Raw genomic sequence first — 144,179 nt, 5'->3', positions numbered from 1 at the left:
TTCTTCTTTTTTTCTCATTGATCTTCTTTGTAACTTGTTCAGTGTTTGTTATTTATTGTATATCATTGCATATGTTTGCATTTTTGCCGTGTGTATGTATACTTTGTTATTCGATGTGAAACACGGCCTTGCTGAAAAACAGCTGTCCAGCTGAAAGCAGGCTTTTATTTCCGTGTATAAATAAAATAAACTCAAACTCAACTCAAACAGTTTCGGTTGGTTCTTAGATGATGTCCGGATTGTATGTTTTTGTCTCATTCTGTTTTCAAAACGTCCTTTATGTCAATTATTTTGCCCATGCCAATGAATAGTGTCCGCTCAGCCTGTGCTGCGGATCCCTACTTCCCCTCAATTTATACATAGTCCTCATTTTCTTGCCCTCTCTCCCTTCCTTCTTTTCCTTCCTTCCTTCCTTCTCGACCCTTCTAACCTGTCCTTGTCCTTTGTCTCATTGTTTGTCCTGTTCACGTTTTGAACAATTGGTTCCATGATATGTTGATTTTTGTTTTCTTTGAATTTGTACGACAACACACTTGAATTGAATTTGAAAATTGAATTGAAACAGGATTTTTTTTCTCATTATAATTGCTCATCGTGTATATGGAATTGTGGAATGCATAGGGACAGTTTTGACTGCCATCTTGAATATCTCAAAATCCCCAAGGATACAAGAGGTGAATCATCCAGATTCTAATACAGCACCCTCCAAATAGGGTTGATTCATCAGAAAATTGGGCAAAATATAGATGTTCACACTTGCTTTGTTTATTTTGTACTTTTACAACAAGTAAAGGTCTAGCTGCTGTTAGGCCTATCTATCTGATAACAAACGCTAATTTGCATTTATTTCATAATATTAATTATGTAAAGCATCTTTTTGGTTAAGGAAAACTGAAATCATGACTTTGAGAACTTGCTACGCTTCCTTCGGGTACTTTGATGCATTTTAAGACAAAATTAACTTACCTTTTAATAACGTAAGTAATTTACATATTGCTAATGACAATCAGGTATGGACGTGTTTGCATTGCACTTACCATGCTTACTGATCTTGTAAACATAGGTTTCAACACTTTGGGTGCTCGAATCTGAAACGAAGAACATTTTTGGTGATAACACTGTCCTTTTATCATGATTGAAAATAATTTGCATGTTTTGCAAATTGAACCATTTTGCCCCATTGCATTTCTTGGGACTTTTAGTATAGTGTAGGAAACCATGATGAGTTGAACTGCAGTGGAAATTCCTACCGTGGCAATCAGTGGTGGGTGAGACCTTATTTCGACTGAACTAGAAGCCAAATTGCCCATTATTCCATTATTCTGGCGTCGCCTTGCTGTGATAAAAGATTGTTCAGGCACAATGTGAGGTGAGTGTGTTGAATGCTGGTGCAAGCAGGTTTGTGTGTGCTCAGCAAGCGTGAGGTACCATTTGGCTGTCCACAAGATTTCAAACTATAGGGTGGTATTTTTTCTCTTTCATTTCTCTTCAGAGTACTATGAGTGAATAAACCAAAAAGTTACTCATGACCTGATAGTCACACAGAATTCTTTTTTGTTTACACGCACAAGAGCGGAAATTTTATTTTATTTATATGGGTGCCTAAGTTTTGATACTGTGGTTACTATAGTAAATATATATCTAGCCAGCCGCAATGAACGCTTAAAACAGGGTATATGATCATTCAGAGACTAACGAGGGGACGTCGGACATCTTATCAAATCTGCAGGTTAGTGCTCATCAAATATAATAAACGTAAAGTAAAAGAAATGGGTGAAAATGGTTACTAACCATGTGATTTGACCAGCCTTTGAACTCCCATCTTAACAGATTCATTACCATGTATTCTAGTTGGTGTGTGGGGGATAGGATTCAAAGTTCACAAAGACAATTCCATTACCAATTTAACTGACAATGTATGTATACATATACGAATCATTGTCTTTCTGGTATTACAGAATTGCTGGTGCTTTACTCTGCAACGACAGTCTACGATGGGAGACGCGGTAGAAGACATCAGCAAGGCGCGCTTCGTAGCAACAGAACCAATTAACTTTTTAACACTAGCTGTCCAAGGAGCCCTCGCCACCCTCAGGACGTTTTACGTTCAAGAAAGAATAGCACAAAATTACAATTACTCGATCAATCACCACCTGAACGGCACATGTTCTGATGAGAACAACACTGACCCCCTTTATAAGCTGATACAATCCGAGACATCGTTTTGGAACATGTGGCTTGCAACACTTTCCACTTTTCTGCCAGTTATAACGGCAACATTCCTCATAGCTGCTTCGAGCTTCATCGGTCGAAAGCCGATCCTAGTCGTAAGTGCGCTAGGCCACCTCATTGCTTCTGGCATCTTTTTCTTGGTAGCGTTGTTTGAACTACCCATATTCATATCTCTTTTTGCGGCCTTTGTGCTTGGGTTGTGTGGGGATACAGATGCTGTCGAAGTAGTATCTGCGGCTTATATTGCTGACTCTTCCGTGGGTAAGTCAAGAACACAGAGGATGGTTGTTCTTACACTTATGGATAGTGCGGGATGGGGTTGCGGTCAAGTGCTGGGAGGTTTGATTCTCGGTTATTCCAATAACTTTCCCGTCAGTTTTGCGGTCCCAACAATATTAGCTGCCATCAACGTTGCATACACAACCTTCCCAGGACTAGTTTTGGAAACAGTACCCAATTGCAAGACCATCCAAGCAGGTAGCATTCTAAAGGAAACTCTTGACAGTCTGGCTGGGTTTTACACTCGTTTCGAAAAAAGCAGGAGGACAAAAGCTCTCATTCTGATCACCATCATATGCCTAATGCGTTTTGTGAATGAAGGCATATTCGAAGTCATCGTGATCTATGGCCTAGGAAAACCTTTCTGCTGGACAGCCACGTTTGTGGGGTTCTTTAATGCCAGTGTTGCTCTGATTCCTGCTGCAGGTAAGAACTAGAATAATCACATTTCCCTGTACGTGCGATAAGGGTCCACATTATTATTATTATAATTTTTATCATTATTATTATTATTGTTGTTGTTACTATTACTATTATTATTTGTAGTACGTTCTCCTGCATCACTCTATCAATGGCGAGAGAGGTTTGTTTGGGTGCACGTCACGAGACCGACACCCACGAGTCATACAGCCCACAAGTTATACAGCTCACAAGACTCATACAGCCCACGAGTCATACAGCTCACAAGTCATACAGCCCACCAGTTATACAGCCCACGACTTCGACACTGAGTAAAAGCCCACGAGTTCGACCTCAAGTAAAATAAGCCCAGGGGTTATACGGCTCACAAGACCGACACTACGCACAAAAGGCTCATGAGACCGACAGTAAGCAAACAAAGCCCACGAGACCGACGCTACACTTAAAAGGTCCACGAGACCGACGCTACGCATACAAGGCTCACGAGACCGACATTACGCAAAAGAGGTTCACGAGACCGACACTAAGCAAAGAAGGCCCACGAAACCGACAGGATGAACAGCGCCACCTATAGACCAATAAATTGAATAGGGTGTCCTGATAATAGCATAGGAAGATATGAGAGATGGAAAAGAAGAGTTGCCATCTCCGGCAGGGTGTTACCCCATCAGTTGCCCCCCCCCCCCCCCCCCCCGAAATGATCAGGATCTTTAATTGTGTTTGCATGGGTGTGTGTTTGTGAAAAAAAATGAACAAAGTACAGTAAAAGTGTGCAACACAGATCTTTCCACAATAAACCTGCGAGGGTGTTGATTTAGTATTAATTAAAAATACAAAATAACGTAATCGTCTATTAAGGTAGCGTTAGGGATTCGGAAAAACCAAGATGCATCCATGAAAACAGCTATTGTATTTCATGATAAAATGTACTGTTCGGAGGGGAATAACACAAGCCACAAAATTGAGGTGAATCCATGCAATATAAAACGTTTTAATCAGTAGAATTACATTATAGTTACAGAGAAAATTACAAATAGATCTTACTGCAAAATGTCAAAGCAGGAGGGTAGAATATCTAAAATAGAATAAGTAACTAGTGAATCGGGAAAGAGAAGAGGTAAAATTTATATCTTGTCCATCTTCTAGCTAAAAACTGGGAAAGCCTATTAAAAATAGCACGATGGCATTATCAAAGCTCTAAAATTAATCCATACATCGTTATTGTCCTCTTTTAAATTCATTTGTGTTTTTTTTCTCTTTTTGGGGGATGAAGAATACTAATTCTTCTACTTTTTTTTTGGGGGGGGGGCGGAGGCATGAAGAATACAATTCAATTTTTCTACTTGATAACAATGTCGCTCCCTGACACCAGCACTTGCCCCCCCCCCCCCAGAAGTATGTAGAAATACATATTTGATGTCGTTCACAATTATGTAGATGGTCACCATCTTTCAATTGATAGCGTTACGAAATTACACCCGCCAGTATATGTTATTTTTCCGTTCATGGAACACCCTGTACAGGTGATTGACATGTAGATGGCGCTGTTTATCCCGTCGCTCTCGTGGGCCTTCTTTGCCTACTGTCGGTCTCGTGGGCTTTCTTTGCTTAGTATCGATCTCGTGAGCCTTTTTAGCTTAGTGTCGGTCTCGTGGGCCTTTTTTGCCTACTGTCGGTCTCGAGGGCTGTCTTTGCTTAGTGTCGTTCTCATGAGCCTTTATTGCTTAGTGTCGGTCTCGTGGGCTATGTTTGCTTAGTGTCGGTCTCATGAGCCTTTTGTGCGTATGTGTCGAACTCATGGGCTGTATGACTCCTGAGCCGTATAACTCGTGGGCTGTATGACTCATGGACCTATTGTTGATGTCGGTCTCGTGGGATGCCCCCGTTTGTTTTAACCCACGCGATTCATGCGAAATTTGGTGGCATGTGAAATCAACAAACAGTAAATCAAAAAGAGCAGCAAGTAACCCTAACAAGTGGCTGGTGCTGCCAATTCTGTACCATGTTGTATTTTTTATATTTGGTACATCAATGTTTCTGTCTCCGTAATCACTTAACCTATGTCTTGCATGTATGTGTACATTGCTTTTAGGCAGCCATCCCGAGTCCATGCCGAATTACTGTAGAGTTTGGGGTTGTGTGTGTACTGTCATGGATCGTGGCTAAATATGATATTGTTCAGCGGACCATGTCAAATGAATATCATAGCATTGTAAAAAGAAAATCTTGTTTATACGCAGTCTTGGCTTTGCTAGTAAAGGGTCCAAAGTCCAATATCTTTATTGCCTTTTTTTTTGAAAACACATGCACAATTGCCCCCATATTTTGCAATAGTCAAGAGCATGCCAAATGCTCATTTCCTATTCACAATACGGTATTGATACGAATATTTATACGAATTTGAACATCTCTTTTATTGTGGTCCATGTTTGCCACAATTATGGAAAAAGTGACGCCATTTTTACAGTCTGACGCCACTCCCTAGGCCACTGACCAGTCACCGACTGCTGTTTAATATAAGCTGTTATTTTCGCGTACAGAATTTTTTGCGAATGGGGAGGTCATAGACATTTTCGCGAGATATTGTTTTCCCGAATTGACACCGAGGCTTTGCACATGCGCTGTTACCTAAAGCCCCAGTCACATAGGCCTATAAACATGCACGGATCCTCAAGGATCTACACGATGATCCGGGTTGTTGGTACCGTGTGTACAATATCGTAACGCTTCGTTGACGCTCCATCCGAGGCAAAACTAGCACGGAACTCCCCGGATCATGCAGCGGCAATGATCCGGGGAGTGTAAACGCCGTGTTCATACCTGCATGGACCGTGTAGTTGCTGAGTGGGTCAGGCATGGACCGTGGAGTTTCGTGTAAGAGCCGTGTGGATGCCGTATAGATCCCGTGCTGGTCCGGCCTCAGTCGTGTAGCGGCCGTGTTGATACCGTGTGAACAATATATAATGACGCTCCATCCGAGGCAAATCTAGCCCGGAACTCCCCGGATCATTGCCTGCATGATCCGGGGATTGCCGTGTAGATCCTTGAGGATCCGTGTTAGATGTGACTGGGGCTTAAGCGTATATGACAATATTTTCACTTGTCAAATTCGCGGTCCTAGTACTGTGATTCGCGAAGTTTGCGGTCTTATTGTGATTCGCGAAATTCGCGAAAATAACAGTTTATACAGTAGTCATGGTAGTTGCAACCCTCAAGCAGCCGCCTGTTCATCATCAGTTTGTTTGTTTGTTTGCTTGTTTGTTGTTGCGAATGTGTTTGACCACGGTATTTTAACAACCGTGTGCGACAATACCCACTGACATACCTGACCAGTGGCGGATTAAGGAGGGGGCACACAGAGCCCCCCTATTTTTGTTAAAGCAAAAGAAATAGAAAAAACGGAGGGGGGTGCGTGCGCTCTTTTGATTTTGTAAAGGAGCTCCCCCTTGCCCCTTGCACAGAATTCCTAGATACGCCCCTACTGACTACACTAATCATATTATTCTGCACAATTGTAAGAGATTCAGAGCATAGTGATAAACATGTATTTTTTTATATTATTTGAAATAACATGGAAAATTTCATTTCCTTTAAAGAACGTATTTTCATATATCAGTTGCAGCTGTTGTTGCCAAACCGCTACTGAAATGTTTCTCCGAGAACTGGTTGGTACATTTCGGATTCATCTCATTAATCGCCCAGCTGATCACCTGTGCCTTGGCAGAAAACACTATCCAGCTTGCCTTTATTGGTAAGTATAATTTGCAATCTTGCATTTAATGCGAAAGTCAATATGCCGGATTATATTTGCAGACATTTCACGTGTTGCCTAAAGAAATCATATCAACATTATGGTCCAAACGTAAATTATCGAATCAGCAAATCTGCGGGATCTCTAATACAACTGAACAAAGCATACCAAAGACAATAATTGCCGAAATGATATCAAGTAAGAAAAACATCCTTGAATATGGTAACTTCAATGTAATTATGGTACATTTCTATAGAACAAAATGTAACACAAACTGATATAAACAACGCATACTTTGCAATGTAGACAAAGGAAAGATGAAGTGATCAACTGGGAAGCGGACCTAATTATTAAACGTTGACGACTAAAAACGATACAAACAAACAAACAAACAATACTCTGTTGTCATATATAGCCAAGTAGTCGTTACTAACCAATCTTTGGTATTTGAAACAAAATAACATCTTTGAATGTAATCTAATTTTAAGTGTACTCTCTACTGGTTATTAAGCATTGTCTTGTGATGTATAATTCTCTCAGTAATTGATATTTCTCATGCAGTGCATGGCAGTGGAACTTGTATGACAGCTAATTCTGAAAAATGAATTTCAAACTTGCGTTTGATAAATGCCTGACAGGTCCTGTAAAAGTGTCCAACAAATATTATCACAGGTTGTGCGATTGAATTGTAAACACCCAAAAGTTTAAGACTTAAGACTATAATTTTTCATGCACTCTACAGCTTCTACTCTTGGCATCCTGCGTACTATGCCATCGCCTCTTTGCAGAAACCTTCTCTCACGGTTATGCTCGGCTGAAGAACGGGGTAAGTACCACTGGTTTCATTCGACTCGATAGTCTGCCAAAATAGAATAGATAAAGCTCGTTCTTACGATAGTAACAGGCGTCAAGGAAATACATGATCTTGATACATGATTCTTTGTGAGTTATAGTGGACTGGTCTGGATTTATTTTTTTTCTTGACTGTTAATTATGTGTTTGAAAGCTTTTCAAAACTTCAGAAAGGGTTCCATGCAGTGTCATCTATAAACCAACATGCACTGAAATCCTTGATAACCTTGCTAGTTTGGTTTGCATCAGTTTGGGACAGATAATGAAATATAAGCGATATATTTTTTCCAAACTTTTTACCCCTCCATCGACTATTTTATTATCTCCATGTCAACACAATACAAACTCAAAACATTCAGTCATAATCTCCCTTTTTTTTCATAACATTTCTCTCCTAAACTTTTACACAAACAGAAATGTTGGAGTGACTGCCACTTTAAATTGAACTTGTTGAGAGTCCCCGATATAGAATAGATATATCGCTCATCTGCATAATATTAAATATTTTTTTCTTCACAGATTTAAACCGATAGGGACTTTGTTTTTTAACTTTTGTACAAACAGTTGTTGCTTAATCAAAATCACAACACAATTTACAGCATCGTTTCTCTTTTTTGTAAACCAAAAATAATATTTTCCGGACCAAATTTTTTCTGTGCTCTAGAACCTTCATTTATCCATTTTTCAGTTTCATTCCAGATTGACTTACTAGTTTCATATTCATAAAAGAAATGCACGATATCTTCCAACTCTCCTTTACAAAAAACGAACATTTATCACTACTGACTTTTTTCATGTTATACAGTTGCTTATTTGAAAATAAAATCCAATTTATTATTCTCTGCTGAAAATATCTCATCCCACTGTCCACAGTAAAACGAAATATCACAATGAGATACTTTTCCTATATTTTGACAGTTTTAGGGGGGCTACCCAAATGTCGTTCCCATTTAGAAAATATCAAAGGTAAACATTTTGTTTTTCCAAAAAGAGGTTTATGAATACACCATACACCTACATCAGAGACATATTGATTATTATGAGGTTTAGGTCGAAATTGACTGTCGGTCAATTGTTGAGGAGGGTTTTATACCAGATGCAACTTGATCGCAGGACCACTCACACAACCACTCACACTGGTCTCTTTCGATTGCACGGGGGACGATCACATGATCTCATGCCCACTCGCATCCGACTCGGTCGTGCAACTATTATGACTGGCGTAAAGCCACTCTCAGTCACGCGTATATCAACCTGCACGACCACCCTCACGAGCATAAATGCGAGCAAATTTATAGGGCCTACAAACTTATATTAACATGTGCAAACCTATAGGTCTACTCGTGCTACGGTTTCTTCTCGTCGCTTTTCTTGTAGGCATCTGTCGCCTTTGTATGAATGCCTTTATGCGACCAGATGAGATTGATGGCTATTGAAGCATTTTCCAGCATATGTCTCAGGCCAATATTGTGAAAGGGCCTTTTTGAGCATTCACGGCAACCTCAGCAGGTTTGTGCAACTGTCTGCAACGACTGCGAGTGCTTGCCAAGACACCAAGCGCTCGGTCGCGCAACAACCCGAAAAAAAGAAAGAAAGAAACACTATTGTATACCGTGGTCACAAACTAATATTGTGGAATTGGCTTTACCAAGCTTGATAGATAATGCCGGACCTTTTGGGAACTGTAAAGACGTTTATCCGTCAAAGCTGTGCACATTCAGTGGAGTCTTCGTATGACTGAAAACAATCTTACTTAACATAGAGCTGACTGTAACTGTCTTTTGACGAGTCTTACTGATGAATAACATCCATTTGATTTCATTTCATTTACGACAGGTGCGGCCTTCGCCATGCTGGCCGTGGCGCATTCATTGTGGGCCTGCTGCTCATTTTTGTTCGTTGAAGGACAGTTTGCCTACACCGTGAGGATTGGCATGGCTCCCGTCACTTTTTACGTCTCTGCAGCCATCCTCGTCATTCCAATCATATTAAACGGGTAATTTGAAACAATGTTACTTGCCGGAATGTATTCATTATGTAAAGTTGTTTCCTGCCTTCATCCCATGTTAATGAGTAATTCAACTGCCAGCAAGTTTACAATTTATCACCACTAGGAAACTAAGGGGTCTGCTAGTTTTCTTCTCGTCAGTTGCTCGTGATGACACTTGAAAAAATGAGCTGGAACCTTCCGTGAGATGTTGTTTATCACCCCTCGATATGATGGTGCCTTCACATTGCTGTCTGATAGGACCAAATGGATAAGCAATATATACGCAGTAAACACCTGTTAATATCCTTTTTTTTTCTGCCTTAATCACATTCTGAAGATATGATAGATGTCTAGGTTGGTGGCCAAAGTAAATGTGTGTTAGACAATTGTCAAATGTCTAACGTAAATGGTCAGATCTGATTCTTGTACTGAATATCCCTCGGTTGAATCATCTATTGGTCCTAGAATAAATCAATTGTCTAACAGAATTTGAATGAAGATGCTCATTGAAATCACCTCACAATACTAATGTTTAAGGAGGAGAATTTTCTTGAGCAATATATGATTTACCTGGATTATCGGCTTAAGCTTAACGCTTACCCTTACATGCCGATAAAGATGAGGCCGTCATCAAATTCAAGCTTCAGCCTAAGATGACGGTCTACAGCATTTTGAATGTATCAATTCGATTGAATAGTCAATGATTTTTCAATTGTTTTGTACGACTTTAATTCACCTATACAATGTCATTATAAGTTCATTATATATGATTATATTTCTATTCATTTTGTGTTGTATAATGTGATTGGTTTTGCGAAACTGTTTTTTACGTTGTGTATACTTCGTGAAAAATGCAGAAATTATATCAAATCAAATCAAATTGAAATCACAGATGACCTGTAACCGACGGTTGTTATATCTCCCTGACCAATCACTCAATGCAGTACTTATAGTACATGCAATTGAAATCAAAGTGATGAGTTATTTTTCTCTTCAAATGTTCGGCTTTTACTCAGGAAGGGACGATTTTCATTTACATTGCTCATATTACTCATTTGGACGGAATATTCTGAAAATGTTCTGAAAACGTTGAAGTTTTTTCTATCTCTAGAAATGTATAAAAGGTTTATTAACATCACGTTTCTGTCAGGTAACATGGATGTCTAGATTATGACGTCTCTGTTGATGTAATAAACAAAAACTTCATAGGCCCTATAACTCGCTAAACCATAGTTAGCTAAATGACGAACTGCAGGTTTATGATAGGCATAACAGACAAAGGTATTGCTATAATTTGTTGGAAACCAGACATTTTAACCAATATTGTTTTCATTTCCGTTACTTCTTGTGCATGGTGCATTGTTATTGTATATGTGACCCTGCACCTCAAAACAAACAAAAAGTCGCCAGACATGAATTTTTAGTTAAGACCATATTCTGAAAGAGCAGACTTTCAGCTTTAAAATGATGTATAACTCAAATCAAATGGACTCTCCTAACCTATCTAAATATTGGAAAGAAAGCACAAATTCAAGAAAAGTGTGAACTGAGAAAAGAGGCTCTGAAGTACAGTGTCTATTCAAGCGCTTAATCTTTACCAAACCGTGCTGGCTGTGCGATGAATGGGACAAAAACAGGAAGTAAACCACCAGAGTGACAACAATGAAGGGATTATCAGATTTAACCGAAAGTAAGCATGCCTCATTAACACATTCTGTCCATTATTAGTGCCAACTTTCAAAGCAGTAGCACTATCCTTTCAAAAGTTATTAGAGTTGAAAGTGAAGAGTGTGGACAAGGTTTTTCAGAAATGAAAAAGGGATTCTAAAGACATACCTAATCACACTATTCTACCAAAAATGTTCGAGATAAACTGCTAAAAAAACACACTTATCTGCCCGTTTCATGATACCAAATTTTAGCATAATGTAAAAGAAGACCCGCTCTTTCAGAAAATATGAAAAAGTGAAGTTCGGCTAAGTTGACCAATTTCATTTATTTTCAGTCCTCACGCAAAATCAGTGTGTGCGACTTTATGTTCGTTTTGAGGTGCACGGTCACATATTGTCTTGTGTATTGTATGCATTTCATGCTGATTTATTTATGCCTGTTGATTGAGCTAGTGACAACTAAAAGCTGAACATCAAGGTGCATATGAACATTAATTGATATCTTTCTCTCTCTCTCTCGTTTCTCTTTTCAAGGATACTTCAAGCACTCTCGCGGACCTCGGAAAGTGATGAACAAATTCCGTTAAACAGTATCAGCGAAACAAAAGAGGAATGACTTTACATGATTATTTGGAAATCATGATCTATACGAATTACACTTTACTGCTTCTGAAAGAAAGGGCAGGTGCGAATCTAGTCACTACCAAAATCACACTGAAATTAAGTGATCGCACAAAACTAACGTTCAGGCGGTTTTTTAACAATGCTATTCTGTGTACAAACTTGGCTCTTAATGGCAGTACAATAGACGTATAAACTGGAACGGTAAATCGAGAGAGCCAGCCGTGCTATAGATCATAGGACGCACTGAACTTGTGTGTCGTACCTATAAGAGCCAGATCTAGATCAAGGCCTAACTGTTAGTTCTCCCCCTAGATAGGCTTAACTTTAGATTTATTTTGGTCTAGACCAGGCCTTTATTGTGTTATATATATATATATATATATATATATATATATATAAAGTCAATGTTTTATCATTCGTGCGGCGCAGCGGTTCGAATATGAAGTGCAAGTTTAACCGTTCAACCGTTTTTGCGTTGTTGAATAGAACGATTAACTTGCACGCTTTTGTAATATTCGGAACCATCTCACTCGTAAACATCGAATATTTGTATAAAAGATGTATAATTATTTCTTCGATATTTGCATGATGTGAAATTTGTAATTCCTACGTCCTCCCTGAATCTGCTGAAGACTATATAGCTTAGAATTTTAAACCTCCCTTATTAAGAATTCTTAAATTTCTGCCAATTGATATGCATGCGTAATTGGATCATTGTTGATTTTGATGAATTGATGTTGGCATAGGTAATTTTTATTACAAACGGAAAACAAAGTCAGCATGAAAGTTGTGTGTCGACTGATAAACACGAGTATAATCGTCAAAATGAGTTCAAAAGTCAAATAGTTTCCTCAGATGTGCAACGAAATATTTTACTTTAGTCATGTATAGAGATAGAGAACTTACACTTACACGGATCACGTCTATTGAATCTTTATCGTGTTGCAAGAATGATATTGAAAAAAATGTATTGAATTTTTATGAGTAAGAAAAAGCGTAATCTGTAGTATCTTAAATGCAAGAAAACGAAAGCGATGTTTTGTTGAAAATGTGAACTACCTAGAAATGTGCTCAGTTCTGAAATACTGTAAAAAGCAGTCTTGCCGAAATACTCATCGAAAGTGCATGCAAGCATAAAAAGCCCTCTATCAAAGATGAAATATAGCTTATCTCGTGTGCCGTTATAGATTTCATACCAACACACTGTATAAGCAACAAAGCTTGTTATGCCTATACGTTATGAGTGGATATTCATAAGTTTACAGTTGTACGTGTATTTATATCTATAAAATGTTACAATAGTACTTGTGGCTAGTTGAACTCATATAAAGCTTGATGGGGCACTATACCTTGTAAAAAAACTCCATATATAAAACTTCTGCAATAGTTTACACTCTCCTTTTCCATCCTATTTTTGTTATCATTTTGCTATTATAACGTCTGTATAACATATTGATTATCTCACAATATATCGCCTATAGGCCTGTTGTCCCTTTGTTAACAAAAAGAGTGAGGTGTTTGTTATGATTTGTAAACGGGTGAAAATAAAATTTGAATTGATTTGATTTGCATTGAACTGCACTGTCAGTTAAGACAAGATTTCGTTTCCGGCCTTTTGCATACATTTGTTCGAATCAACATCCTCAAACATTCTGTACTGCACGTACTGGTGAACATAAGAAAACTATGAAGTGTAGAATGTTTGCGTCCAATTCAGCGGGAGATCGCTCTATACACTGTCGCGTTACAACACTTTTATTTTCCATTGTCTTCCTTGCTTTGTAGCCATTGGAATGAGTATAACAATAGCACTATTTGCATACTATCCACGCATACTAAATACATGCTGATAGATGGGAGTGACTATGCTATTCGGAAGAAAACTTGATTAATGTTAGTGTAGCGAAGAAATGATATACACTCTAGATGATTTTGTAGATTTTGATATTGCTACAAGTAGTAACATTGCATACGAGGGAGCTTTTGCATATTAAGAATTAAAGTTCGATGATCTGATGTACACCTTTGAAGGACTGTTGCGAAATTAATTTTCATCAATTTTGCACATGCATGGAGACTATCTTATGGTATTATGCGTTCTAAGTACTGAGTATCATTATTATTACTAAATTTTTCAATCAAAAAAGTAAGACGATAAGTTGGTTAATCATTTAAAGGGATGGCACAGTTTCGGTTGAGACAAGGCTTTGGGTTTCCAACGTTTTTCGATGATGATTTTTGATAGAATGAGAAACCCCCTATGAAATATAAAAGAATGTATCATTCTAAGAGGAATTCAAAGATTATTGATGACAAATGGTTTCGCATGGCTGAGATATCAAAAACAAAGTGACTCAAATAAAAGTTGTGACCCACCTTTTACTTGGATCGCTTTGTTTTACTTTGTTTTTGAATATCAGCCATTTCAAAACCAATTTTCATAATAAACATTGAATTCCTCTTAGAATTACATGCCCTCTAACAATTTATACACTAGTTTCCAAGTAGCTCGCAAAATTTTATAAGCTGAACCCCCACCTCAACCAATAATATACCATCCCTTTAAGGTACAAGACAAAAAAGCAACTAAATTGGAATTAATGATTTATCTTTTTCAGATCAACTTATTTGAAAATCTAATATCTAAGCACATCACCCACCAAGCGATTTAGGGTGTGGGCAATATCATTCTCCTCCTTTACGAGGGAGCTACAATGCATTTTAGTATAATTTCATTTCGATTATCTGGTACATACGTTTGTAAGAATATTAGGAAAATGTATTAAAAACAGATATTTAAGGAAAACACTCGAAAAAGTCAGGTATGGCAGCACCCTCAGCACCGCGCAGGTGCATAGAGTCATACAAGGAGAGCAAAGGAGTAGTTGCATCTAAGAAATGCTTTAAATACCACCGGAAAGGTGTTAATAAGGAAAAAATAATCACCTTCGATCTCCTTGCATTCCCACAAATATATATATATATATATATATATATATATATATATATACATATATCGATTGAACATATGAACATCGAGAACTAAGAATGTATCAAATTTACTCTAATAACACTCTGTCATTGGAGGGAACGTAAAACATAATAAAAACTCTCATTGGTAGATTGTATACATACTTGAACCTTCATCGTCCTTGTTGATATCGTGAATCCATAAAATGTTAGAAATGGAGCACAGTTGAATTGAATTGAATAACTGAAACTGCACTGGTCTTGCACTCGAGACACAGTGAACAGTTTCAGCACGTTTATTTTCATATTTCACTTGACATCAAAATGCATTAAAAAAAAAAATAATACAAACCAAGCAAGATACAAAATATTTTATAAGTCGGGTCATGAACAGAAAGTGTGTCAGCATACATAATGTACTTAAGACAATTTTCTATAACTTGTGAAATATGATGGAACCGCAAAAGCAAAGCTTGTAAACGCAGGTTCCATGAAAAAATACCGGTGTAAATTTGCTATGCAATCAACGGAGATAGGACACAAAGTAATAATGACGAAACGATATGAAAGCTAAAATATCAAGGTACAAAGGGAAAAAGAAATAAAAGAGAAGAAAAAGAAAAAGTGAAAAAAAAAGAATCCAAAGAATAAGAACTGAGTGGAAATATGGCATATAGATACACAAGTATATACGTGCACATTATCTATAATCAACTTCATAATGAGTTCGAAATGTTAATACAGGTACGGATGCAGTGATTACATAACGGAAGCATAAACCAGAAATATACATTAAACGAGGATACTGCGCATAATTATTATAACACATTAAAAGATTGTAATCAGGCTGGTTATATTCATTTATTAACATTAATTCCAATTTCAGTTGAAACAATACTGACGAATGTACATCTTGAAAAAAATATTGGGATTAATCAAATAAGTTTCTTCTGTTAAAAAGATAAGGGTCTGAAGTGACACTAAATTTCTTTTCTATTTTTCAATCGCTTTCAGAAATATTTAACAGGCGTCAGTATATCATTTATTGTGTTCAAAAGGCCCGTGCAATCTGAACGAGCCAAAGTTCACCGAATTTCTTGCCGGTCAGCAGGAGACCGACCGGGGAGCCGCCGAGGTTGCCCGCCTTGATGCTGATGAACGGATGGCCAGTAAGGTGGCCTGGCTTCAGATTTACTTTGACATCTGCGTAATATTCCATCAGCTCTGCAGAAACAAGCAAGAATGCAGATACTGTTTTACGCTTCCAAAAACACCAACAACATGCAGAATTACTCATTAACATCGCCTATTCTCTTAGACAGTCACTGCGTTATTTTCTTTTCGGTGCTATTGAACTCAGTCCGTGCTCTTCTGAAAGCACAGTGTCAGTCGATGTGACCTTCGACTGCTCTTTGGCAGAAACACACATAATTATAAACACATAAAACACACAAACACACATGTAGAGCTTATACATATGAAACTTCCCACAGAATTTCTATTGGGTAATACATGTATACAAGTTTCAAGAAAAAATCCTACAGGCATGCATAAATATGAGGGAAGTAGTGAAATTTTGAGGAGTCGACCATGACCTTTGACCCCTGATTTTTGACCCATGACCCCTAAATTCCCTAGATAATCACTGCCAGGCAGTACATGCATATGTACTTAGTTCCATGAAGAGATTTTGAACCATTTACGAGATGTGGAGAAAAAAGTGCAATCTTAATAATATTTTCACTTGACCTTTGACCTTTGACCTCATGACCTGAAACTTTCTCTGCAGAATCTTTATTTGGCAGAATACGTATGCACTAAGTTGCAAGAAATACCTTCAGGCATTACATAGATATGGGGGAAGTAGTGAAATTTTGAACATTTGACCTTTGACCTTGAGCATGTGCACCCAAAAGATGTTAGGCACGACTTCGCCCACTCATACATATACATGCCAAGTTTCATTAGGATATACCTCAAAACGGTTTTTGGAATATGCTGTCCACAAAATTGATTACGGACGGGATGATGGACAGACGGACGGACAACCCGAAAACATAATGCCTCCGGCGACACTCCGTGGCGGAGGCGTAACAAAAAGTAGCTGTGTAGCTTTCTATACCAAGGTAGAAAAAGGAATGTTTCCTACTTTTCATTGAATGGAAATCAGAAATATATTTATTTGGGGTGATACAATTGATTTATTCTAAATTTACGTCCAGCTTTCCCGCTCTAAATCAAACTTCCTTTTTATTGATTTGAATATTTACATAGTATAGATAATCCCAAGAGTCTAGACAAGGTAGATGTTCTTAAAATCAAATACTAGAAGAACTTTTCATTTTTCTTTTTTTTTCTTCATACTTCTCATTTATGAATATTACATCAGAAATAATAGTACAAGTTCTTTTACCTTGTCAACATTGTGCAAAAACGAACAATTGTAATGATAACTGGTCGAAATCGAAATGGGGTTGAACAAAGAGAAGTATGACAGGACCTACATGAAAGCAAGCTTGTTTGGCTGTAAGCCCCGAGTAATCAGTGTTTGTGAAAAAGAAACGGAGAAAGGATAGAAGATTAGACCAGGCGATTAATGGTACCAGATAAGAGAAGCGGGGTATGCATTTGTGATTTTAAAAAAAGGATTTAAAAAAGAATAGTATACTAAAAATGTGAACCTTTATTGTGACCGAGCTATCATTCGAAGTAGAACATGATTTACATAATATAGGGCCTACTTTGGTATACACTAAACTGTTCTTGCATTAAAACTATCACAAAAGGTAAAACACAAAAAGTGACATGTACAGCTATTATTAAGCCATTTGGTGCCTGCCGCCAAGCTCTGGGTAGAAAGTGAGAGAGAGAGAGGTAGAGGGAAGGAGACAGTCTACATGTATTAAAAAGTCCTTCCAAATGTATCAGTTATAATTAAAGTTTGTAGCCAAATTATTGCATAGTATCCTTATAGTATCTAAAGTGTTCCTTTATGACAAATAATATGGTGTGTGCACTACGCTTATCATCATTTCCAGTGAAAGGTTGGCACCAATTCGGGTTGCTGATGTCGGCATATTTTACCATGGCACCAGGGGCGCAATCCAGGTCCATTCCAGAAGCATAGCATAATGTAGCCACATATCAGGATACAGAATTTTAAATTCCTGTTCAACTAATCGAATGAAAAAATATACAATGGGAATGTATAAACGCAAGCTGTACAAAACAAGTTGCACAAGACCCGACCTCTACCTTGAGTCGACCTCTACCGCACTTCCGCCGCTCTGCTATACAGTACACTGACCACCACTCACCAGCATCACTCAACCCTCCCCACCCCCCCCCCCCCCCATAACGATCTGCACAGGTGAGGTCTGGTCAGCTACCGGGCTTAACCCATGAAACCTTCAGACTCCCTGAAAACGGACACTGAAATTGAATTCAATCGAATGATAACTTAATTACAGGGAAAAGTGTGGCATTCAGGCCTATATGTCAGTCTCACAAAGTTTTGACAAGCAGGACTATGTGTGTGGCAATTATAAATTGATTATCTTTTAAAACTACCTCCCCGTCAAGTGGGGCGACTTTGCCTGGTCGGGTTATGATTCAATAGATCTTAAGTCACAAACTGGAAGATTACATATTTAAAGAGATTTACCGGTACCTTTGAAGGCAAGTTTGGGGCTCCGAGTCATTCTCCACTTCTTCCGCAAACACCGCCGCAACCATACTCATGACAACATGTCCACCGTTGCAGGTATCCTTATCACGTATTTAGTCGCACGTATTACGTTTTAGGTATCCATCCATACGATTACATGCAACTTTGAGTGATCAGGCCTGAAAGTATTCCAAAAACCCGTACTAAATGACTATGCAATCAAGCTATTCCCGTCTGACGAGAAAAACAGTCAAAGCCACCGATTTCACTAAAAATAAACGACTGATTTTCCAGTTGTTTTTTTCACTGGAAAATCTAGTCAAATTTTCGGCTAGATTGTTTTAAGAGTGAGTGACTATATGCCCTCTAGTTATTTTCGTCTGACAAGAAAGATAATCAAAGCCACCGATATCACTGAAAAGAGACTGATTTTTCTAGTCATTTCTTTTTACTAGAAAATCTCGTCCAATTTTTTACTACATCGTTTTAAGAGTGAATGACTATGCCATCTAGTTATTTCCGTCTGACAAGAAAAACAGTTAGAGCCAGCGACTTCACTAAAAAAAAAGCGACTGATTTTCTACTTATTTTTCTGCTGTACTAAAAAAAAAAAAAAAATCTCGTCAAATTTTCGACTAGATCATTTTAAGAGTGAATAACTATGCCATCTAGGTATTTCCGTCTGAAAAGAAAAACAGTCAAAGCCACCGACTTCACTGAAATTTACGAGAAAATCTAGTCAACATTTTGAATAGATCGTTTTTAGAGTGTATAGACTGTAGAAACCTCAGATTTTTGTGGCAACATTGAATATTTGGGGGTTTTTTTTCTTCTGTTTTTTTACCATTCATAAGGAAATATACATTGTATTAGAATTTATTAAAGTTTTTGTCTGTTATTTAAATGTCTCAAAACCCTTAGGTATGTATTTGAGTAAAGCTTTTTCTTTTAATTGTCCACCATTCATAAGAATACATACACATAGAATTCAGATATTTCCTGCTATGTCGGAGAACAATATATTTGGTCGCCATCTTTGATATCTATTCAAATTCAGCACCTTCGAAATACAGTAAAAATGGAAGCTTTTCACTTTTCATAAAGAACTGCAGTTTTGGCGGCCATTTTGGCGGCCATCCTGAATATCTTACACACCCCTCAGGATGTAAGAGTTAATTCATCCAGATTCGGATACAGCACCCTCGAAAGAAGGTAAAACTATAGTAAATATATGTATATATACTAATTGTATTAAAGGAAGGTTTATAGGAATTTCAGTTTAGGCGGCCATTTTGGCAACCACTTTGAGTGTCCCAAACCCATCAAGAATGCTTTAGAGTTGCTTTACTAGGATTCTGATTATGCATTCTCGATCGAAACAGGATAAAACCATCATTTTTTATTTTAATTGCTCACTATGTATATGGAATTGTGGAATGTAAGCTAAAAAGCAATTCTGGCTTCCATCTTGAATATCTCAAAACCCTCAAGGATACGAGAGCTGAATCATCCAGATTCCAATCGGCTTCCTCCAAATAGAGTTAATGGCAAAATATAGATATTTACACTTGCTTTGTTTAATTTCGCACTTTTACAGTATAAGTAAAGGTCAAGCTGTTATTAGGAATTAATCTGATAACAAACGCTATTTTGCATACATTTCATAATACTAATTTTGTAGAGCTTCTTTCTGGTAAAGCGAAACTGAAATCATGACTTTGAAACTTGCTACGCTTAATCTGCATGAAAATGTTTGCATTGCACTTGCTGATCTTGCAAACATAAGCTTCAACACTTTCGGTGTTCGAATCTGAATCCTAGAACAGTTTTGATGGAAACACTGTGTTTTTATCATATATGGTCGGAACTAATTTGCATATTATGCAAATTTAACCATTTTGCCTATTGTATTTCTTGGGACTTTGAGAATGGTGTTTAGGAGACCATAATTTATGAGTTGCATTGGAGTGGAATTCCTACCATGGCAATTATAGTGGTGGGTGAAACCAGGGAGGTGAGATCTCGAAGTCACTTCGTCCGTGTATTACATTTTTTCCTACGTCTTTTCTTGCGGACGATACTCGCGCCGTGGACTGTCATACTTGCGGATTATTATACGTCTTTCGGAATATACATGTACATCATACGGAATACTGCATTTTCATACTACTCCAATCTTGGATTTCCACGTTGCGATCTTCGCTACTTCCTTCGTCGCGATTCGCGCTTTCTACACTCCATCTGGGGATCTTTTCATCGCTACCGTCTATCGCGATTTACATTCTACATGACATCGCTGTTGTGGTCCTTTTAGCGTGCTGTTTTGTAGTGTTGCAGACTCTACCAGGTACCTCGTAGTGCTCTGCCCAGCGCTCCAGCGGTGGATTTCTCTCGCTTGTGCCAGCCGCGACACTCGGATGCTATTCCACGCTGTCGCTAGATCTTTTGTATACATTTCTACGGGACACTGTCGTCTTCGGACCCCCAGTTCATTCCGGAGTTCGACCATATCATTTCGTATGATTTACGCAAGTGCAATATAGGACACTGTCCACCTCCTCAGGTGCCCTCTTCAGGTGCCCTGGTGAATTCGGAGTTAGTCCATTTTATCACGTCGGGGTCACCAATGTAGGGTTTTTTTTAATGCATAGGGCTATCATGAAATACCTACTCACCGACTAAAGCATCCTTGACGGCCAAGGGGAGGTGGGGCTATAAGAACAGCCGGTAGATGTGGCAGGCAGTAGCAAATAAAGTGGACTAACTCTGAATTCACCAGGGCACCTGAAGAGGTGGACAGTGACGTCCTATATTGCACTTGCGTAAATCATACGAAATGATATGGTCGAACTCCAAAAAACTCCAAGCGAGAGAAATCCACCGCTGGAGCGCTGGGCAGAGCACTGTTGTGGTCCTGTTAGCGTGCTGTTTCGTGTTGTTGCAGACTCTACCACGACAAAAAAGAAAAAAAGAAAAAAATGACACTCAGCCATGGGTGATGAATCACACTTTATATTTTCTTCATGTATGGCTATGGATCGTAGCGCCTGTGCAGCTATGACATCTCGTTTCCAGCGAGCGGCAGTGATGATCCCCATTTGAGAACGTGGAAGTCGAACTTTGGAGGGCCGCCACTCGGCATCCTGTTCGGTCGTATAGTGTTGGTTGCAGGGTGTTTTTTATGTCTTAACTCTATTGCAGTTGATTAGGAGATATTGATATAATATTGTGGGTGTCATTCTTCTTAAAAGATGAAATCAAGATTTTTAAAATTCTCCGTCTTTGAAAGATGCATGCTCAGACTGAAGAGACAGAGAAAAAGAGAGGAGGCAAATTCGGCTGAAAGTTGATTTGGCTGAAGGTAATGAGTATAGCGTCATTTCTGGACTGGCATGATGAATGACTTATGCTTGACACCATCATACAAGACACAGAGTTATGTGTTATCCGAATTATTGTACACTGCTTAATTTCTACACAATTATAAAACCATGAGTCACAAAATAGAATATTCATGTACTTGATCCCTATTGTATTTATAATAATGGTCCCTAAATGACCTATCTCACGCCAGTTTCTTATCTAAATATTGACTCTTGTGACTATGATGATAGTATTATCAGCTCTGTACCATATTATTCATATGACATGAACACAAAGTTTCTTCCTTTTGCACCATATATCCACTTCTTCCTGGATCCGTCCAGTAGGCTATCATACTATCAAGCCCTTTGAAAGATAAAATGCTGGGATTCTCCATAAACAGTACCAATTTAATCCCACAACGAATTAAGTTCAAGATTCTTCTCATCACCTACAACATCATCCATAACCGTTCACCCTTTACTTAACCGACATGATCTCATCGAAACCCAGACCGGCTACACGCATGGGCCTCAGATCTTCGTCTACAGCACAGCTCAAACTTGGCCCTCGCACCCACAACCGTTAAGGGCCGTTCACACTGGAGCGGTTTTGCGGCAGCGGCAGCGGCAGCGGCGTGCCGCAAAAATCCCTCGCGTGTTGTTCATGTACAACCGTTCACACTGGAGCGGTAGCGGGGACTTTTCAGAGCGGCAACCGCAAGCGGTTTTCTCGAATCGCTCCGCTGAGCGATTTTTCTAGTCTGCCGCTGCGGCGAGGTTGCTATTGACCAATCATAATAGAGTACAGTTCGTGACGTTATTATGTGGGTGGGGTCATAAACTTTAGCTTGAAAAAGAGTCTCGCGAAGGTGCAACACGTCGGTCGAAGAGCGGAACGAAGACGTCCAGAAAAGACAACTTTTGTACAATAAACTCAATTATGTTCACAAAAACACTCCTGACACTCGGAGTCCTGAGGAAAATATCGAATTGGAGACCATTGGTGATGAAATCGGGCTAAATGGTAAGTTGCTCATTTGGTTTTCTCAAGGTTTTGCCATTTGTTTTTCTCAAGGTTTTGCCATTTGTTTCGACCCTTGACAGCGGTCACTCTCTTGCAGAGGCTACATTGCAGATTGTAACTTACCAAGTATTTTGCCATAGACGCAGACTCGCCAGCGAAAGAAAGCAGTCTATCAATATCACAGTCCCGTATACGACTATCTATGTCTGATATAGTATTCTGCCAACGTGGTACTGAAGCCTTGAAGTCTAGAGTAGATCTAGAACTACTAGACCTAGGTCCAGTACGAGTAGGAGCACTCCTACTATCCGACTAGTCCCACACCTACTAATGACCAGTAATGTATGGGGTCCATAGATGGGAAGGGCTTCTCATATGATAAATGGACCACAATATGGTGGATTGTATACCGGTACTAGTAGTAGGCAGGAGGTAGGGCCTGGCCCTAACATTCATATCCTCATTCTTTTTTTAAAAGTTACGTAGGCAGGCGTATACAACATATTCAACGTTACAACGTTAACTGTTAGTAGACTAGACACTCTAACATGAGATATATTTGATATCATAGAGTATTTTTGAATTATTTCTAATAAAATCAGAATAATCGATAATATAGGCCCTGCCTAGAGGGATTTTTTTTTTTTAAATTAGAAAGTAATTCATAAGTAAAAATTTGGCATTAATTAGAGCTAATACAGGGAAAAATGGTCAATAAACTGCAAATAAATTCAAATAAAAACAACAACTGAAACACCTAGCCTCTAGACCTGATACAGTTATTGTTAACGTTAGACATAGTTCTGGACTCTAGTCTAAAGTTTCTAGACCTAACGTGCATTAGTGTCTAGGCCCTTTAGGTATGTTCTGGGTATTGACTCTGCCTCTATACAGGCCTAGATCTAGGTCACGTACTACGTAGGTGTTTTTGTGCTGCCATACTGCCACCGCACTGGTATAAATGCATATACATGACCACAACTTTGTCCATTGGCATTGGCATGATAAAGACAATCTACTTGAATTTACTTGCATTCAGTCTCGCATCATCAGACAGGCAGTGAAGTAGGACTGATTTGTCTTGTTAGAAAGTGAATCAAATCCTCTCATGAGTCTCAGGCTGAGTCTGACCAAGTTAAGGGTAATGTTTTAACATCACTTTAACTGTAACTGTACTGTAGCTGGTAAGCATACGTGTGCATTATCTTGTCTTGCCTTTCCAAAGATGCCCACATTTCCCACAATCAATAGACTTGGACGGTTTCTTCAATGTATTGTAAGGGTACCAGCTATCGGCAGGGTACATCGACACCCTGCGTATCATGGCTGTTTGCGTATAGAACAAAAAGGTACGCATGGGATTAAGTGCCATTTTATAGCTATGAAAACAGTAACAAAGAAATGAAAATCAAGCCAACAAAACAAACTAAACACGTTTCAATTACACATCCACACAGTAACAACGCATGACTATGAAATTCACATGTATTACCTATGGAGGGAAGGGGTGCAGATCGTGAGGTACCCTTTTTCAGCCACGCAAAGAAAATGCATCGCATACACTAAAATTGCATAATTTTACAACAGAGATTTGGAATCAACAGAACGGTCACAAGATTTGAAACTGCAGTATTTACAGCTTATTTGAGGAAAAACTTTGGTGAATTTGTTTTATACTTTTGGAATAAACGAGCTGCAAATTCATAGGGTGCCGATAGGTGGTACCCTCATTCATACAATTTAAATGCCAGTGATGCAGTGGTTGGTTAATTGCTGACCCTTGACATATTGTATCTAGGGTTGAAGTTGACCGAAAGATCGGTCTGTATCTGTCCGTCGGGGAATGTTCCGCGGAGACTGCGTCTGGCTTCACGGATCCCCTCCGTATAGAACCTACAGACCGAAGTCAATGATGCCAGCTACTGTGTGGCAGTAGAGCACAGATAAAACGTTACGATAAACCAAATTACAGGCAGCTTTTTTACATTCAAACAAGTTTGACATGATATGACACATTATGCAGCAATATTTGGGGTTAATTTCTCACATTTTGCAATCGAAATACTCACAGTAACGCGGTTATAATGCAGAAATTTTATCCATATCGCAACATCGCCGTTCGCTAGCCGTAAGTCGCCATTTTGAATCTGTAAACCAATCACATGCGAGGTACTTTATTAAGTAAAAAAAACACGTAGAAACTACCTCGCATGTGATTGGCTAATAGATTCATACTGTATGTTTCTGCAGTTTGAACGTGACGATGCGACGGGCTGGTTGATGCGTGTTTTGCGTTGAAAATTCGACCGAAATATTGGATTATTCATTAATCTGGTGAGTGTAGTCTGTTCTTGAATAGTTGATTTAACTATTCAAGCTTAAATTTGCCGACCTAGGGCCGTGAATTAGACGCAATCGAGAAGGGTGAGGTACCTCACCCAATTTTCCATAGAGACAGTGGTTAAGAACATCCACACAGCAATGGGTACTACAACCTTCCGTCTGTCTACGGAGGACGGCGTTAATGGCAAAATACAAAAGAGTCCTCCGGACAGACGGATCTTTCTGTCTAGGGTTGAAGCAGCCATTACTTCTTCTGGGAGGCTGCGCCAGTCCTTTGTGTTCCTCAGTAGGAAAGATGACCTTCTGTATTGTGTTCTGCAGGTAATTCAGTACGTTAATTCATGTTGGTAGCAATACCAAATGTATATTTTCATGAATAGTTTCATTGATAGAAGCACTTGGCATTTTAGTAGCACTTACACTGTGCTGCAAAATGAGCAATTTAAGAGCAAAAATCAGATATCAAAAGTTCAGGCAATCAATTCCTGCATGTGGTGTTGGTTATGGGAGTGAAGGGCTAAGGTGCTTTTTAAAAGAGACCTGTTTATATTACATTTTCTTTGTGCTGAGTAAAAAGTTCCCCCTATTCATGTAAGGAAATAACGTTATAATGCATTGTACATGTATAACACATCATTTGTATAACACCTCACTTGTATAAACATTATTTACCCTCAGGTAAACAGTGATTGAATCTGCTTCCCTCCTATTCAGCGAATGCGGAAAGACCATGCAAAAGAGGCTGCATCCCTGACCAGGCTTTGATGCAAGCTCACTCATTGACTGGAAAGCTGTGAGTTTCAGCTTTCAGGATTTACTGAAAGTGCATTATTCAAAAGATTGACATTCTAGGTACATTTATACCATAACCATTGTTCAGAACTTGACCTTACTCCTGTGGGAGGAAAAAACAACAACTTTATTTGGGAAGTGATGCTACATGTATTGTACTGTACCTGATAATTCTAATGACAACACAGGTACATTATTTTGTATGTCACCTAGAACTAAAGAGTGAACTTATTAAGAGTAAAATTTCTGTGAAGGCACATCTTTTAATCTTTACCCTGCCCCTTCATTCAAGGAAATGTACATGTATGTAGATTCTTCTCTTTCTTTATAATGTATATGGCAACATCCCATACATTTGACAGGTCTGACAATATGCAGCATGGACCAATCAATCATTTTAATAGTATATATTATAGTGTACCATAGGTGCCTAGGTCTAGTAATTGGCCCATACCAATTTAATCAGTTTCGGAGGACATGAAAATGCAAGTTAAATATAACTTTGAATGTAAAATTGTCTGTCACTTTTATTTTATTTATTTATTTATTTATTTTTATTTATTTAATTTTTTTTTTTTGGGGGGGGGTTGGTCAAAAAAAAATTGACTGAAGACAAAGTTAGAGGTACACTTCTTTGCAAAGATAGTTCTGGTTTGTAATTAAGCTAGACATGGGAAAAAACAAACAAACAAACAAACAAACAAACAAATAGCACCATGAAGGCCAGAATTGTGTGAATTGTTCTGTTGTGATCTGTAGCTTTCTTACAGGCCTGTACTACCTCCCCATTCCCTTCTGAAACAATTTTGCCCCCTGTTTCCAGATATCATGTTTGATTCACTCCTGCATGTGCATAGTAGATCTGCAGCTTTAAAGAATTAGGGGGCGTTTCATCAACGAGTTCGTCGGGGGTTTTCACCGACGAATTTGCTATCAGCCAGTCAGACCAAGGATTTCATTAGCTTTTGACAGTTGTCAGCGTAAATCCTTGCGTCTGATTGGCTGATAGCAAATTCGTCGGTGAAAACTCCGACGAACTCATTGATGAAACGCCCCCCAATGATCTTGGTCACTCTTGCTCCCAGTTTGCTGGAGTTGCTAGTAAATATATGATACAAAATTACTGGAAATATCATGTGTATAAAGGCATAAGAAAATAGTGCACATATATGTCTTAAAAATTTTTACACTGTTTCCATATATGCCTGCCTTTTTTGTTCTTCCAGGAAGGACTGTTTTAACTACTCATATGTGGTCGACACAGAACATCCGCAGTCACAGCCCTTCATCCTTCTTATTGGAGAAAGCAAATTATACCCTCTTCAGGTACATGTATCTGCAGTTGTGGAGCACAGGGCACAGTCCTCAAGGCATTGTGGGTACAGCTGATCTTGTCTTCAAGTTGATCTTCGTTCTAAATCGCAACTACTGGCCACATTGCATGGCGGTGAGACCATTTTAAAAGGGACTCCTGTACAAACAAGGAGGATTTGAAACTTTGGCATCCATCCCTTATTTTCTAAATTTGCCGAGTCAACCATAATGCAACCATTTATGTATCATCTCCACCCTTCCCATATCAAGTCTGCATAATAAAACAGCATTTGCTTGAGAAGTACATACAGTCAAACTCGGATACCTCGAAGTCGTCGGGACTGAAGAAATTGGTTCGAGGTACGCGAATTTCGAGGTACGCGTACGTCGAATTTTCTTCGACTTATCCGATTTTTGTCGATGTTCAACATGGTATCTGTTACAGTGCCTACCGATTGTTTGTATGCTTGTCAATTGGATTTGAATCAACTTTAATATGAATGAATTGAATGAAAATCGATGTTCTTCTTTCATCAGTGTTTTCTGGTGAACAATTAAATGACTTAAATCACCATAAAAACAAAAAGAAAATACCGGTACGTAATCGAGCGCAAGACAGGGTTGCAGAACATGCGTGCTGAATGTACATTGTCGCGTCGGCGTAGGTACCCCCTCGATCACTATTCGTTTTTCCTCCTTTTCTCTCTCTAAGTCATCATCTCGTACACAATATCCAACACAAGAATCAGTCTTAGCTTTACAAACTATTAAAATTTCGCACAACTATGGGTGTACATGTAGCTCACCAAGACTGTGTAGAGCTACAGGGAGCGACGGCAATGTCGCACCGCTACGCACCGGTCTTCCATGTGTCTACCAGCAGCACTCACAGTCAGCAGGCGATACCGTTAATCATTTCCAAATGTAAAAGCAACGATCAGTTATTTATTTTAGTATCATACGGAGCAGAATATTACTGTTATTCATTTCTAAATTTCCAAGCAAACATCCGACATTCGTTTTACTACCATACGGAGCCCAATATTACTGCTGTCCACTTCCAAAAGTGAAATGAATTATCTGACAATCATTTTATCGTCGAATGGAGCTGAATGTTACTGTTATTAATTTCGAAATGTATAATAGCAAATATCCGACATTTATTTTAGCATCGTATGGAGCAGAATGTTACTGCTATTCACTTCCAAATGTAAAAGCAATCATGACTGTGATATTTATTTTGGAATCTTCCGCAGCCGAATGTTCTTGCTATTTACTTTCGAAAGTAAAAGCAAACATCCGACATTTATTTAATCATCGTACGGAGTTGAATGTTATTGTTATTCATTTCCGAACGTAAAAGGGATCATTCGACATTCATTTTAGCCTATCCCGGAGCCCAATGTTATCGCTATGTACTTTCGAACGTAAAAGCAAACATCCGGCATTCATATATTATCATCGTACGGAGTTGAATATTATTATTTATTTCCGAACGTCAAAGCAAACATTCGAAATTTATTTCAGCATCTTCCGGAGCCGAATGTCATTGCTATTTATTTTCGAATATAAAAGCAAACATCATACGGAGTTGAATACTATTGTTATTCATTTCCGAACGTCTAAGGGATCGTTCGACATTTATTTTTGTATCTTTCGGAGCCGAATGTTATCCTTGTTTATTTCCAAACGCAAAATCAAATATCTGACATTAATTTAAGCACCGTACAGAGCTGAATCTTACCGTTATTCATTTCCAAAAGTATAAGCAAACATCCGACATTTATTTTAGTATCGTATGGAGTCGAATATTACTGTTATTCATTTCCAAAATCAAAAGCAATCATCCGACATTCATTGTAGCAACTTTCGGGGCCGATTGTTACCGCTGTTCATCTCAAAAAGTAAAGGCAAACATCCGACTTTTTTTTGGTGGCCCGACGTGCGTTTTGGTGGCCTCGGGCCACTGTAAGTGTCGAGCCCTGAATAAGTGCAGCACAGTACATTAAGGATGGGCTACTAGTGAGTGATATCGCTAGATCAGATTCCGGCTATGGCTTCTGAGGACAGTGCTATTGCTGTAATCATAAACATTTACTGAAGAGGATTGTTCGCATTAAAAAAAAAAAGAAGCGAAACAATCTTAGGGGGCCTTGACGATTGTGCTAGAAAAGAAAAGAAAAAAAATACCGAAAACTCGAAAAAGATTCAATTCAAAACAGGGGTAAAATACATGATGATTTCTTTCTTCTTTTTTTTTGTCTGAAAATCGTAAAGCGTATTATTCCGTTACTTCGAAATTTATCAAAATAAACTGTTGTTAAATCATATCTATACTATTCTTTATTATGCTAGGCCTATACTTCCAGATCATATACCACACTTATGCTTCATAATCGCATTGCTGGAAAAAAAAAATATTCAGAGCTTGCGTTCTCGGGGAGAATTAATGAAACAAACTTCGTGAAAGGAAAAAAAAAACTAGCGGGAGATTGATGTTTGGACAGTGGACCTTGATTAATGCCAAAGATATAACTGTTAACACCTAAGCAGGTGCACCACGACGGTTAAGAAATGTACGCGCACGGCATGACTATCACGATCGCAAATCAAAACAGAGCGTAGTGCTATTGTAAGCTCTCCATTTGCACGGCTGCTACAAGTATATGCATTCCGGGTACGTGTGTAGGTACAGTAGGTGTTGGGGATTTTCCTTGTCAGCTGTGTATCGGGTATTTGAGCGCACGATCGTTCTGGGGCTCAGAATATTTACAATCGAGTGTGAAAAGATTTGTGACATGTCTTCGCTGTCCACGCGCGCTTCATCGGAAATGCTGAGTGATGTTTGCAATTTCAATTCGAGCAACATGCTGGGAAAAACAATAAGTTAATTAAGATCGGGACATGAGATTTCCCTTCGAGGTAACCGAACTTCGAGTTAGTTTTTTTTCGAGCTACGCGAATTTTAACACACGAAAACTCCATAGGAACAATCGGGACTTTCATTTTGCCTTCGAGGTAAGCGATATTCGGCTTATCCGAGTTCGAGGTATCCGAGTTTGACTGTACAATGTTATGGGGAAATAAGCACTGACCCATTAATTGTGATCTCCTCATAACAGTGACCATGTTATTTCACAAGCCATTTGCCATTTGGATATTGTTGTATTTTGACTGTACACCTGTACCATGTATGCATGATAAGGTACCTTTATATTGATACTATTAGTGGTTAATGCTTCTCTGAAACATGTACATATATTCACTTTTCAAGGAGTTAGTTTTACTTATGATAATGTAGACAAGTATCGAATATGTGAAAAGCTGCTAATTCCAGTACACACCACACCCACACAATGTGTACAAGTTGACAAGGGATGTATAGATCGCACCAAACTGTGACATTGCCATGGAGACTAGTTCTAAATGACCTCACCTGGCCTGAATATCTGTCAACAGTATTGTTGCTAACCATGATGATGCTTGCCAACCCAAGTTACAACGACTCTCTTGCTTTTTCAGGAGTTGACCTAGAACTTGGCATATGTGGCCACTATTACAGGTAAATGTGGCATGTAATTAATGTGTTGCCATGGTAATGAAAAGAAAATCTATAGTAAATTTAACCAAGATATTGTGGATCAAACTACTTTCAGTCTTTATAATGTGAATGGTAATTTGAAAACACAAGATATAATTGTTTTCAACTGGCATCCTTCATGTATCACTTGAGTAGTGAAGATGTACCCCACGCAATTTCATCTATGTTCGTAAGAAGTGATCAAGTTCTTCATGATTATCATACAAGGCAGGCTATTGTGTATCACTTCGCAGTTAGAACTCAACTCAGGAGAAATGTGATAGCATAATACATGTACAGGTCCACAACACAAGAATTCTTTGCATTGCTCCCAGGTAGGCCAGTAGCCAACATACTACACGTCACTGTATTCAAAAATGTGATGAAATTCCACCTTTTCACTATGTACCTACATAGTACCTGTCACATGTGTGTATTTGACTTTGGAGTATGGATGCAATATTGTATTATGCTGCATGACAATGAGTAAAATGATTAGCAGTAGACCAAGCACTTTATAGTGTACCTGATGCATGTTACTACAGATTTTTGAAAGCTTCAAGTTTATCTTGAAACCCAAATCTATGAATGTTGACATGGCATCGAATATTATTTTCATTACTTGTATAATCTTGAATACTCGGTTTGTACCTTCCTTGCATTAAATTAGTATTTGATGTCAGATAACTCATAACAGGTCATTGCATTATATGCGTAATATGTTGCTGTTCTGTTTGCTACTTGATTTTGTTATCTGACTAGCTAAATTGAACCATGTAAGCACCTAGGTGCCCATTTTTGTTGTATTCCTTTGTTTATCCTGATTTTCTTGTGTTTGTGTTTGTAACTTCAATACATGTCCATATCATTGAAAGTCTCAAGCCTCATCCACCCTTATGTATCCGCTCTTTCTTGCTCACTTCATTGGATGAACTCTGTACTGCTCTTTTCTCTCAATCCTATTCTCTCTTATGTTTTTCCTGTCCTACGTGTACATGCGTATCCGAGTAATTACCCCAGAGGGCAATTACCCCCTGACTAAATACTGGTTAGTGGTGAGGTAAGAGTAAAGATTAGGGTTAGGATTAGGTCAAGGGTTAGGAGTTTGGGTTAGGGTTAGGGTTAGGATTAGGTTCAGGATTAGGATGAGAACCAGGGGAAGGGTCCGGGGTAATTGCCCAGGGGGTGATCGCCCTAGACCCATGTACATGTAATACAAATACTTTTTGTTTATTACTTAGAAAGATTGGTCCTTATGAGGTTTGAAAGTGAAATGTAAACAACTTATTTGTTTTATGTTGTAAAGTATGTAATTCTGCTGGGAATTTGCACTGAATTAATTCTTCTTTTTTTCAGATGTAGGAGATGAGAATAATATGCTTACGATATAGAAAATTGGTCCAAGATACAAATCACATTGGTGTTAATTATCATACATGTACTTCAATCATTCTTAAAATCCAGTACCATACTACCATTACTGTATTGTTTTGACAACTCATGTCTATCCATTCAGATTTACAAAGTTGCTCATACAGTGTCAGATCTTGTGAATTTTCATTTTACATGTGAATGTGCTATATTACTTCCCTTCGCAAATGTCAACAGTATTATGTATACACTGTACTTTATTTCTTCAACAGACTGCCATATTAGATCACATCAAATGAGATTTTATGTTGGAACAATTGTCCTGAATTAGTGTCTCAAGTGCTAAATTTGACATGTGTGGTTTGTATTAGTGTATGTACATTGTTTGATGTGTATTTCGAGTGATGTTTGTCATTTACCGACATAAGTTTGTTAAAAAAAAAAATCCTGTTAACTAATGTTTTCATTCGGTGGTTAAATTTCGAAGAAAAGATTTAGTGCAAGGCCACAAAACTTGCTTAAGATAAAACCGACCTCAGTTGGCTTTTGGTAATCACTTTACCCAACAGTTGTGTGGTTCACTTGGAAATCGACTGTCTGTTAAAATGCTATCCAGATTTCTGAAAGCGTAGATTTGATGGTGTAATGCAGATGTATGAATTTGAAATCCAAACTGACATCGCGCGCGTGTGTGTGTGTGTGTAGTTTTTGTTTTTGTTTGTTTGTTTTTTCTAAGAGGATGCAAAACGGCCATTAATTTCTTCCCCATGCATAATATAAAACACATGTTGTGGAGAGTGAAAATGCTACTCTTGTTTTTCCATAGCTGGGAGTACAGTATGTGGGCGAGTTTATCATGGGCCGTTTGTGGATTACATTATACTCTACATACGTAGATCTAGTAGGTTTGAGTAGGAGAGTGAATGGTAGGCATATTCCCTAAAACATCCCCTCACCTTTGTAACTATGACACTTCCAAAAAGAGCACGAACTGTGACAGAAATCAAATCAAACATTAACATTTCATCCATATAGAGTTCATCGGTAATAATGATAATAATAATACAGTATACATTGAATGTGCCAATTCCACATGACTAACATGCTCAAGGCGCAGTAGGAAAAGTGAGTTATGAAGTACAAAATTACACAAACATGCACATGAAAATGAATGACACAATCATGATGATCTAAATATATATATGTATATATATATATATATATATATATATATATATATATATATATATATATATCATAATACCGGTATACTATTCTATGGTAAAAGATTGGAATGACAAGTAAAGAAGTATGTTGCTGGTTTTTCTCTTTTTTTTTAAGAGCTCATCTTTCATACAGTTGACTATACTTTGCCGACACCAGAAAAAAAAAAATACTAATCATTTTTTCGTTAACATGAAACAAGATAAAATATCATTACTTTGGATGCTGACTAATTTTGTATAAAAAGAAAACAAAATAAAAAAACCCAATAAAACAAAAACAAGGAAAATGTGACTTTCGCAGATCATATTTGAGATATTGAGGTGTTGGATGTACACATTTTATGTACCTCCTTCTCAGTATGGCAGTGGTCCGATGCAATAATTTCTGCGTGCATACCAATATCAGTAACACAAGGAATATTTTGCAGTTTCATTGAACAGTCTGTGTTGAAAGTGTTCTTTTTTTTAAGCAAAAAGTTGAAAAGCTGAGATTTCAGTACTGATTGTCCAATAGTCTTCTTGCATGTTACGTATCCTTGATTTCCTTTATTGTTTGTTTCGTTTTGGAAAAGTGATTTTGTAAATTCTCAGATCCATGGGGAATGTATTCACGGCATGTGCATGATAATTATGTAATTGATTACTAGTAAACTGCAGGTGCCCAAGGGCAACAATCTAATTTGCATATTACGCGCGGCAAACCGCTCCAGTGTGCACAGCGTGCCGCTGCGGCAAAGTTTAGCGGCAAACCGCCGCCGCTGCCGCTGCCGCAAAACCGCTCCAGTGTGAACGGCCCTTTATGGTGACCGCGCTTTCTCCGTTTGTGCCCCCTTCTTTGGAACAACCTCCCTACTCATATTCAGTCCTCCACCTCCGTTGACATCTTCAAAAAGAAACTTAAAACCAATTTATTTCTAGAACAGAACCGATGATTATGTATACATTTATTAATTTAACATACGGTCAGTGCTCCATATCAAATATGTCACTCACCTCCCAGCTCCTAGTGCATGGTTTCCGTGGTATTGTCAATGTCAATGGCGTCGCTGTAATCATTTGATAAATTCTTATTTCAGTCATTTTAGATAAAGTGTTCTTTTTTCAAATTCGTACAGTCATCTTTGTATTGCCATATTCAGGCATCAGGCTCCGTTGTAAAGACGAAAAATCAACGATACATTTCTTTATGAATTCGCCTCGTTAGATTTCTTTCAACTTGTAACCTCTGTATATCGAGGGGAGAACACCAATTAACACATCTCTAATGGCTCGGTCACAAAAACCATTAAGAACTGCTACGAACGCCGTACGAACGATTTTAAGACAATTTCGTAAGATCTTCTTAAGAAGGCCAGCGAAACCAGCGTTCGTATACCGTTCGTAGACCGTTCGTAAGTTCGTAGCCCTTTCGATGGTCTTGTCCAAGATTTCTTTTTTAACTTCGTACGAAACCCTCTCTTCGTAAGGCGGCCGTACGAACGTCGTACGAACATCGTAAGAACTACGTAAGATTTTGTAGGGTCGAGAGACAATTCTAGAAGCCATAAATTCTTACGATGATTGTAAGAACGCCTTAAGTCGTTCATAGAGGGCTCTTACGTCTTTCGTTAGAATGCCTTACGAACGGAGATTCGTACGGCGTTCTTACAAACAACTCTTTGAGTTTGTAAGGCGTTCGTAAGGGATTCCGGCGTAAGACGTAGGTACACAATTTGTGCAACTGTTGAGTTTTAGGCGGTATAAAGCCAAAAGGCTCGAAGTTCAAATCCTCACTCTGTTCTAGGTGTTCGACCAGAAAGCATCTCTGTTAAATATGGGACAAAAAGGGAAGGCAATCAAAGGGAAAGGGGGAAGGGGGAGAAAAGAAAGGAGGGAGATGAGGAGGAAAGAGCGAGAGGGGGAGAGTTCTAGCAACAACCTCAAGAGATGATGGACATCCGAAGTGACACTACTGCCATCTTGAAGTATAAAACTTTCAACTGTTACAGAATTTTCGACAGGACACGGCAGCATCTTTTTAGCAACCCGATACATAATAAAACATAATACAAAAAAAAAAAATCGTAATATCTTACGAATGACTTGAGAGTGCCGTGAGTTGCACGTAACGACAAAAAGAAATCGTAAGATGGCCGTAAGTCTGACGAAAGAATAACTCGGATCAAGGCATCCTTACGAAAAACGTACGAATTCTAGGGCCATTGTATAACTTAAAATCATTTCGTTTCTCTAAAAGGTCTTAAGTTGTTCTTGCGAATTAAACAGCGTTCGTACGAAATTCGTAATAAGGCCGAAAGAATCTGTGCCCCATATACGAATCTCTTCGAACTCCAGAATTCATAGGAACAATGACACTCGTACGAACGCATCGTTCGTACGAACCTTTGTGACCGTAGCTTAAGCTAAAGCTTAAGGCTCGGTCAAAAATGCTTGTACGAATTGCTACAAACGCCGTACGAACGATTTTTAAACGATTTCGTAAGATCTTCTTAAGAAGGCCGTACGAAACCAGCGTTCGTAGACCGTTCGTAGACCGTTCGTAAGTTCGTAGCCTGGTCGATGGTCTTGTCCAAGATTTTTTTAACTTCGTACGAAACCCTCTCTTCGTAAGACGGCCGTATGAACGTCGTAGGAACATTGTAAGAACTACGCAAGATATTTTAGGATGGAGAGACAAATCTAGAAGCCTTAAATTCTTTCAACTGTTACATAATTTTTCGACAGGACATGGCAGCGTCTTTTTAACAACCTCACAAAATATACAAAAAATAATGAAATCTTCTTACGAATGACTTAAGAGTGCCGTAAGTTGCAGGTACGACCAATTTGCGACAAAAAGAAATCGTAAGATGCCCGTAAGTCTGACGAAAGAATAACTCAAGGCATTCTTACGAAAAACTTACGAATTCTACGGCCATTGTATAACTGAAAATCCTCTGTTTCTCTAAAAGGTCTTAAGTTGTTCTTGCGAATTAAAAAGCGTTCGTACGAAATTCGTAAGAAGGCCGTAAGAATCTGTGTCTGATCTACCAATCTCTACGAATTCCAGAATTCGTAAGAACAGTAACATTCGCATCATTCGTACAAAGCTTTGTTACCGTAGCTTTATTCTTTCGTTAGACTTACGGCCATCTTACGAAAGACGTAAGAGCCCTCAATGAACAACTTAAGACGTTCTCACAATCATCGTAAGAATTTAAGGCTTCTAGAATCTCGATCCTACACAATCTTGCGTAGTTCTTACAATGTTCGTACGACGTTCCTACTCTCACCTTACGAAGAGAGGATTTCGTACGAAGTTAAAAAAAAACTTGGACAAGACCGTCGACCAGGCTACGAACTTACGAACGGTCTACGAACGGTCTACGAACGCTGGTTTCGTACGGCCTTCTTAAGAAGATGTTACGAAATTGTCTAAAATCGTTCGTATGGCGTTCATAGCAGTTCGTAAAGGCATTTGTGACCGAGCCTTTAACCTGGTCAAGCGCATACAATCGCCAGCAAATAATTCACCAATAGACACCAACCCCTATTCCATTGTGTAATATGATGGCTATTTGGGCATATCTCTTCAGAGTATCCTCCACCTTTCAAAAAAGTTTAAAAAAAAAATTAGTGATGGTCTGCTACACACTCAAAATTCATCTTTGTTTGCGTGCACGAGAGCGAAAGCTTTACGATATACGGGTGCCTGAGGTTTGATACTATAAGAAGAATTACTGTGGTGGGTATCTACCGAGCCAGCCGCAGTGCACGCACTGTAATACCTTATCAGACCAGCGTCACAGGGTGTATGATCATTTAGAGACCAGCAAAAGGGCATCTTACATCTAAAGTCAGCAGGTTAGTGCTCAGCAAATAAAGTATGAGTGACGTAAGAAAGATAAATCAAAACGTATGATCTTAGACCAACCGTTAAATTATTGTCACTTAAGAAATTCTTTACAAGTAATTTTGTGTTGATTGCAAGAAAAGGCTAGTGAAATCGAATAAGCCAATTCTATTACCTATAGGCCCTACATGTATCTGAATTCGCTTGATTTAAAATAAAGAAGTATAACGCACAAACAGCGAAGTTATCTTCGTTGTGAATCTAGACATATTGGATTAAAAACATTGATATCGAACTTTTTTCTTATTCTGTCCATAACAGAACAGTTTGGTGTCATAAACTGTCACGACATTGCCTTCTGCGATGGGAGAGGCAGTAGAAAACGTCAGCAAGGCACGCTTCGTAGCAACAGAGCCAATCAACTTTCTGCTGCTAGCTGTCCAAGGAGCCCTCGTCACCCTCAGGACATTCTACGTACAAGAAAGACTAGCACAAAATTATAATTTCTCGATAAATTACAGCTCTAACGATACATGTTCTGATGAGAACATCACTGATCCTCTGGAGAAACGAATACAATCCGAGACATCCTTTTGGACCATGTGGCTTGCAGCACTTTCTACTTTTCCGCCAGTTATAACGGCAACATTTCTCGTAGCTGCTTCGAGCTTCATCGGTCGAAAGCCGATCCTAGTCCTAGGTGCGGCAGGCCACCTCATTGCTTCTGTCACCTTTCTCTTGGTAGCGTTGTTTAATCTGCCCTTGTCCTTAACTCTCTTGGCGGCCATTGTGCTTGGGTTGTGTGGGGATACAGATGCTGTTGTTGTGGTATCCGCGGCTTATATTGCTGACTCTTCTGGCGGTACTTCTAGAACACAGAGGATGGTCGTTCTGTCACTAATGATTGAGACGGGATGGGGTTGCGGTAAAGTGCTAGGAGGTTTGATTCTCGGGTATTCCAGAAATTTTCCCCTCAGCTTTGCATTTCCGACAATATTGGCTGCCATTAACCTTGTCTACACAACATGTCCAGGATTAGTATTGGAAACGGTGCCTAAGTGCAAGCCTCTGCCAGCGGGTAGCATTCTAAAGGAAACTTTTCATACCCTAAGTGGTTTTTTCACACGCTTCGAGAGAAGCAGGAGGAGAAAAGTTTCCATTCTCATCGTCATCATTTTTCTTCAGCGTTTTGTGAAAGAGGGTATCTCTGACGTCATCATCATCTATGGCCTAGGAAAACCTTTCTGTTGGACAGCCACGTTTGTGGGATTCTTTAATGCCGGTGCTGACCTGTTTCCTGCTGCAGGTAAGAACTAATTTCATGACATTTTGCAGTATGTCCGATAAGGGTGCACGTGATTTTTTTTTTTCAGTGTTCTTTATCTTGTTTTTTTGATTTTTTTTTGTTTTTGTTTTTGTTTTTGTTTTTGTTTTTGTTTTTTTTTTTTGGGGGGGTTGTGTTTTGTTTTGTTTTGTTTTGTTTTGTTTCCTTGCTTGTTTGTTAGTTTGGCTGCCGGAGGTTGGCGACCAGTCTTCGAATATGTGTGACCAGAATATTCAAAACATCTGGGAGGTCCGCAATTAGTGACCGACCAGTTGCCGACCAGTTGCCAACCTCTTTCGAGCATTTTTTTTTTTTTCGGCAACCGGCTGGATACCGATTAGCCCTTTGCAAAGTCAGCTCGCAATGAAATCGCAAACAGCGAGCCGTGGACTCGCACGTACACAGCGATCGGATTGGAGTGCTCGCAGCTCGCCGCTTGCGCGCTTTGTGTGCAGTCCACTGTTCTGTGTGCGTATGCTCAAATTATAGCCAGCTGCCTTTGCAAAAGGCTAGATACCTACCGATCGGCAACTTTTCGGCGACCAAAACTTGCTGGTTTTGAAAGCCATTGTTCTTTTGTTTTGTTTTGTTTTTCGTTTTTTGTTTTTGTCTATTGTATTTGTATTTTCTTCAGTTTGTTTTGGCTTTTATTTGAATTCGAAGACCAGTCTTTGTGAATATTTGGCCAGGGCCTTAACCATAATATGCGACACCGTCCACGCACATCCTAGACTATACCAACCATAGTATTATCAAAGAAGACCTCCAGATGATTTTCAGACTTTACATGTGAAAAACTATAGATTAGTTATATTGAGTACAGAGTTTAGGAATTGATAGTGATTGAGTTGAGGAGTAAGAATGTTTTCAAAATTTGCACCAAATTGCAATGAACAATTAGGATGATGAAATGGCAGCTTCACCATAAGAATGCATGAGTTTGCATGGGCTCAGGGAAGCTGTACAAAAGAAGATGGCATGCATACATTCTACACAGGGGAACTTGTTAAGCAAGTGGTATTGTAATTGATTTTCACTGCTACATTTCTGAAATATGTGAGGCTCTATGTCATCAACACTGTTCAGTGTAATTGTTTGTTTAAGATTTTTCAGAGTATTGTTTCTCTGCTCAAGGACCACAATGACTTCCACAAATCTATACATGGACCTGTCGGTTTATGTACTACATGCCGTGAAATTAAGAAAACCGTCTGGAATGCCCCTTTAAATGTAAGAGAATATTTAGCCCGCTGCCCGGACGGTATTTTCCGACCCCACCCCCCCCCCCCCCCAATTTATAGCAATAACGCCCATTCATGATGGAGGTTAAAATCCAGGCGCAGCTTCATGCATTCTGTAGAGGCACTGAACGAAAGCCCTGACACTCAGCGTATATCCATGTGGATTAAACGTCTTACCATGGACGTAATATACAAGGACATTCATCGTATCATTAATTTATTCATGCACCTGTACATCTCAAAAGCGCCACAAAGATATTTTCAACATGCTTCACTGCTTTGATCCCATCATCGTCACCACCAGCAGTGACCAGCAAGCCGGGAGAAGAACAAGACGGAGATTCGAGAAATCTAAAACTATATGCGCAGAAGAAAATAACTCACAAAAATCAAGTAAAGTTAATGTGCAGTTGTGGTATATGTTAGGAAATCATGCCTCAAAAAATTTTGCTTGGGAGAAGCAGGTAGTTTTTAAAAGAAAGCTAACATTTTGGAAGAATGATTGTCATTTGTGATCTCAATATTTCACTTTTCCGCAGCTTATCCCAGAGCAAAAAGGGATGGTAATGGTAGAGAACAGGTATATCTTGCCATTATATAGGCAAGGTCTTATGCGTGTGCGAAAATGTGCGAATCAGCAATTGCAATCTTTTGACACAAAATTTAACATGCTCTCAGGTTTTGCTGCTCCTCATCATTTGTATTTATTCAAAGACATTTCCGTCTGAAAAAGGCACATCAGCGAAACAAGACTGAAATGAGGGAAACGATTATTTTGTTAGTGACGATACATGATCACACAATCGTTATTGTCCAGACACCTGAATGTACTCATTAAGATGCACATAATCAGTTGGCGGTGGTGATGATGAGATCAAAGAAAGACCTCCGTTCATAGTCCATGTGTAGTAGGTCCATGCTACTACCGGCCCTAAGGAAACTACACCATCAGGCGCCAGTGAGGCATGGCCTTCCCTGGTCTTGCTGCAATCGCCTGATTAAGAAGTGCTGTCGGCCGCTGCAAATCCAACCTAGCAAAGTGGGGGTATACTGAATGAGAATGAGGACACCTCCTGTCTGTGTGGAGAAGAGCAGACTATGTAACGTCTCCTTGTCTGTCCACTTCCACCAGGGCCTTACACACAATGAGATCTGGCAGCTCTAACGCCCTGTGCCAGGCAGTGCATCCGCCATTGGATTGGAAGAATCTAACATTCCATTCTGCATAGTGACTCGAGAAGAAGATGAAGAAGAAGAAGAAGAAGAAGAAGAAGAAGAAGAAGAAGCTCAATAACAGAGACAGCTTCGTAGATACCGTCCGGTATATTTTGGACGATTTGCACCAAGATCGCAACGCAGATGATATGCATGGGCGGTTACAAGTGCAAAGGGAACATTTCCCATTGGCCATGTTGGCTCTCTGAAGCGCCTGTCAACAATGACAATGACACTGACAACGACAATTTTTTTTTTGGTATCTTGTTATGTCACCCAAAGTATGGGTATTGAAGAAAATTTGAACAAACATCGCACTGAACAGATAAAATGAGTAATTACATTTTGAATTATAAATACAGAAAATTACATATTATTCTGTTATTTACAAAATGTATGGAATGGTGCGCAGGATCCAGGAGAGAGAGAGAGAGAGAGAGAGAGAGATAAAGAAAAGCAAGACAAACAAAATAGAGTTAGAATAGCAGGGCAGAAATAACGCAGATAAATGCAATTTCAATGACAAAAAGCAAAGTTCAAAGCTTGAGTACTGCACGTAATGTTCAGCATGAAGAGCGCATTGACGTGCAAGCCATATTATTGGACACGTTAAGCGAGACAGACAGGCCAGTGGGCGAGGACATAAACCTCATTAGAACCAGCGGCGGTGCCACAGTTTCCATGTCCTTTTTTATTTCTTTTTTATGCTGATAAACGAAGGTGGTACAATCTTGTCCATTTCGTCGACGAAATGACCATTACCCCTCATTTCGTTACGAAATGTCATTTCGTCGACGTAATGACTGATTTCGTAAACGAAATAGGCCATGCGACATTTGGCACCCCATACAATTTATCTATGGTTTAAACCATGGACAAGATTGTACCGCCTTCGTGAATTCGGGCCAACAGGGCGACATAAAAGGATACGGACACACACACACACACACACACACACACACACACACAGACCAAGAGCCTTTTCTAGAGAGGGGAAGAGGTTGAGGTTTGGATTTTCTTGAGTTTGTCTCCCTCTAACAAATCAAATTTGTACGATCGCAACTGCTGATCTGTAATTCAACAACATGTCGGGGAAAAAGGAACCACGGGATTTGATGCCGACAGTGACACGATGAACTGGGTGCACGTCACTAGACCGACACCCACGAGTCATACAGCTCACAAGTCATACATGACTCATGGACCTGTTTTCAATGTTGAACTCGTGGGCTGTATGATTCGTGGATGTCGGTCTAGTGGGATGACCCCGATATAGACTTGGAACAATAATATCCAAGCAATTTGATATGACAGCATTAGAGCATATTAAGTAGAGGAGTGATGGTTGAGTTTGAAGTTTCTTCAGTTTGTCTCCCTCTAACAAATGAAAATTGTAAGATCGCAACTGTTGATCGCTAATTTAACATACATGTTTTAACCGCAGGAGAGAGCGAGAGGGTCTGTTTTAAGAACAGAACCCCTCGCTCCCTGTTGCAGTATCATTTCCCGAGGCGAGTAATTTTTTTCTCCGGACATTGTCTCGACGTTGTTGTAATATCTGTTAAATCAGGGCTTATAGAGACTGAAAATAAACTCCTCAAAAAAAGTTTGGAAATCTGACTTCAGTTGCAAATTTCTCCAGTTTGTAAGCACTATTCAATACATGCTTGATATCAATGGAAAGATTATTAAATTCTCTTTGAAATGTGATTATGATTATGCTATCAAGTAAAGGGCTGTACTCAACTGTCTGAATTGAAAAGCTGCAGAACAAGAACGGTCCTTATAAATGAGAATGGTCGTGAAGAGTAAACAGAGAACATGTTCTTTTGTGTTAAGTCTTTTGTTCTCAACTGGTCAGCCATGAAGGCAAATTTCAATAGACATCTTAACTTCACATTCATGTTTTCTGTGGTGTCATGCCAGGCAATTTTGATAACTCATCAATTTTTATGGTTGTACATCATGCCACGTGTAAGCAATGTTCAAAAAGCCCGCGCCATAGGGCAAATTGAAGCTGAGATGCTTCAAAAAGATGACAACGCAAGACCACATATAGAGCGAGACTTGTGCGCACTTTTCTCGACAGAGAGGGGATCACTAGAATGGACTGGCCTGCATGCAGCCCCGACCTCAACCCCATAGAACATCTTTGGGATCAACTTGGCCGAGCTGTGGGCACTGGTGAGGAAGACTGAAGAGGGTCACAAACCCAATGACATTGACAGGACTCAGATACTGGTTGACGAGTGGAACGCCATTCCTCAGCAGCGGAATCACGAAGATTATCAACAGCATGAGGACACGGTGCCAGGCGGTGGTGCAAGCACTTGGGTCGTCCACCAGATACTGAGCCCCAATCATGTTCATTGACAATTATAAAGACAAAGTAAACATAGAGTAAAGACAAAATAACGCAAAATAAAGATGAAACTCCAATAAAACCAAGACCACGCCATTTCACTTCTGTATGTCTTTGTTGTGGTTAATGTGGTGACGTTCTGTGAGATAAAATGGTTTGAGTCATGATCGTTTGTATTTGTGTGTGTGTTTGTGTGCGTGTGCGTGTGTTTGTGTGTGTGTGTGTGTGTGTGTGTGTGTGTGTTTGTTTATCTGTTTGGTTGAACGCATATATGTTTCACTCCATAAAAATGATGATGTTAACGTACAGTAAATGAACACCAAAGAAACAATGGGGAACTCACTCATAACGAGGAAACTCCATTAGGGACGTCAAAAATTGGGCCATTTGCAGCTTTTAAATTCTGACTTTACCTCATATTTGTAAGCACTGCACCTCCATGTATACGATAATCATAACAAGTATGGTATCATTTTAAAGAGAATTAAACAATCTTTGTGTGGTACTAAAATAAATTATTTCTAAGGGAACATGAGAAATTATTGATAAAACTCAGATTTCCAATTTTTTTTTTTTGGAGGGGTTTATAACATAAGGAAAAACATACATGCCTGAATACTGATGAAAGTGAAATAGGAAAATATCGTTAATTCAAAACTTTCTTTTCATGTATCAGTTGCAGCTATCGCTATCAAACCCCTGCTGAAGTGTTTCTCCGACAACTGGTTGATACATCTTGGACTCATCTCGTTAATCGCCCAGCTGATAACCTGTGCCTTGGCAGTAAACACTATCCAGCTTGCCTTCATTGGTACGCATTTTTTTTTTCACATAATATGGCAGTCAATATGTAGAATTGTATTTGCAGAGACTTCACTTGTTGCCTTCAGGAAAGATTATCGACGCAATGGTCAAGCCAGTAGATTGTCAAAGAGTGTTTAGAGTTGACAATTCTGCCAAACTGCAAAATCTGTGATTAAACTGAACAAAACAAAGAAAAAAGACGCTCATTGCTGAAAATTGTATTAAGTGAAACATTCCTAGAATATCGTACATGCTTGATATCAACCAATCTTTAAAATGCTACTCAAATAACATTTTTGATGTCATTGTTGCGAGTGTCGAGTACTTTCAAACACAAGTATGCTCTTTATGATATATGTACTACGTAATTGATATCCGTCTGTGCTTTGTGCAATGTGATATAAATGACAGTCTCTTTATAAAGCTTTTTGATTTATCATTTCAAATTTCCATTTGAGAAATTCCTGACAGGTAATGTAAAAGTGTCAGACGAATATTTCCACAAGATATTCCATTGAATTCTATTGTAAACAACTTACAGTTTAAGGATTAAAATTTGCATGTAGACTTGAAGTTGATTGCATCATTTATTTTTCACGTACCCTAGCTTCTGCTCTGGGTCTCCTGCGTTCCATTACACGGCCTATTTGTAACAATCTTATCTCAAGACTAGACTCGGCTGAAGAACGGGGTAAGTTAAGACTGGTTTTATTAGATACAGTCGTCATTAGTAAATGCAGATTATGCTCGTTGACATTGTGTTACTTGTTTTTCTCACGCCTTCCGGTAGTTAATGGACACTCCTGGATTTATTTTGTTGTTGTTATTGTTGTCCTTTACTCTCCTACATGGGTTTGATAGCCTCTTAAGACTTTCAGAAAGACGTGCTGTTTATGTAAATACCATACTGTATTAGTCTCGTTTACATTAGTTTAGAACAGATATTGAAATGTCATGTTGTGGACAGTCTGTGAACATTTTTCATGTTCTCTAAAAAAATCAACTATTTTTATTATAACGTCGCTAATTGCTATATCTTAATGTACACGACAAGCTGACTACGGACATGATATGATCAGTGAGGTGTTAGAGAAGGAAAAAAAAATAAAAACCTCTCCCTTGTATCCATGCTCCTTGCCACCAAGAAGTTATGCGGTCTATCGCAAAGTGTTAAAAATGACTTTGACAAAAACGTCACTTTTCCGTTTAAGTATGCTCATTCCTGATATAACATACCTGGCCAGCAGCAGTATCTTAAGCAGCAAAAAGAATGTAGGACACGCAAAAAAAAGGAATAGTAGAAATTGCACATTTTAACTGCAAATGCTCCTCAACATGAAGAAACACACGTTAGAGAATAATTTGATTGGAAAGATCAAACGTTCAAGTGCTTACGTACTTGGCAACCACCATTATGCACAAATATGCGCATGTTGTTTATAATGTTTTTTTTTTTCTTATGAGATACTCAACACTCTCCTTTTTTTTTCTAAGGTACTATCTTAGTCAGGAGTGTAATAACAAGGAGATTTGAATAAAAACTGAAAACAGTTGTTCTGAACAAGATTACCACAAAGTTCCATAAATGATTTAACATTCAATCGTCATGATATAGAACGTATACATAAATCTATGCACATATGGCGAAGAGATTCCACTTCTTCTTTAACACCTCTTTGTAATGTTATATGGCACGAACAATATGTGAAAATAATCCTGAAGATTTCAACATGAGATTACAAAAATAATGATGGCGTCATAATGGCATCCCAATAAATGACTCTTTAAAAGTGATTTTAAACTCTTGGGCCCGAATTCACGAAGGTGGTACAAATGAAACCATGGACAAAAACCATGGAGCGCCAAGTGTGGCACGGAATATTTCGTTACGAAATTGGTCATTTCGTCGACAAATTGACCGTTTCGTTAACGAAATTATCATTTCGTGGACGAAATGCTCATTAAGTTACAAAATGTTGTCATTTCGTTATAAAATAATCAAATGACTGATTTCGCAACGAAATATTCCATGCGACACTTGGCGCTCCATGGTTTTTGTCCATGGTTTAAACCATGGTAGCTCATCATTTGTACCACCTTCGTGAATTCGAGCCATATGTGCAACGTTCGCACGCCTGACTCAGTTGATGGCGTGCTAAGTTTGCATATTCTGTTTAAATGCACGATGATGCAATCCCTCCCAAACCGATCAATAAATCGCCAAATGCCACAGTACAATGAATGTGTTTCTCGCCATTCCATTCCTGTCACATGTAGCTTGCATTTTATGTGATGATTGACTACTAGCTTCAAGCGGTATTCCCTACTATCAAAATTTGAGAGTAAATTCTAAGTTTCAGTTACTTTTTTGTGTGCAAAAGTCATGCCTCTATAATAATGTAGTTACTGGTCACTTCAAAGAAAACCAATAGATCAAGTTACTTACAGCAAAGTAAAGTTTGGCATTTTTGCAAGTCCAGGGTAATAAAAATCTGTTAAAGTTACAGTAGAACACTCATAGATCCATACATATCGTACACATTTTGCATTTAGTGTGTGTGACTACGCCGCGCAGTAAATTGCACCGAGACTCACGCACAGTGCTTGATAAAAAGTTTATTGACATCATTAATTTTGTCTTGAAATTGAAGCCTAAACTACGGTTATCCAAATTTGGTGATTTTGATGATTTTTGGTGATTTTTCACATGCCTTTTGGTGATTTTGCTCTGTTGGGACCTGGCAACGCTGCGTGTACTCGCAAAATGTCAACATTGCGATTTGATCCAGGAAGTTTTACCTAGGTCGTAAGGTATGTAAGTTCACAGAAACTCCGGAGGGCTTGTCCGCAAGGGCAATTTACTCCGACCGGAGGAAGTTACCACGACCTTGTTCAGACGGGCATTACTCCGACCCTTCCTCCGAAATTACTCCTACCAAAACTGCCCTCGTCTGAACACAGTTATAAATAAGAGACAAATTCATTCATCGTAAATGGATGGTACAGTAAAACACTTATGATATAGTACAGAGCATACCATTCTAAGAGGAATTCAAAGTTTATTTGATGAAAATCGGGTTTGGAATGACTGAAACATCCAAAAATAAAGTAAAACAAAGCGATTGTGATAAAGTGTGGGTCCCACACTTTATTAGAATCGCTCTTCTTTTTTTTTTTTGATATCTCAGCCATTTCAAAACGTTGAATTAGTTGTAGAATTACATGCTCTTTCGTATTTCATAAGAGGTTTCTCATTATCTCACTAAAAAATGTTAGAAACCTGAAATTAGGTCTCAACTAAAACTGTGCGATCCCTTTAACAAGGCGAAGTCGTCATTCAATTTTTCGTCTGCTGGATAGACGTTGCGTTTCGTTCCAAATACCATTTATAGGCACATGCTAAGGAACATGCCTTCGCACTTTGAATGTTTGAATTCAATTAACAGAAATAAGTTCTGTAGTTCTATGTAATCCTTACCGTATTTCATCATATCAAATTTCCCCTAGTTCATTGTATGATTTCATTTTTATTTTTCTCTGGCCTTTCTTGTTTCACTTTACAGTATGGATATAACACCTCCAGTATAGTCAAAACTCATGATGTGTTTCATGTACACATCGATTTTAACATTTTGGACCCCACCTCTTGGTAGCTCTTGGACTCTCCCATATCCACACATCACGTTGCCACTTGTGCTTTTCCAGGAGTGTCGCCAGCTACAGGGACATTCCAAACGATTGTTATAATTCCACATCATTTAGTACATAAATCGATACAGCCATGTATAGATAGATAGTTATGTACATTGAAGTTGTTGAAGCGCTTTGAGTCTGTATAGAAAAGGCGCTATATAAAAATTGGTTATTATGTTATTATTATCATCATTATTATTACTTGTATATAAAAGTAGCGTTATACGAGCTGTTTTGTTGTTGTTGTTGTTGTTGTTGTTGTTTTTAGAACGGTCTAAAAGGGGGATGGGAAATTTCAGTATGAGATAAAGGTCCCGTTTTCAGGATCATTACATTTGCATAATTTCTTCACACATAAAATTATGAAGAGCCACAAAAACATAAGCAGTAACGAAATCCAATTTCCTAATGTCGTCTCACGTGCATTTAATGGAAATCAACTCGGGGATAAATGTGAGGGATTATGGAAGTGAAGCAGTTTTAACTATCCCGGCTGAATCCCATTTTCTTTCGGTTCGATTTTCATTCCTATCTTTCTGGTCAGTTTCCCTTTGTTTGCTTTTATCAGATACACTGTATTTAAAAAGGTGCCTCACTTCGGTGATCCCTCACATCAAATTTCCAAGTGGATTTCCATCCTTCAGCTTTATGGCAGACTTCTGACCACGCGTATAACAGATAGGCCTAGACCCTAAATTTACCTAATTAAATTCCAAATATGAAATGAGCAAGATTTTAGTCGTAGTGCATTTTTTTATCATTTCTTATGACTAACTAAAATGGTAAATTTATGGTTTCAGAACCAAAGTCTTAATAGTTGTTATTAAACATGATAGCTACATAGAAACTTTAATGGATAGAACTCCACTAATGTTCCACAGATATCTTTAGTAATACTATATTGAGGGCATAATCACGTGATATTCAAATTGCATATTCATGAAATATGTTTCACTTACATTACTTGATAAAAAAATTATTGAAGACGTTTGAATCGGGTTTATGGGAATCTACTTGTGGTCTTTCGGTTCAAAATTTGTGATTGACTTAAGGTATTGATATCAATACAATGTGTATTAAATACTGACACGAGCTAATTACATTTGCCTTTCAGAAGATTCTTTTCAGTTGAATTATATCCATGTAATATGATTTCATTTACGACAGGTGCGGCGTTCGCCATGCTGGCCGTGGCACGATCATTGTCGACCTGCTGCTCATATCTATTTCTTGAAGGACAATTCACCTACACCGTGAGGATTGGCATGGCTCCGGTGACTTTTTATATCTCTGCAGCCATCCTTGTCATACCAATCATTCTAAACGGGTAATTTAAAACGATTTTACGAGCCAGATGCGTTATATCAGCCCGAAATTGAAGGATTGGTAGACTTACTCTCCTCATGCTTCGACAGCCAAAGTATGAACCAGAACCTGTTCATCGTTCATAGGACGATAATTGTCCAATGTTTTATCTGGTGCACGTCACGAGACCAACACTCACGAATCATACAGCCCACGAGTCATTCAGCCCATGAGTCATACAGCTCACGTGTTATACAGTTCACGAATCATACAGCCTATGAGTTCGACACTAAGCTAACAAGGCCCACGAGACCGATACATTAAGCTCCGTGTAACTGTTGTATCTGTCGAACTCATGAGCTGTTTTACCTAGTGTCGAACTCAAGGGCTTTATTTGCCTAGTGTCGAAGTCATGGCTATATGTTTGAACCAGTTGATAATTTTCAAGTTTCAAAAATACAGACACAAAAATTAGTTCAGTACAAACAACAGTTTGAAAAGAAAACATACATGTAGAGAAAATAATGTAAAAAATAGTTAAGTTTGTGTGCAAAACACAAAAAGGTATTTTTGAAGCAGTTGATCATTTTCAAATTTAAAAGATATAGAAAAAATAGTTTGGCACAAACAACAGTTTGAAAGGAAAAACATACTTGTCAATACAGAAAATAGTGTAAAAATAGTTAAGCTTGTGTGCAAAATACAAAAAGATATGCTTAAAATAGTTGATCAGTTTGTAATGTTTCAAAAATATAGCAAAAATAGCACAGCTCAAAAAAAAAAAACAATGTGAAAACATAGATTAAAATTGAGTATAAGGATCATGCCAGAAAATAGCAATAAGATAGTCTATCTATTTTCTTCCTTTTTTTTTGGGGGGGGGGGGAAATAGCCTGAAAATATATTTTAATCTATCTATATGGCAAAACATTAAAAAAATAGTGATGATTTGGCAAAAATAGGGGGAGAATAGGGGTGAAATAGGAAAAATATATATATATTTTTGTTCTTCTCAGGGATGACTCGTGAACTGTATGACTCATGGACCTGCTTCAGTGTCGAACTCGTGGGCTGTATGACTCGTGGGGTCGGTCTAGTGGGACGACCCTGATTATCGCCCCATGCACCATACTGTGATGTCTCGATAACGATGGCCTATATCGTATCTGTCAGGACAAACAAAGGTGAAACAAAGACTTTACCATGTTGAAGCATAGTTTATTTACCTTAATGATATACGGAATGTCTCTGAAAGACATGGAAGATATAAAGCAAAGTTATGATCTGTTTAAATTAGTAAGGATAATCAGATAATACTATCATGGTATTCTAATTTCCAGGTTTCACGACGTGGGATTTAATCATAAGAATATTGCCGGTATATTGTTTGTTTGCTGCTTTTTGCGAACACCAGGGAGAATGCTTGACAAGTCAAAGGCCTTCACTGCTTCCTCCACGCTTTTAATCCAAATTGATTTAATTTGTTAGTTAAGCTGGTGTTGAAGATTCATTACATTAATTTTCTTGTGTAATGAGCGTTCATGTTATTGTATTTATACTTTTATAAATGAATAAATGGATAAACACCCTGTGGCTAACATGATATTTCTTTTTTCTCTCTCTTTCCTTTTTCAAGGATTCTTCAGGCACTCTCGCTGACCTCTAAAAATGACGAAGAACAAATTCCGTTGAACAGTATCAGCGAATCAAAAGGGGAATGAATTAACATTTCATGAAAACGTAATGTACGAATTACTGCCTGTGAGAGACAAGCATGTGGCTGAAGAAATTGAACCAGCAACGAGAGTGCCCATACTGCATCACACCTTAATGTAGTATTAATCGAAACCGTAATAACTTTTAAACCTAAATGGAATGACTTTATTTTTACATGCGATAACCTTTTCGTTTCTTTTTTTTCCATTTCCAACACATATGATTACAAAATTTGAGTGTACATATACTAATGATATAACGATGCAATTGAAAACAAACTGTGAATTATAATACGATGTTATAATTTCAAGACAAATTCAGAAAAAAAAAAACCTGGTTGGAAATGGAAATGGAGGGGACTGCTTAGAAGCCGAGCTTGTAATCTGCAGTCCCCTTATAAAAAAAAAAAAGTTATTACAAAACTGATAAAAAGAGGCACCGAAAGAACGATCCTTAACCCTAAAAGGGCGGGGTGAATCAACCCATCTCGACACTTTTCGTCGCGACTTCTCCGCGGCGCGAAATTTTTTGACCGCACCGTTCGCTGACTTTTTACTTTCAAGTCTCGCGCATCTTTTGACACCATTTTCGCGTAAATGGCTCCAAAACGTGATTTTGTGTATAAAGTCTATGCAAATGGAGTTTTCTCTTGTTATTCATAAAGATATGATTATTTTCACTGACATAGGCTGAAACTGATTAATGTTAGCATAATTATGCTTGAAATAGGTTCTATTATAAATTTTGCGAAAAAAATAATGCTAAAACAAAAGGTCGGAAAACAAGGAAATACATAAGAAATTCATAAGACAATAAAATACAAAAGAACTTGATTTTGATACCAGATTTTTTTAAAGTACATTGTTAGGAATGCTACAAAGAATGTTATCACCCAAAAATTAGGATTCTAGGAGCTCACTTTCTGATTTTGCGTAAAATGTATGATTTTCTGCATATATATTAGCATAATTGATTATTTTGACAAAAATTTCCATATCTTTTTGTATAGTTTGGTAGATTACGCCACAGGTAAAGCATGTGCCCCCCGGCCACAAGCCACAGAACACCCAAAAAAGCCCGGCCTGGTTAGGGTTAAACGTGAATCTTAAACGAACCTTTCACCCTAAGTGTCATATCAATCCTACATGACTAGCTTTTAACCCTGCATGTAATGTCGACCCTGAATGCCATACCAACCAAAAGTGTTATAACTTTTAATTTAAAACGAGATGAGTTTATCCTGAATATAATGTACACCCGTAATGTGAAAATTTGTCAAAATGACAAGCATGGGTAATCCATTTAATACGGGAAATGAGATTGCGATTTAAGGGTGCAACATTATCTTGGGTTAGAAGGAATCGATCAGAGACAAGTAAGCTGTTGCTAATTGAATAAAGTCATGTTAGTGGCATTGCATTAAAAAAAATGAATGTCATGAAGATGAAACGAAAACTGTTCAAATTTTCAATGGTTTTCTTCAACTGATTTTTTTTTCCTCAAAGTGATAATATCCTTCAAAAAACCTCTCGTCATTGCCTTCAGATAGAAAAACTACTGTACATAAACTACGAAAAACTAAAATTGATATTTGATCCAGTTCCTCGCCCTATAATGGAAAGACTATCTCGCAAAAACCTCGCACAAGGCGACCATTAATGGCCCAAAGGAAACTCTTCCCGCGGGCTCGAGCGATGCATGGCCATTTTGGTCCTGCCTGAAGCCAACCTAGTAAGATAGAGCTGAGAAGACGACGGGGATACAGGTTGCCAATCGGGTTGGAAACAGACGATGGAACATCTGCTGTCTCTTACCATCTATTTTAGCCATGAAGACCAAGATGCCTTGTCTCCCTGTGCAAGAACATGTGTGGAATACTGGTCTGGACGGAAACTATGTATGAGACTAGCAACGAAGAGGCTAGCTACGTTGTGACTCGAGAAGAAAAAGAAGTGTAAAATATACGACCAATATTATAGGCATGTTAGGCATTAAAGTAGTCTATAAAGGTACATCAAGTAACCATGTTTGACCTTTGACCCTAACTGGCATGTGTATAATATCGTCTAACGAAAAGGATGCTATGTTTAGAAATGAGTCAATTGATGTGCTCGGAATGTGTACAAAATATGGGGGTGATAGGAAATGTATTTCCCAAGCGACAGAAATTAAGATTATTCACCTGTGACCCTAAAGCCTTTGTTGTTATCAATATATTGATTGTTTGACATGTCATAGATGTATGTAAATTGCAGGGGTGAAGGGCCTGCGTTTAGCAGAACCCAGAAATACCGATTTTCGACCTTTGACTCTTATTCATAATTGATACTAAGGGAAGAATAATATCTAATATTCAAACATTATTGCATTTAGGGTTAAACGCAAATAAAGAAACTTGTAAGTGATATTTGGTTCTTGAATTTTTCACATGAATTTTTTAATTACTGAATTAAAATAATGAAATACAGATAGTCAGTTCATTCAATATTTAACTTTGTGGCCTTACTCCCTAATATGTCATTTGCAGTTTGAGATGACAGAAAAAAAAATTCCCCCTTAAGTATCCCACTTTGATTTTGTTTGGGGTTAAAAAGGTATAAAAAGAACGAAAACTTATTCTTGCATTCCATTCGTGTCTCTCATTTTGTTAACCTGTGCCCCGTTTCATAAAACTTGTTATCAGTGACAAGTTGTTACAGTTGTGACAAGCTACGGAAATCCTTGCATCTGATTGGCTGACAACAAATTTGTCATAAAAATGTGGCAGTTGTCACAGATGACAATTTTTATGAAACGGGGTCCTGGTCTTTTGTTATCTTTATTACATTAAAGGGTATTTCCAAATGAAAGACAACATGTCATTTTTTTTGCAATTTTTTGTGTTCCTTTGAGGACGAAAACAAACGTGGTCACTCATGCATAGAGTTTTCTTTTATATAGGTTGATAGGCCAATTAAATCACCTTTAATATGGTATATAATACATTGATTTTTATCAAAATCTTCTATAAGAATATGACCCCGAAAAAGTGTTTACTTTCTGTATTTTTTTTTTTTTTGCTGTGTGTATTTGTTCGATATTTGAATGATGTGAATTTACGTATATATAGGTCTTGCGCCCCCTCAGTCTGCAGGATACCAGTTGACTGACCTCCCTATAGTCGCGTCTTAATTAAGAATCTTTTGGACTACTGAATTCATGTGATTCATACTAAAATAAGGTAAATAATTCGAAGGTTCGTGATTTCCAAAAATGAAATTTTAAAGGTTCATTATACCGAAGGTTCGTTAATCCGAAAATGGAAAGAAGGTGCTTACTGACAAACTTTTTTCCAATTTTCAGATTAACGAGCCTTTAATGCTACAAACCTTTCCATTTTCGAATTAACGATTCTCCGGAATAGCAAATTAATCTCATTTCAAAGAATCTCAAACGAACACTCGAAGTAACGAAAAAAATTAGGCTCGTTATTCCAATGGGTAGTTCAAACCGAAAAAGTCATATAGACTCGACCTCTGCATTCATTAAAATTGTATCTTTTAAAATAAAAGAAAAAAGTTCTTCATGAGATTAGTCTATGTATAAACTGTGTTACTTATTTATCGCCTGATTACTTTGTCATTGTTATCATATTACTGTTGCTGATATTTATTAATAAATGCACAGCAATGTCTGCAAGCACACAAACTATTAATAAACATTAAGCATTTTCTGGAAAAGGAATATCAATATAAAAATCATTTACATTTACATTTCTATAGCATACTTAATATGGACTCCTAACATTTACTCTAATTTCTTGTCACGACACTAAGAAAGAAAATGATGACATACACTTTTGATTGATGAATCCCATACACCGGCGTAGCCAAGGGATGGGGAGGGGAGCGAAGGGGCGCTCCCCCCCCCCCCTTCCTCAAGGTTTGGAAAGAGGGGGAAAAAGGGAAGACGCACCCAGATAGTCCAACAAATTGTGTGCCATATCGTTGAATTTCAGTTCTAAAAATGAAAAATAAGACTCTCGAATGTGGAGGGATATCTTCCCACCCTCCCATTGCTTGGTTCCCTCTATACATATAGAACAAGTACACTTTTGGGAATTATTTCGGAATTTTCCACAAAAAGTGTGTTTTAGTGTACTTCAATTCTAAAAATACAAAAGCTTCCTCTAGCGGGAGGGGGCCTATCCCCCTCCCACACCGGCCCTCCTTCTCTAACTCATTAGACCCTCGATACCGACACTCGAAATAGAGCTGAGATTCCATGATTTAGCTATTAACATTTCCCTTTTAAAAAAAAAGAAAAACAACAACCTATTTACTTCTATTACTTTCTTCATTGCTTAACAGACAGTGTTCATGATAGTCATTGTAAGAATTGATACGAGAAATTTATTCAACCTGAAATATAGAGCAGGCAAGCACATGGAAACAATGCTTACTTTTTCACGCATGTACATGCATTTTACCCTTTTTACCCATGAATTCAGATTAGCAGCGCCCAGGGCAATCCATCATAATTGTTGATAAACCATTCATGTGCCTTGGAACAAGAGACCAGAAGCCCAGTCAGCAGAACTCTGAAAAGGTGGTATTCATGCATATTGCTCAGGGTCATTGTAAGCACACGTACACTCACATGCACATCATTGGTTCCTGTGGAAAGTTCAAGTTTATTCAGTACTGAGGGTTAAAATTTGACCAAAATCTGGAATCTTGCTTAGAAATTAATCATGGATTTATTAAAACTGATCAATGTTTTCATATTCAAATTACCTTCAACTAAATTGTACTCTATTCAGCTATTACCCGTATTATAATGACAGAGTAATCTGACTCTAGTTTTTGAACTATCAAGGATCAAAAGTTGGAAATGTTTTTGTAACACCTACAACACACATACATGAAAAAATAGTTTCATCTCTTTGCACGATAACATGTCCACGTCTTCTTAGATCCGTTCAGTGGGGTATCACAATATCAAGCCTTTTCAAAGATCAAATGCTGGTGTATCCGGATTCTCTGTGAAGAGTACCTTAAAATTCACATATCCCATGTTTGTCAGTACGCCTTGTTGAACCTGCCATACATTTCCGCTCTATCACAGAATATTGCTATCTCATTTCCCCCAACCTGTGCCTGGTTTTCCTGGTATTGGCAAAGGTGATAGCTGCAATGGCGTCATTAGTACATTCTCATTTTTATGTGCCCTGTTCAGATTTAAAATGCCGTTTATTGTGCTGATGCGATTTAATTATTCGTGCTTCCATCTTTGTAATGACATGCATCATCGACAGGGTGATCGAGCATCAGACTGCTCAGTTCCACAATAAAAAAGTCATTGACTTCTTCTTTTTTTCAAGTCAGATTTGATGTTATGCAATAATCTTGACTACACATTTTTTTAATCCATTTAATACACCAAGAATATTGAAATCATGTAAACGTTTATTTTTGTCTCTCTTTTGGGGGAAGGGGCATAAAGATTTTACAAGTTCACAAGTTCACTGTTCACAAGTTTCATAAAATCAACTGTTTTAAAGCCGGCCTAGCGCGAATGAATTTCATCGGAAATTGTATTGTATAGCCATTTTCTTGGAAATGAAAATGAATGAATGAATAAATGAATAAATGAATGAATAAATGAATGAATGAATGAATCTGAAATTTTGGTGGCCCAAAGAAGAAATGTAGTAATCTGAAATAAACGTAAAACGAAAGCATAATAATCCATTTTGAATCTGAAGTGCCCGATCGGGCCATCAAAATAGAGCCATTTTGGAAATTTGGTGGCGCGCCCCATAAATTTTTAGTGGCCTCGGTGTCATTGCCAATGTCCAGCCCTTAGTTATGTATATTGCCATTTCGCCATGTCTCTTTAAAAGAGTTTAAAGGCGATGTTCTGGTACCCACGTGAATGTGAGCTCGAATATCGATCATGAGAACATTTCACAGTTCGGTTGCCATGAATAGGTTATGAGAACATATTTACTACTAGATACACTGATGGACCTACAGTCCATGCAGCAGAAGGTGCATAATACATGTGAAGTGTATGGAATATTTTATTAGCACGGTTCTGTATAAGCATTCAGAGTCCAACAACCATTTAATCAGCAGGTTAGTGTTCCAGTTTACCGATATCGGCAGACAGCGACGATATTTCTTTGAGGATCATCATGAAATTATATTTGATTCAAAATCAAAAGTCTTCGAATTTATTCCCATTCTGTCATTAACAGAAAAGCTGGTGTTTTACTCTGCAACGATATTCTACAACGGAGCTACAGCTCCATGATTCTACAATGGGAGACGCAGTAGAACACATCAGCAAGGCGCGCTTTGTGGCGACAGAACCAATCAACTTTCTGCTACCAGCTGTCCAAGGAGCGCTCGGTACCCTCAGGACATTCTACGTACAAGAAAGATTAGCACAAAATTATAATTACTCGATCAACTACCACCTAAACGGCACATGTTTTGATGAAAACGGTACCGATCTTCTGGAGAAACGGATACAATCCGAGACACCATTTTTTGAGCATGTGGCTTGCAGCCCTCTCCACTTTTCCGCCAATTCTAAAGGCGACATTCCTCGTAGCTGCCTCAAGTTTTATCGGTCGAAAGCCGATCCTAGTCATAGGTGTGCTAGGCCACTTCATTGCTTCTGGCATCTTTCTCTTGGTAGCGTTGTTTGAGCTACCCTTGTACTTAACTCTCTTGGAGGCTTTTGTGCTTGGGTTGTCTGGGGATGTCGATGCTGCCGAAGTAGTATCCGCGGCTTATTTTGCTGACTCTTCCATTGGCAATTCTAGAACACAGAGGATGGTCGTCCTATCACTTATGACTGATGCAGGATGGGGATTCGGGCAAGTGTTTGGAGGGTTGATTCTTGGTTATTCCATTACCTTTCCCGTCGGTTTTGCGTTCCCAGCAATATTGGCTGCAATCAACCTTGTCTACACAACCTTCCCAGTATTAGTATTGGAAACATTACCTGATTGCAAGCCCCTTCCAGCAGATAGCATTATAAAGGAAACTCCTAACAGTCTGGCTGGGTTTTACACTCGTTTCGAAAGAAGCAGGAGCACAAAAGCTATCATTCTGATCACCATCATTTGCCTAAGGCGTTTTGTGAGAGTGGGCATCTACGACGTTGCCTAGGAAAACCTTTCTGCTGGACAGCCACGTTTGTGGGGTTCTTCAATGCCAGTGTTGCTCTGATTCCTGCTGCAGGTAAGCACTAGATTCATCACATTTATTGTTGTTGTTATTGTTCGTGCGATAAGGGTCCACATGAATTCTTTCTGTAGTACGTTCTCATGCCACACTCGATCAATGGCGAGAGAGGTTTTGTTTTAACCCTCGCATTCATGAGAAATTTGGTGGCATAGAAAACAATAAGTAAAAAGAGCAGCAAGTAGCCTAACAAGTGGCAGGTGCTGCCTTGCCTGTGCTTATTGTTTTTCATATTCGGCACATCAATTAAATGTTTCCATCTCTGTGATCATACTTAACACATTTGGTGCATTACTTTTTGGAAATCGTCACGAGTCCATGCCGAATTACTGCAGAGTCTGGAGTTGTGTGCGCTGTAATGGAACCGCGGTTAAATACATTATGTTTCCTCCATGGTACTTGGTGTTGTAAGGTTACCAAAGATAAACAATAAAATAAAATCATGCAGTATATATGTAAACGTATCTCGTTCCCAGCTGAGTTTTTCTCCATTGTATAGAGTAGGCTATTACCTGCAAGAGCCAAGAGACTGTGCAAGAAATGTATATTCCGATGTAAGAGGCTTTAGATACAACTTGATATGACGCTACTCAGACCAAAAGGAATCACACAAAGTGATATCGATGAAAATAAAAGACAAGATTTCAACGATGAAAAATTCAGATGGCACTGGCATAATAAAAACGAAATACAATGATCCTGAAAGCAACCGATTGTTAAGCAGATAGTACGATCTGCTATGTCGAAATATTGGATCCCGTGAGATTTTCGTGCCAAAATTGATTTTTTTAGCTAACTTGGTCAATTTGGGGGTGCTGAATCCAAAAAAACTTTGGTTCCATTTTTTTCGACCACGTCTTCAGCCGCCATTTTGAATTTCAAAATGGCCGCCATAGCAAACTGTATTTTGACCCAGATCTCATAATGTGCGCATCATGGAAGGTTCAAATTTGATGCAAAAAGTATGTTTATAATGTCAGACATTGTGATACACCATTTCCTGATATTGTAGATTGTTTTGATACAATTTGAGGGCTGCCATCTTGAAATTCAAAATGGCCGCCATAGCTAAATGCACTTTTACCTGTATCTCAGGTTGTAAGCATTATGGAAAGTATAAATTTGGGCCAAAAAGCATGCTTACGATGTCAGATATGCTAATATATACATATTTGTTTTAAATGATGGATAATTTTGGTTGGCGGCCATCTTGAAATTCAAAATGGTCACCATAGCAAATGTAATTGGGCCTATATCTCATATTGTATGCATTGTGTAAGGTTCTAACTTTGGCAAAGAGCATGCGTTTGCTATCATACTTTCTGAAACATCTTTATCTGAAATGATGGTCCATTTTGATATCATAGGTGGCCATCTTGAAATTCAAAATGGCCGCCATACCAGAATGTATATTTCGACCCGTATTTCATGCTGTAAACAATACAGAAAGTTCACATTTCGGGCATAAACCGGGCTCATGATGTTGAACATTCAGATGTACTTTGATCCCCTCCCTAAAATTGCAGATCATTTTTGAGGCTGCCATTTTATCATTCAAAATGGCTGCTTTTCAGCTAATATCTGTGGTCGACAAGCAACTTTTAGGCATATCAATGTTTATGGTGGTGTACATTGTACATTATTTTACAAACACAGACACACACACATAATCATATACATTCTGTAATAATGGATTATTCGCATTGGCTGCCACTCATGAAATTCAAGATGATTTCGACCCATATTTACCCTCCAAACTCAAGCATGCTGGAGCACTTTCAAGTAGGACCTATGTGTAAGTCAATCACTTCAATAAATAGTGTTATCATTGCATAGGAGGGACTGCTTCCTGTAGGTACACTGCCATGTTGAAATGCAAAATGGCTGCCATGGGAAACATTCCTTTAAGAGCATTGCATATGGGTAAAACTTGTGAATGGGAAATCATGTGATTCTGGTGTCAAAGCAAATGACTTTCAAAAGTGCCTCAATAACTGTGTCTGGGTGACTAAATGCCCCCATTTAGACGATTTGGTTGTAGAACTTAAATAAACAATATTAGCCGTGAACTAGAAAATTTATTGGAAATTTACTTTAGTTAATGTCTTCTAGGCTCATTCCCTGCATGTGTTCTTAAAGTCACAGCACTTGTATATAGGGCTGTACACAGGGGAGAATTGGTTCTGAATTCTTCCAGAAACAATGACTTTTGCATTTCTTGTCATTATTATGAACATGATAATGAATTATGTGGCTACCGTTGGTGTAGGAAGCTCAAAGCATTTAATTGCACAGTTTATGTATATCCGCTGGAAATAACTACAATGTACCGTATTAAATTCCCCTGTATAGTATAGGCACAAATTAGGTTTTGAAGGTTTACAAGGTTTGTTCTCTGGATGTGTTGTATCAAGACTCTACGAAAGCAAAGCGGGAGATTGTCCAGGTTGGAGTCATCCACGCCCAACTTCTGGAAGGCATGGACTGTGTCATTGGATATTCTGCATAATTCAAGGCTTAGAGAATTCTTGATCCATCTGCTCTTTGAGACATCCTCAAATTTTCAACTTCATCCTGTGCCATGAAAGGCATGACCAAGCAGACCTGTGTTTTTCGCAACAATTTGCAGAACATAATCTCTCAACATTGTCAATTGTACTTAATTATCTCCCCTTTTCCAGTGATGGAGCAGACAACATGCGATGCAGTATTAAAAGTAAAGCAAAGATCCATTCGGAGAATGAAAATGTCAGTGTCTATACGTAATAATCATCAATATCTCTGAAATTCCCTGTTGCTCTTGAAGTAGCATTTAATACATGCAACGGAATGAGGATATCTGCTTCCTCATTGTGACGGGTGACAGCTCCCATGGCATCTTTGATGAACCTTTTGTTTCTTTTTCCCCCGTTCTGTGTCAGATGGAATTGACTGATCAGTATTTCAACTTTCAGGCTGATTATTTGGCTCAGTTTTGTGGGTTTCTAAGGCATGGGTATGAAAAATGAACCTTTGTTAGTCAGAATGAGGAGAAGGCCATAAATTGTGAGATGAAGAGTGATTGTGGAATTACTTGATAGAACAGTAGAACTTATAACTTCCGATAATTGTATCCTCCAGTAATGACTGGATAATGACAGGTCTATCAGACTGTTGTACCGGTAGAAGTGTTATAAGAAGGTAGTGGTCTTCTTAAGCTTAGTGACTTTTGATCCAATCTTACATTGTGTATTTCAATTGCAAGAGCTGAATGAGTGGCCTTTCTCATATTATCCCAGACAGATTTTTTTTTTTTAATTCTTTCAGATACAAATTCTTAGTAAAGAACACGAAAACATCCATTTTCATCTCTTTCTAGAATATCCTCCTTGAATGTTTCCGATACCTGATTGCCAAACACCACGTTCATCAGTTTCAATGCAGTGATAATTTTTGAGATTACCCTCGTGTGATGGAGTTCTAAATTGTTGAGGAATTCTTATGCATCCAAAGTGCCACAGAACTGAGCTATTATTGCTCCTTGGTAGTTTTAGAGTCATTGGCGGTACAGCAGTAAGCATCTTGGAAGTCTTGATAATTGAGGATGACCCACACAAGGGCAATCAGGAAAAACCTACTCATTGGCATTCCTTATTCATTCTGTGCTATTCCAGAAATACATCCAGCAATTATGAGCTCCCTGATGAGTTGTTTTATTTTGTGGTCAACAAACAATCTTGTGAATGGGATGCCTGGTAGGGTGACCATGGCATTTCTTGACAATGCGAGACTTTTCCGTGTTTGTCTTCATTCTCTCAAGGCAGCATCAAGTTTTTGAAGATCACCTTTAATTGTATCAATGCTTACTTTTGTACAAATATTTAATAACTGGGATTGAATGTAACTATTGACGAGGTTCCACGAAACCAAATAATGTTTTGCCTGAGAGGCAAAAACAAATTACGTGTAAGCGAATCACATACCCGCTTGGCGCTATTATGGGACGTGGGATGTAACGCTTACACGCTTGCCCACACTTATGGGAAATGGAATGGGACCCCTCCCCTCCCCCCCCCCCACACACACACAGTTTTTGCCCCTCAGGATGGCTTGATGACATCATTGGAACCTCGTCCTTACAGTCTGAATTTATGGCGGCCATTTTGAATTAAGAGATGGCTGTCGTTCTGCGTGACCTGAACGTGAATTCGGTCTAACTAAGACAATTTTGGCAAATTTATCTAGGGCGCTTACCACAGTATCATATGTTTTTCTATGGCCACCATCTTGAATTTCAAGATGGTGGCCTATCTAATGATCGACAATAGGAAACAGCTGTATTGGAACGTTGGGCACCACTAGCATGTCTATTACTGAGAATTTGATGCTCCTACAATAATTGCAACATGAGATATGGGTAAAAGGTACGCTATGGCGGCCATTTTGAATTTCAAGATGGCAGCCCAGAAATTGTATCAAAACAAGCCACAATAACAGAAAATGATATATCAGAGTGGCTGACATCACAACCATGCATTTTGCACCAAATTTGAAGCTTCTACAATGCTCACTGCATGAGATATGGTTCAAAATACTGTTTGCTATGGCGGCCATTTTGAAATTCAAGATGGCAGCCTAAAAATTGTATCAAAACAATCCACAATATCAGAAAAAGATATACCAGAGTGTCTGACATCACAACCATGCACTTTGCACCAAATTTGAAGCTTCTATAATACTCACTTAATGAGATATGGATAAAATTACAGTTTACTATGGCGGCCATTTTGAAATTCAAAATGGCGGCTGAAGACGTGGTCAGAAAAAATGGAACCAAACTTTTTTGGATTCAGCACCCCCAAATTGACAAAGTTAGCCAAAAAAATCAATTTTGGCACAAAAATCTCACGGGATTACATAGTAGCCTCTACTAAGAGGGTGAAGATGTACGATTTTTTTTTTTCAATTTGTCTTGGTCTGTTCTGTACAAATGAAGTTTTTAAGATCTCAACTGCTGATCTACACTTTAACAAACATTTTAACAATTTTAACAGCAGTAGATGACAGACTCGATTCTTGCTGATTCCTTTCTCCAGACAATGCAAGACATGTTTGTGAAAAATATTGGTCTGTATTTGCGATCTTACAAATTTTGTCATGTACAGAGGGAGACAGGTTGAGGAAAAATTGTTCTAAATTGATCCTCAGTGAAACAATGTGTGATTATATCTGTGCATTAACGGATTCACTACAATCATGGCTTATCTCCAAAGTATCTTAGGGAAACACACACCATATCACCCCTTTATTTTGCACACATTCGTATCATGTCAAACGGATCATTTCATGAAATAACTTCTTGATCAGACAACGTCTTGGCTATGCAAATTAGGTTCAAAGGTAGAACATAAACAGAACGGAATTAGATTCTGAATCTTGGAAAGCACATTTGCTCTAGCCCGAATATTTTGCTGACATACAGTCCATGTCAAATGAATCATATCATGACATTATAAAAAGACAATCTTGTTAAGACTCAATCTTGGCTTCCAGGAAAAAGGTCCAAAGTCCAAAATCGTTATTTCTCTATTTTGGAAACTGCATGCACTATTGCCCCTATATTTCTCACAAATCAAGAGCATGTCAAATGAATAATTTCCTCTTCACAATACCGTCTCTTTTTAGACGTCGTTGTTATGCAAATGAGGGTCACTGGTCCAATATAATTACTGGATCATGTATTCAAGTTGTTGGTGCTAGTTTATATATGACATGACTTGTTGCTTTGATATTTTGCACTTTAATATTTAGACAGTGTCCGCCGCATCATTTTATAAAATGACACCTCCTTCATCAGACCTCAGCTTGACTGTACACATTTTGGGTCAAATTTCAATTTCGGTATGTTGTATCTTATCACAGTGACAAAGCAACTAACTACAGTGGAAAAGAGTAACTTCCTATCAGTGAGAACTTTCTTATTTGACGTCACTGTGAAAATGCGAATACTATACTTGCCCTCAAGGAGTAGATAGTTCTGCTGGCAAACAGTTCCCTATACCACTTTCGTAGTCGCTTTATACGTAATACTGTCCTGCTGCGGCTGATTGTCTTTGTGGGCTTTGACCCTTGATGTATACATTTAATTGATCTAGGTTTGGTTTGGTTTTGGGGGTTTTTTTCTCTCTCTCTTCTCCGTATTTTCTGTTCCTTTTTTCAGACTTTCGGTTGTTGTTTTTTTGTGTGTGTTATTTTCTATTCCTTAATTTCCCAGCTTCCCGCACTCTTTGTAGTTGTAAGCTCTTCACCCCCTCTTTCCCCCTTCCCTCAGATGTACCCACATAATACAAGCTTAGTCTTTTTAGTTTTTGTTTTTTTCGCAGAGTGCAAAAATACCATTGTATGTCCCTTTTTTGTACTGATCGCATAGACATGAACATGATGTTATCTCTGGCTGGTTATGTATATTCAATGACATGCATGTCATTTCACATATTTCTTTGTACATTCTGTTGAAAAAAAAGAACAAAGTTTGAATCTTGAACCATGAATCTTGAATAATTTCATCTTTCACGGAATGAAATATTCTGCCCGTTGCACAAGTGAAGAACATTTATTTCTCGTTTTACATAACACCTTAAGAGAGATCCTTGTCAATTGATGTGTTATGAATTTAGAAAAAAAGAGAGACTGTGCGAGATCTGAGATCGAGAGAGTGCTCATTGAGTGCTATACACTACACGCACACTGCAAACGCAAGCGTTTTACGTAGAGTAGCGTGAATGACTTGGGCAAATTTCATGAATCCAAGATTGCACGGTAAATGGAGCCACAATTGCAGGAATGATGACGTAATAGTAACATGTGACAATGTGACAAAGTAAAATGTTCAATAGGAAACAGCCAATCAAATGACATGGATCTTTTCAGGTGTTATATGAAATTAAGATACCCTTACTAATGTACCGACATTTATATTTGATATTCTATATTTGAACATTTCTTTTATCGTTGATCCATCTTTGCTAAACAGAATGAGGTCATGCCTTGTACAGTGTGACGTCACACCCTAAGTCACCGACCAGTGGCTATTTGCAATCCTCTGCAAGCAGTCGTCTGTTCATCATCAGGTTTGTTTGTTTGTTTGTTTGCAAAGCGTTCGCTAGGCACTCTTTCCAAACGGTAACTAATCACGAAAGGGTTGCTGGTTGCTTGTAAATGGTTGCTTGAGGTCGGCGACCAGTCTTTGCGTACTGATCAGGGTCTTAAACCGTACGTTTGCGATTTCATCCACTCACCTACCTGACTATGCACCAGTCACATCATTCTGCACAAGTTCAAGAGATTGAGAGTATAGGTATAAACATATATTGAATATACATAATATATTATTTGAAATGATATGGAAAATAACGTTTTTAAATAACTTTTTTCGATAATAATCAGTTGCAGCTGTTGTTACCAAACCGCTGCTGAAGTGTTTCTCCGAGAACTGGTTGATACATTTCGGATTCATCTCGTTAATCGCCCAGCTGATCACCTGTGCCTTGGCCGTAAACACTATCCAGCTTGCCTTCATTGGTAATATTCGCAATCTTGCATTCAGAGCGAAAGTCAGTATGTAGGAATGTGTCAATATTTGTCATATTTGCAGACAATCCACGTGTTGCCTGAAAGAAACCATATCAGCATTATATGGTCCAAACAGAACTTATAAGTACTTATGTACATTAGCGGAAATCAGCAAATCAGCGGAATTTGTAATAAAACTAAACAAAGCATACGAAACATTGCCAAAGACAATAGTTTTTTAAATGGTATTAAGCGAAACATTCCTTAAAAATCGTAATTTCAAATAAATTTAATTCAATTATCCATTTAACAGAATGTAACACATAATAAACATCATGAATACATACTGATATAAACAATGCATATTTTGCAATGTTGAAAAAAAGTAAGATGGAAATTAGCTATTGAAAGAAGAGGAGCTAGTTAAAAAAAACGTTGACGACTCAAAAAACAACACGCCACTGTCATGACTGTCATATAGGTGACCGTGCATCACAAAACCAACAAAAAGTCGCACGCACTGATTTGTGTGAGGACTGAAAATAGGTGCAATGGGTCAACCTAGCCAAACTTGAGTTTTTTATATATTCTGAAAGAGCAAGTCTTCTTCTATATTATGCTGAAGTTTGGGATCATAAAACGAATGGGAAATTGTGTTTTTAGCAGTTCTTCTCAAACACTTTTTTGTAGAATAGTGTGATTGGGTGTGTCTTTATAGAGTCCCCTTATCATTTCTTAAAAACCTTGCACACACTCTTCACTTTCAACTCTATTAACTTTAGAAAAGATGATGCTATTGCTTTGAAAGGTACCTTTAATAATGGACAGAATGTGTTAATGAAGTTTATTCAATTTCAGCTTAATCTGATAATCCCTTCATTGTAGTTGCTCCGGTGGTTTACGTCCTGGGTTTTTTGTTGTTTTTGTTTTACCCATTCATCGCACAGCTATCACGGCTCGGTAGATATTAAGCGCATGAATGGACCATGTACTTCAGAGCCTCTTTTCTCAGTTCACACTTTTCCAGAGTGTGTGCCGTTCTTTCCAATTTTTTGTATTTAGATAGGTTAGGAGAGTCCATTTGAATTGAGTTATACGTCATTTTAAAGCTTAATAAGTCTGCTCTTTCAGAATCTGCCCTTAACTACAAATCCATGTCTGGCGACTCTTTGATGGTTTTGTGATGCAGGGTCACATAGATCCACTTACTCGATACTATCCAATATTTGGTAAATTGACTCAAGATAGCATCTTTGAAGTAATTGTCCCGAGGGTTATGATGTTTAACTGTAGTATTTTGTATTTACTCCATGCTAGTTGTCAAACATTGTTTTTTTATGTATGTGATGTACTCAGTAATCAATATCCCTCATGCTTCTCATGATTCTTGTAGAGGAACTTGTATGACAGTCCATTCTGAAGCCTCTAAATAAATTTCAAACATGTCAAACTTGCGTTTGATAAATTACTGACAGCTAGGTCCTGTAAAACTGTCCAACAAGTATTGTCACAAGTTGTTTGATTGAATGGTAAACACCCTATACAGTTTAAAGGGACGTGCAGTATTGCATGGTTGAGGTGAGAATTCAGATTTTGACCTTTTGCGATATACTTAAAAACACTTTATGAAATGTTAAAAAGCATACAATTCTAAGAAGAATTCAAAGTAAAACAAAGCGATTCTGATAAAAGGTGGGTCCCACCTTTTATCAGGATCGCTTTGTTTTGATATCTCAGCAATTTCAAAACCAATTTTCATTAAACCTTGAATTCCTCTTAGAATTCCTCTTAGAATTATGCCCTTTCTTATTTCATAAGAGGTTGACTCAATGTCTAAAAAAAAACCCAGCGCATAACCAAGAAACATTGGAAACCCTAAGCCCCGCCTCAACAGAACTCTCTAAAAAAATCGAGTGAAAATATTCACTCTTGAAGGAGTGAATACAAAAAAGAGTGAATTTAGAGTGAAATTGGAGTGAATTACGAGTGAAAATGTTCATTTTCACTCGTTTTGGAGTGACCTCTGGGATCACTCGAAGATTTTGGAGTGATTCCTGAGGTCACTCCAAAAAGAGTGAAAATGAACATTTTCACTCAAAATTCACTCCAATTTCACTCTAAATTCACTCTTTTTTGTATTCACTCCTTCAAGAGTGAATATTTTCACTCGATTTTTTTTAAGAGAGAACTGCACCATCCCTTTAAGATTTAGAATTAACAAGCAGGTCAAAGTTTATCATGAGTCTAAATTTTCATGCACTCTGGCTTCCGCTCTTGGTCTCCTGCACTCTGTTCCAATGCCTCTTTGCAGAAACCTTCTCTCACGGTTAGGCACGGGTGGAGAACGGGGTAAGTTCCACTTGTTTCATATTTCAGTTCGCTTGTCTATCAAATAGATAACGCTCATTCTGACACTGGTCCCAGGCGTCACGGAAGTTGACATCTTGATACTAGTACATGGTTCTTTGTGACTCTTTTGGATTTTTTTAAACTGTCAAACATGTGTTTGATAGCCTCTTCAAAAACTTCAGAAAGGGTTCCAGTTTCATTTGAATACCAACATGCACTTAAATCCTTGTTAGCCTTCCTAGTATATTACATCAGTTTGGGATAGATAGTGAAATATCTGCGGCATCTTCAGGCTGTTATGGAGTCTAAAATCGGTCAATTGTTGAGGGTTTTATACCAGATGCAACTCGCGGGCCCACTCACACGATCACTCACACTAGTCTCCGATCGCACGGGGGATCGCATGGTCTCACACTCATCAGTCTCCTCTTTTCGCTTTTTTTTTTTGTGGCATCTGTCGCCTTTGTAAATGCCTTAATTCGACCTGATGAGATTGATGGCGAAAAGCTTGTTCCAGCATGATTATGCCTCAGACAAGTTGTCAGACCAATATTTTGAAAGGGACTTTTTGAGCATTTACGACCCCCTCAGGTTCTTGCAACTGCCTGCCACGACTGCGAGTGCTTGTCAAAAAAGAAACTGTGGCACGCCGTCGCTAGTAATTGCAGATCCAGAATTGTGAAATGGGCATGCGCTATTACTAGAATAACGCCAGACTTTTGGGTGAGACGTTTATCTGTCAAAGCTGTTCCACAGTCAGTGGAGTCTTTGTATGACTGACTTCAAATATTGCTAACAACCTTAGTGAATAGAGCTGACTGTCTTTTCACGATTCTTTGAGTTAATTTGATTTGATTTGATTTGGCCGTGGCACGATCACTGTCGACCTGCTGCTCCTTTTTGTTTGTTGAAGGACAATTCACCTACACCGTGAGCATTGGCATGGCTCCGGTTACTTTTTACTTCTGTGCAGCCATCCTCGTCATTCCAATCATATTAAACGGGTAATTTGAAACAATATTACTTGCCGGAATGTATTCATTATGTAAAGTTGTTTCCTGCCTTCATCCCATGTTAATGAGTAATTCAACTGCCAGCAAGTTTACAATTTGTCACCATTAGGAAACTAAGGGGTCTGCTAGTTTTCTTCTCGTCAGTTGCTCGTGGTTTGACGATAGAAAAATGAGCTGCAATCTTTCGTAAGATGTTGTTTATCACTCCTCGATACAACGTTGGCTTCACATTGCTGCCTGGGACCGCGTGGATATTATAAACGTCTATTTATAATCTTTTTTTTATTCATGTTCTATATCCCACATTCATACAAGTTTTATATTCCATTTGATTTTGAAAGAGAAATGTCTTTAACACAATGGTCAGTTGAAACAAAATTGCACAAAAAGTATAAGGACGTATAATTGACGTGTAATATGAGGAACCCACTAAAAAACAAAGCTTGTAGGATGTGGGTTCCAAAAATATAATATAGGCTTTTAGTACAGTATATCAAAGTACGTCATTCACATGCTGAAAATATTTAATGTCAAGGTTGGTGGTTAAGGTGAAGAGAATTTTGGAGAATTATGAAATGTCTAACCTGAATAATGGGATCTGATTGTTGTACTGAAAACAATTGGGCTGATTCTATTTGAATTAACCAATTTCCCAGCCAGAATTTGACAGAAGAGGCTCAATGAAATCGCCTCAGCCTTAGAATGTTTAAGGAGGAAAATGTTCTTTTAACAGGATAGGCTTATGCTTAACGTTTAAGCTTATACTGATAAAGATGTGGAAATCATATATTACCTGTAACCGAGGGTCGTCATCTGCCTTTCCAAACACTCAGTGCAGTATACTTTGTTCAGGTAACAGAGATCAAGGTGGTGACTTTAGTTTTCTCTTTAAATGTTCGGCTTTTGCTCAGGAAGGGAAGATTTCAAATTACATACTAGTACCAATTACTCGTCTGGACAGAATGCTCTGAAAACGTTGAACCTTCTAATGTCTAGAAATACATACAAATTAATGTTTATAAACATCACGTTTCTGTCAGGTATTACATGTATACGATATCTAGATTATGATGTCTCTGTTGATGCAATAAACAAAGACTTTATAGGTCCTACCACGCTGAAGCATAATTAGCTAAATGATGATCTGCACGTTTATGATAGGCATAACAGAGAAAAAGTGTGGTTATAATTTGTTGGAAACCAGTCATTTTAATCCATATTGTTATTATTCAGTTAGTTCTTTTGAATGTTGCATTGTTATTGTATACTTTGTTGTGTATTGTATGCTTTTCATGTTGATTTATTTATGCCCGTCATTGAGGTTGTGAAAATTTAAGACTGATCATAAAGGTGCATAAGAACATTGACTGTTTCTTTCTCTCTCTCTCTCTCTCTCTCTCTCTCGTCTCTTTTTTCAAGGATTCTTCAAGCAATCTCGCGGACCTCGGAAAATGACGAGGAACATTTTTCATTAAACAGTATCAGCGAATCAAAAGAGGAATGACTTGACATAATTTATTAGGAAAACGTGATCTACTAATTATTGCATTTGATATAGATAGGGCAAGTGTGAATCTAAGATAGAGATATTCAACCAATAATAAAGAGGGTGTCCATGCTACTGATCCTACAATCCAACCACATATGTTTGACAACACTACCGATACTACACACCGAACAAATACGTTTGATAACGCCACCGATATACAGTGTACACTATACAGTGTACTCCCATTATAACAAACACAGTTTTTACGGAATTGCTTTAATAACGATCAAGTGAAAATTCGGGCCACAATATTACTCGCTCTATGTATTTCATTGTTTGTTTGTTTGGTTATAAAACAAATTAATGTCGATATAACGAAAGAAAACTGCCGGTCCCGAGAGCTTCGTTAATTAGATGGGAGTCCACTGTACACAACAAATACGTACGTTTGATAACAATACCGATACTACACACCGAACACACGTTTGACAAAAAGTAAGAAAAATGTGTACGAATCGGTGGTATCTTAAATACATGTACAAGAAAACAAAAACAACATTTTGTTGAAAAATATGAACTACCTAGACACGTGCTGAGTTCTGGTATACTGTAAAAAAACAATCTTGCCGAAAGACGTATCGAAAGTACATGCAAAAACAGAAAATGCTCTATCAGACATGAAATATATCTTATCTCATGTGCAGTTATAGATTTCATACCAACACTCTATTTTGGCAATAAAGCTTGTTATGCCTGTACGTTATGAGTGACTATTCATACTTAAAAAATGCTACAATAGCACGTGTGGATAGTTGAACTGTCGAGTTTGATTGGGTATACCTTGTGAAAAAAAAAACTCCTATTATAAACTCGTGTAATCTTTCACTCTATTCATTTGAAAGTATTATGTTTTACACTCTCGTTTTCCATCCTATTTTGTTATCATTTTGCTATTATAACGTCTGTATAACATACTGATTATCTCACAATATATCGCTACATTATATAGATGATGACTGGCGGGGGAGGGAACATACCGAATGTTCCACCCGAAGGGTTTGAAATGCTACTGAGGGAGGTTATAAGTCCCGAGACGAAGTCGAGGGACTTATAGCCTCCCGAAATAGCATTTCAAACCCTGAGGGTGGAACGTTTGGTACATGTTCCCGACAACAAAAGTCATCATCTGTTATATCATATGGGTTAATCAAATACGTCAACGTCAACGTCAACCACCAAAGATCGTAGAGATTCAGTGTAGGCCTACGATCTTTGCAACCACAGCATGCATGCAGCAAACGCACTCGATCGCTCGCTCGCGCAGAGCCAATTCACTGTGCGCGCGCGGTCCTAGGCCTTCTGTCATTTGTTACGTGAAAATGTTTTCCCATGGGAGAACATTACCAAGAATGTTCGCCCATGGGCGAACATAACGAATGTACCTCCATCACGTGACTCTGTTTAGCCAATCACTAACCGGTATTTGACTAACCCATTTAATATCATCCCTTGTTAACAAAGAGTGAGGTGCTTGTTATGGTTGGTCAACGAGTGAAAATAAAATTCGAATTGATTTGATTTGTATTGAATCCGACCTTGTGTACACATTAATTTTGTTCGAATCGACATTTTCACACATTCTGTACTGCACGTAGGTGTAATCAGAAAACTATGAGGTATTCAATGTTTGTGTCTAATTCAGCGGGATATCGTTCTATACACTGTCGCGTTACAATACCTTTATTTTCCATTGTCTTCCTTGCTTTATAGTCATTGGAATGAGTGTAATAGTAGCACTATTACTCCTTGCATACTAAATACATGCTGATAGATGGGAGTGATTATGTAATTCGGAAGAAAAACTTGATGAATATAACCATGGGGAAAAAAATGACACAGGCCTACACTGTAGATGATTTTGTAGATTTTGATCATAGTTATAAGATTGCATACGAGGGAGCTTTTGCATGTTAAGAATTAAAGTTCAGTGATTTGATGTACACCTATGAAATACTATTGTGAAAATTTTCAATAAAAAGTAAGACGATATTAGGATGATTAATCATTTAAATGGATGGTACAGTTTCGGTTGAGATAGGGCTTCTGGTTTCCAACTTTTTTATGATGATTTTTTTTTTGGAGAAAATGAGAAACCTCTTATGAAATATGAAAGAATATAGCTATGAGGAATTCAAAGTTTATTTGATGAAAAATGGTCTTGAAATGTTTAAACATCCCCAGAAGCGATCCTAATAAAATGAATACAAGAATGGCTGAGATATCAAAGACAAAGTGATCCGAATAAAAGGTGGGACCCAACTTTTATTTGGATCATTCTGTTTTGCAGTAATTTCAAAACCAATTTTCATCAAATAAACTTTGAGTTTCTCTTGGAATTATATACTCTTTAACTTTTCATAAACTAGCATCTAAGTAGCTCGCAAAATATTAAAAGCTGAATCTTCACCTCAACCAATAATATACCATCCCTTTAAATTGAAAGAAAAAAACCAGCTCAATTCAAAATTCTTAACGTGTTGAATGAATTCTCTTTTTCAGATCAAATTATTTGAAAATCTAACATCTAAGCACACCCACCAATCGACACGAGCGAGGGAGGGGTGGGAGGGGATCAATGTAGTTTTAGAATTAAAATTCAATCATCTGTAACATACGTTAGTCAGAATACTGGAAAAAAAATATTTTTAAAAAAGAATGATTTTCAAGGAAAACACTCCAAAAGTCAGGGGTACGTGCCAGCAACCTCAGTACCGCATTAGCCTATGATAGAGTCATACTGGGGAGCAAAGGGGTGTTTGCATGTAAGAAACGCTTCACTACCACTGGAAAAGATTTAATAAGGAATAACAATCACCCTCGATCTCCTTCCATTCCCACAAAAAATAGACAAATTCATATTATTGCAAATATTTACCAAGAACTAAGAATGTAAAAAATTAGTTATTCCGAGCTGAAATGACAGCAAGTTTCTTTTCTAATTTTCCCTAGCTTTCGGAAATATCTCACAGGCCTCAGTACTTCATTTAATGTGTTCAATATGATTTGCGTTCACTTCAACGAAATTTTCAAAGGCCCGCGCAATCTGAAGGAGCCGAAGTTCACCGAATTTCTTGCCGGTCAGCAGGAGACCGACCGGGGAGCCCCCGAGGTTGCCCGCATTGATGCTGATGGATGGATGGCCGGTAAGGTTGCCTGGCTTCAGATTCACTTCGACATCCGCGCAATATTCCATCAGCTCTGCAGAAACAAGCAAGAATGCGGAAAACGTTTTACCCTTCGAAAAAAAAACACAGCCCACTTACAACATGCAAAATTACTAATTGATATCGCCTATTCTCTTAAGCAGTCACTGCGTCAGTTTCTTTTTCGTTGGTATTGAATTCAGTTCGCGCTCGTCTGAAAAGCATTCTATTTAGCAGATAACTATAGACACACAAAACACACAAATACACACAAGTAGAGCTTTAATGCATGCATCTTCCATACAATATATAGTAGAACAACAGGATTACCACGCACCTCGAAAAGAAGCGTCACTTTTCAGCAGAGGTGGAGCTGTGACTGGCACAGTCGGCATGACAATGACATCATAATCTTCCAGTACTTTATCATAGTCTCTTGTGAGTTGCCGCCGAAGATTCTGGGCTTTGCCGTACAGATGCAGGTAATTGTTTTCTTTCAGATAGCTACCAGTTAGTATCTGCATCTGCAAAATGCGACGAAAAATTTTTAGAATAAGACTTCGCGAAAGTAAATACTCGCATGGTAATTGTACTGGAACTTTCCTTTTTTTTTTCTTTTTTTTTTTTTGGTTTCTCTACCTTTAGATTTTATGTTTCCATCTGTTGATTTCTATACATGTATACTTTTCTGCATCTACCTTCGCCCCTTTCTCTCTCTCTCTCTCTCTCTCTCTTTCTCTCTCTGACACATACACACACACACACGCACGCACCTTCACACACACATACTCTCTGTCTCTTTCTACATTATGTGTTATGAATATGTATATATTTATATATGATATACTCATACAATATATAGGCCTACACTTCTCATGACAGTGTAGTCCATAATCTCTAAATAGGGCCTACTCGTTTTACTATTCCTAATGGATGGGTGTAAAGTCATTAGCGTGCTCTTCTCTAACCCCTTCTCTCCATCCCATACCCCCCCCCCCCTCTATTCTCTGCTTCTGTGCTCAGTGTCTTTAAAATTCACCTTGTTGTACGGATGCATTTCTCTGGCATAGAGCGCCAGTCCGGATGCCACTCCCCGCATCATGCTGGTGGGGTAGACGCCAGTGTGATGTAGCCCCACTCCTGCGGGGAGGAATGACAGCAAGATCTTCCACGAATCTTGTATACGCAAAATGTGTGGTCATATGAAACACTAATCATGCATTCCTTTCTCGTTTCTATGATCTTCTATACACTGTGGAAGCACCGGTATGTAGTTGATGAGTCTCTGAACATTTTCTGTAATGAAATAAAATGGTTACCTGCCAATACTGGGTTAATAACGATGGTTAGGGCCCTAACGAAGAATGTGTCTAACGTCGAGGAGTATACCCTTAGCTTAACACAACTTTGTTATATGTTTTTTGCTTGATGTCATTTCGTATAAGGAAAAACTCTTGCTTGGCATGCGCTACCTATCTCGTAGATAAGTCATTGTGTCCTTAGCTTGATGATATTTTAGGAAAACATTCCATGCTATTCTTATCATGAAATTGCTCCGCCCTGTGCTTTCCCTCTAGTGATGTGAATACGAACTCTCTTATTGCTTTTCGTGTAGTCCATTACCCGGTGTAGTGGACTAAACTCCTGACTTTTAAAACCAGGAGATCTTTGGTATGTATAGCTCTTGCTTGGCATGCGCTACCTTTTAATCATAAGATAGCTTCCTACAATTTTCCACTTGCTCCAGTTCATGAATGGGAAATCGGCAGTGCCTGTTAAGGATACTGGCAGGTCCGTCTCTTGTAGATATGCTAAATCTATGACCGTTATCATGGATGAACAAGATATATCTATGTGATATCTTTGATTAGATTGAACATTATTTTTATTACCACTATGCTCATCATAATGACAATATTCATTATAATAATATTGAGAACCATAATGATATAGTTTAATGATTCAAACTCATGAAATTCTCCTGTCGAGTGATTTTTATTGCAACTTGACAGACAAATTGCTCAACATCAAATGTACATGGACAAAAAAAGGCGCCTGTCAGGAGATCAGGAGGTCGTAGGATTGAATCCTGGCCGAGTATCTATGCACATGATTTCTTTTGTCATGGCTGCTACTAAAATACATTGTATTGATCAATCAGTGCTTATTTAAGTCGATGTAAGACAATTTGTCTACCAGTTGCAATAGTGTAATAATGCTATAATTCTAATCATAATTAACATTACCACTACTAAGCCTACTATTGTTATGTAGTAGTAGTAGTAGTAGGGGTAATTTCGTGTTAGTTAATAGTATCATAACAGACCAGGTTAACAGAATAACCCTTACCACCGGTGGAGAAAATAGCGTCGATACCGCCAATGTTTCCAATCACCTTTCCGATGGTTTGACCTAGAAATATAGTGAAGAACAAACAGATGAGTTACGGGGGAGGGGTCGACAAATAGCACTATATACACATGGTTCTTTAATAATAATTTTGTCTTTTTGAGGATTTTGTTTTCTTTTTTACCGACTTCTAGTCATCACGGTGGGGGGAAAATAGGCTTGTGGCTTGAGTGTCAAGAAAAACCGCCTTCCGAGTTTCCTTAAAGGACAAGTTCACCTTCATAGACATGTGGGTTGAGTGAATGCAGCAATGTTAGTAGAACACGTCAGTGAGAGTTTGAGCAAATTCGGGCAATCCGTTAAAAGTTATGAATTTTTGAAGTTTTTGCTCAGTCACGGCTGGATGAAAAGACTACTATAGCTTGTGATGTCACATGAGTACAACGATATAAAGAAAGAATAAAGAAAATTCAACATATTCCCATTTTTCTCGCAGAACAAAAGAACACTCGACTTCTCTCTTTCAGAAGGCAGGGGGAATAATATCACCCTTAACATACGTCAGTAGCAAGTCGAAGAAATGTGCACTTTATTCAGAAAGTAAAGTTTTGTGAAATTCTCTTTTTATTTTCCTTATATAGTTGTACGCATGTGACATCATACACTGCAGTAGTCTTCTCTTCCAGCAGTGACTGCGCAGATACTTAAAATATTCGTAAATTTTGAACGGATTGTCCAATTTTCCTCAAACTTTCACTGATGTGCTCTACTAATATTGCTGCATTCTCTCTATCCTTATGTATATGAAGGTGGACTTGTCCTTTAAATCCTTTGTAAGATTGCTTTTCCTATGGCACCATGCTAGACAAAAGTGAAATAAGAGTGTAATTTTTGCTCTTTAAGATACATATGAACAGTTTAAAAGCATTTTTTATATATAATGTGTGACAAATATATAATATGTGACAAATCTTTCCTTTTCAATTTTGATCGTGTATTGCCTAGCTTGTATGAAAAGAGAAATGAGAGGATTAAACTATAATGTAATACCCTTGTTTTATGCCGAGAACAGGTAGGGAGAAAATGTTTCGCTGGATAAGAATGATAAAATTGATGAATTATTGCTCTTAAACCAAATGGAGAGCTGATCAACACTCAGTTTACCCAGAGTTTCTTATTTGTCTATACTCTCTAAACTTTTACAGCTCATATTGTGTGTGTGTGTGTTTGACTGTTTTATACAAATTTCAATTTCAATTTCAATTTATTTTCATATTTCTCGATGAAAAATTACGTCAAATATAACAAAATTAAATGAAATACATGACATACATAGAATATTGCAAATATATGAAACATAATAGTGGTCGATCTGTTAAGTTTGGAATCTGTGAATGAATGCTAAAGAAATATGAAGGAACCTACTTAAAAGCGAGCTTGTTGAACGTAGGTCCCGGTTAAAAACGAGTTTAAGATTGAGAAGGGGAGCACGGGTACAACAATGATCGGAACATAAGAGAAAAACAAAATAAAAAAGTACAAATATACAGTTATATAGCAAATTCTTCTCTAGTGCAGGTTAGGGGTCGGAAAAGCCACATGCTGTATATAGGCGGATGAACCATTGTCGTTCTGGCAATACAATATGACTTAATATAGTTGTAATAACAATGATACCGTTCAGACAGTATTAGAAATGTGTACATTGCGTGTATTAAGAAGGAAACAAATGCACCTGCAAATCCATTAAAAAAAGACATTCAACAACCAGTTGCAGTGCAGTGAGAATGTGAAATACCAGCTGTTTCCTCGTCTTTAAAGAGGGAAAAATATACATAAACACAGTGATAGAATTTAAGGGCGCAAACAGCTGGGCTCTTAAAGTCTGGTTTAACATGACAACAACCCTGGAGTACAGTATAACGGGATAGTCCTGGACAGCACAAAACAGAATTTCAATGAGCTGATGTAGCGTAATTATTCAATAAATACTGTCTTAATTTGCATTTGAAGGATGATAGTGAGAAACAACCTTTGAGTTCAGGGGGGGAGGTCATTCCAGTACTTCGGTCCCGCATACATAATTGTTTTCATCGCGAAAATTGTGCGAGTACGTGGAAGGTGATAAGCGTCCCGTTGGCGGGTGGGATAATTGTGAACTGAGTAGTTTCTTTTGAACATGTGAAGAAAAACATCGGGAAGATCATTCGTTGAGTATTTATACATGAAAATACCTAGATTGTAATCAAACAAATCAATCAATTTCAGAATTTTATTCTTGTGAAAAAATTCATTTGTATGAGATAAATATCCGGCGTTATTGATAATTCTGATGGCGCGTTTTTGAAGAAGGAATAACGAATCAAGCAAAAATTTGGACGAATTACCCCATGCTAGAATTCCATAGTTGAGGTAAGGGGAAATCATTGTTGAATATATGATTTGTAATATATATACAAAGTATATGATATCAGGATGGCATGCCCCTTTAACCGAAACTATGATATGATTTGCGTTTATATTCCCCCGCCAGGCTTCAAGCCTTTCAAGGGTAAACTTCCTTTAACATATACAAACGGAATGCTGCGTTATTACTTCGTCACCGTGAATGTATCCTAATCCACCTTCTCTATACGTACTTATATTGGTGTCTCCAGTGCAAATCATAGAGTGACGTTTATCTCAAGATGGAAGACTAATTAGAGTCACCGTCTTTTAAAGTTAACAGTATCATTCTGAGGTATTTCTGTTTACACTTTTGGCAGACATAAACTACACATTTGAGTATACTCACACGTATACGTTTGAAACAATCAACACATCACTGGTAAGAAATTAGGGTTTTTTTAGCTACATTTTGACAATTTCCTAAAATAGTCATGTGAATGAAGGTACAAATTTTGTTTCTGTTTTTATATTTTGTTAAGTTCAGTTCAGTTCAATTAATTTCCATATTTCCATTTTTTCTTTTTCGAAGGAATAATAAATTCATTGACATTGATGCATTAGATAAGAATACAAGATATCTACAATCATGTCTTTTTGCACCAAATAAAGAATACACTGAACAGCTGCTGAACATGAATTTTAATGGTCATATTATGGTACAAAGGTGTCTCATAGAATGAAGTAACAGAAGTATGATGGGGCCTGCATAAAAACAGGGAGGTGAGAGGAAAAAGTAGCATGTAAAATGTAGGCCTAGGTCCCAAACTTCATATACGTAGGTGTGAAAATTACGGAGAATGGGTAGGATGTCTTGATCAATTAACGAATTATTCCAACATACAAATCAATGTTGTGGGGTGAACTAATGCAGACTACATTGTTTTCGACCTATCTGTTGAATAAATTCATACATTTCTTAACATTTGATCTTTAAAAAAAATACTACACTGTTGCTTAGGTCGACAAACAAGGCAAGTTCTGTGGAACGTATGGCGGTCCTCTGTGTTTTTGTGGCATGTATATATGCTTATGTATGATCATTTACATATTGCATACTTCGATGGTATCAGGATGAGGAGGAGAGGTATTTTGGATAGCCCTACCGGTGTGGTGGTGGAAGGATGTGTATGTATGTATGGCTTTTTGTGGGGGTTGGGCGAGGTGGCGGGGTCATCCCACGAGACCGACACCCACGAGTCATACGGTCCACGAGACCGACACCAAAAATAGGTCCATGAGTCATACAGCCCACCAGTTATACGGCTCACGAGTCATACAGCCCATGAGTTCGACACTGGGCACAAAAGGCTCACGAGACCGACACTAAGCAAAGAAAGCCCACGAGACCGACACTACACAATTAAGGTTCACGAGACCGACAGTACGCAAAAGAGGCTCACGAGACCGACATTAGGCAAAGAAAGCCCACGAGACCGACACTATGCAAAGAAGGTTCACGAGACCGACACTAGGCAAAGAAAGCCCACGAGACCGACACTAGGCAAAGAAGGCTCACGAGACCGACAGGATGAACAGCGCCATCTACATGTCATTTACAAATATGTACCTGTACAGGGTGTTCCATTAAGGGGAAAATTACATACTGGCGGGTGCAAATTCGTTACGCTGTCCACCGAAAGATTGTTACTAACTAATAACAGCACCATCTACATATCAACGACATTAATTATGTATTTCTACACGTGTGGCTTTAAGGGGCCGGTCCGGTCACGCTACGGGGAGCGACATCAATTGTTACCATTTTTTTAATAGAATTGTCCTCTTCATAGGACCCCCCCCCCCCCAAAAAAAAAAGAATGAAAAAGTGATAGAGGACAAGAACAATGAATGGTTTACTTTTAGATGCCATCATGCTATATTTAATAGGCTTTCCTAATTTCTACTTAGACGGTAGACAGGATCTAAGTTTTTTCACCCTTTTCTTTCTCGCTTCACAAGTTAAGTAGGCCTTATTGAATATCCTTTCTGCCTGCTTTTATCCGCCTGCTTAGAGTTCAATTTGTAATTTTCTCTTTAACTTTAATGTATGAAATTCAACGGATGAAAACTTTTTTTATCGCAGCGATTCACCTCGATTTCAGTACCTTGTGTTTGTAAAATTATTCTTCTCAAAACAGCACGTTTTTCATGAAATAGGAAAGTTACTTTCATGGATCCATCTTCTTTTTCCGAACTCTTAGCGCTGCCTTAATTGACGATTACATGATTTTCTGTGATTTTTTTTTATTATTTCAACACCTTTGAAGATGACCAGCCCCCCCCCCCATATCATATAAAGCAGGCGTGCACTACAACATTGACCATTTTGTGAATAATTTTCTTGCAGTGAACTTCATTTCATATCTGGGTATTTTTCTAGTTGGTTGATCTGAATGTCCACATCATTTTATTTTTTTTTCTAACAGTAGGTATACCGGTATGGGCTTTGCAGATAGGGAAACGAGGTTGTTTTGGCATTGTCGAAAGTAATGTTGAAACATCTCATGCACTTTACTGAATTTTTTTTTCACAAACACTCACATATGCAAACACAATTAAAGATCTTGAACCGTTCAGGGGGTGAGGGAGAGCAATTGACGGGGTAATCCCCTAGCAACTCTCCTTTTCCATCTCTTATACCTTCTTTATGCCATTATCTGGACACCCTATACAGTTAATTGGTCTATAGGTGGCGCTGTTCATCCTGTCGGTCTCGTGGGCCTTCTTTGCCTAGTGTCGGTCTCGTGAGCCTCTTTTGCCTAGTGTCGGTCTCGTTAACCTCTTTTGCCTAGTGTCGGTCTCGTGAGCCTTTTAAGTGTAGTGTCGGTCTCGTGGGCTTTCTTTGCTTAGTGTCGGTCTCGTGAGCCTTTTGTGCGTAATGAAATGTCGAACTCATGGGCTGTATAACTCGTGGGCATATTTTACTTGATGTCGAACTCATGGGCTTAATTTACTCAGTGTCGAACTCGTGGGCTGTATAGCTGGTGGGCTGTATGACTTGTGAGCTGTATGACTTGTGGGCTGTATGATTCGTGGGTGTCGGTCTCGTGACGTGCACCCGAGGTGGCGGTTAGACAGCTCAATGTGTGATGAAGCGTGGGACTGATGAAGGATGAGAGGGAAGGCCAGACATAGGTGGAGTTGTGATCTCATTTGATGATTTGAGAATACTACACACTATTTTGGTAACCGATCATTGAGGAGAAATAAAATCAAGTCAAGGGGCCCGTTTCATAAAACTTGTCATCAGTGACAAGTTGTCAAAGATGTGACAAGCTACTGAAATCCTTGCATCTGATTGGCTGAGAGCAAATTTGTCATAGAAATGTGGCAGTTGTCACTAATGACAAGTTTTATGAAACGGGCTCCAGGTCAGATACCTGCACTATGAAGAGGAATAGATACGTCATCAACTTTGGAGCCGAACACTGCGGCAAACAAACCAATTCTATGTCGAATGAGTTTGTCGACCTCCGGGTTCGAATTCTTGTGTCCAAAGCCTTCCTCAAGCAGAGCGATGCGCAACCCACTCGTGTCGACATCTTTTAGCTGACAGACAAACATATTGATACACGGGCGGTCAAACAGAGGGAAACAAGCAAAGACAGACATGTAGACATCCTGAGACGGACAGACAGTCAAAGACAGATAACCTATCAGTGACAGACAAAAAAAAAAAAAAAAAAAACGGAGAGGGAACGCCCGGTCGGTTGATAGATAAAGAAACAGCGAGATCAAACAGACAAAGAGAGACTTTATAGAAAATAATGTGTGGCGAACAGATAGAGGTACGTAGACATGACAGACGTGGACTAGACATAGACAAATGAAATGAATGATTTTCTGGTTTTAGTTACCTGCGTCTTTTATTCCAATGGATTCTATAACTTTAGAAAGAAGATGCATGCATCATGACTAATGTTTTCTCTCAGGGGAAATGACGTGAATGGATGGAACTTCAGCCAATCACGTCCCAGCAAATACCTGTTCCGTGTAGTTGGGTACGACTAGATCGCGCGGTTGCCTTGCATCCTTTCCATCGTCATAACCAGCAATGACCTGTACCGGATGTGAAATACAAAATAGTTCGTTTAATCAAAGAGCTACTAGCTCTTTGGTTTAATCGAGACCTAGATTATCTCTTGTGGTTTTTTTTTTTCAAGTCTGAGATCAGAAAAGAATAATGTTTGGAAAGTTTATATTTGTCAAGATGTAAATTCGTATTTGAAATCCGTATTTGAAATCGGCAATATCATGAAATATTTTCGTGACGAATTTCCACCACCTGCATCAGAATTCGAAAGGCATTCCAAAAAACTTGGAGAGTATTCCTCTTAAAATATGACATCACAATGGGGATAATCCTGTCAGTTAAGTAATACTAGTAGCACCGATTAGCTTAGCGCCATGTGAGCCCTGTGCACATAGGAATATTATTCCGTGTACAAATTGCCAATTGCACTCGCGGTAAGATCTCGTCCAGCATTCGTTTACATCGGAATACCTAATTTTGACGTTCTCACGTATTTTTGTTGTTGTTGTTGTTGTGGGTTTTTTTACGAGTTAGACACTGACCTTCCGGGAATTTCATGTGTTTTTTCCCACATAAACTTATAATGACTTAGGCATTAGCTTCTCTCGCACTGCAACAATTTTGTCTTGTCGATGTATTAATACCATCAATCCATTTCTTCTCAAACTTTGTACTAAACATTTGTTTCATTCTGTTTTTCATCCTTCAATGTCATGATTATTCATCTGCCATTTTAATCTTCATGAATGACCCAACAAAAGGAAAACATAAAACAAAACCCCTTTATTATGAAGATCAGTAATTCATTCCGAGATCAAATCGACCTCACGTAGCGTGCATGGAATGCAAGGAGCATGGTGGTGGGGAGGTAGCTCTGAAGCAAACACTATAGAGATTTAGTTTCCAGATAGAAATGTAATGCTTGGTTTGATTAACATGAGCATTCAGTATTTTTTCTTCTGAATTTACTTCGCAAACAAAATTGACAGACCATTCTAGATTTGTTTTATGAAGTTTATTATTTCACAAAACAATTTTCGTTGCAAGCATGTAAAAGATCTCACAAATGTCACACCGCTTTAGCCGCATTCTCACGCCTTAAACCGATCGTCTGCGCGTGGAGATAGCTCAAACCGTAATAGCTGTGACTGTCAGAGAACAAAGGACATAAATTACGTCATTTCACTTTGACTGCTCTCAGTGGCCATTTATCTTTTGAGGCAGTGTCATTGGTTGATATAACTGCTCTCTGTGGTCATCATTACATTCTTTGTATCCCTCGGTAACCTGTCAATCAATACAGGGGTGGACATTACTAAAAATGAGGTACAAGACCGTTTGGATCATACACCATTCGGACATTTGTTTGCTTGTTTTGTTTGTTTGTTTTGTACTGCAATGCATGTCCAGGCTTGGTGACTGACTATCCCTAGTGTTGTTTAGTTTCATATGGTCAAAGGGAAAATATATGGGAGTTGCAGGATCGTCTCCATTCGAATCCATCAATGAGACCATCTCTAACAGATTATCCATAGTGTGCCTTGAACACAATATAAGTGTTGTGCTCCAAGGGACTCTATCATTGTCTTGTCGATAACGCCATACGCGCTTTCAACGGAATGGTGTATAGAATTCGAATTCTGCTTCAGCATCCGCAACGCTCCTATGGTGGTGTCACCTTCCTACGTCAATGAATGGTTACTCGGTATAAGAAGTTGATCCTAAATGTGGTCGCACTCAGCCTGGATGGAATACCAAGGGAATGAAGTGTACGCCCCGCTTGTTTGCGCGTAATGTAGTGACCGCGGTAAAAATGTGAATCTCTTTGAGCACCGTTATTTTTGACGAATTCACTATACAATGATGATGACTGTGGAGCTGAGTTGAGTTTATTTATTAAACAATTGTAAAAAAATATACATACCTCTTGCTATATCAGCTATCAAAGGTGTTTTTTTTTTAGCATGGTCGTGATGATAACATTGTATAATAAAAATACAACATAGAAATCATACAATGAAGTTACTGCAACTCAAAGATACAAACAAGCAATACAAAACACTGAAAAAAGTGAAGATGTCGCCTACGATGACCTCGTATAAATACATGTGTACTGTGATATTTGTCATTTTGATTTTTCATTATAATCATCATTCTTATCAAGAAAGAATCAAAGCCAATACCTCAAGCATCAACGCACAGTCATCAACCGTACGTGCCATGGGACACAGATAATCGACCACAAACTCGCGGGAAGCACCGCCGGTATAGGGAACGAGACCGAAGGTCGGCTTCAATCCAACCAGCCCGCACCAGCTGGCCGGTGACCGAACCGACCCGCCCTGGTCACCTCCGATGGCGATATCGACCTCCTTCGTGGCGAGCTTAGGATTGGAGAAAGGCCAGTGGTCATTGAAGTTGACAGATCAATTGTCACCATTACGGTAGAACCAGGGGATTTGCAATTGAACTGGTCGGTCTCTCAAAACCTTATCACATCATCGAAAAAAAAAGCTACTGTCATCGTCAACGATTCCAATTTCAAGAAAATTCTTGGGGTTTTTTTTTTCTTCTTTAATGGTCAATTCAAATTATTGCAAATTATCCATCTGTGCAGAATAAATACCCCGTTGTCATTATACGAACGGAAAAAAAAGTGTTGGTATACACGGAACTTGACGACTATTTTTTAGGATGCAAATTTTCTGGCTTCTGTATAATTTATGGTAATCATTCTCAAGTCAAAGAAAATTATATGAATTCAAAATGCTTTTCTTATGGTTCGTGAAAACATCAAGTCAATCAAAAGAAAAGACAAATCCTCTTTTCTAAGGAATACACACAAACCAGGGGATTTGGAAAGACCTGAGACGTGAGCGCAACCCTTCATTCTATAAAGCCTATTATAAGGGGGCACATATTGTGCCTCCTACCAAATTTTCATCTGCTGATTCCTGCGACCTTTACCCAATTTCAACCAAATTTGGTGACTTATCCTAAATTTTATTGCAAACATTTTGATATTATAGCTAGTATACATGTCCAATATTGCTGTTGGCCATCGCAACCGTAAACTGACAACCATGTTTGTCAGAATTTGCGTGTTTTGCTGTTTCAGTTTCAGTGTAAGAATAAATATTGTATATAATAATTTGTGAATAAAAGTCGATGAAATAGGGATTTTTATGGCTGTAATTTGCTAACAGACCAACATATGAAGTAATTATGGTTGTGAATAACCCTGAAATGTTCTTGTCGTTTCCTTTATTTGTCATGTGACATAGGCATCAGATAATAGATGTGATAGAGATAATTGAAAAAAAAACCAGTGTATTCCAAGGATTACTCTTTCATTTTGTGTCATTTTGAATCTATTACACACATTTTGCCTGTAGTATCATTTGTTTCATTATTATATACATATAAAACCTCAAAAGTCCAATATTCTGGAAATATAAATGGGATAGCTATACATGTCCTTATCCAAAACAATAACATGGGTCTCATATGCATTTCTGTATAAATCAATGTGCGAATAGCGCCCCATGTGGTGACCTTGAGATATATCAACCATAACAAAAATAGTAATGAAGTTAGGCTGGCTTTTCTCTTGAAAATCTGGAAACGACTTATCTTAAGTAAAGACATAATACTGGGGATGAAAAATCATAAAGAACAACAATAACTTTAGCATTGTATAGTGCTATGTATTTCTTTATGATACCGTTTTGAATAGCGCCCTCGATGTGTAACATGGTATATTGAAACATCATGTAGAGTTTGAGCTGTTCTACCAAATATGATTGTGATACATCAATAAGAAAGAAGTTATATGGGGGGCACAATGTACCCTTCCCCCTTGGGCCTGGAAGGGTCAAAATAGCTTGGTCTTTATAGGGTTAGGAAGGGAGCGTATAATTTGTGGCCTCATAATTGGTTTACGGAAGGGAAATGGTTACCAAGACGGCGCAACCGGAGCTGGATCCACCTGGAGAGTGACCAGTAACAGAAGGGTGAAGCACTGGTCCGCTGGCGCTTGTCATACTGTGCATCGAATTGCAGAGCTCTTCACAATTGGCCTTTCCGAGAATAACGCCCCCTGCGGTGTGAAGTGATGTACAATCTTAGAGTATACTACGTGTGGTAAATTAGATACTTTTCAATGTTGAATTGTTTATAAGTTTTGAAGTATACAGGTTGGAGGTTTCCGTGACATGTCTCTTGCGATCAATGTGCTTTAAATACAGTCGAAATCCCACAGGCGCAGGTAAAACATCCACAGCGACTGCATGGGCAATGGGCATGATTCATCCCTTCTCACCACAGCATCCAGCAATGTCCAGGAGAATAGGGAGCTTTAGATTTTCGCGACGGGGACGTTCAGAAGAAAAAAAAAAATGTTTTGAGCATGTGCAGAAGCGTGCGTCAAGTCGATCTATTTTCAGCTTGCGTCGCCTGAGTTTTCACTACGCGTGCTGGGCTATTCTTACGTCCGCACAGTTTACAACGTAGAGAACTACTTCATGCACCGATCATATGGGGGCGCCATTTTATTTTTTATACGTTGCGTCCCAGCGTAATCTGAAGCTACTTTTCAGCACGACGCAGAGGAGAGGAGAACGTCCAGCGCAAGCGTCGTCTCAAACTTCCGCACGTCCAAATCTAAAGCTCCCTAATTAAATAACATGGGCAGCAGCATCGAAAAAAACTAGATATATAAAAAAACAAATATAAAGGGACCAACAAAACCCATGCAATATCGGGAGGGGGTGGAACACTCACAAACTCAAACCTCTGGACCCATCCCAACGCTAACAACAACAACAACAATAACAACAACAGCAAAAAAAAAAACACCACACACAAAATAAAGACCCCCTCCGCTCGCCCCCCCCCCCCCCGAAAAAAAAATCCAACAACTCCCATGGTCCTAACTTTATATATTATTCTCCATGATCATTATTATTATCCAATATGACGATATTGGTATGAATACGAAACCTGCGTCCAGCACTCTAGTAACTACCGTCGCGTCAAAGTCGGGAACGTAACCCTCGAGGAATTGGCAACCCATCATCATCGGGATTCCCGCCACGGCGATGGAGTCCTTGATGACGACGCTTTTTCCCGCAAGTTTCCCGGCAGCTGCTCCCTTGATTGTCGATTTGTACGTCCTGAACGATAACAGTGAAAATTCGTTCATGATGATGAAGCATTGTTGCTCGAAGAACGAAAGTAAATGTGAGCATTACAAACAGATTTTAATAGCGCTGTATCTTTCCAGGGTAATCAAATGCGTAATTATAGTTTGGGTAATCAGAGAAGTGATAAAAGTCCCAGGAAACATAGGCTAAATGAAAGTAAGATGTGCTACCTTCTTATGTCAATTGTCAGAGATTGTATGTGTAGTGACGTTTGGAATAAAAAGTAACACACTGTGCTGACTCTACGCAACTGGAAATTTGGGTATCCTGTGGCGCATTTAATGCTTTTCACCGTTGTAATCTGTCCACTTTAGACAATTTTTTTCTTTATTCATATTTTGTCAATATACTCGCCAGGCATTGTACGGATTTTCGGCACCCGTTGGCCGATAGCCCGGGGTCCTGGGATACTTGACAGGTAGAACTGACTCCACCTCTAACTTATCGAGTTCGCAGATCACCGTCAGAGTATCTGCGATGGCGGCCTGATAGTCGGTGAGGTCAGCGCTGCCTTTCAGACCGAGGTTGTGCCTGTCTGAGATGGCTTCCAGTTCTCCAAGACTTGGCGCGGCTACCGACTGGTCCCGATACAGAGAGTCACCTTTCAGACGGTTACAGGAGAATACATCGAAATCAAGTACAGTTATTTCATGAGGGCTCTTGGTGAGTTCCAGGAACACCTCACTTTGCAGTTTACATGGTCTCCTAAGAAATTCAAATGCTTTCTGTGCTAGCAACATTGGGATTTAGAGCTTCGTTTGTTTGTTTAGTAAGTCCCTTCCAAAGGGTTAGTAATGATGATAAATTGCCACGAGTACCGACATTTTTGTTGCTGCAGAAGAATCCGAATCCGCTGTCATATTCATAAAGTCGGGGCAGCCCCCCAATACCAACCAAAGAACCAGCAATCTCCTCCAAGATTAACACACTTGTGAACGGAAACTATTTGATCATACGTATTATCAATACACATCTGCAGTGAATTATGATCGATATCAGCAGGCTCGCACTACATACGACTGGATTACCGAGTATTCTGTTATCTGAATCTTCAGTTGCGAATGAACACACTTATTAACCGAAATTAACATTGAAAATTATAGGAAAGCTCACTTAAAATATTTGAACAGCTGATTTTTATGCCTCCGCCAACGAAGTGGCCGGAGGCATTATGTTTTCGGGTCGTCCGTCCGTCCGTACGTCCGTCCGTACGTCTGTACGTCCGTCCCGTTTTGTTTTTGTCGATATCTCAAGAACCGTGAGGTGGTTTTGCATCAAACTTGGTATGAGGGTATATCCTGGGGGGGATGATACTTTGTTTGGATTTTAGGGTCAAAGGTCAAAGGTCACAGGTTATTTTGTGAAAAAAAAAGGTTGAAATTTCATGTTTTTCTCCATATCTCGCAAATGGTTCAAGGTGTCTTCATGGAACTTAGTATGTATGCATGTACCGATGGGCAGTGATTATCTAGGGAAGTTGGGTCATGGGTCAAAGGTCAGGGGGTCAAAGGTCAAGGTCAACTCCTCAAAATATCACTACTTTCCTTATATTTATGCAATGCCAGAAGGATTTTTTTTAAACTTGATGTATGCATGTATAACCCAATATATATTCTGTGGGAAGTTTCTTGCCAAAAGGTCAAAGGTCAAAAGGTCAAAGGTCAAGTGAAAGTGCTAAATTGCACTTCTTCCTCCATATCTCAAGAGTAACTCAAGGTATTATCATGAAACTTACATATTTATGCATGTTCTACCTAACAGTGATTCTCTTTGGAACTGTGAGGTCAGAGGTCAAAGGCCAGGTTTAGATAATACTTTTTTACCATTTGATACTGAAATTATACTTTTTCTCAATACCTTGAAAATTACTCAGTGCATAAACTTATAAAAGGGTCAAAAGTCAAGTAAAAATCATCAGTTCCCCCAAATACCTGCTCTCTGACGTTTTAATCATTCATTCTAATTGAACCTAGTTCTAGGAAAGTGAACATTCAGCACATTTGTGGCAAACCTGTCATTTTCATATTTTGCCAATTGTGTGAAACTGTCATCACACATTGTCAAGACATTGTACTATAGACCTATTAGGAGAACCATGCATTATGGCGGAGGCATACACCAGTCGCCGTAGCGACATTTCTAGTTCTCATTGTCTCATTTGTGATCTTTGCCTACAAGTTCCCCCAAAAGAAAATTGCAGAGATTTTTTTTTCAAGGAAAGGTGAGATGAATGGCTTTAATTGGTGTGGAGCAAATACACCGGTTCTCTACTGAGATTTTATGCATGCTTTGTTCACAAGAGTTGCCCTTAACAACCACTAAGCTAATTCCTGCTTATGGAACTTAATGGGAGGAGCCGGTGAATAAAATGCTTCAATACTAGGCTGTGTTGGAACAGAAACATCCCTGATTGTAATGAATTACAAAAAAAGGGTCTATCGGCTATAGGGATGGACCTATACGGCAAAAAAAAAAAAACCAACAACAACAACACCTGGAATACATTGGTTTGTTACATGTTCAAATCTGTTTCTTCTGTCCTGACGTAGTCACAAGATAATGTTATTAAACTGTACCTCAAAAAAAAAACTTTTCAATACTTGGAATCCAGTTTGCATACATTGATTGTTGCCACGTCGTGCAAATCTCGCGCAACCTTTCAGGCTATCAAGAAGTACCATCGTCAGAAAGGCATACATGAAAATTTTAATGTGTTTCTAAACCAGTCTATTGTTACACGTCACACACCCGCACAACCCAGCGAATGCACTTTCACCTAGACAGCGAGCATAACTTGCATGTTTCCCTGTGACAGTGTATTATTTTGTTAGTAATATGCAAGCTAAGTTCAGTCTAGAGAGAGGTATTTTCCAACACCGCTATGTCTTTCCTTAATTTATCAACACGATAACACTGAAAAAAGGGTCGGGTGTTAAATATGAAACATTAAGTTAAATTTCCGGTGCTCGGTTGTGGTGTAAATCAAAACCTTTTGGGTGGATCCAAGTCATTAAGAGAGAATATACGTGTAGGAGAAATGATCATAGAGATATATGGCACGTATCGTATCTATTTGGGAACTTAGCGATGTTGATGGTATCAAGTATCAATCCAATTCAACGTGCATTTGCACTGCATAAACAGATTTGTATGTTTGTCTCAATCTCCAATCTCAAACTTTTACAACTCATAACTTTTTTTTTTCCAGTTCAATTCAGTTTCATTTCCCTCCAATATCCAAAAAAAGATTACGACAAAATGCAAGTATGCATTACACTTTCACATTATTTCGTCAGTTTGAAAAGGAAAATACATAACGCAATAATAACAGCAAAGTAGAATAACTACTAACATCACTCCATACTTTTTTAAAGGTTGACAAAAGGAGGGAAACAGAGTGATCCACTAGAAAAGCAAGGCTTGTAATACGTGGATCACTCAAAACGTAATAATGTAATACGTCCGTAAACAACATAAGAATACACAGTAATCATTGAGTTAAAAAAAAAAGTTCCAACTGGTTTTACAATATTATAACCCGGTGAAGGCACTATTCGCTGAGCCATGTTACTACACAAAGGGATGAATAAGGAAGAATAAAAAGCAAACAATAGTTAAAGGGACTGTACAGTACTGGTTGAGGTAGGGATTCATGTTTTGAACATTCCTAAGTGAGATAATGAAAAGCCTCTTATGAAATATGAAAGCGCATGTAATTTTGAGAAGGATTCAACGTTTATTTGATGAAAATTGGTTTTCAAATGGCTGAGATATCCAAAAAAGTGCTAATAATAAAAGGCGACATGCCCCAACTTTATTAGTATCTCTTTGTTTCACCTTGTTTTTGGATATCTCAGCCATTTCAAAACCGATTTTCATCGAATAAACTTTTGATACCCATAGAACCGCATGCTCTTTGACATCTCATAGAGTGGTTTCTGAATATCTCACAAAACGTTAAAAGCTAAATCTTCACCTCGACCAGAACTGTACACACCCTTTAATACATACACACATGCTCGTCCGATATTTCCCTACGGTGGACCCTGCTTCTCTGCTTTTTCTGCTTACATACAAAATAAACGTCAGGAAGGGATTTCCCATTAAGAGATTACCGGAGAGATCAAAGGTTGTACACAATCACTTAACTATACACCGTGTGTACCAAAAGACACATGTTGATTCGTTTGTACAAAGTTATATCATTTTCTCGGTTACCGGTCTAGGCCGTTCTCGTACAGATTCAAACTCGTGAAACAGGTCCACGAGTTCGACCTCGGATCTTTACGTACTGTCTCCCAACCCTGGACTGGACCCTCGCTTCCGTGGTTCCCTGACTGCATTATACTACAGCCGAAACCTTGTCTGATTTATAGAGAAACTAGATACTATAAGCACATTCACATAGAACGGAGGACGATGGCAGAGCATAGATCTAGATACGGAAAAGGTAAGTACTGGATTTAGATTACAAATTCATTCACGGTTTTGAACTGGGTGAAACTTAATGTAAAGTGACCTGACATAGCTAGATCTAAGTACTAACAGTGTGCGTCGGAGAGGATACGCGTGTCTATGGGGGAAGACTAATCCTGTATATAGACACCCTATTGGAAACATCATAATCCAAAACGCATGCATGCACTTGACTGAGCATTCACGTTTATTTTACAAGAAGTAAAATAGGAATATCGATAACACAAATCATGAGAGGGTATAAATAACCGCATAATAGCTGCTGTGCAGTATACCACAGAATACGTTTCACTTTTACATTTACTGTTGTTTTACCGTGTTTTTGGTGTGTCTCGTCTGTTGTCTTCGCTGTCTTCGACAGAACTTGGGAGTTGTGCTCCGCCATTTTGAAGTCTGCATGAGAATGTTCCTTGTATTCAGTATAAAGTGCAAAGTTCATCATGTCTGTGCGTTCATTCAATGTGGAGACAAATCTATCATTAAACAAAATAATGACCTCGAAAGCACACAAGGGGCAGAAGGGTGAAGGCCATTACAGGAAAGGGCTCCAAACTTAAACTTGATTTGCTTCGATTTATGATAAATCATTGTGTGGCTAACATAATACCTATATGTGGCATATGTTTTGTGATATTTTTCAACTATTTTTCTTCAGATTACTTCAGGATCCGCCAATAAAAAAAAAAAAAAAAATCTAAACTAAGATTATGCCAACGACATAATCTGCCCATCACTGCATGCCACATTCTAATATGATTAACAATGACAAAGGTATGCACCGCGTTCCCCTGGAGTGAGCATAACTTGCATGTTTCCGTACAATGCCTTTTGTTCAGCATTACTTACTTTGGATTGGAGGTGGACGTTTGTAGTCCATGGGCCAGGCCAGATATTGGTACCATCTGAGGTGGCAAAACCTTTTTGGTGTCATTTTGTTTGTCGGGCATAGATATGCTTATCAAGCTATGATAGCATTTCCAAATGAGTAGCTTAGTCATAGTAGATGAATTTTTAACCAATTTGGTCTCGTTGCTATATCCCTATACTTCTGAATCGAAACTAACCGCTATACAAAGAAGAGCACTGTCTTCTGTATGTTCCATAGGAGCTGTAAAATGCAGCTCTATGGTATGTTCACAGGTGTTCTATTGTAAACGCGGTGCGCTTACTCTTTATTCAAGGCAGCGAAGGGAATATTCAAAGGTTATGAGGTCCACAGCGCTTAGTCTTTATTCTAGACGGCGAAGGGAATATCCAAAGCGTATGATGCAGTGTATATCCTTTTATCTAAAAACAGCAACAACAACAAAAGCAATTCCTCGTGAATTTTACCGTATCTTTCAATTATTTATCATTTTCCGGCGAAAACGCTACGGTGAAAACGCTGATACCACGCCAATGTCGCTTTATTTCCCTCTAACAATATAAGATACTGCATAAACAATGTACCGGTACACTACGATACATATATAATGAATGATATTGTAAATGAACAGAGTGATTTTTGTTTAAAACTGATGTATTTGTTGATAGGGTAGTATAAAAACAGTATAGATAATCCCTTTTATGAGGAACTTTAGATATGATAATGGTACATTGGTCTAGATAAAGAACTAAGCGCACCGCGTGACAGCTGTGGACATCATAACCCTTTGGATATTCCCTTCGCTGCCTTGAATAAAGACTAAGCGCACCGCGTTTACAACAAAACACCTGTGGACATACAGAAGGCAGTGCTCTTCTTTGTATAGCGGTTTAGTTTCGATTCAGAAGTATAGGGATATAAAAACGAGACCAAATTGGATAAAAATTCATTTATTGTGACTAAGCTACTCATTTGGACATGCTATCATAGCTTGATAAGCATATCTATGCCCGACAAACAAACTGACACCAAAAAGGTTGTGCCACCTCAGATGGTACCAACAACCCATTTTTCGGGTCTTGGCCCATGGACTATTGTTGGCGGACCCAGGTAATCTGTAGAGAGAAAAAAAAAGATAGAAGCAAACGTATTATACAGTAAATTGTATGCAGTGGCGTACCGTGGGTCAAGACATTGGGGGGGGGGGGCACCTCGTGGAAAAGTTATTTTGAGGGTGTGTATGCTTGTGCGTGCGTGCGTGTGTATGTGTGTGTGCGTGCGCTGTAAGTCTGCAAACTTAATGGGGACTACAATACATAACGGAATGTGATACATTCCACAGCGCAGTCATTGATCAACATTGTAAGTTTTCCTTACATGAATTATGGAATGACGATGTGAAAAGACAAATTACTGGCAGCAACATCAAGAGAATTGCATAACAATTAAATGCGAGCGAGCGAAGCGAGCGAGAATGATAATTATTTTGACATTTTACAGTCCCAAACTGCCGTTTGTGGCTTGTGCCGAAAGGGTGGGTTGGGTGGTGGCGCGTCGCGTTAAAGGGAACACCACCCTTCGTCCAAAGCCCCCCCCCCCCCCCCGGTTTTGCCGAAAGGGTGCGTTGGGAGCGTTGGGTCGCGTCGCGTTGACTGGAACCCCACCCTTCGTCCAAAGCCCCCCCCCCCCCGGTTTTGCCGAAAGGGTGCGTTGGTACTCTTTCTCATGTAATATTAAAAGACGAGTTTTGAATTTATATTTAACCTTCAAACAACCATTTCAAACTTTCGTCCGGATCGGTTTACACTCTATTACCACTTGGTCTACAGCCAGTTGGTCTAATAGACTGTTTAATATCAGTTGGTCTAATAACCAGTTGGTCTAGTCATCATTTCGTCCAATTACTGTTTGGTCTAATTGTTATTTGGTTTATTAGGTCAACAGTCAATTCGTCTAATGGTAGCCATTTGGTCTATTTTTGGTCTAACACCAATTTATATCATCAAATACCGATTTGGTCTATTATGAGTTGATCTAATTCCATTTCGTCTAATCATCAAATGGTCTAAAATAAAACCAAATTTGTCCAATATAAATTTGGTGTACACATCATTAATTTTGGTCCATTGCCCAGTTGGTCTAGCCTCTGTCTATCATCATTTAGTCTACACCCATTTAGTCTAATAGCCATTGATCTTATTGTCATTTGGTCTAATAGCCAGCCTCCTGGTCTAATCAGGTACCATTTGGTCCAATCATCGTTTCGTCTATATGACCAACTGGGTTATTATTTTATTATTTATTTTTTTTATTTTTTTTTATTTTTATTTATTTATTTATTTATTTATTTATTATTTTTTTTTTTTGGGGGGGGGGGCTTTTTCTAGGCTTGTGCCGAAAGGGTGGGTTGGGTGGTGGAGCGTCGCGTTAATGGGAACACCACCCTTTATAGTAATCAAACCAAATAACAATTAGACCAAACAGTAATTGGACGAAATGATGACTAGACCAACTGGTTATTACACCAACTGATATTAAACAGTCTATTAGACCAACTGGCTGTAGACCAAGTGGTAATAGAGTGTTAACCGATCCGGACCATAGCCTCTTTGAAATGGTTGTTTGAAGGTTAAATATAAATTCAAAACTCGTCTTTTAATATTACATGAGGAAAAAGTATACCAACGCACCCTTTCGGCAAAACCGGGGGGGGGGGGGGGCTTTGGACAAAGGGTGGGGTTCCAGTCAACGCGACGCGAGCCAACGCTCCCAACGCACCCTTTCGGCAAAACCGGGGGGCTTTGGACGAAGGGTGGTGTTCCCATTAACGCGACGCGCCACCACCCAACCCACCCTTTCGGCACAAGCCGCCGTTTGTAGCTATATTTTTTCGCTTTGGAAATTAGGGGGGCGCACCGGGCGCAACTGCTGGCAATGACTGGCAGCAACATCAGGAGAATGGCATAACGGTTAAATGCGAGCGAGCGAAGCGAGCGAGCTTAAGAATTTTGACATTTTACAGCCCAAACACTGCCGTTTGTAGCAATACTTTTTCGCTTTGGAAATTAAGGGGGGGGGACGCACCGGGCGCAGCTACTGGCAATTACTGGCAGTAACATCAGGAGAATGGCATAACGATGAAATGCGAGCGAGCGGAGCGAGCGAGTTTGAAAATTTTGACATTTGACACTTACAGTCCAAAAACTCCCGTTTCTGTACTTTTTCGCTTTGGAAATTAAGGGGGATGGGCGCATCGGGCACAACTGCTGGCAATTACTGGCAGCAACATCAGGAGAATGGCATAACGATGAAATGCGAGCGAGCGGAGCGAGCGAGTTTGAAAATTGTGACATTTTGCGGTCCCAAAACTGCCGTTTGTAGCGATATTTTTTTCGCTTTGGAAATTAGAGGGGTGGGGAGCGCCCGGTGCGCCCCTCCCCCCGATCCGCCACTGGTAGTCAAGGGTGTCGGTTTATGTTCATGATTGGGGGAGGTATGACCAACGAGGGGGCGTCGAAGTGACCAAGCGGGGGAAGGATGTCCAAAATCTGCACTTTAGAACATCCCCTAATTGTTTGTGTTTGTGTGTGTGTGTGTGTTTTTTTTTTATATACATGGAAAAGTTAGGAAATAGCCCAGGTCAAGTCTTATTATTGGCAATGCAAGGCATTTTAATATAGACTAGTATGTAAAGTAACACTGCAAAATCAATGATCTAGCTTTGATATAACGAAGCGTAAGGTTCAAAGGTGCACATCACATTGCGCAACATTGCAGCAACTCTTTTTGCCGTTCGGATGTTCTGAGTACACTGCGCACTTCCTGCTTATATTCCGAATGCCAACCAGGAATCACGCTGAATCACAATATTTTGTCGGCTCCAGGCTTTTTGAACAATGTTTCACACTATATTATACCCCTTTTATTATGGTTAAAAGAAATCTTAGAAAATATATCTGATTTCATGATCCCCCTTTCATGTCGATTTCAAAAGCAGTTTACTAACCCTTGAATTACCATTTCGGTAATTTTATTTTTCATTATTTTTTTTTACCAGCGGATTGGTCGCCCCCCCCCCCCCCCCCCCGTAGTTACGCCACTGATTGTATGGCACATAATCAATAGATTTACATTTGGCCACATATTTTACGTGATGATCAGGGTATATTGTAAATTAGTAGAGGTCAGCATGCGTTTGCATTGTGCGTATTGCACTTAAGTATCAAAGCGCAATGTTTATACACACATCATCATCCACTAAAAAGTGGGTACGTTTTTAATTGGTCAAATCCTATTACTTTTGTTGCCATCAAATAGCGTAGATTATCATCAGTGTATGATCCTAATGAATGCAGCCTACTCGAAAAATGTAATCTGTATAGAGCTCTGCGTTAACAAGTAATGAAACTAGAGTCATCTTGTTCCATTCCACACTTCATTTGCTCTTTGTCAATCGCCATGAAGGATTTAACGCAATTGTCAAGGTCACGGAGAAAGCGTTTTCTATTATAATAATCTAAAAGAACTGAAACGTTCGTTAATTCCTCAATGATTGTGACGTCATAAATTCATATCGAGAGTAGTCAACCTGGAAACAGACAAAGTTTCCTATTTCTTATCACCAAAAGGTTGTCTATACCGGACACCGATGGTGGTTGGACCCACACGTGAGGAGCTCGAAGAACTCTCTGTCGAGCTCGATCTCGGACTAAAAGGTAGCCCTGAGCTGCGGGACTACCAGTCCGCCATCGATGACATTGTGAGGGGGATCAACGAACTCGACGAGCTGGTAGAACCCACTACACTGGTCAAGTACCCACGGACTCCTGGTCAACGACCAAGTAAAGACAGTAATCCGCATAATGCTTGGTTAGCAACAGACTTTCTCTCTCTCTCAAAAAAAAAATAGAATGAAATGAATATCAGTCAGAAATTGTACTCTTGGTAACTGTAAATTGGTACTAAACACGAAGAAACACTCGTTAGTTGCAGTTACTAAAAGGGCCTGTTTTACCTTTGAGAGCAGTAATTTAAAAAATGTTCAAGATATCACTTTGATGCAAGATTTGTAGGTCAGTTGTATCACAAAACATCCTACCATATAAAGTTTTTGCAATAAAGCCTAAAATATAAGGAGATATCACTACTTTTCTCATTAAACCGTACCTGTAGACAGTTTAGTCTGCAAACATTTTTATTATAGCTACTAGTATTGTTCACATGTTGTATATTTAACAATACTTAACATCGATTATACTGGTTCAAATTTTTACATTGGTTGTTTCTATCCCTAACTCACATTTTAGATGTATTTTGAAGCTGTAATGATGGGTTTTTGTTTCATCTGCAAGGGTAAGTTATGCCTTTAAGGTTTGATATTCATGTGCAAAACGTAGTGGACAAATATATGCAAAAAATGTGCGCATTGTGGTGAAATGTTGATTTCCCTATAGCATATTTCCTTTTTTTTTTTTAGTCCTGGGGCATTAATAACAAGGAAATTTGAAAAAAAAAATATTTGAAGGATTTGTTTGGTCAACTGACGGATCTCGTACCCATCATGTGTCTAGTCTATTATCAATCGTTACTCGATGCTCGTTACTACTGTATAGGTATTATAAATCCACGATAACCGGGGCATCTAACGGGAAACTGTCGGGAAAGCGCGTCGCCATCAAGGACTCCATTGCGGTAGCAGGAATCCCGATGATGATGGGTTGCCACGCCCTCGAGGGCTACGTTCCAGACTTCGACGCTACGGTTGTGACTCGGGTGTTGGACGCAGGTTTGTGTGACTTGACTATTATTTGTAGAATGCAAAGAGCAAGCTTTTATTATGATTTTGATTTTGTCTTCCTTGGTTGGGTACTGTTTCACGCGATATTAGAGTGTTCAAGACTGATGAATTTGATAAAGTGCAATGCCGAACTTTAGCACCTGAATTGAAATGCATGAAATAACCAGAAATTACAAGTGTTCAACCAAGAATCATATGTTGATAAAAGATTGACTCAGTAATCGGTTCAATACCGGAGGCGCATTGTCTTACACGGATAGATAAGAATTTTGAAAGCTCTCTGAAGTATGTAAGATTCATAAGTGGCTATTTACAAAAGGTGGTTTTTTTTTGTAGTTTTCTTTCTCTTCTGCTATTTAAGTGTTCCAAACTTTGCCATGCATCATATAGAACCGCCGGCATAAAGATGAATAGAGATAAAAATAGATAGGCCCTATCATTTGCGCTCAGGACTCATACAGACAAAGGGGAATTATGGATAATTTCTTAGTAAGAGTTGAGGTGGTCGGTGAAAAAAAATGGCGACCGCGTGATCAAGTCCGTACGTGTGGGCAGGCTCTCACAATTTGATTTTCTCACCCTTTTGATTTAGTCTTAAAGACAAAACCAGTGTTTAAGTGTCCGTATAACATAACTTCAAGATGAGTTCGGATGCCAAGGCAAGAGATCCACCAAGTACCGAGAATTCGCCAGTGAAAAAGAAACCCTTGCTGGAGAAAATGGAGAGAGCTGCACCGCCGCAATCAGCTCACAGCGCGCCGGATGTTTCGGGCGCGGGTAAGCTCGAAGACTCGCTCACACCTCCAGCTTGGTTTCAAGCCTTCGAGGCGCGCCAGGAGACACGCTTTGCGACCGTGCTGTCTGAGTGCAGAGAAGAGCATGCGGCCATTCGTTTTGAGATGGGTGATCTGAAAGACGAGGTGGTCAAGCTGAAGGCTGCACTAGATGGAGCTCAGGATAAGATTGACGACTTAGAGAACCGCAGTCGTCGAAATAACATCGTCATCTGGGGTGCTCCTGAAGGAATTGAAGGGCGTGATTGTGCCAGTTTTGTGTCATCGCTGATTGGAGAGTCTGTGAAGAGAGAAGCTATACAGAGAGCACATCGAAGTGGGCAGCAGGCCAGACGGGCTGCCACCAGCAATCGCCCCCCGCCCAGACCGAGGCCCATCCACGTGGGCTTTGGATCTTTCCTGCAGAAGGAGGCTGCGAGGAAATCTCTTCTTGAAGCGTTCAAAGCAAAGTCCTACACCCATGAAGGGGTCACCTCGAAGATGTTTGTCTCCGATGATTTCTCAAAGAGGATCCAGCAACAGAGAAAGGAGAAGCTACCGAAGTTGAAAGAGCTGAGAGCCAAGGGTCAAAAGGCCTTTTTCATATACCCAGCTTCTATCAAAATCAGAAATGCGTCCGGGCAAATAGTAGATCCTTGATTGACTTTTTGTGAGCCCAAACATTTAGAACTCAAGACCAAGTTATGAAGAACAATATTTATAGCGTTCTATTGTTTAAGGGTGCTTCATTGGCATTGCGGAGTTTATTTCCCACAAAGGACAAATGAGAGTCCTGGACCGTTTGTTATCTGTTACAATTATAACGCAGAACTTTTCACTTTGTATTTGTTTACTTATGTTCAATTGTTGTTTAACATATATCGCCATGGTCAGTCGAGTGTTGAAATCACCACAAGTTTTATGTAAAAGTTGGAATATGTTGTCATTATCTTGTTTTGACAAGCTGTTGAGTATTTTTGTTTTGGGTATGGGGTAAAATATGATGTTACAAATAAGATCATTTAATTGTAGGGGTTTACAAGATAGTTTTAAGAGAAAAAAAGTGTTTAATCATTTTGCAAAAAAAAAAATACTGATATATTATTTTTACAAGAAATACATTCTGATAAGGGAAATGAAAATTATTGGTCATCACAGTGGGGGGGTCAGTCTTGGTTTTCTAGTTATACATCCAACAGCAGGGGGACCGCAATTTTGTTGAAGGCCGGTTTAAAAGCTACAGAAATATCATGCTGCAAAGATGCAGAAGGACGGTACATAATTTTAAAAGTGATTATTCAGAACATATCATATGTATTAGTTAATGTGTATGGTCCAAATAGGGACTCGCCTGAGTTTTTTGTCGACCTTTTTGGACAAATAGAGCAAATTGGTACCGCCAATTTAGTGGTTGCAGGTGACCTCAATGTCACTCTAGGCCCTTTGGACTATAAAGGCTCCAGTAAATGTCATTCTAATAAATTTGCTAAACAACAATTACATACATTTATGGAGGAATACAATTTGGTCGATTTATGGAGAAGGAATAATCCTGATACACCCAATTTTACCAGATACCAGAAAAACCCGGAAGTTTATTCTCGACTAGATTATATTCTGATATCTAATGATCTTGCTAGCAGTGCTAAGGATCCAGATATTTGTGTCGGTATAGATTCTGACCATAGTGTGGTTGGGTTGAAATTAGCATGTGATAGTACCCCTCGAGGCCCAGGATATTGGAAACTTAACTGTTCATATTTAAGGCATGATTCAGAATTTTGTTTGTTTATTAAAAGTAAAATAGATGATTTTAAAAGTAACCATGTGGGTTGTACCCAAAACCCGAATGTGATTTGGGATGCATTCAAATGCACAATAACAGGAAATTGTATGGAATACACTATAAGAAAGAAGAGAGCTATTCGCAAGGAAAAGAGTGATTTAGAAGCTGCAATTGGTAAAGTGAGGGAAGAAATTGCTTCTCAGTGTATGACCCATCAAAATGGTGGTTCTAATGACACCTCCCATGATTTATTGACTAAGTTAGAAGACCTGCAATTTAAATTGAATAAGATTTTGGACAATGAAACTGCCGGTGCAATTACACGGTCTAGAATAAAGTGGGCAGAATATGGAGAGAAAAGTTCTAAATATTTCTGCAATCTGGAGAAAAGAAATTTTGAGAAAAAGAATATTCGTCAAATAAAGGTGGACACAGGAAATATTATAAATAATCAAACACAAATTTTGGATGAATTGAATTTGTTTTATGCCAACTTATATAGCTCACAGGAGACTCCCCTTTCAAAACAAAAGGCTTTAGATTTTCTTGACAAGGTGGACATTCCCGTATTATCTAATGATCTCAAACCCATTTTGAATGATCCAATCACGAAAGCTGAAGTGTTGAATACGTTGAATACCATGAGTAAAAATAAGACTCCTGGATTAGATGGTCTACCAGTTGAGTTTTATGTTGTATTTTTTCATGATATAATAGATATGTTGTTAGATTCTTATAATTATTCTTTTGAAAATGGACTTTTGTCACCTTCACAAAGAAACGGGATAATCACATTAATTCCTAAGAAAGATAAGGATCCTTTGTTTGTTAAAAATTATCGACCTATTTCATTATTGACAACTGACTATAAATTGATAGCTAAGATTATAGGCAACCGTTTGAAAAAGGTGTTGGAAAACTTAATACACTCTGATCAGCAAGGATTCATGAGAGGCAGAAATATCAGTTGCAATATTCGAACAATTATTGATGTAATTGAATATGCTGATATGAATGATATTGATGGAACAATTTTACTGCTTGATTTTGAAAAAGCTTTCGACAGAGTGGAGCATAACTATCTGTTTGAAGTTTTGAAACGGTTTAATCTTGGGGATAATTTTATTCAGTGGGTAAAGACATTTTATAATCTGAGGACGAGTTATGTTTGTAATAACGGCTTTTTATCAAGGCCACTGTCTTTATCAAGGGGAATCTTTCAGGGATGTCCTATTTCTCCTCTGCTCTTCTTATTAGCAATAGAACCTTTAGCTATATCTATACGGAATAATGAAAATATTGAAGGTATTTCTTTTGATGGTTCGGTTAAAAAAATCAGCCAATTTGCTGATGATACTACTATTTTTTTGAATGGCAAGGGCAGTTCTTTCAATTCCCTCTTTGAAACATTACAAACATTTTCAGAATTCTCTGGATGTAAACTTAATATGTTAAAAACAGAAGCCATTCATATTGGCAGAATGAAAGACAGTGATTTTCAGCCTTTTAAATCTGAAGGTTTAGGTTGGCGTACCCAGTCATTTCAAACATTGGGTATTACTTTCTCCTTAAATGTAAAATCTCTTTATGAGTTGAATTTTGTACCAAAACTTCAGCAACTACAGCGTACTCTTAATTGTTGGAAACACAGAAGCCTGTCTCTTATTTCAAAAGATTACTGTGATCAAAACTATGGTTCTTCCTCAGTTATTGTACCTGTTTTCTGTACTGTGTATACCTATACCAAAATCTTATTTTAAAAAACTGAATGGAATTTTTTTTAAATTCATTTGGAATGATGGTAATGACCGGGTGAAACGGTCTATTCTCTGTAATGACTATGATCAGTGTGGTTTGCGCATGATAGATCCTGAGACCTATGCTAATGCCCAGAAAATGGTATGGGTGACCCATTTATTAGACCCCCAATATAACAGCCCGTGGAAATCATTAGAGGAACACTTTTTGATAAAATTTTTCCCAGATCAATCAGTGTTATGGAAAACTAATGCACCAGACAGTGTATTGAGCAAATTACATAATTGTCAGTTACAGGAAACTATAAAAGTTTGGTATTTGTATAGAAAGCAGTGTATTCTTGATACGAATTTGCAGAACTATCATTTACAAGAGTTTTTATGGTGGAACAAAGGTATCAGCTTAAAGCATAAATCGTATTTTTATTATCCGATTTGGCTAGAAAAGGGTTTAGTTGAACTTTCTCAGTTATACACTGGATCTAGGGTCAAGCTCTTTGAAGAATTAGTAATCGAATATGATATTCCAATCAGAGATCGAAGGAAATATGATTCCCTAATGAATGGAATCTTTTTACAGTGGTTTGACTTCCCCCAACAGAATGAGGATATTGGAAATTTGTATGATACAATTGTCTCACAATTACTGAGGGTAAAAAAAGTTCCACGTCATTCGTATAGTGTGTTGGGATGCGTTATGAATTCATGCAAGGCAGAAAATAGATGGAATGATGTATTTCAAGAGGAAGGAGAGGACTTAAAGGAGGTAGATTGGACTATTTATCATACCAACAATTTCAGATGTACAATCGAGACTCAGCTACGAGCATTTTACTTTAAAATGTTTCATAATGCAATAGGGATCAATAGTTTTCTTTTTAAGATTAAAAAGAAGAATTCACCAAATTGCTCTTTTTGCAATGAACATCCTGAAACTTTGGATCATTTGTTTGTCAATTGCCATAAAGTTAAACCGCTTTGGCATAATTTGATTTCTTTTATTTCAAAAGAAACCGGTATGAATGAGGATTTTTCATCATTTCATCTAATGTTTGGTATTGATGAGGAAACAAAACATAAAACATGTATCAATTTTCTGTTTTTATGTTTGAAGTATTTTATATATGTGTGCAAATTTCAAGATCGCCATCCAACTTTTGAGGCATTTCTGGTTTTTGTAAAAATGAAACAAAATATTGAAAAGAAAATTGCTGAAAAGAAAGACAAATTACCGAACCATTTGAATAAATGGACAATCCAACTTAACCCTCCATAATGTTTTTTTTTTTTTTTTATTGTACGCCCGTTTTATGTGATGATATATTGTAATATTTGATAATTTTATAAATAACACCCAATTCCCACAAGATATTGACAGCTGAAACTTCGGTATAACCAATATTCTGTATACTTAGCATGTGATTTGTTGACCTTGCTGACATTGACTTTATGTGTACCTTTTGTAAATAATGTAATTATGTTGTTTACCTGTTGGTTTACATCCAATAAAAAGTCATAAAAAAAAAAGAATTGAGGTGGTCAAAAAATGGAAAATAAATGTGCAACAAATAAATGTGCAACACCTATCTCTCCTTCTCAAACACATGCACTCACATACTAACATGCATACATGTTCTTCATTATGCATTGCATCTGGAATGAAGGTGGCGTCATTCTGGGTAAGGCTACAAGCGAAGACAACTGTGTTTCTGGGAGCAGCTATACTAGTGCGTTCGGACCCGTGTCGAATCCATACGACGATACGCACGTCGCAGGTGGATCGAGCTCGGGCAGCGCGGTATTGGTGAGTATTAGGCTGCGTTCACATAAAAGTATACTATTCGGGTATTCGGGGCTCGTTTTCGAGGGCACGCGAATAGCTTGAATCGAACGATAGGATTTCCTCACACCTGTTCTCATAAGAGGGCACTATTCGAAAGTACCGAATAGCTGCGAATAGTATAGAAAAGTGGGAATCGAGCTTGTTCGATTTTCTTGCAGCGTATACCGTCTCTCGTTTATGAAATAATGACAATTTTGGTCTGGATTTGCCATTTAGCAAAAATAAGCATGTAGACTGACGTTCTGATGCAGTTTAGAAATTGTTAATAAGATTTGCTGGGATGTAGGAGGAAGAAATCCTCACTGCATGGGATGGTGAGTTGACGGTGCGGGTGATGGTGTACTCGGTGCCCGAATAGCGAATAGCGAATAGCGAATAGCGAATAGCGAATACCGAATACTTCTATGTGAACGCAGCCTTATGGGAATGGAGAAAACTAGCTAGAGAACTCCATGTCGCTGTCTGTGTGGTTTATCTGAAATAGACGAAGAGCTTTGACTTTCGCGTCCTTCGCAAATGGGATGGTGTCACCCTGTCCCGAAATTGGCACAAGATGGCTATACGAATATGACACTTTATTTTATCATTTTTTTTTTGCGCGAGGTTAGCTCCGAATTGATAGTCAAAAGTCAATCAAGAGCCGAAGCAAGTACCAAATAACCTACAGAAGGAGGTATGGCTGTCTAATAGAATTGAAGTCAAATTTGTTCTCCTCTCTTTCTTCTTTTTCTCTCTTTCATCTCTCACTCTTTTGTTCTTTGTTGGTTTGTGCATGCACGCATGTTGTGTGTGTGTGTGCGTGTGCGTGTGTGTGTGTGTGGGGGGGGGGGGCTTCTTTTTCGAGAACGTACCCCACCACAAGCTTCTGCCTTTTCGTAGTTTGCTTCCCCATACATTATTCTGATTTTCAAATATAGATATGACATGTTCTGTAGGCTTATTGAAGTTTACCAGTATTCTTTATAAACGGCAATGAACGGGGTTTTCAGTTTTTTATGACTATAGTTGGTAAGATGTATTGATGATTGTATGTTACGATTGTAATTAGTGGAAAACTTTTATAAATTAAATGTATGAATGAAATGAAATGAAATGAAATGAAATGAAATGAAATGAAATGAAATGAAATGAAGTCAGTATGAATCCAGACACGACAGCCATGCGTTGACATAAGTTAGACATCACTTGGTGCGGATATTCCCCAAACATGCGCCAAATGAATGAATGTCTCGAGAAGTATACGCAAACAATTCGCTAATACGTCGATAAATGATCGGACGAACGTCGCTACATGCTTTCATGGACCGTATACAAGACATTATCCAAACTGTCGGAATCTGTTTGGGGTTTCACGAAGATTTTGCGAACATCGCGCACATCTTTGAGTAAGTCGTGCGCATATGACGAAGCTTTTGGTACATTTTCGAGATCAAATCATGAGCAAGTCACAATCCGGGATCTGGAAATGTTCGCAAGAAGTTTCAAATTTTTTTCAGCTCCCACCAAACTAAAAAACGACACCAGCGAACAGTTGACTACACATCCAAACCACGGGCCCGGTTTGGCGATATTTTACGCTTATTTTAAAAACTTAGAATACGAACATGACGAACGACGAACTTTGCCATTTTTCCGATATTCGCATCCTTGTCAATTCGTTCGCGTGCCCCGTGAAAACAGCTCTTCGTGCACTCGTCACACTGTCCCGAAATTGAGCAAAAATGAACACACGAAAAAGAAAATGTTCAAATTCAGCTCTGATCGTGTAACTTCTGTCATTCAAGGCACCTTATAGCCATCGTATGACCGCCGATGGAGTTTCTCCTGCTCCGGCAGCAACCTCGTGAGGGGCAGCGAAATCTTTGGCAACCAAAAATTAGCGCGAAGATCTTGCGATGGTTCATCTTGTAATAAAGATTCACATCTTCGTGTAGCTGTCTAGTGTGGTACTAGAGTGTCATCGTGTGACCTGCATAGGCATCGTATTTGCTTCGGCTCTTTAGTGGCTCTGAAACAAGTTTGGTGTCAATCTCGTGCGAAATTGAAAAGTTCATATTCATATGGCTATCGTGTATAAATTTTGGGACCGTATAACATAGCCTTGAGTAGACATGGTAGAACAGAATTGATGTCAATAATAACAAGGGAAATTCATTGTCACTAATTTTCTTCTTACACACTCTGGAAACCTGGGGGGCATTTCATGGAGCGTTTTGTCAGATATTTCGTCTGACAAAATGTTAAAAGCTACTGAAATCCTTGCATCTGATTGGCTGGGAGCAAATTTGTCCGACAAGTTGTCGGACAAAAATGCTTCATGAAATGCCCCCCTGATCCTTTTGAATCGACACTCCCGATGTTTCTGCTAAAGCTTAGCCAACAATGGCAAAGTTAAGTTTTCAAGTTTGTTGTTCAATTTGAACATGGAACTGCATGATGGAGACTCCAAATATTCTTCAAATTTGTAAAAAAAAGAAAAGAACATGAAATTATTTTTTACCCGAAAGCCCGGACTATTGCGGTAAATGAATACAATTAGCGACGTTCACTCTAATGTTTTCAAATCAGTGACAACTCGAGATACTAAAAGATATGTCGTGGAATGTTTTTTCTATCGTTAAAAAGAATGGGAGTAGCCGACCTTATGAAATGATGATTAATCATATGGGACCAATGCGTTTATCAAGATTTTAATAAGACATATGATCATACACACATGAGAACAAAATGGTACCAACTTTTTATTGGTAATAGCGAATTTCTGGGATGAGAATCAGTGTGATCCGTATAGTCGCATGCTATCATAAGATGGAACCCTTTCACATTGCCGTCGATGACAATCCTTTACATTCTGCAGGTTGCAAAAAACGAGGTCGATCTGGCCATCGGTGGCGACCAGGGAGGCTCAGTTCGGATCCCGGCAAGCTGGTGTGGATTGGTGGGACTGAAGCCAACTTTTGGACTGGTCCCCTACACCGGTGCAGGTTCGGGGGAGCTGACGCTCGATCATCTTGGTCCAATTACTAGGAGTGTCGAAGACTGCGCATTGATGTTGGAGGTAAAGTGGCAACCATGAAGTGAAATAAGATCTTGTGTATAATCATTGTCATGTTGTGCCTGATTTCACTAATACTACATATAATGTATTAATAACTCCTGATTCATCCATGCTAAGGCCGTCATCCAAGTTAAATCCAAGTTATAGTTAAAATCTCCTCTCTGAAATAAGTGTCAAATCTAAGACATTTGGTGATAGGGCTTTTGAAAAAATGGCACCATCATTTCTGAATGATCTCCTCAGTATCAGATGCATTACAGATTTTGATAAATGCAAATCTGTGTTAAATACTCATCTTTTTGATCACGTGTTGATAACTGTTGATTATATGTGAATAGAGAAATATTTGAAAGATTTTGTTTCCATTTGTACACGCGTAGAGACTTACAGTGTTATCCGTTCTAAGAACTATTACAACTATTATTATTACTATTGTTATTATTATTACTATTATTGTATCAAACATACGCATATTTTCAGTGCACAGGAATAAGATATTGGAGTTGGTGATACTGCACGTTTCCAGAATCTTGCTATACAATGTAGGCCTACCCACATGACCCATGCACAGTACGTATAATGTGTTAGTTAATTCATATATTTGTTTGTATTAATCTTTTTAAACATATATTAGACATTTAAATGTATTCTTGATATCATTTACATATGAACATGTTCTTTCCCTTGTATGTCAACAGGCCATTGCAGGTTATGACGACGGTAGAGACCCGAGGCAGCCGTGCAATATCGATGTGCCAAATTACACAAAACATGTAAGAAATTCTTGATCATGAGTATGTCCCTCCTTTGCAAAAACATGTGGGGAAAGGGACGTTCTGAATTCTAGCTATTTAGAAACAATTTATATATATTAATGCTGACTGGCATTGTTGTAATTTTGTGACATTTTTATTTCATTATATCATTGTAAAGCGTCACAAAGGCAAGGTGAATGAACTCCACTAAACATTTTTTATTCAAAAAAAAAAATTGAGATGAGAACATAATCATGAACGAATGAATGCAGAGTATGGCTTGGAGTACTAAGTGTACGAGTGCGTGATAATGCGTTTCTTCCGAAATCTCATACCATCCTTTGCTCATGATATCTATCTTATGTGAATATGCAATGAAAATATGCACTTTTCGTGCCGATTATTTTTCTGATGGTTGCCAAGAATTAGCATGCCTTCATGTCAACGTAAACAAAGATGAACAGCGGAATTTTCTTGTCATGATATTTGAGAAGGAACAACTGATTTTCACTTGTATTTGTTTTGGGGGACACTTGGGAACACTCAGTGAGGGTAGTTCAATTCAACTCAGATTGAATGCATTCAAAGAAAGCCATTCAATCTTATTCAAACGCGTCTTGTAGATACATGGTTGGTACCACATCTCGCCTATAAGCACGAGAATTATGAATACACTAATTTCTTCCTGCCAAATTGCTTTAATATGCAGCCGATCATATTAATGAACAATATATACGTATATATTTCCGTACCTTTTCATTGTTTTATCCAGCTGAAAGACATGAAACCCGAAACGATATCTGTCGCCGTATTGAAGGAGGGCTTCGGACAAGATTGTTCTGATCCCGCCGTCGATCGAATCGTAACCGATACCATTGATCGATTTGCAGCAGCGAGTGGTGCGACGGTTTCACCAACATCGATGCCTCTTCACAGATTCGGTATTTTGTTTTCTTTTATGATACATTTGATAATGTTTAGAATATCCAGTTGAAATCTCACAAACTTTTGAACATCTGTACAACAAACTTGCTATTGCTAAAAAGGAAGAAGAAATTTGTTAATATGTTAATATTGTTATGTTATCATGTTGATATTTCAAATATTGTTCTACAGTAGTTGTGAGCGTGCAGGAATGCAAACAGAGTTTCGTCATCTTTAGAAAAAAAAAATATTCATGATTGTTCATATACCATAATTATAGGACATTGTAACCGCTATAACTGTTGTGAAATATGATATGAAATATCAGGTATACTTCTCCCCTATGCTATGTCCTATTTTGATTAAACTATGGGTGTTTTTCAATCCCTCTCTGTTTTCTCAGAGTCATCTTGAGTGAATTTGCCTCATGACCAAGGATTTTCTTAAAGGGGAAATCCAGTCCAAATATAAGTTAGTCTGATAAGAAAGGGTAAAATATAACGAGTTCAACGGTATATAATTTGATCGAAATCGGATGAAAAATATGGAATTTATGACATTTCGAAGTTTCGCTAACAGTTCTTGAACAGTCAAAATGAATATGCAAATGGCAAAAACATAATGATAAGCAAGTCATTCCCTCAGAACTCACCATATAATTTTTGCACAAAAATTTTGACATTTCCAGTTTTTCATTCAAATTCAATTATGCCCGAGGCTCAAATCCTTATACATGTATATCTAACTGATCAGTATTCTGAAGTTATTCAACCAGGAAAAACTTCGTGTTTCAGACTTCAATGACAGAAACATTTAATTTATGTCCTTTTTTTGGTACACGATCAATGGAAAATTGTGAGGGTATGACATGGTTAACTCACTCATTTGCATATTCATATCCACTGTACAAGAACTGTTTCGCAGAAATTAGCAAAACTTCAAAATGTCACAACTTCCTTATTTTTCATCCGATTTCAGTCAAATTTTCACCCTTGAACTTGTATGATTTTACTCTTTTTATCAATTAATTTGTAGTTGGACTGGATTTCCTCTTTAATCGTGATATCACTGAATTTTTAGGACGTTCTGCCGAAATTAACCTCACCATGATCATATTCGTGTGTTTTGTTTTTGATTTTTTGGTTTTTGTTTTTTAAGTTGGGTTAAGAAAGAAGTTGTTGGTTTTATATTGCTGAAAGGTGTACACACCGGACAGAATTCAGACTTAGCCTTACCTACCTATCTATCTATCCTTCTGCTGTTCACTGTGTAGTAATGTCAGTGTTATATACATTTATTTTACTGAATTCTGTTCACAGGCAGACAACTAGGACTGCCAATTACTATAATTGGAGGGTTAGATTGTGCCATGAACTCAGGAGGTAGGTATCTATACTTTTGTCCGAATAGATGCAGCTTGTGTTTTTGTCCTCTCCTGCAAGACTCTGAAATTTTCAGAAATTTGTCTACAATTTAATGTTCATCAAAATTGATCAACATCAAAACTTAGATCTCATCATCCATGGGTGTCACCAGGGGGGGTGCGTTGGGTGCGAACGCACCCCCCTTCAGACCCTTTAAAAAAAAAAAAAAAAAAAAAAAAAAAAAAAACCTTCAGTCTGCGAGCGACCTCAACGCCGGATGATTATTATTTTTTTTCTATTTATTTCTTTTTGAAATTTTGCATCGGGGACAAAAACAAAAACAAAAAAGAAAAAATCGTGTGCAAAAGCAATTCGCACCCCTGGTTCTGGCAGCACTGATTTTACACATAATTATCTACTATAGTACAAGTGTATTCTATACAGTGTTGACTATGTTATACATATATTTTGGACATCCTTCCCATACTTGGTCACTTCGACGCCACCTCGCTGGTCATACCTCCCCCAGTCATGAACATAAACCGACACCCTTGACTACCAGTGGCGGATCCAGGGGGAGGGGCGTACCGGGCGTCCCCCCCCCCCCCCCCGCCTCCTCTTAATTTCCAAAGCGAAAAAGTATAGCTACAAACGGCAGTTTTTGGACTGTAAAATGTCAAAAATTTTCAAGCTCGCTCGCTGGCATTTAGTCGTAATGCCATTTTCCTGAAGTTGCTGCCAGTAATTGCCGACAGTTCCACCCGGTGCGCCCCCCCCCCCCTTACTGCAAAGAAATATAGCTACAAACGGCAGTTTTTGGACTGTAAAATGTCACAATTTTCAAGCTCGCTCGCATTTAAATTCTCCTAATATTGCTGCCAGTAATTGCCAGCAGTTGCGCCCGGTGCGCCCCCTCAATTTCGAAAGCAAAAAGAGATATAGCATCAAACGGCAGTTTTGGGACTGTAAAATGTCAAAATTTTCAAGCTCGCTCGCATTTAATCTTTATGCAATTCCCCTGATGTTACTGCCAGTAATTGTCTGCAGTTGCGCCGGTTGCACCCCCCCCCCCCCTTTAATTTCCAAAGCGAAAAAATATAGCTACAAACGGCGGTTTTTCTACTGTAAAATGTCAAAATTTTCAAGCTCGCTCTCTTCGCTCGCTCGCATTGAATCGTTATGCAATTCTCCTGATGTTGCTGCCAGTAATTGCCAGCAGTTGCGCCCGGTGGCATGCGCTCCACCCCCCTTAATTTCCAAAGCGAAAAAATATGGCTAAGAACGGCAGTTTTTGGACTGTAAAATGTAAAATTTTCAAGCTCGCTCGCATTTAATCGTTATGCAATTCACCTGATGTTGCTGCCAGTAATTGCCAGCAGTTCCGCCCGGTGCGCCCCCTCCTTTAATTTCCAAAGAGAAAAAATATGGCTAAGAACGGCAGTTTTTGGACTGTAAAATCTAAAATTTTCAAGCTCGCTCTCTTCGCTCGCTCGCATTTAATCGTTATGCAATTCACCTGATGTTGCTGCTAGTAATTGCCACCAGTTCCGCCCGGTGCGCCCCCCTCCCTTGATTTCCAAAGCGAAAAAATATGGCTAAGACCGGCAGTTTTTGGACTGTAAAATGTAAAATTTTCAAGCTCGCTCGCATTTAATCTTTATGCAATTCACCTGATGTTGCTGCCAGTAATTGCCAGCAGTTCCGCCCGGTGCGCCCCCTCCCTTTATTTCCAAAGCGAAAAAAATATGGCTAAGAACGGCAGTTTTTTTACTGTAAAATGTCAAAATTTTCAAGCTCGCTCTCTTCGCTCGCTCGCATTGAATCGTTATGCAATTCACCTGATGTTGCTGCCAGTAATTGCCAGCAGTTGCGCCCGGTGGCATGCGCTCCACCCCCCCCCCCCCTTAATTTCCAAAGCGAAAAAATATGGCTAAGAACGGCAGTTTTTGGACTGTAAAATGTAAAATTTTCAAGCTCGCTCGCATTTAATCGTTATGCAATTCACCTGATGTTGCTGCCAGTAATTGCCAGCAGTTCCGCCCGGTGCACCCCCCCTCCCTTAATTTCCAAAGAGAAAAAATATGGCTAAGAACGGCAGTTTTTGGACTGTAAAATCTAACATTTTCAAGCTCGCTCTCTTCGCTCGCTCGCATTTAATCGTTATGCAATTCACCTGATGTTGCTGCTAGTAATTGCCACCAGTTCCGCCCGGTGCGCCCCCTCCCTTGATTTCCAAAGCGAAAAAATATGGCTCAGAACGGCAGTTTTTGGACTGTAAAATGTAAAATTTTCAAGCTCGCTCGCATTTAATCGTTATGCAATTCACCTGATGTTGCTGCCAGTAATTGCCAGCAGTTCCGCCCGGTGCGCCCCCTCCCTTTATTTCCAAAGCGAAAAAATATAGCAACAAACGGCAGTTGTTTTTTTTTTGTTTTTGTTTTTTTACTGTAAAATGTCAAAATATTCAAGCTCGCTCGCTCCGCTCGCTCGCATTAATTGTTATGCCTTTCTCCTGATGTTGCTGCCAGTAATTGCCGGCAGTTGCGCTCGGTGCGCCCTCCCTCCTTTATTTCCAAAGCGAAAAAATATAGCTCTAAATGGTAGTTTTTTTTTTTTTTACTGTACAAGATGAAATCCTAGCTACGCCGGTGCCCTTTCCCCGCTTGGTTTCCCTCAACAACAGTAAAAGTCTAGGGATTGAGAGCTTCCTATATTTCAAATGTCTGTCAAAAAAAAAAAAAAAAAATCTCGTTACATTAGGGTCAAAACGCACCCCCTTTGAAAAAAAGCTGGTGACGCCCCTGTCATCCCGGTTTTGGGAAGATGGATAAAGTATTCAATATGTCAAGGCTGACAATTCAACATGAAGAGTAATTATTCATATATGATACACGTTGCTAGTAAAATCGCACCACTTTGTTTAGTTTTGTTCTTTTATTTTCGGCAGTCAAAGTTTCCAAGTTCTCCTATTGGTTTAGGGAAGATGTTTAATTCATAAAAATGGTAATTCTAGAGTAATTATGTATAGTGCTGCCTGAATTTGGTTTGAGTTTGATATTGTCAAAAACTGGTACTTCGGCCCCAACTCAGTCAAAATGATGCCGACAGTGTAACAGTGGCATTTACTGCATTTCAATATTAGACGCAGAATCAACTAACATCATGTTTACATGAAAACCTGTTCGTATCTTTTTTGTTGATTTATTTGTTTGTTTGTTTGAATATCTTATGAAACTCCATACAATGATGTGCTTGATTTACTATCCGATACTTTATGTTCCCAGAATGCTTGTAAGACAATCTATGCAGTCATTCAGAATGTGATATATTTTCTGCTGTACAGTGATGTAACACAATTGCCCTGTAAAAATTAGATTTTAGTATATAGTTATAAAGACAGTTCTGAAGGCATAGAATGCTAAACCTCTTCGTAGGTGCCGGACTGCATCACACGGGTTATTATCCAACCAGCATGATGAAGATTTTGGCGACGCAGTTTCAGCAGCACAAGAGTAAACTCGCCCCATTGAACAAGGTATAGTGTATGGTGTGTCTCGTTCAGTCTGCTTCACAATAGCGTAATGATAGTTCGTAGTACTAAAAGACATAAATAGAATGGAGTTTATTGCATTATCAGTAAGATCTCGCAAGTTAGGAACATATGAAATGAAAAATGTCAATCTGCAAATTTTTCATCCAGACACTTTCGTCTATTTCATTGATCACTTCTTTTACGGAAGAGACCCAGCCATTCAAAGATTAAAGCTACTTTAAAACCTATGCAAAAAATAATCACTCAGTGTAACACCCTTTTATCTCTTTGAATTTCGAAAGATCAGAAATCTGATGTCATGAGTTGTTGGAGAGAGTTTTGTGAGAAAAAAACATCTTCATGAACAGGTTAATATATCTATTTTGTGATACAATTTCCACTCACCCATCTGATTGTGTTATATTGATGTACATGTATCTCTATCATTGGAAAAAATAATTCGCCCTTCGCATTACGTGGCACTACACAAACTTGTTTGCAACCACATGCATACAGCTCCTGTTTCTATCTGGAACGTATCTGAAGAGAAACTACTGCTCCCTCTACGGCAAAGCACAAAATCTTCGTCAGCTCTTGACGCAGCAGATGGAGGAAGCGCTACAGGGTCACGATGTGATCGCCATGCCAACCATTCCTTTCACCGCTCCCAAGATACCCTCAGGGGAAGCAACAGAAAAAGGTAACCAATCGCGCAGTTCCCAATGATGACCAAACGTAGACATTTCCGGAGTGAAGAAAATACCGGAAAAATTTTGCTTATTAAAATGATTTCATAAGGTAATATACTAGTATTTCTCCGCAGATCATCAATTATTTATTTGTTGGTTGGTTGTTGTTGTTGTTGTTGTTCTTTTTTCTGTAGTCAGAAACCAAAGAAAGACAGTGTTAAAAAGTCAACTCACTCGTGTGCTACTCCTATGCTTGGAGCGGCACATATAAAGTGAGTTGATTTATTAACATTTTTTTTTTCTTTTGTTCTAGCAAGGATTTATCAGTCTACACATGGACATGTGAATTTGATTCGACTTCATTTTGACATAGCTTTTTCAGTCCCGGAAGGGAAGCTGTGTGGAAATAAGGACATGATACATATCTAATTCCAAAAATTCTCAGAAAAATGACGCATGTCTAATTCCCACAAAGGTGCCCCAAATATCCCTACATATTTACTGATGCCTAAATCATATGCAAATGCCAACCTCTTGATGAAATGGAACAAATAACTATTCTACAGACAACAGCTATGAATGATTTAAATTATCTTACTTTTATAACATGATAATGATGATAATGATGATAATAATGATAGTATTAATAATAATAATCATAATGATAATAATAACAATATTTCAGCAATGTAATATCAACATCTAAGATGTCCTCTCAGAAGCACTGTTTTTCAAGCAGGAAAACACTTCCATCAACCCTTTCATAACCCTATAAGGGCCCAGTAATGCTGCACACCCACTCACATACCAATACATCTCAGAGCTCGATCTTAATGAAATAGATGCAGAATGGATATTGACAACGTATTATTCCTTGAAGTGATTCTTATGTTCACAAGAAGTGAAATTAATAGACTTTGCGATCACTATTACAGTAATAGTAGTAGCAGCACACGTATCGACATATCTGTTATTCTTTTTTTTTTCCTCATTGCCACTATCAACATCACCATCATTCTCAAATTTCTCCTGTTTTTCATGGCAGAAATTTTAGAAGTGAGCAACAACATGCTGACCAACGTCAAAGTGAGCAACCTGACGGGCCACCCTTCTATCACCATCAACGTTGGTTTAGTCGGCGGGCTGCCAGTGGGTCTGCAGCTCACGGGGAAGAAATTCGGCGAGCTACGTCTCCTGCAGATTGCGCAGGCCTTCGAGGAATTCGTTAATGCGCAGCCAGAGCAGGACGCGTGACGGACGGAGATTTTAGTACCAGTAGAAACGCCGTCGACGCGTAAATTAGCCTATATGACGCACATATTATTGCTGTCATTACTGTTACAGTATTGTAATCAAACCGATTGTTTTTTAAGGGAGATTAACTCATATCAGTAATTACAGTAATGGCATAGTCTTGCCTACTTGAAGAGAAAGACAGTAAGTGATCGCAAAATGGCACAGAATTATACATGTACACCATTTCGAACAAGGTGAAAGATATCTAGATGTCATATTTAGTTCTAATCACCTCATTGAACATAGCGTTTCATCTTTCACCGAATTCGAAATGTCGTTCACTGCACCAATAGGAGTGTAGACCTACCAGCGACGTCACTGTGCGCGATCCAAAACTGCTCGATGGCATCTGTACGCTCTTGATTTGGAATGTGTTCGGTGTACTAGCTTAACTAGCAAAACCAATGTCATATGATAAGCAGTCAACAAATCGGCTAGTAGGAATCGTTTCGATGTTTTATCCTACTTCCCTAGACTGCAATCGTCTTTCTGTGAATTGAAATACTGTACATTGTCAAACTCTAAACGCCATTTCGAGTGGATTACAGCTGCGATATGAATTTGCGCATGTGCATACAGTATTTGTCCTCTTTGTTTGCTGCTTGATCTGGTGATATTTTGTCACACTCTCTCCTCTCTAAATCCTCCTCCACTCCCTCCCTATCTCCATCTCTCTCTCTCTCTCGCTTCCTTCCCCCCCCCCCCTGTCTCTCTCCCTCTCTATGAGACAGTGTGAAGCATGTGAAAGACATCAAAATGACGTCATTACGTTTCAGTCCACTCGGTCGTCGCGATCGGCCTCGAGGTCCTTTGTGGATCCATACAGATAAATGGGAGGAATGGATTGCGTAGGAAAAGATATTCCTGTTTTGATAATGCCATACTTTAATGATAGAGTGACAGGCTTAGATAAACGTCATCGACTTGAGAGTGCTGGATTTGCAGCGGTCAGATAATCTGAATGATTGGGGGAGCATCGATATCTGAAGGAGGGTTACATTCTACAGGTGTTCGTTTTGTTTTCTGGTTTGGGGTTAGTTTCTCTGCATGAAAGTCTGTGTAGTTAGCTATAGTTCTTATAGAATTTATTTGTATCTTTTACGTGTAGGTGTTGCAGAGACTGATTTGAGAGTGTAGTGCTAACCTGTGTTTGGTAAACATATTCTTCACAGGGAGGTAGAGTATCTTGCTAAAGGGTGTATGTATCTTTATGATTTTTCGGCATATAAGAGAAAATATTTCATTTCTAATTGGAAACCGAGTCTGCGCTTTACATTTATTTTTTGCTTCACCATCCTTCCAAACAAACTCACGCAAGTGTAAGAACCAACACGTCACGAAAGGTACTTCTCACTTTGCTTTACTGTGTTCTCAGTATCAGGTTGTATGATATTGCGCGCAATATTATGTAACACGACTAATCTTTTGTCAGAAACATTAATAACGAAATGGCACAAACTGTTCACTGGTATGACGTAATTCCATTTTATTCAGTTGCATGTACAGATTTGCCTTTATTAATATCTTGCATGGTTTATGGTCAGGCTTTAAAAATTGATCAACAGCTATTATTATTATCATCATTATTATTATGACTAGTATTGTTATGATAATTAATGTTATTATGATTATGATTATGATTATGATTATGATTATTATTTATTTTTTATTATTATCATTATCTTCACATCTTATGAATTACACGTGTGCTATCATGTGTTGTAAAGAACCCAATCTCAACATGGATGTTATCACATTTTTGTTCCTCGCTGTAGGGCCAATGAAGCTATAGTTAAGTCTAGGAGCAGTAGGCCAGCAGGTTCGGAGCTGCGTTTGGATTGGCCACCACTCCTAGCGTTGCCGAGCTGGTGATCTTGTCGTACACTTACTGCGCTGAGTATCTCTGGCCCAGCAACACAGCGGCAATTCCTGGTATAAATATAATAAAAAAGGGAGGCAACCGCACAAAAAATGTTGATACATGTATCTGCGTGAGCTCTTTTACTGCCCTACTCTTCAACAAGCCTTTAAAGATCTGTTCTGTGCTACCATTTTATTTTTTGTTTTACATTAGACATCACAGGAACTGATTCCCCCCCCCCCCCTACGATCACATCTCAATTCAAAAGCACAAACAATATAGGTGACTTATTACACTGTATAACGTAAGGGGGTGTTTCAATTCCTTTGTACTGTAGTCGCGCAACTGGTCACATCCCGAAACTGTGGCACTTAATAGACCAGAGTGTACAAATGATACAATACTCCTTTCCTTCAATATTTTAAAGGGGGTGGCTAGTGACTGATCAGTGGGAATCAGTGGGAATGCTGTGGGATGATTGTTCCAATCCTTGTGGGATTCATTTAAGAGCTACTTAATACATCTATTGTTGTGTGAAAATTATTTGCTTCAGAATAGGTTCATATTCAAGTAATGTGCAGTTTAGTGTTTCCAGGTTAGCTTGCCTGTACAGTGACGGGGCATTAAACTGCACATTACTTAAGAGATGAGACCGTTCTGAAGCAAATAATTTTCACACAACAATAGATATGTAATGTACTCTCAAATGAATCCCACAAGAATTGGAACGATCATCCCCCAGCAATTCCCACTGATTCCCACTAATGTTACTAGCCATCCCCTTTAAAGGGATGGTATAGTATTGGTAGAGATGAGGATTGGACTTTTAACTTTTTGCGAGATACGAAGAAGCCACTTATGAAATATGAAAGAGCGTACCATTCTAAGAGGAATTCAAAGCTTATTTGATGAAAATCTGTTTTGGTATGGCCGAGACAGCCAAAAATAAAGTAAAACAAAGCGATCGTAATAAAAGGTGAGTCACACATTCTAATAGGATTGCTCTTTTTCTTTTGATATCTCAACCATTTCAAAACAAGTTTTGTCAAATAGTTTGTATTGAATTCTTCTTGGCATTATAGTAGACCAGCCAAACCTCAAAAAAGGCTCTAGATAAGGATTCGACGGCATTTTTTGTTAATGCTCCGTTCTCATACTGAAAGTCTTGCAAAAATACTAAGGAATAGCGTACGGCCGGATGTCACGCGCGTTTTTGCCGAAAAATGTCATTTTAGCACAAAATTCAGAAGCATGTCAAAAATCACGATTTTTATTTTTTGCTTGCATTCAATTGATATTTGAAAGATCATGAGTTTCAATTGTCCCTTTTAATGAAATTGCAATTTAAATGTGTTTCCTTAGCAATTTAAAAAGTCATTTTGTACAGCCATATATGGGGCTCTCAAAAGTTTGGGTGTTGTTTTCTCGAAATAATATTCACAGATTAATTAACGTTCTGCAAAGTTTGCTTTTCCAAGCTAATTAGATGATCTTCCAAAAGTAATTTCATGTTTTATAAAACTACAAGTGCTTCTTTGATTGAATGTGTCAATATTATTTCTAGTTTTCTTGAAGAAATCTTTACTTTTAATCAAAACTCTGAACTTGCAGGAACTCAGAAAATGCATTTTCCGAGCATTTTCCAGTAGCCCCGCGCAGCTTGTGTGCGCGCGAATACTTCATACGTGTGCGTACGTCTACCCCTACGATCTAGCTACATACAGGTAAAATCTCTCGCGCGAGAGCTGCATGTTTCGGTCGTTGAGTTGGAAACGTGGTGACTGGAAAAGGGACTATTTCCTTCGAATGTAAGTAACTTAGTAAATAAATACATAGTTCCTTATTGCACTGCATAACGGAACTTAAAAATGTGTTTTGATCTAACAGTTAGATATACAACTTTGATCTGAGACTGGGTTAATATCAAGGTTCATGCGCTAGTACTACGTTAGGCCGATGTCTTTAATTACTGTATTTCGCACCGATCCCGTGGGCGCGGGCATGCCTACCAACCCCCGGGCCGCCACCCGACCGTGCCGGCGGTGCTTGTTAGTGGAACAGCGATTATTCCGTAAAGCACGTCTTGACACGGTGCGAAAAGAGGCCTAACAAACATTAGGTCTACGTCTAGATTTAGGTGTCTTGTTAGTTCGATCTAGGTTTGTAATTTATGGCCTCATCACATGCAGTTGGACTGAATCCTCGTCTACTGTTAGGTCTAATCTATCTAACGGTAATACACTCTCTCTAACTGTTAATACTAACGTTAGTGTTAGACATTCTAGCTAGTAGGGGTAGTGTTACTCTAACGACGGACGTTAGTGTTAGTGCTAGAATGTACGGCTACGCCTGTTATTATGCCAAAAACAATTCAATCGGGCTAGGCCCTATGATACTAGTAGTATAATCACAATGAACTTAACACCTAACGTTAGCACATTAGCAGTTGTATAACGTGGACAGTACAGGTCCACTACTACTAACGTTACTGCGCTGGTTAGATATATTTCTATTTGTAGGGCTAGAGCCAGGTCCAGGGCAAGGAGCTGTAGACTATACAGAAGATGTAGATGTAGATCTACCAACGTTTAGAGTCTAATAGTAATATAATAGACCTACAATATAAAATCTAGGGCCGGGGTCTGAAGCATAAAGAGCTGGCGTCTGGAATTAGGATCTAGGTCTAACCTTAGTCAAGATCTGGGCCACTGATTCTACCTAACGTTAGAGGTTTCTAGTAACCTACTACTCGTATCTTGGCAGTTTTGTTGCAGACCCAGCTTACTAGGCCTAGCTAGACCTAAGTTTAGGCATCTAGAGGTTCTAAAATCTATGCATAATAATTATACTATATATGTAGGCTAACTTTGATCAAAAAGTTCATGTTAGATCTAACATTAGAAGATCCTAACATTAGCTCTAACGTGAATTATCTAGACTAATATTAGTCTCTAGAGCAGAGGTCTAAGGTTGATTCCACTCTTTCTGGTATTTGTAGACCTGTGGGTTCAGAAAAAGAGTCTAGGATTTAGGCCTAGGTGTTTTATATAAAAGCGAGTCTACAACCAAGTGATCTTGCCATTCGAATATGCCTGAAAGAGAGAAAGAGAGAGAAAGTGTTCAGTCCTGACTGCCAACCTCTCCTAATCTGTGAATCATTTACATGTACTCTTCTAGCTTGCAAATAGATCTAGTCAAAGAGAAACTATTTAGAAATGTCTTTACTCATAAGTACCAAGTTCTTATGTTAATGTCTCAAAGAATAAAGGTTCATTTGAAAAAAATGTAAATATTACATTTTTAATGGATCATTTATACCGACTCACTGAAACCTAAATATCTTCTTCTTTTTTAACTTTTTAAAAAGCTAAAAAAAAAATATCATCTTAATAAAAGAGATATATTTTTAGTTATAATTGATTTGCATGGGGAACAAAGAAAATTATGTCAATGTCAATATGCCTTTTCAAAACAATCAAATTTCAAATTGATTTTATTTTTTGTTCACTATTAGCTTATAATGCTCTGCTTTAAAGATGAAAAAAAGAATTATTTGAGTCATGTTGATTTCTGTTTTCAGCTAGATGTACCAACAAGTGGACAGACTGAGTCTTGTCTTCAAACTTCGCCAAAGAGAGAGACATATGCCTATCCTGACTTGCCAAAATCTAATTGTAAAGACTGAGCTCTTTCTACCTGCAACAAAGTGCAGAACAACCAGAAGGTAAGAAACGGTAAATGTCTTAAATAGCGGTCTAATTTGAAATATCTTTTAAATACTAACTTACTAAGTGTTTGATTATCAAATGTATCACTTCAGTGCCCAGTTGAAAATAATGCCAAATCTAAATACATTGAGTATCAAATATTCCTATTCCATTTGAATAAATTGTAACAAGCATGTTTTCACTTTGACAGTTGCATTACAATGCAGTGTACAAGTACTTTGCAAACAAAGAGAGGAGAATAATCTTATACACATGTATCTCCACTTATATAAGAAGGGGAGCAAATCTATGATCAAATGTGTATTCTTGTTTTCTTGTAAATTCATTGCATGTTCTATTGTAGAGGATCATATGAAAGAACGGTATTCTATCTACTGAAGATGAGATCATATAAAAATCAAACGTAAATGTAATCAAGTAAGATATTATATGTAATGAAATATTTCTCAACCATGTCAATTGGCACAAGTGTTTAATGTGTGCACAGATGAAAATACGTCTGTAGTCACAGATCAATTAACTTTCCATTGTTATTATGTTGCGTTAAGTATGACGTAAGGGTGATATGCTGTGATGTATTGTTCTTTATTTTTATCAAGGTGTCAGTAACAAATGGACATGCTGAGTTTGAGATCACATCCACTAGAGTGAGGGGGAGATAGAAAGATGTCTTGACTGTGATGTGAATGCCCTTTCCAGCTCAGAAGTAAGTGTCAACGATTTGAAATTAGGAATATCATCTCATGAATACAAACCGATTTATGCAAGGAAATCATATCCTAATCCACATACAAATGAGAGCATGATACAATCAAATATTTGTGTACAGGAATTACAGGTGTCAAGATGACTTCCATCCTACATAATTCATTTTCAGTAAGATATGGCTTTAGAGCATCAAAGATGATAATAACAATGACATGATTAATGTATTACATGTAAGACAAATTAATGTTGACAGTGACCTGAAGATCCAAAATCTCATACTAAGGGATTCATGAGATCGTGATGATTAATTCTAATTCATGATGAATGTGTTTGTTTATGTTGCAGTATGATTATCCTGTTTCACTCATAAAAATGATAACTTATTTAAGTTTTTGTTAATTGTTCGACCAGAATTAGCACAAAGTGGACAAAATGGACCCTGCAAACCACAGCCAACTACGGACAAGAGAGAGAGAGAGAGAAAAGAAAGAGACAGATGTCCTGACTACCAACTTCTAATCTGTGCATCCTGTACTCTATTTCGAAAGGAAATGTGGGAGGTAAGCAATAATACATGTAAAATGTAAACCCCAAATATGTTGGAATATTTTGTCAAGCCTTTGACATCTTGACCAAATTTTTGACTGTCGATCTTTCATTGGGCAGAAAATTAACGCATGTTTTGCTAAATGAATGCAGTACTGCATATGCATGTAGTCAATCACTCCAACAACGAAGATTTACATGAATTAACGCCGATTTTTATTTTTTTTTTGCCTCTGTCAAAGATGGTTGCAGGAGTTTTTATGTTGTTGCAGTCATCCATTCACACGCACATCTGTCCTATTCTCATCTTGCAATAACTTAACATTTACTCAGCAGATCATCTTCAACTTTGGTTTTATACAGAAGAGATGATTATCTGCTGAGCCTTGTACAAGTAGCATTTTAGTTATTGTGATTTTGCTGCTGATTGTAAATTACAGGGAAACCCTGATTTTTATTGACTGTAGAGCATTGCTACCATGACATTATATTTACCTTCGGATGGCAAAGTTACCATAACCTCTAAGCAATTTGACTTTGATTAGTTATGAGGGTATTGATGTGAAAGGTCACAGGGACATTATATGCACGAAAGTGTTGAATGTATCCAGTTGCAGTATCAGGCAAGCACTACCTTGAAATTCTTCTGAATGGAATAAAAAGCTTAATGGAAAGAATTGGATATTTGGATCATGAAAGTTTCCTACATTTTATATTTCATCGTGTACTCACGGTTAAATTGCTACAATTAGGATCTACTGTATAAAATAATATACTTTACAGTTTCAAGGAAACACTACATATAGAGGAAATCAAGTAACCGTATGTCCTTATTAGCCTATATGTCACTGTGTCTTCACCAAAGATTAAAATGCCCATGTCACTTTCCTCATCAATTAAAGACAGATACACCATTCTTTCTCTCTCTCTCTCTCTCTCTCTCTCTGTTTCTCTCCAGAAACAACCCTGCCAGGCTATCCGGTCCGCATCCAGATTCCGTATGAAGGATGTCATCAGAACCTGAACTTACATGTGGAATGCATCCATCTAAACTTCTCAAATATAATCACAATGTGCTTTCAGGACTATTATAGAAGTTGAATATATAAAAGACATGTGTATATATTAGACATTTCTACTAATCCAGATTAAATGCTTCTTTTCTAATTTTTTTTCTTTTTTTTTCCTTAGTGATGAAGTAAAATAAGGCCTGATATCAAAATGTGCACAACACTACTTGGCAAAGAGCATTTACAATATGATTTGATGTAGATCTACTTCCAATTTTGATGGCAGCATTAAAGGGATGAGGGATGGTCTACTTTTGGTTGAGATGGGGGCTGAAATGGAGATTTTGTAAAATAATGAGAACCCTGTTATGAAATATTAAAGAGTAAACAATACCAAGAGGAATTCCAAATTTATTTGTTAAAAATTGGTTTTGAAAAGGCTGAGATGTACAAAAACAAAGAGGTCCTAATAAAGGTGGCACCCACTTCTAATTATTATCATTCTGTGTCACTTTTTTTAAAAAATTTCTCGGCCGTTTCAAAACCAAGAACTTTAATCAAACAAACTTCAAATTACTCTAAGAATTTGATGCTCTTTCATATTTCATAAGTTGTTTTTATTTGCTTGCAAAAAGTTAAAGTCTGAATCTCCATCTCAACCAAAACTATACCATGCCTTTGAGACTCACAGTTACAAGCCGCATACTAGTAGTTCATGGAAATTGATCCTGTTATTTCCTTTGAAGCCCAAACGCCAACATTTTAATCCTGTCAGATTGGAATGTCTTTTATTTTTGTTTTTATGGGGGGGGGGGGGGCAACAAAAGGGAAGTGAACTTTGCCTTTCTTCATCAGATGGAGGAAAATATGTGACATGTTAGTCAGAAAAAAAAAGAAAACTGCACGTTGAAGTGCTTAAAAAGAGAAAAATTTCACAAAGTAACAGTTGGTGAATCTGAAGGGAAATAGCATAGAGCATGTTTTTTCTTTTCTAGTTTAAGATATAAAAGAATAGTATGTAGCTTAAAGGAACGAACATAAGTAAAATGTTTCAATCCAAACGCCAAGTACATGAAGTAGTGAAAAGAAAATGTACTGGTCAAGATGTATGTTTTGCCAGGTTTCTTTCACATGTGCCATAATTGTCATGATGTTGGTAATACTGTAATACGCGTATATGTTAGCTATTCAGGGCCCCAGCAATGTATTCTGGTACTTGGAATGAGGGAAAGTATTAGAGGGAAATACCGGTACCATGCATTTTGGAGAGGTGATCTTTTTTTTCCTTCATTGAGAGACGAGTATTCAGTACAGATACCTTATCACACTGGTCTGCAGAACACAAAAATAATATCAGACTAAAAGTAGATTTTTAAAAATTTGGCAGTCACCATTCTAGTTTAGTTGTACATTGACGAAAGTTCAATGCAACAGCGTACAGTCATAATTAGCTAGGATATGCAACCACACATTTTTAAAAAGATAGAGATATTGAAATATTGCTTAAAGAGAACATTTTGTTTTTCTAACTGGTGTAACGTTTGTGATGCTGGACACATTATAGTATATGTCACATTAAAAAAAAAAATTTGAGGCTGTCAATGCAGTTAATGTCAGCGCAATTTGTATTGTTTTTCAAACTCTTTGGATGTATGTCACAGAGATTTGTTCATGAAAGACATTTTCACTGAGGACTCATTCTTTTGTAATGCTTTTAATCATTTAAGAAGATTGCTTTCAGATGGATTTTTTTTGTTTATTTTTAGATGTCCACAAATGGAGACTGAAGTTCTTTACCTTTCAAAACGAAATACTGTTGAAGAGAAATAATTATATATATTTTGCAGGATTCAAGCATGTTCTTACTGTGTATGGTATTCTAAACAGCATTTTGGTAACCAGCAACATAGATGTCAAGTGCTGCTATTCTAGTAAATGTACGCTAATGGCAAATCATTGCTTTAAAAAAGAGAAATTGCCTCGTTTACTGTTTACTGTATTTCATTCGTGAACGCTGTTTGAGACGGTGGTTGCGGGCGTGTGCACATTGTGTAGTACGTTTTGTTGGTTGACTGGGAATTTAGAGTGTTGGTGATAACTGAAATGATTTTTTTTTCACAAATTTGTGATGATATAGAAAAAAAAATCGAATTGCAAACAAACAAGTTGTTACATGCCTGCTCCAAGGACATAGAACTTGGCCAAGGATTAATATAATCTGCAATATAGACTCGATGATATAACCGACTTAATGATGGGAAGGGGAAATGAGGCTGTTATTGCATTGTACGCATTTCACTTCTACTTCCTTTTCGCTTCTTGTTTTCTCTTTTGAGGGTGATATTTGCCTTACTTTTTCACACAAATCCGGGATACATAACATTTTTATGTCGCCGACTAAGTGTGCGTTCCAAACAACGTTCATGTGAACAATCAACCATCATAAAAGAAACATTTAGTATAAGTCTTCTGCGGGAGAATAAATCAAAATAAAATGCAAACACCTCGCCTTAGAACATTGCAAAAGTAAAAGTGATTTCGTGCCTATCCCTTGCAGGGCTCCGTTTCAGGGCCTGAGAATGCAAACTATATAGCATTATGAATTCCAAAGCATTCTCGGGGGAAGGGGTGAGTATGCAGGATGGGAGATTTGGTATCGTAATTTTTCCCAGTAACGCGTGATTTGTTATATCACGGTTTCCATGACAACCATTTCCGAACATAGTAAACAATTTTTATATAACTCTTAGGTTTCATTGTTAAACATAGATTAGTTAGATTGATACATTTTTTCACACACACACAAAATGTTTCAACACTTTCGTACGTTTTACAATTATGAATATTTGAAATTTTCAGGGAGTGACCTAATGATGATCAGTTGCCATGGTAACAACACTACTGATTTTATTTATTTTTTTTTGAGGGGGGGGGGGGAGAAGCACATTTCAGTCATATCAAGGTGCCACAAAGGGTTTTGCTGCAGTCAGCTATCCAACCTGTCCATTGACTTCGCCAATTATGTAAGATAAATACCTGTATACACGCACTATACCATGTACAATATATATGGGCTTACGCTATACATTCGATTTTTCATTCAAAATGCGCGTCCGGTAAAAATACATCGTCCCATTTAGGATAACATAAAACGAGTTATCTTTCACCTTATCTTGTAATTTCTTTGCTGCATAAGATATCAGAATATATATTATATTTCGGAAAAATAAAAACTTTTGAATAGATTGATTTAGGTAGTTTAAAAAAACTTTGAAATATTGGTAGATTTTACAAAGTATAATTTTGAGTAAATCAAGTTTTTATGTTTCATTGCGCCATATATGTGCGTGTAAAAATTCTACATTCAAATGCATATTAGTCAGGTTCTAAACTTGAAATGGAAGATAACACATTTCTAGTTTGAAAGGTACTTATCAACCATTACTTATTTCGGTAAAAAAATAAAAATCGTGATTTTTGACATTCTTTCAAATTTTGTGCTAAAAAAAGGCATTTTTCGGCAAAAACGCGCTTGACATCCGGCCGTACGCTAAACTTGAGTATTTTTGCAAGACTTTCAGCTGGAAAACTTAGCATTAACAAATTTTGCCGTCCAAAGTAAAAAAAATCGTCTTGGCTGGCCTACTATTACATGCTTTTTCATATTGTATAAGAGCTTTCTCTTTGTCTCATCAAACTGTAAGAAAGGTGAAGATTCAGTGGTCTCTACCAAAACTGTACGATCCCTGTAAACTCTAAAATGGAAGTTGTCGATTTGATTTTATACCGCTATTCTATTTCGCACATTTGGATCCAAAAAATATAAAAATCTGTGCGTAATCAGATTAATAAAGCATTAGATATAACATCGAGGAATTCGAATTTTATCTGAAGACTCGAAAATGTCGCGAATTATTCAAAGCTATATGGATACGCTCGAGAATTACCTCTGGGATATCATTGTATACTCTCATTACAGGTATCCCACTGAGTCGTGGGATGGTTTATACATTGTACTGTGTGTGAAAACTATTTACTGGTTAACAGGGTCCATTTGCGGACGAATGCAATTTACCGTTACTTCTGCCCTCCATATCATACCATGTTTCCGAATAGTTTCCAAACCTTTTTGTATATGTGTGTGTTGTTTGATCTGTCTCTATAAACATTCCTTTGTAAAGTCTTACTTTGTCTATATATGTCTTACCATAGTAAATCATGTTAACAATTCCGATTTAATTACAAAGAATCACAGTTTTGCTACAGCGCAAATGTTTCTAAACTGTTCAAAAGGGTTGTGGTTTGTATGTTGCATTTCAAATTCTTATGATTTACATAATGCAATAACAAATATAGAATCTGTATGATTTGCTTACCCGTAATATATTGTCTACGGGTTAACTCTCGTTCTATGCTGTTATGAATTATACTCTTTTTGTGTTAGGCATGTTGACTGAATTCGTAAACGGCGCACGATATTGTTTTTAACTCTGCTTGATACATTATGCTTTGTATCGTAATTACGTGTTGGGAATAAATTGAATTTTTTTGAACCAACTTTGACCAACATTATCATTGTAATACGTAATATACATGTATATCTTGTGGATGGTACTTCTTACCGGCAACATGAGGACAGGCCATGCTGGTCCCGCTGTAAGTCCTGGTCCCGTCGTTAGAGTCATGGGCCAGACTGATGATGCTGGAGCCGGGAGCGAAGAGCTGAACGCATCGGCCGTAATTGGAGAAAGACAACCGAACATCATCCCTGTCGGTCGACCCGACGGTAATGACCTGCGCCGAAAGAAGGAAGTGAAGTTGTTTGCTAAAATGTACCATAAAACCAGGAAGGTTCCATCTCCCTGATAAAACGGACTAGAAAGCCGATTGCACGCACATGAACACAAAAAACAAAGCATGATGAGATGGGCATAGCTTATCACAGACGTGTGAACGCGACCTGTCTCATGATGAGGATTCGTGAAGCTAGAAATTTTATTTTCTTTAAGTCAGACAGTACTTCATAATTCCTTCTGCGGCACAAATGCCAAACAACTTTATTCAAATAACCTTTGTTACACTTTTGACACACGGTCTTTATCTTTATGACCATAGGCGTACCCAGGATTTTTTAAAGGGGGGTGTTCAGTGGCATACTGTGGGTCAAAACATTGGGGGGGGGCACCTCATGGAAGCAACATCAGAATTGCATAACTGTACAATTAAATGCGAGCGGAGCGAGCGAGCTCGAAAATTTTGACATTTTACAGTCCCCAAACTGCCGTTTGTAGCTATATATATATATATATATATATATATATATTTGCTTTGGAAATTAAGGGGGTTGCACCGGGTGCAACTGCTGGCAGTTGCTGGCAGTAACATCAGGAGAATTGCATAACGATTAAATGCGAGCGAGCGAAGTGAGCGAGCTTGATAATTTTGACATTTTACAGTCCCCAAACTGCCGTTTGTAGCTATATTTTTTCGCTTTGGAAATTAAGGGGAGGGGGCGCACCGGGCGCAACTGCTGGCAATTACTGACAGCAACATCAGGAGAATTGCATAGCGATTAAATGCGAGCGAGCGAAGCAAGCGAGCTTGAAAATTTTGACATTTTACAGTCCCCAAACTGCCGTTTGTAGCTATATTTTTTCGCTTTGGAAATTAAGGGGAGGGGGCGCACCGGGCGCAACTGCTGGCAATTACTGACAGCAACATCAGGAGAATTGCATAGCGATTAAATGCGAGCGAGCGAAGCAAGCGAGCTTGAAAATTTTGACATTTTACAGTCCCCAAACTGCCGTTTGTATATAGCTATATTTTTTCGCTTTGGAAATTAAGGGGAGGGGGCGCACCGGGCGCAACTGCTGGCAATTATTGACAGCAACATCAGGAGAATTGCATAACGATTAAATGCGAGAGAGCGAAGCGAGCGAGCTTGAAAATTTTGACATTTTACAGTCCCCAAACTGCCGTTTGTAGCTGTATTTTTTCGCTTTGGAAATTAAGGGGAGGGGGCGCACCGGGCACAACTGCTGGTAATTATTGACAGCAACATCAGAAGAATTGCATAACGATTTAATGCGAGCGAACGAAGCGAGCGAGCTTGAAAATTTTGACATTTTACAGTCCCAAAACTGCCGTTTGTAGCTATATTTTTTCGCTTTGGAAATTAAGGGGAGGGGGCGCACCGGGCGTAATTACTGCTGGCAATTACTGACAGCAACATCAGGAGAATTGCATAACGATTAAATGCGAGCGAGCGAAGCGAGCGAGCTTGAAAATTTTGACATTTTACAGTCCCCAAACTGCCGTTTGTATCTATATCTTTTTCGCTTTGGAAATTCGGGGGGGGGGGGGAGGCACCGGGCGCAACTGCAGACAATTACTGACAGTAACATCAGGAGAATGGCATATAACGGTTAAATGCGAGCGAGCGAGGCGAGCGAGCTTAAAAATTTTGACATTTTACCGTCCAAAAACTGTCGTTTGTAGCTACATGTATATTTTTTTTCGCATTGGAGGGAGGGGGTGCCCGGTGCGCCCCCTGGATCCGCCACTGGTAGTCAAGGGTGTCGGTTTATGTTCATGATTGGGGGAGGTATGACCAGCGAGGGGGCGTCGAAGTGACCAAGCGGGAGAAGGATGTCCAAAATCTGTACTTTATATAGAGCATCCCCTAATTTGTTTGTGTTTGTGAGTGTGTGTGTTTCATATAGATGGAAAAATTAGGAAATAGCCAAGGTCAAGTCTTATTATTGGCAATGCAAGGCATTTTAATATAGACTGTATGTATAGCAACACTGCATAATCAATGATCAAGCTTTGATAGCAAATGTGTACAACCTATCAAACATCACATTGCGCAACATTGCAGCGACTCTTTTTGCCATTCCGATATTCTGAGTCACTGCGCACATCCTGCTTGTATTCAAAATGCCAACCAGGAATCACGCTGAATCACAATCTTTTGTCGACTCCGGGCTTTTTGAACAATGTTATTCCTCTTTATTATGGTTAAAAGAAATCTTAGAAAAATATCTTTTTTTCTTGATCATTCTTTCATGTCAATTTCAAAAGCAGTTTACTTACCCTTGAATTACCATTTTCGTAGGTTTTTTTTTTCTTTTTTCCCTTGTTTTTTCTTTTTTTTTCTTATTTTTTCTTTTTTTTACCTGCAGATTGGGGGAGGGGGGGGCACGTGCCCCCCCCCCCATGCCCCCCGTAGTTATTACGCCACTGTTCCTAGACCTAGATATCTAGTGAATTTTAGGCGCAATAAAGTCATCCAACCACAATTTGTGGACTCACACTCAGTTATCTTTCAGTTTTAACTTTCAGTCATTGAAAAAATTCATATCTACTATTACTAAAGATTACCAAGTCCATGTGCTATTACTAATTACATTGAGTAGCAAGTAACTTGTTACTCCCAGAGCTTCCAGAGCTTGCTGCTTCCAGTAGGCTACTATACTGACTGTACTTGGTAGTCAGTGGCGTATCTAGGGAAAACGGCACCCGGGGCAAGCGCGAAAATTGTGCCCCTAATTTCTGAAAAAGTGTTCAACCCCAACCCCATCCCGGTAGGGACTTAAAAAAAGTCCTCATGATATGCTTTTTGAAGCACTTAAGAGGGGTCTTTTGAGGGTGATTTAAATGTAATAGGCAACCCTAAATTTTGATATATTTTGGCGAGCGAGCGCAGCAAGCTAGCCGAAAATTTTTATATTTCAGCTTTATACATAACATGGAATTCTTGTCATTTTTGGTTACTAAATCTTCGAATTAAAATTCTAACTACAGTGACGGCCTTATAGATAACGATTTATACCAACAGTGTCCGACCCCATCCCGGTAGGGACTTAACAAAAGTCCACATCATATGCTTTTTCAGGCACTTAGAAGGGGTCTTTTGAGGGTGATTTAAATGTAATAGATATTGAAGAATTTTGGCGAGCGAGTGCTGCGAGCGAGCCGAAAATTTTTGTATTTCAGCTTACAAAACATGGAATTCTTGTCATTTTTGGTTATTAAATCTTCGAATGACAATTCTAATCAAGATATAGTGACGGTCTTATAGATAACGATTTATACCAGCAGTGTTCAACCCCAATCCCATCCCGGTAGGGACTTAAAAAAAGTCCACTTGATATGCTTTTCGAGCACTTAAAAGGTTTTTTTTTGAGGGTGATATAAAATCTGATAAATTTTGATAAATTTTGGCGAGCGAGCGCAGCGAGCGAGCCGACAATTTTTGCATTTCACCTTGCAAAACATGGAATTCTTGTCATTTTCTGGTTATTAAATCTTACAATTCTAATCAAGATATAGTGACGGCTTCATAGATAACGATTTATGCCAACAAACTAAGGACTTGGAAAAATACTCTAAATTACTACGAGTGAGTGAGCCGAAATTTTTATATTTCCACGTCATCATTACGTTTTGTTCTTCTAATTTTTTTTTTGGATAAATTTTGGCGAGCGGGCGCAGCGAGCGAGCCGAAAATTTTTATATTTCAGCGTTACAAAACATGGAATTAATGTTTTGTTTTCATCTTGTTTGATTTGGTTTTCTGCCCCCCCCCCCCCCCATTCTCCTTCCCCCCGTCCGGGCGAGGGTTTTTTTTTTTTTTTCTTCTTCTTCTTTTTCTTCGTCCTTTTTTTTTTCTTCTTCTTCTTTTTCTCGTTTTGTTTTTTTTTCACGTGCCCCCCCTTGCCCCCCCCCCTAGATACGCCACCATGGCCACTGTTGGTAATTGATACTACTAACTTAGCATGCAATGTGCCTATAATAGGCTGCAGCGCAGCATGCATTGTACACAATATTATGCATCATATACAATTTACGGTACCGCGTACGGTATAATACCGGTAAACGCTGAACATTATGCGCAATGTATCTCCGCGATTCGGTCAGAAAGCAAAGCAGGGATCGTCTACTGTTTGCGCGTCAGCTTCGCGCGCGGTGCGGTAACGTACTGTACGCGACAAGTTCTTTAGTGTGTATATTATGCAACTCCATAATGTGTCATCGTCCACACAAACATTAAGATAAAACAAGGAAGAGAGAGAGAGAGAGAGAGAGAAAATGAACGCAAAAGAAAGGAAAGGCGGAATTCAAAACGGAAATAAAAGCGGTAAAGACAGCTTTTGTTTTATTTGTCAACATCTAAACATTGCTGAAGAGGGGTGTTGAACAGCTCAAACACCTCCCTTTTGCCCAAGGGAGGTGTTTGAACACCTAAAACACCCCCCTTCTGGCAAAGGGGGGTGTTTGAACACCCAAAACACCCCCCCCCCCCCCTCGGTACGCCCTTGTTTATGACTAAAATTCATTATAGCAGCCAAGAGAACTAAAAAAATGCTTCTATAATTATGGAATGACAATCTTCACTACAAGATTATTAAATATATCACTTCTTAGGTCTCTCTCTCTCTCTCTCTCTCTCTCTCTCTCTTCCTCAGTGTAGATATAACTCGAAACATATTCAAATCAAACACAGACACCCGTAAACCCACCCCACGCACATAAATATCCACTTATCAGTTATTTGTTTATCTATCTACAATGTATCTATTCATTCATCTACCTATTTCTAGTTTTGGAGAAACCTGCTCACGGGTCATGACTTCTTTTTTTGCGTTGGTGTTTCGAGAGCGAAAATAAGAATTCACAGTAGGTTTGTAAACATTATCTCAACGAGTAATCTTACGTCGGGGCTGCCAGCGGGGGACTGGAGGCAGTCGTCCGCGTTGCTGTTACCAGCCGAAGTGACAAGCACGACACCGAGTTGCTTGGCCCTGTTCGTTGCCTGGAACTCGCTGGGAGAGAAGAAACCTCCATACGACATCGAGGCGACAGCAGGCCTCTTTCCTTCCGTCGCAATCCAATCCATTGCTGACAAAAAAAGTACAGAACATATTTGTGCAGAGGTACACCACATAATATTGTTTATATTCCAAATATCACATTTTACTAGCATGTATTTGGGTGAGAATTTTGAACGATGTACAATTGCCAGTTTTCGTACCTTATGTCATTCTCTCCCTTAGAACACGCCAGGATGATCTAAGAAACCAGATTTTTTCATGTCATCTCAAAGATTGGTAAATTTCCTTTCAGGAAATATATGGTTTGGTTGACTTTTGCCTGATATTTTTCATTTCACAAGGACTTAAAACGTAAAAATACGGTAAAAACGCTATTTCCCAATAATTTTTGTTTTTCAAACTAATGATGTGTATTTTTAATGGTACGTGGCATCTAATATCTGACCATGTTCTGGATCTGACATATCATGGGTATGTACCACAAAATTATAAGAACTTTATGAGCACGTATAAAATTACAGAGAACAATTAAAATATCAAAGTCCTAAACAGACGAACGCCCGTGATGCTTTTATTTCTATCGCTGCTGCAAATTCTACTTCGTTGTCCCAACTGTAACGTATACGAAAATTTGGTGTTCCACCTAATGAACATATCCTGCAAAAATTGTACTTCTGCTGGCTGTACATGGGACGTAATATTCTTTTATGCAAAATTATACTCAGTTTTCGTCACGGACGTGCCTCCGCTATTTTCTAATAAAGATCGTAGCCCATGAAACGTTATTGGCGATATTGTTCTGAGTCGTAATCAACTAAGATCTAGCAACACGATAATATGTTTGTTTTGAGTTTCTGTCCATCCTTTGTCAAAAAGGAACCGAAATTATATTTGTAGACGAACCTCCAAGAAAAAAAGAACGTCCGTGATGATTAAAACGTTTTCGAGTGGGACACCATCTTGCTTTGATGGAGAAGGTGCATTTTACCTTTGGCTCTCTAGCCGAGGAGCTGCATGCCATTTTTGGAGCGGACTGAGGTTCGCCCGCAGTTTTGGGACCATGCAATTCACCAAAAACCAAGCAAATAATTAATATTTTCTCTGAAAATTCACCTCCTGATCCCCCTCTGAGCAATACATATGTTGTAAGGATGTCAAATTTCTTATAATTTGCATTGACAATACCTTTTCAAATTTTTGAAAAAGTTAGGAAGGCTAGGTACTCTCTGCCGATTAGTTATCCGTCCTGGAACATGACCCTAGTAGTAGAACGAACGTCCGTGATAATTCCAGAGAACGTCCGTGACGTATGCAATCCCTCCGATAGGGATAACTTGTCCCGAAAGTGTCCTGTATTCTTTAAAACTTTTGGCTCGAATAGCGACAAATAAAGTTTTACAAAGTAGAAAATGAGTTTAGAGCAGTAGTTTCAGAATTTTTAAGGCGTTATGTGATCATGATGGACAAACAATTGAAAATCTACTCACAATTTTACGCTTGTTTTCCCTCTAATTATACAAAAAAACAGCTAAGCACTTAAAACAAAGTTATAGGAAAATGGAATTTTGCGTAATCTGTAATTTCTGTGCGTTTAAATTTCTTTCTAATGAGGTTCTGGAGACAATTTGTACTGTTACAGGTTCTGAAAGTTTCGCTCACGGACGTTCTGTCCGAGAAAGGAAATTTCTGACAATTACAAATATATCACTGCACATAAGATTAGTGTTAGTTGAAAATATTACCAAACCACCGAGCCGCTCATACCCGAAAGTGAATAGCGTTCAGCACTCAATTTACCTGTAATAACAAACGGAAAACGTTTTTTTCACGGATGTTCGTTGGTTGAATAAGTCAATGGATTACATAGTAGGAGAAAGAGGATCAGTTCCACTTTTTAGTGACAGGTGCTCTAAGTGTTTATCTTTTGAGTATGGTAGCTGCCGTCTCAAACAGAACACATCCAGTTTTGGTCTCCATAACGGACGTTCGCTGTAATTGTCATGATATTAAATGCCTTAATTCATTCTTATTTTTCTCTTCATGACGATTTTTTCTCATTCCCTCAGTAGCCTGAACATGCTGCGACCAAACAGAAAACAAAAACAAAACAAAAGAAACCAAAACAAATCCGAAAAGTGCTACGCAATCACATTCAGGATAATGACGGAAGAAGTCTGTAATGAGCATGTGTTGAATAAGAAACGGAAAAGTTTCAAAAGGACGTGGAAGCAGTTGAATGAAAATGACTGAGAAACAGAGAAGGGATCGAGCTCCAACACACAGAGAAAAGAATTGCCAGTGCACTCCCGTTATACCAAATTCCTCTGGAGAAGTTTTTGTTTGTTTGTTTGTGTTTTTTATTCATCGAAATGCCGTCACAAGCGAACAAAAATCATACAGTATACAATTATTGTCTGATGAAAACACACAAATCCTCCGCTTATCATCACATGGTGTTGTTTTATACTCATCAATGAAAAGCAATATTCATTTGTAATTTTTTCCAAGATTTTTTTTCCATTTTACATTTAAGAGACAAGAGAGATCGTCAATTTGTTTGTGCTTTTGTGCTTACTTTGAAAACACATGTTTAAAAAAGTAATGATTAAGAATAGGTTTAAGGTTGCACTTTGATACATTCGCTCTTCCAAAGATTCGTTACTCCGATGTCCAAAGGTTTGTTATTCCAAAATGGAAAAAAATGTAGTTAATTCAGGAGGTTTGTTATTAGAAATGTTCTTCGAAAAATAGATATTAAGGATCATTATCTTTAGGTCCGTTCTTCTAAAAGTGGAATGGGCCTGATATTCCTTTAGGTGAAAACAGTTATTATGAGGTTTTGAAATCGGAGGATTTTAGTTGTTAACTTGTTTCTCCACATTTGGATAAGCGAACATAATTTTTCATGTTCCAATTAATAAGCCTTTCGGTTAACCTTCGGAGATTCCTATCATTTACCGAATAAAAAAGCTTCATAATTATACGAACTCTTTTCGTATTGACAAACTGTATGAATAAGGAGCCTCCGAAATGACGCGCTACAAAAGGTTTGTTATGACAAACCGTATTGTATAATATCGAAGTCACAAACATCCATCCAAGTTATATAGACTTATTGTGTCTTGTTATGACGAAACTTCGCAGTATCGAACCTATTATCATTTCTGACTAATATAATAACACAAATTCTCCTCGGTAACAGTGTGTAACACAAGGAGCAAACACAGAGAGATTTCTTCCTAACGTATTCATTTGCCCTCCCTAGCTAAACTTCGTATTTCTATAACGGAGCACATTTCTGTTGTTTTTCTACATTAATTCTTTGTCATGATCTTAGCTGTGATCATGTTCGTTATATAAAAAGCAAATTTTACACTGTAGACTTTATATAACAAGTTTAGCACCTGAATATTTACTTCATGATAACGAAATTTGGATAAATATATTCGTTCTCAAGGATGGACTACGTCACTGAGATTACACGTACGTTTGTACGTTCATTTACGAGAGATGGAAAAATTGTTTTCTTTGATTCCTCAGTATGAGAAGATAAACAAGCTTATATAATTGACAATTGGTAATATCTATTCAGGATTTTGCAGAGGGGTTTGTTCTCGACATGAAATTGCTGTTTGTTGTGAGTAGAATGCCTTTCCAACTCAAGAGAGCTGTATTGTTCAATATCTTGTTTGTTCCGAACGTCCGTGAGCTACATGCGAACCTCCGTGATGAAAACTATGCTATGTTCGTTGGGTTATAGAGACTGCCCAGATGAGATACATCTTAAAAAGGTATATCATTATTTGGGAGTGAGGATTAAAGTATGGGATAGTGAAATAAGAGGTGAAAATATTGAGTTTCTGTAAAATGCGCGTAAAGTTAAGAAAGTGTTTAGCGGAAGAGCAATATTTCCACAGAAATTACGAATTTAGTTAAAATCATCAGTTGTCTACCATTACGTACAGGTTAAGAGTACAAGCTTAATATTCTGCAATCACGTACACATGTCCCTTAAGATATTTCGTTAGGATTTTGAACTGAATCAGATTTTTGGAAACTATGTTAAATGATATTCAAATGTATGTGCAGTACTATTCCTCACGGACGTTCGCTGCTCTGGACATGGTAAACTTCAGCGGTGAATAAAAACTTGTTCCTCTGGGAAAATCCTAGTATAATTGGGTTCATATTATAGCTTGAGTTATACTCTTTCAGGTAAGATGAATGATTTGGAGAATTTCCTACTTTTTAAATTTTGCCTTGTTTTGGCTCAATTGTACATCGTTCAAAATTCTGACCCATTTACGAAACATGTATGTTGGTATGTATATAATAAACGTGTATTTCTATGTATAGAAGATACAAAATATCATTTTGATGATACAATCAAATTTATTGATTCAGACATTTTCACCTACATCACTCAAGTAACACTATGTTATATGAATACATGGATAGATGTATAAATGTATGTAGATTATCATATAAAATAGATATTTATTATATTCAGATACTACTTGGAAGCATGAATGACAAGAAAATACACTTGTATAAACTGTTATTTTTAAAAGGTGCCATACTTCACAGTAGCACTACATTTGGCAACGTTGCACACGCACACAAACACACACACACACACACACACACACACACAAGGAGTTACATGAGTTTTTGTTGTTTTCTTAATTTCGATGCGTCGACAACGTCCTTTTTCTTTTTGCTATCGTTAGTGTGAAAAAGAACGAAAATGGGTGAGTAATTGGTGCCTATCACATTGTATTGTTTGCTCATTTCTCCTCGAGTCTGAGTGAAGAATGTGGATCAAAAGCTCAGCGTTGTCAATTATAAACGTACCTGCAACTGAGCTGCTGATCACTCCGGATCCAAAGCAATCGAGAATTCGAACCCCGTACACAGTGGCCTCGCGAGCGATGCCATACGTGTTGCTAGCCGTCGTCCCTGCACAGTGTGTTCCATGACCGTCGCAGTCTATGGCCTTTCAAGAGTTCGACGGTTAATAAGTAGAAAGGCTGAAAGCATGAGCGATGTACGTTCTAAATGTTCTATTCTAATAAAGTGTGGGACCCACACTTTATTACGATCACTTTGTTTTACTTTGTTTTTGGATGTTTCAGTTATTCCAAACCCGATTTTCATCAAATAACCTTTGAATTCCTCTTAAAATGGTATGCTCTGTACTATATCATAAGTGTTTTCGTGGTATCTCGCAAAAAGTTAAAAGCCCAATTCTCATCTCCACCAATACTGTACCATCCCTTTAAATATTGATCAAAGACGCAATACAATAAAGTTATATAGTCTCCCTACCGTGCCATCCTCGTCCACAAAGTCCTTGATAGCGATAGCCCTGCCACCAAAATCCTCATGATAAGGGTTGATCCCGGTGTCGATCACGTAGATGTGAACGCCCTCTCCACAGCCTGTTTGAAATAGAAAAAAAAAATGTTAATGCTTGTCAGATTGATACCTATCATTTATTGGTTAATAGATTAATTTACCGAGGATCATCCTATAGGGAAATCTGATGTCGATTATGACATTAAAAAATTGCGTGTGCGCCAGAATAATGACAAATTCAAGTGAAGCCAAGAAGAACTTTTTGTTCTTCCGAAGAAGACACACTTCCTTACTTTTCATAGGTCTGCCCAGTCCGTTAATCCGTGACAAAACTATAAGTATCGAGTCAGTAGATGGGGTTTACTCGGTACTTTTACGTTATGAACGTGTTATATGGGTGCTTTTAAGCGTGTGTTAACTTTTATGATTGTCAAGGGAACAAAATGTGTCTGTAAGTACGTTTTTCATGCACAAAATCCTCAGCATACATGGAGCATGTGTATATGCGTGTGGCTGTTTGAAAATAACCAGTCTTGCAATCAAAGTGTGAAGAATAACAGTGGCATGACAGCAATAAGTTAACTTAAATTCCCGGTATAGTGTGTATTTTTGAAACAAAAAGAAAAATAGGAATCGTATAATCATGATAATTGAGCCGGAGATTGGACGAGAGAAGTCATAACACGTAATTCTATTTATCTTATGGGTTTAGTTATAAACATTCTAAAACATAGGTTATTATATGGAGAAAATCTGAAAATTGCCGCTGGATATGAGGTGTCCTGAAGACATTCCAAACAAGAATGTGGGTCTCTGCTTTAATGCGTTCTTCCGTCTCAGTGGAATCCCCCCGTTGTTTGATGTAATTACTGTGCTGTGTGTAATTGATATATAATGTATATATGTAATATATATATATATATATATATATATATATATAATATAGGCCTATAAATATGTATATATATATATATATATATATATATATATATATATTTATATATATATATGTATACATATCTTGGAATTTTCCACGTGTTGGACTTCGAATGTTAAGAAGAATGAGTCTCAAATACGCGCAGAGCATTGCTATGATGTTATGTTGTTATGATTCATGTTTGCAAAAACTTATCATTGTCCTAGTATACACTACACTGACGAAGGCCCGAGGCGGGTTGAAATTTTGTGAATAAAAACCTTTTTGTTGGATTTACAGATGGCGTATTTGAGACTCATCCTTATATATATACATAATAGGATTTCCGCATTGACAACTTTCAATATGATTAAACTGTCTGAATGCTATTTCAGGGTCTAAAAATATAGCATCTTACCTATATCTTGCAGAAACCCTATTCAATTTAATTTGGTTGAGTGGTCACAGAGAAATGTGGATCGCTGTAAGACTCGTCATGGGTCCGTCTCTTCCAAGTTAAGCACTTGAATGCCCTTGGAACTGCATATTACTTGTAATGTGTGGACACATTGGACATGATGGACAGAACTTCTGGATGGAAGGGATTCCTGACATGCTCAACAGAGATCTTCATTTCTCTTTGACCACTGAAGCAAATTGGATGGGAATTTCTGTAAGATGCGTTAATAAGTTACAGTAATTCATACCCTGAAATTGTCTTTGGATTGATTCACTATTTGTAAACTTATCGTTACGGAAAGTCACGTATTATTATTATTACTATTATTTTTTTGGCATACGGTAGACAAGAGGGAGAACAGAACAAGGAAACAGAATGACGTCAACAGAGGAAAGAGATGAGATGCTATGTAGGGTTGTCTAACATTTTGACTGAGAGTTTACCATCAAGGGTCATATCGTTGTTCAGTTCATTGTCCTTCTGGTCGATGCGGTCGATCTCACAAGACCCGACCACCAGGTCCTTGTGAATCATCTTGTCCTGCTCGACGTACTCCACGCCGGGCAGTGAGAGGAGCTAAGACGACAGAGGAAGGCATTGAATCATTATTACAGCAGATACACACCGAGATGAAACACATTCCTTTCCATTACATGGGCGGATCCAGGAATTCCTTAAAGTGGGGGGGGGGGGGGGGGCAAAAAAATTTCTCTGATGCCACTTCCGGGTGTAATCAGGTGGCAAGCAAAGAAAAACAAAAGTTCCGGTGCAAATATTCTTTACAAGAGAAAGGGAAGGGCGCACAGTTTAATTTTTTTTTCTTTTGATTTCATTTATCTTAAAAACAATTACAAGAGGTGCGCGCCCGGTGCGTCCCCCCCCCCCCCCCCCCCTCAATCAGCCACGTATGAGCACTCTATTTCACACCGTACATCATGCTGATTCCGATCGACTCTGATAATGCAATACCTTGTGTCCATACATTACTAGTTAATTCATTTATCTATTTTCCCTCTTCACCACATATTCTCAGAAAACGAGAAAATTACAACGCATTTTTGGCGACGTGTCAAAGGTCACCTATACCGCATTACCCAGGTTCATGAGAAGAAACCAGTTGCATATTATGCAATTAAAATGGTTATGGTGTCACAAATCTGCATGTTCATCCCATTACACGTTTAAGATGATAGCTACGTTTGATATCTGTTCAGGTCTTATTACCATTTGTCATGTTTGTCTTCCATTGATGTCGTCGTCGAGCTGGGCGACGAATCCGTTGATGACGGTCTGATAGCGATGTTTGATCAAAGCCGATATCTTTTGAGAGTTGGCAGCCGCCGTCAATCGATCGATGATGTTGTCTAGATTTTCTCCCTCCTGAGAAAAATGACAGCACCAACGAAAAAATGACATACACAGGGGTCAAGTTTTGAAGGCAGTCTCAAGGAATGAGTTGAAATGTCAATCACAAAAGCGCAAAATGAGAGTGTTTTTAAAGATAAATATGAATGTTAAACTGAAAGTGCAACCATAATCTTGCCCAACCTCGCCACAAAATAGTGGCTTCCTGCCTAGGGAACTTAATGGGGTGAAGTAGGTGAACGAAATGCTCCGTTGTTAGGCTAAAGGAAATGAAACATTTCTAAATTATAATACATTACAGCAACAACATACAGAGGGGCTACAGCATACAGATGGGCTACAGCACAATAATGAATAATACAGAGGGGCCACTTGCAGTAATGTTTGATTTGATTTGATTTGATTTGATTTGATTTGATTTGATTTGATTTATTGGTTTCTGTATCATCATTGTAACCAAACCCACAGAGTTAAACCATTATCGACCGGTTGCTCTCACCTCTAATGTAATGAAGTGTTTTGAGAAAATTCTTGTCAAACTCCTTAAAGGCCAGACTGGCCTTTTTGATCCAACTCAGTTCGCTTATCAAACAAACAGGGGTGTTGAAGATGCTGTACTTGTTTTCCTGCATCGTGTATACCAACATTTAGAAACTCCCAAAGCTTTTGTACGGTCTGTGTTTATTGATTTTTCAAGTGCTTTCAACACCATAGTTCCACACAAATTAGTTGAACATTTGCTCCATTCTGATGTTGCTCCTATGCTGGTTAGGATAATCCTCGATTTCCTTGTTGATAGACCACAATGGGTTCAATGTAATGAATTATCCTCTGTTGTGAGAAAGATTAGCATAGGTGCCCCACAGGGCTGTGTACTATCTCCCCTGCTCTTTTCTCTGTATGCTAGTGACAGTACATCTTTGTTCTCCAAATGTTCGGTAATTAAATACGCAGATGATACAGTAATCAGTGGATTTTTGAGACAAGATTCCACAGAGTTTTTTCAGGAAGTTCAAAAGTTTGTGGACTGGTGTGATCAGTTCAGTTTGGTTCTTAATGCCCAAAAGACTAAGGAAATCATCTTTGATTTCCGTCGCTCCCCTTCATCAGATTACCCACATGAGCCTTTGATGATTCATGGTCAACCCATAGAACAAGTGTCAGAGTATAAATACTTGGGAACAATAATTGACAACAAACTGAATTGGAATTCGAATTCTCAAACAGTGGCAAAGAAGGCAAATCAGAGAATGTACTTTCTAAGGAAACTCAAGGAATTCCGAGTAGATAACACCATTCTTGTATTGTTTTACCAATGTCTGATACAGAGTGTCATAACTTTCAATTTGCTTTGTTATGGGGGAAATTTGACAAATGAAAACCAGAAGAAGTTTGAACGAGTCAGGAAAGTGGCGCAACGAATTACTCGGTCAGAATTGCCCACTTTTACTATGTTGTATGAAAAGCAAGTTCTTATGAAGATTCACAGAATTATGCAAGATTTGACACACCCAATGCATAATATGTTCAGATATAACCGATCTGGTATTCGAATAATTGTTCCTAAAACTCAGCGATGTAGATTTAGACAATCATTTGTTCCAAATGCTATACATATGTTTAACAACTCTGTGAAA

At 38.3% G+C, this 144,179-nt stretch overlaps 4 protein-coding genes and 2 pseudogenes across 4 annotated transcripts; 4 read left to right on the top strand and 2 right to left on the bottom strand.

Annotated features, from left to right (window-relative positions):
- Positions 1-1,994: 1,994 nt before the first annotated feature.
- On the top strand, positions 1,995-9,534 carry LOC139708371 (proton-coupled folate transporter-like). The gene is made up of 2 exons (XM_071620323.1): positions 1,995-2,937; positions 9,371-9,534. Exons 1-2 carry the CDS (start codon positions 1,995-1,997, stop codon positions 9,532-9,534), a joined length of 1,107 nt encoding a protein of 368 aa, XP_071476424.1.
- Positions 9,535-37,665: 28,131 nt separating this feature from the next.
- LOC139708368 (proton-coupled folate transporter-like) lies at positions 37,666-49,272 on the top strand. The gene is made up of 3 exons (XM_071620322.1): positions 37,666-38,608; positions 44,121-44,255; positions 49,109-49,272. Exons 1-3 carry the CDS (start codon positions 37,666-37,668, stop codon positions 49,270-49,272), a joined length of 1,242 nt encoding a protein of 413 aa, XP_071476423.1.
- Positions 49,273-57,266: 7,994 nt separating this feature from the next.
- Positions 57,267-67,171, top strand: LOC139708367 (proton-coupled folate transporter-like; annotated as a pseudogene).
- Positions 67,172-73,612: 6,441 nt separating this feature from the next.
- On the bottom strand, positions 73,613-87,715 carry LOC139708359 (amidase-like). The gene is made up of 9 exons (XM_071620316.1): positions 87,637-87,715; positions 86,595-86,734; positions 84,819-85,019; positions 82,587-82,661; positions 81,983-82,151; positions 76,155-76,217; positions 74,845-74,945; positions 74,143-74,329; positions 73,613-73,860 (listed from the first exon to the last, which is right to left on the bottom strand). The coding sequence occupies exons 1-9, from the start codon at positions 87,713-87,715 to the stop codon at positions 73,643-73,645; spliced, it is 1,233 nt and encodes a 410-aa protein (XP_071476417.1). The 3' UTR covers positions 73,613-73,642.
- Positions 87,716-92,154: 4,439 nt separating this feature from the next.
- LOC139708366 (amidase-like) lies at positions 92,155-116,712 on the top strand. The gene is made up of 11 exons (XM_071620321.1): positions 92,155-92,289; positions 97,809-98,049; positions 98,793-98,965; positions 104,958-105,097; positions 107,994-108,194; positions 108,893-108,967; positions 109,722-109,890; positions 111,193-111,255; positions 114,672-114,772; positions 115,286-115,469; positions 116,504-116,712. The coding sequence occupies exons 1-11, from the start codon at positions 92,259-92,261 to the stop codon at positions 116,710-116,712; spliced, it is 1,587 nt and encodes a 528-aa protein (XP_071476422.1). The 5' UTR covers positions 92,155-92,258.
- Positions 116,713-118,552: 1,840 nt separating this feature from the next.
- Positions 118,553-143,174, bottom strand: LOC139708365 (alkaline serine exoprotease A-like; annotated as a pseudogene).
- Between the last annotated feature and the right edge of the window lie 1,005 nt (positions 143,175-144,179).

Source organism: Diadema antillarum, unplaced genomic scaffold (assembly GCF_040938485.1).
Source record: "Diadema antillarum isolate AM-2024a unplaced genomic scaffold, OU_Dant_1.0 seq00001329_RagTag, whole genome shotgun sequence".
In the NCBI taxonomy this organism is placed as follows: Eukaryota; Metazoa; Echinodermata; class Echinoidea; order Diadematoida; family Diadematidae; genus Diadema; species Diadema antillarum.
The sequence above is the reverse complement of the archived record's forward strand: the minus strand, read 5'-3'. Positions and strand labels throughout refer to the sequence as shown.

What these genes read in the sequence shown, in the direction of transcription:
- LOC139708371 (XM_071620323.1), top strand. Translation starts at nt 1,995, where the DNA reads ATGGGAGACGCGGTAGAAGACATCAGCAAGGCGCGCTTCGTAGCAACA. An exon ending in TGCTCTGATTCCTGCTGCAG is followed by an intron (nt 2,938 to 9,370) that starts GTAAGAACTAGA and finishes CATTTACGACAG; the next exon opens with GTGCGGCCTTCGCCATGCTG.
- LOC139708368 (XM_071620322.1), top strand. Translation starts at nt 37,666, where the DNA reads ATGGGAGAGGCAGTAGAAAACGTCAGCAAGGCACGCTTCGTAGCAACA. An exon ending in TGACCTGTTTCCTGCTGCAG is followed by an intron (nt 38,609 to 44,120) that starts GTAAGAACTAAT and finishes TTCATGTATCAG; the next exon opens with TTGCAGCTATCGCTATCAAA. An exon ending in TATCCAGCTTGCCTTCATTG is followed by an intron (nt 44,256 to 49,108) that starts GTACGCATTTTT and finishes CATTTACGACAG; the next exon opens with GTGCGGCGTTCGCCATGCTG.
- LOC139708359 (XM_071620316.1), bottom strand. Translation starts at nt 87,715, where the DNA reads ATGATGATGGGTTGCCAATTCCTCGAGGGTTACGTTCCCGACTTTGAC. An exon ending in GCTCCGGTTGCGCCGTCTTG is followed by an intron (nt 85,020 to 86,594) that starts GTAACCATTTCC and finishes TCCAATCCTAAG; the next exon opens with CTCGCCACGAAGGAGGTCGA. An exon ending in CGCTATTTTCTCCACCGGTG is followed by an intron (nt 74,946 to 76,154) that starts GTAAGGGTTATT and finishes TCCTCCCCGCAG; the next exon opens with GAGTGGGGCTACATCACACT.
- LOC139708366 (XM_071620321.1), top strand. Translation starts at nt 92,259, where the DNA reads ATGGCAGAGCATAGATCTAGATACGGAAAAG. An exon ending in TAGATCTAGATACGGAAAAG is followed by an intron (nt 92,290 to 97,808) that starts GTAAGTACTGGA and finishes TATCACCAAAAG; the next exon opens with GTTGTCTATACCGGACACCG. An exon ending in ACTGCGCATTGATGTTGGAG is followed by an intron (nt 108,195 to 108,892) that starts GTAAAGTGGCAA and finishes GTATGTCAACAG; the next exon opens with GCCATTGCAGGTTATGACGA.